Source organism: Budorcas taxicolor, chromosome 9 (genome assembly GCF_023091745.1).
Source record: "Budorcas taxicolor isolate Tak-1 chromosome 9, Takin1.1, whole genome shotgun sequence".
In the NCBI taxonomy this organism is placed as follows: domain Eukaryota; kingdom Metazoa; phylum Chordata; class Mammalia; order Artiodactyla; family Bovidae; genus Budorcas; species Budorcas taxicolor.
The window spans coordinates 5,549,839-5,694,017 of record NC_068918.1 but is presented as its reverse complement, the minus strand read 5'-3'; the positions used below and the strand labels follow the sequence as shown (position 1 = coordinate 5,694,017).

Below are 144,179 nucleotides of genomic sequence, written 5' to 3'. Positions count from 1 at the left end.
GTGGTGGAATGGCTCTTCTACAACCAAGAGTAACAAACGATCTATACAGTGTGTAGTTAGAAAAGGAGGAGAAGCATCTGGTTGAAACTCAAGCTCCTAGCAGGAGATATCATAGGCTGCAAGATGTTCCCTAAAGAGGAAGGTGTTCTTGCTCCGTATGATATACCTTAACCTGGGGTCCAACACCAGAGAGATGAGCCCCTTCAGCTGGGTTGAAAACCTGTGGCTTACTGGAGGACTCTAAGAACCTGGACTCTACTCTTGAAGAGAACATGCACAGGTTTGCTTACTTGTGGTCAGAGCACAGAGGCCACAGGCTGAAAACTGCCTAGTGCCCTGACCAGCTTGCCAGGACTGCCTCAGTGAGTGCCCCAGCCCTCACCATCGGCATCACCCATCAGAGAAGTGAATTTGTTGCAACCAATGAACCTACGCTAACACCTCATTATCATCCAAAGTCCACAGTTTGGATTCAATCTTAATATTATACATTATGTGAGTTTGGATGGCAATTCATATGGGGACATTTTCCATAATTGAATGAAGCAGATCTGCATTTCCAATGCTTTTTATTAAACATATTAAACATGTGTTATATACATGACATTATTCTAAGAGTTTGAGATACGTTCATTTGAAAACAGAAGCCCTCAGATTCTAGGGAAGATAGACAATAAGCTTTAAATATATTAAGGAAAAATGTCTGTTTAGTTCTTTGGCCCAATCAAAACCACAATGAGGTACCACTTCACACCAGTCAGAATGGCTGCGATCCAAAAATCTGCAAGAAATAAATGCTGGAGAGGGTGTGGAGAAAAGGGAACCCTCCTACACTGTTGGTGGGAATGCAAACTAGTACAGCCACTATGGAGAACAGTGTGGAGATTCCTTAAAAAATTGCAAATAGAACTCCCTTATGACCCAGCAATCCCACTGCTGGGCATACACACCGAGGAAACCAGAATTGAAAGAGACATGTGTACCCCAATGTTCATCGCAACACTGTTTATAATAGCCAGGACATGGAAACAACCTAGATGTCCATCAGCAGATGAATGGATAAGAAAGCTGTGGTACATATACACAATGGAGTACTACTCAGCCGTTAAAAAGAATTCATTTGAATCAGTTCTGATGAGATGGATGAAACTGGAGCCGATTATACAGAGTGAAGTAAGCCAGAAAGAAAAACACCAATACAGTATACTAACACATATATATGGAATTTAGAAAGATGGCAATGATGACCCTGTATGCAAGACAGGAAAAAAGACACAGCTGTGTATGACGGACTTTTGGACTCAGAGGGAGAGGGAGAGGGTGGGATGATATGGGAGAATGGCATTCTATCATGTATACTATCATGTAAGAATTGAATCGCTAGTCTATGTCTGACGCAGGATACAGCATGCTTGGGGCTGGTGCATGGGGATGACCCACAGAGATGCTATGGGGAGGGAGGTGGGAGGGGGGTTCATGTTTGGGAACACATGTAAGAATTAAAGATTTTAAAATTAAAAAAAATAAAAATAAAAAATAAATTGGAGATTAAAAAAAAATATATTAAGGAAGTAGATTATATAGTCTGTTAGCAGGTGATGAGTAGAAGAAAAACAAAATGTAAAGTTGAGTAAAAGTGGACTGAAAGCACAGACAGGGAGGGAGTGGGAGGAAAAATGAAGTCACAGGCTTCATTCAGAAGTTTTCCCATATAAAAGGATTTCCTTAAAATGTTCTTTTGTTAAAAATATACTTAAATTAATAGCACTTACTTTTACCCAACTCTTTCTGAGCATACTGTGTTGTATGATATGCCTCTAAGGGAAGAATGTGGTCATAATTAACAGTCATTTCCAAAGTCATATTAAGGACTTTGTTCATACACTTAATGGAAGACAAACACCTCTGCCATTTAATGAAAGTTTTTGTAAGTATTCCAGTTTCAAAAAACTTTGAACAAAAATCTAATTGAACAACCTGATAAAGCGTTAATAGATAACTTTTAATACTATATTTTGGCATGCAGCTCAAAAGAAACTTAAAGAATTGAATGACATTGCTACAACAAGTCTATTTCTTCTTAGACACTGATGAGAACAAAGTTTCATATATCCCTTTCTATCTATTTATCTATCTAACTACCTATCTATCAATCTATCTTCTATCTATGAAAACTAAAAACAAGAATAGACTGATAGCGAATCTTATTTTACACTAAAATAATAGAGATAGATGAGTTAGCTGAAAAAAAAGCATAATCTGACTCATTAAAAATATATTCTGAATGTTCCTGACTATGCTTAATAGTTATCGCTGTTGTTCAGTTGCTAAGTTGCCGGGAGCCAGCACAGGAGATCCCACCCACGACAAGGTCATGCAGGACTCGAGGGAATCCCTGGGCCATCTGACCCATGACAAAGTCATGTGGAAGAGTCCTGATGAGCAAGGCCTCAGGACTCAACGGACTCCCTGGATCTGCTCGAGCATCTACACCCAAACCAGAATCTGTCTTACTATTTTTTGTCTTTCTGACATTAGCAGGGGACTGTCCCTGACCAAAAGAGTTAACTTAGGGCTCTAGCTGATAAATCTCCTGGGCATGAAAGGAGTGTTTCAAACCCTCTGTTAACATTCTAGCTTACCTGGCAGATTTATCCAGACTCTTGCAACATTGTTGAGCCTATGCTTGCTGCCAAGTTCTCACATCCCTTATCCATTGTGTTCCTGGGAGTGCATATAGTCAGGATGTAGAAAAAACAAGTAATAGCCTTAGCATTAGCAACATTAGACTTTGAGTTAATAATTTCTTTCTTTGCTGTAACGTGCTGAATCCTTGCTCCATAAAAATGTAACTCTGTACTTTAAGGGTGACGCAGGCTAAGAATTTAAAAAGAAACACTTTAAGGAAAAATCATTGTTCTGGTGTTCTGGCTGACCAACCTTTATCAAAAAGAGGTCATGGAATATCAACAGGCCTCCGGAACAGAAGATGATGTACAGAGAATAAGACTCTTACAAGAAGGAACCTGATATTGATAAAAGTTATTACTGATGGAATGTTGAGTTGACTCTGCATTTTTCACCTTGCTGTATGTACAACTCAGGGTATAAAAGCCCGGAGAAGAATAAAGTAAATGGGCCTCACTCGAAGAAGCTTGGTCTTTAAAGCTCTTTCTTTATCTCTTTATCTATCTTTCTTCATTCGCCGACATCGTCCATCCTGAGGATATCCCTGGACTCTGCTGAGGCTGGACCTCGGTACTAAGTCATGTCTGATTTGGCCCCATGGACTGCAGCACACCAGGCTTTCCTGTCTTTCACTATCTTCTGGAGTTTGCTTAAACTCATGTCCATCTAGTTAGTGATGCCATCTAAACATCTCATCGTCTATTGCCCCCTTCTCCTTCTGCCCTCAACCTTTCCAAGCATTGAGGTCTTTTCCAGTGAGTCAGCTCTTCCCATCAGGTGGCCAAAGTATTAGAGCTTCAGCTTCAGCATCAATCCTTCCAGTGAGTATTCAGGGTTGATCTTCTTTAGAATCAACAGCTTTGATCTCCTTGCAGTCCAAGGGACTCCACAATTCCTTCTCAAGCATCACAATTCCTTCTTTATGGTCCAACTCTCACATTGGTACATGACTACTGGAGAACCTATAGCTTTGATTATCAGACCTTTGTTGGAAAAGTGCTGTGTTTGCCTTTTAATGCACTTAGCTTTTCTTCCAAGGAGCAATCAGCTTTTAATTTCATGGCTGCAGTCACTGTCTGCAGTGATTTTGGAGCCCAGGAAAATAAAATCTGTCACTTTCTCATTGTTTCTCCAATTATTTGTCATGAAGTGATGGGACTGATGCCATGATCTTAGTTTTTTTGTTACTTGTTTTAATTAATTCATTTTAATTGAAGGATAATTACTTTTCAATATTGTTATGGTTTCTGCCATATATCAACATGAATCAACCATGATCACACATGTATTCCACCTATCCTGAACCCCCTTTCACCTTTCTTCACACCCCATCCCTCTGGGTTGTCCCAGAGCACCGGCTTTGTGTGCCCTGTTCCATGTATCGAACTGGCATTGGTCATCTCTTTTCTATATGATAATTTACATGTTTCAATGCTATCCTGTCAACTCCTCCCATCCTTGCCTTCTTCCACAGAGTCCAAGTGTATGTTCTTTGCATCTGTGTCTCTTTTGCTGCCCTGTAAATAGGATCATCATTATTGTAGTGGGGTACTTTGATACCCCATTCACACTTATGGATAGATCAACCAAACAGAAAATTAACAAGGACAGAAAAACTTTAAATGATACAATGGACCAGTTAGACCTAACTGATATCTACAGGGCATTCTAAACCAAAACAATGGATTTCACCTTTTTCTCAAGTGCACACGGAACATTCTGAAGGTTAGAACACATCCTGGGCCATGAATCTAGCCTCAGTAAATTAGAAAGAAAAAAAAAAAATCAAAATCCTTTCGAGCATTTTTTCTGATCAAAATGCAGTAAGATTAGACATCAACTACAGGAAAAAAGTATTAAAAGCAAAAACATATGTAGGCTTAACAACACAAGCTGAATAACCAACAGATCACTGAAGAAATAAAAAAGAAATCAAAATATACATAGAAACAAATGATAATGAAAACAAAACAACCCAAAGCCTATGGAATTCAGTAACAGCAGTGCTAAGAGGGAAGTTCATAGCAACACAAGCATACATCAAGAAACAAGAGAAACGTCAAATAAACAATCTCAGGTCAGTTCAGTTCAGTTGGTCAGTCATGTCTGACTTTTTGCAACCCCACGAACTGCAAAACTCCAGGCCTCCCTGTCCATCACCAACTCCTGGAGTCTATCCAAACTCATGTCCATTGAGTCAGGGATGCCATCCAACATTCTAATCCTCTGTCGTCCCCTGCTCCTCCTGCCCTCAATCTTTCCCAGCATCAGGGTCTTTTCAAATGAGTCTGCTTTTCACATTAGGTGGCCAAAGGATTGAAATAAACAACCTAATTTGCACCTAAAGCAACTAGAAAATGAAGAAGAAGAACAACAACAAAAACACACACAAAAAAACCCCACAGTTAGTAGGAGGAAAGAAATCATAAAAATCAGAGCAGAAATAAGTGAAAAGCATATTAAGGAGACTATATAAAGACAAAACTAAAAGGCTGGTTCTTTGCCTTTTCATACTATTCATGGGGTTATCAAGGCAAGAATACTGAAGTGGACCACATTCTGTCAGACCTCTCCACCATGACCTGCCAGTCTTGGATTGCCCCACAGGCATGGTTTAGTTTCATTGAGTTAGACAAGGCTGTGGTCCTAGTGTGATTAGTTTGACTAGTTTTCTGTGAGTATGGTTTCAGTATGTCTGCCCTCTGATGCCCTCTTGCAACACTTGACATCTTACCTGGGTTTCTCTTACCTTGGGCGTGGGTTATCTCTTCACAGAGGCTCCAGAAAAGCGCAGCCGCTGCTCCTTACCTTGGACAAAGGGTATCTCCTCAACCCTGCCCTTCCACCTTCAAAGTGGGATAGCTCCTCTAGGCCCTTCTGTGATGACAGGATAATGAAAGAGGAACTCCCCAGGTTAGTAGGTGCCCAACACACTACTGGAGATTAGTGGAAAAATAACTCCAGAAAGAATGAAGGGATGGAGCCAAAGCAAAAACAATACCCAGCTGTGGATGTAACTGGTGATAGAAGTAAGGTCTGATGCTGTAAAGAGCAATATTGCATAAGAACCTGGAATGTCAGGTCCATGAATCAAGGCAAATTGGAAGTGGTCAAACAAGAGATGGCAAGGGTGAACGTCTACATTCTAGGAATCAGCAAACTAAAATGGACTGGAATGGGTGAATTTAACTCAGATGACCATTATATCTACTACTGCGGGCAAGAATCCCTCAGAAGAAATGGAGTAGCCATCATGGTCAACAAAAGAGTCTACAATGCAGTACTTGGATGCAATCTCAAAAACGACAGAATGATCTCTGTTCGTTTCCAAGGCAAACCATTCAATATCACAGTAATCCAAGTCTATGCCCCAACCAGTAACACTGAAGAAGCTGAAGTTGAATGATTCTATGAAGACCTACAAGACCTTTTAAAACTAACACCCAAAAAAGATGTCCTTTTCATTATAGGGGACTGGAATGCAAAAGTAGGAAGTCAAGAAACACCTGGAGTAACAGGCAAATTTGGCCTTGGAATATGGAATGAAGCAGGGCAAAGACTAATAGAGTTTGCCAAGAAAATGCACTGGTCATAGCAAACACCCTCTTCCAACAACACAAGACAAACTCTACACATGGACGTCACCAGATGGTCAACACTGAAATCAGATTGATTATATTCTTTGCAGCCAAAGATAGAGAAGCTCAATACAGTCAACAAAAAACAAGAAGAGGAGCTGACTGTGGTTCAGATCATGAACTTCTTATTACCAAATTCAAAGTTAAATTGAAGAAAGTAGGGAAAACCGCGAGACCATTCAGGTATGACCTAAATCAAATCCCTTATGATTATACAGTGGAAGTGAGAAATAGATTTAGGGGCCTAGATCTGATAGATAGAGTGCCTGATGAACTATGGAATGAGGATTGTGACATTGTACAGGAGACAGGGATCAAGACCATCCCCATGGAAAAGAAATGCAAAAGAGCAAAATGACTGTCTGGGGAGGTCTTACAAATAGCTGTGCAAAGAAGAGAGGCAAAAAACAAAGGAGAAAAAGAGAGATATAAGCATCTGAATGCAGAGTTCCAGAGAATAGCAAGAAGAAATAAGAAAGCCTTCTTCAGTGATCAATGCAAAGAAAGAGAGGAAAACAACAGAATTGGAAAGACTAGAGATCTCTTCAAGAAAATCAGAGATACCAAGGGAACATTTCATGCATAGATGGGCTCAGTAAAGGACAGAAATGGTATGGACCTAACAGAAGCAGAAGATATTAAGAAGAGGTGGCAAGAATACACAGAAGAACTGTACAAAAAAGAGCTTCACAACTCAGATAATGATGGTGGTGTGATCACTCACCTAGAGCCAGACATCCTGGAATGTGAAGTCAAGGGGGCCTTAGAAAGCATCACTATGAACAAAGCTAGTGGAGGTGATGGAATTCCAGTGGAGCTATTTCAAATTCTGAAAGATGATGCTATGAAAGTGCTTCACTCAATATACCAGCAAATTTGGAAAACTCAGCAGTGGCCACAAGACTGGAAAAGGTCAGTTTTCATTCCAATCCCAAAGAAAGGCAACACCAAAGAATGCTCAAACTACTGCACAATTGAACTCATCTCACATGCTAGTAAAGTAATGCTCAAAATTCCCCAAGCCAGGCTTCAGCAATACATGAACCATGAACTTCCTGATGTTCAAGCTGGTTTTAGAAAAGGCAGAGGAACCAGATCAAATTGCCAACATCCGGTGGATCATGGAAAAAGCAAGAGAGTTCCAGGAAAAACATCTACTTCTGCTTTCTTGACTATGCCAAAGCCTTTGACTGTGTGGATCACAATAAACTGTGGAAAATTCTGAAAGAGATGGGAATACCAGACCACCTGACCTGCCTCTTGAGAAATCTGTATGCAGGTCAGGAAGCAACAGTTAGAACTGGTCATGGAACAACAGACTGGTTCCAAATAGGAAAAGGAGTACGTCAAGGCTGTATATTGTCACCCTGCCTATTTAACATTTTTTTTTTTTTTAGTTTTTTATTTTTTTAATTTTAAAATCTTTAATTCTTACATGCATTCCCAAACATGAACCCCCCTCCCACCTCCCTCCCCATAACATCTCTGTGAGTCATCCCCATGCACCAGCCCCAAGCATGCTGTATCCTGCGTCAGACATAGACTGGCGATTCAATTCTTACATGATAGTATACATATTACAATGCCATTCTCCCAAATCATCCCACCCTCTCCCTCTCCCTCTGAGTCCAAAAGTCCGTTATACACAGCTGTGTCTTTTTTCCTGTCTTGCATACAGGGTCGTCATTGCCATCTTTCTAAATTCCATATATAGTGTTAGTATACTGTATTGGTGTTTTTCTTTCTGGCTTACTTCACTCTGTATAATCGGCTCCAGTTTCATCCATCTCATCAGAACTGATTCAAATGAATTCTTTTTAACAGCTGAGTAATACTCCATTGTGTACATGTACCACAGCTTTCTTATCCATTCATCTGCTGATGGACATCTAGGTTTTTTCCATGTCCTGGCTATTATAAACAGTGCTGCGATGAACATTGGGGTACATATCTCTCTTTCAATTCTGGTTTCCTCAGTGTGTATGCCCAGCAGTGGGATTGCTGGGTCATGCAGAGTGCATCATGAGAAACGCTGGGCTGGAAGAAACACAAGCTGAAATCAAGACTGCCAGGAGAAATATCAATAACCTCAGATATGCAGATGACACCACCCTTATGGCAGAAAGTGAAGAGGAACTAAAAAGCCTCTTGATGAAAGTGAAAGAGGAGAGTGGAAAAGTTGGCTTAAAGCTCAACGTTCAGAAAATGAAGATCATGGCATCCGGTCCCATCACTTCATGGGAAATAGATGGGGAAACAGTGGAAACAGTGTCACACTTTATTTTTTGGGGCTCCAAAATCACTGCAGATGGTGATTGCAGCCATGAAATTAAAAGACACTTACTCCTTGGAAGAAAAGTTATGACCAACCTAGATAGTATATTCAAAAGCAAAGACATTACTTTACTGACTATGGTTTGTCTAGTCAAGGCTATGATTTTTCCAGTAGTCATGTATGGATGTGAGAGTTGGACTGTGAAGAGGGCTGAGCGCCAAAGAACTGATGCTTTTGAACTGCGGTGTTGGAGAAGACTCTTGAGAGTCCCTTGGACTGCAAGGAGATCCAACCAGTCCATTCTGAAGATCAACCCTGGAATTTCTTTGGAAGGAATGATGCTAAAGCTGAAGCTCCATTACTTTGGCCACCTCATGCGAAGAGTTGACTCATTGGAAAAGACTCTGATGTTGGGAGGGATTGGGGGTAGGAGAAAAAGGGGATGACAGAGGATGAGATGGCTGGATGGCATCACTGACTCGATGGACATAAGTCAGAGTGAACTCTGGGAGTTGGTGATGGACAGGGAGGCCTGGCTTGCTGTGATTCATGGGGTCACAAAGAGTCGGACATGACTGAGAGACTGAACTGAACTGAACCACAGCTTTCTTATCCATTCATCTGCTGATGGACATCTAGGTTGCTTCCATGTCCTGGCTATTATAAACAGTGCTGCCATGAACATTGGCGTACTTGTGTCTCTTTCAATTCTGGTTTCCTCAGTGTGTATGCCCAGCAGTGGGATTGCTGGGTCATAAGGCAGTTCTATTTCCAATTTTTTAAGAAATCTCCCCACTGTTCTCCATAGTAGCTGTACTAGTTTGCATTCCCACCAATAGTGTAAGAGGGTTCCCTTTTCTCCACACCCTCTCCAGCATTTATTGCTTGTAGACTTTTTGATTGTGGCCATTCTGACTGGTGTGAAATCTTCATTGTGGTTTTGATTTGCATTTCTCTGATAATAGTGATGTTGAGCATCTTTTCATGTGTTTGTTAGCCATCTGTATGTCTTCTTTGGAAAAATGTCTGTTTAGTTCTTTGGCCCATTTTTTGATTGGATCATTTATTTTTCTGGAATTGAGCTGCAGGAATTGCTTGTATATTTTTGAGATTAGTTGTTTGTCAGTTGCTTCATTTGCTATTATTTTCTCCCATTATGAAGGCTGACTTTTCACCTTGCTTATAGTTCCCTTTGTTGTGCAGAAGCTTTTAAAGCTTCTTGACCTGCATATAGGTTTCTCAGGAGACAGGTAAGGTGGCCTGATATCCCCATCTCTTGTAGAATTTTCCATAGTTTGTTGTGATCCCCACAGTCAAAGGCAATAATGTAGTCAATGAAGCAGAAGTAGATGTTTTGCTTGAATTCCTTTGCTTTCTCTATAATCCAGTGAATATTGGCTATTTGGTCTCTCTTTTCTCTGCCTTTTTTAAATCCAGCTTGCACATCTGAAAGTTTTTGGTTCACAGTCTGTTGAAGCCTAGCCTGAAGGATTTTTGAGTATTACTTTGCTACCATGTGAAAAGAGTGCAGTTGCACAGTAGGTGAACATTCTTTGTCATTGCTTTTCTTTGGGATTGGATTGAAAACTGACCTTTTCCAGTTCTGTGGCTACTGTTGAGTTTTAGAATTTAATAGTTATAAAAATTTATAAGTATGTTTGTAATTTTGATTGTGTAATAATGATAACTGTAAGGTTAAGTTAATATGAAAACACATGTAATATTTAAGCTTCATGATCACAAGCAATTAAAAATAATACTTCAGTTTGTATTTGTATATATTTTATTATGAAAATGAAAAACAGGCATTCAAAAAAGTTTATGACGTTATAAATGCATGTTCATTAGAATTAAATTCTGTGAGAGAAAGTGGGATGGAAATATAAGCCTAGTGATTAAAAAAAAGGATACAAAATTTCCAGTCATTAAAAAAAAGATATTTTATGTCATAATAAATGATAATGGGTATCAAATGACTTTTATAGTCCACTGAATATATTTAGATGAGTCCTATAACACTGCTTTATGACAACATCTATAATATGCTGTATATTACCTCCAATTATTTATCTTTATGTTGAAAATTTTGGAATGTTAAACATATGAAGGAACACACAGCTCTTAAAAATTATTTAGAATCTCAGGAAATATTTTGAAGATCACAAAACTACTATGTTTCAATACAAATGTAGCACTCCTTGGATTCTTTAATATCGCATCATCTGTCTTCTAGTATCTCAGATCATTTTCCCTTTGCTTTTGCTCACTTCTCCATATAATTTCTAAGTTGCGGGTCCAAGATTCTTTTCTCAGTGCTGTCACATTCAGGTTTCACATTCACACTCATAATAATCTCATCTACAGTAATATTTAACTCAGACCTTACTGTCGTTGAATTCTACCTAATCTGTAGCAGTACCAGCCTCTATCCTGTCATCCCCAACAGCGTGCTGGTGTTGGGATCTCAGAGGCAAGGGGTTCCAACTTCTCCTCATCAAAGAAAATAATCCCCTCTTTCTAATTTACTGAGATAGTCTTACCATTCTACCAGTATCACTAGCTTGAAACTTTATTTGATTTTCTTACTCTCCTACATCCCATCATTGAATATTGTTTTTAAAAAGCTCTGACCAGGGACTTCCCAGGCCGACAGCTCTAAAACGCTCTGTACTTCTACTGCAAGGGGTACAAGTTCAATCTCCGGTGGGACAATTAAGCAGCAATTAAGATCCCACCTGTCTCATGCTGCAGCCAAAAAGTAAAAAAAAAGAAGAAGAAAAGAAAAGAAGAAGCTCTGACCAATATACATTGGTTTGGAGAAAATATATACAGACAGTCAGTGGTATGGCTCAGTAAACAAATATTGATAAATTAATGGATACAAATCTAATTAGTAGGGGCTTCATAATGAGTGAGTGGTTGATACTTTTAGTAATGGTATAAAGCATATGGACAAATATGTTTAGGGAATATAAAAAATACTTTAACTTTTAAATTACATTCCTAGATCTTGTCACATAGATTTTAAGTCAAAATTCTCTTGGTCTTCTATACTAGAAGGGAGGTAAGGTAAGGTGACTTACTCTTTGTGACTGACTCTTTGCAACCCCACGGACTGTAGCCTAACAGGCTCTTCCATCCATGGGATTTTCCAGGCAAGAGTACTGGAGTGGGTTGCCATTTCCCTCTCCAGAGGATCTTCCCGACCCAGGGATCGAACCCAGGTCTCCCGCATTGTAGGCAGACACTTTACCATCTGAGGCACCAGGGAAGTCTATACTAGCAGTTACATTTAAAACTATTACACTTAGTAAAAGGAAATTGTATGACAACTTACTATCTTAGTTTGTTTCTTTCATAAACTAGCTGCAACTTAATTAAGGTTACTCTCAATTAACTTGATAAATAAATCAGAAAACCAAGTTTTAGTCCATTTTTAAAAAGTGACTGAGTGGTTAGAGACAATATCACTCTGCTTCAAGTTCTGCAATCTATAACATGAAGATAAGAACGGCTAACTTGCCTTCACAAAAGTATTGGGGGAATTAATTGAAAGTCCCATCAGATTCCCCTGTGCATGAGATTCTCTAGGCAAGAATAATGGAGTGGTTCTTCCTCCAGGGGATCTTCCTGACCCAGGGATTGAACTCATGTCTCTCACCTCTCCTGTGTTGGCAGGTGGGTTCTTTATCACTAGTAACATCTGTTCTATAATAGTTCTTCCGTAAAACAGAGTTTTCACAGCATAAAAGGCAGGCTAGGAAGCAGTTGATACTGTGTATCATTTTTATATGCCTGCAATAAAACTGTCTAGAGCTCTTTATGAAAACTTTGTTAGCATTGGTGGGTTTAGGCCAAGGAAAGCCACATAACTAATAACTCAGTCTTAATTTGTCTTTCCTGAAATATATTGTATATTACATGCATTCTATATCTAAAGTTAATCTTTAGTCAAAATCCCAAGAGAAATCTTTTAAAGGCAATGTGCAATCTTGAAGTTTTAATAAGATCTCATGCAATGGCACCCCACTCCAGTACTCTTGCCTGGAAAATCCCATGGACGGAGGAGCCTGGTAGGCTGTAGTCCATGGGGTCATTAGGAGTTGGACGACTGAGCGACTTCACTTTCACTTTCATGTATTAGAGAAGGAAATGGCAACCTACTTCAGTGTTCTTGCCTGGAGAATCCCAGGGATGAGGGAGCCTGGTAGCCTGCTGTCTGTGGGGTCACACAGAGTCGGACACGACTGAAGTGACTTAGCAGCAGCGGCAGCAGCATGTGGTCAAAATAATTCCTATATCAGGGAAATATATAAGCTCTGTGTGTCTGACAAGAACTTAAACATCACTTTTAGGTTTTTTCTTTTTTTCTTGAATGATATGAATTAACACAAAGCAGGGACTACTTGGTAATTAAAGAACTGATAGTTTAATTTACAAATTAGAAGAAACTTTATAAAATGTCTTGACCTATCAAAATTTTCTTATATTTCAAAGATGAGGTATGTTAATTTTTAATTGTATGGCCCATTTAAATAGAAAAAAAAAATCTGTTTGGGCAGAATTCTGTAAAGAGAGCTGCTTCAATATCAGCCTGCTCTGTGCTGTTGAATATTTGCTCAATAACGGTTTGGAATATATTGCTGGATTCAAATGCCAGTCCTCAACATTACCTGAAGATAGGTGTGTGTGCTTGGTTAGGGGGGATTATTTTTAACTTAGAATTTAATAAAAGGATTAGTAGAGACTAAACACACTGCATATAACTCAGATTCTCCATACACATACTCATATTCTCAGATATAATCATAAAGCTCAAATAAGAAGTAGTATAATCCTAGTGATAAATCCAAATTTATGCAAGTAGAAAATTTGGTGAAATTCTCAATATCAGATAAGAAAAATATATTCATCTTGGGGCTTCCCTGATAGCTTCTGATAGCCCCTGATAGCCCCTGATCTTGGGGCTTTCCTGATGGCTCAGTTCGTAAAGAATCCGCCTGCAATGCAGGAGATCTCGGTTTGATTCCTGGGTTAGGAAGATATGCTGGAAAAGGGAAAAAGCTACCCACTCCAGTATTCTGGCCTGGAGAACTAGTCCATGGGGTTGCAAAGAGTCAGACAGGACTGAGCGACTTTCATTTTCATCTTGTATCTGTCCAGAATTTGATTCTACGTGACTTGTGAATGATTTTGTCTTTACACTTATTCACATCTACATTAAAACAGGTGTTTTCTTGTATCAGAACTAAGAAATTAATTATACACATTTCTGTATGGGTTCACAATTATGCAACATCTATAACGTAAGTCTAAGATTCTTATCATTTTGTTTTAATAGTTTTAGTTGCTGTACTTCCTAATTTGACACTGTACATATCCTTAAAATTCTGGCTTTTAAGCAGAGCTACACTCCTTCCCTGGTGGCTCAGACGGTAAAGCGTCTGCCTGCAATGTGGGATACCCGGGTTCGATCCCTGGGTTGGGAAGATCTCCTGGAGAAGGAAACAGCAACCCACTCCAGTATTCTTGCCTGGAGAATCCCATGGACAGAGGAGCCTGGTGAGCTACAGTCCATAGTGTTGCAAAGAGTCAGACACGACTTAAGGACTTTGCACGCAGGCACAAGACCACCTTAGTTATCCAGCCCAGTGTTCTGCCTCTGTCTCTTTTTCTTCATCTACGACCCTTAGTTGACCTTTCTGGAGGGCACTAAGTATCCTTCTAAGGGATAAAGAGCCTGCTTATAAAGCTCTAAAATGACAAATGAGTATCACACCTGGGCTTCAGTTCTTAGAGCCTGGGTTGGTCTCAGAGTGGAGCTATTCTGGCCAGAAGCTTAAGTAGAGAATTATGAAACATTGAGGGCTAAAGCTTGGATCAGGTCAGCTGGCATTTTCTATTGAGATATGAAGTGCTTGAGAAGAAAACTGAACAGGACAGGAAAGAGGGATACTAGGAGACAACTAGCAGCCTTGGAAGGGAAAGGAGGGTGCAGGCTTGGAAACTACCTGCAAGGAGCTTAGCCACTAGGCCTTTCCTTAGCACACCTATAGGCTTGCTCAGGGCCGGAAGGGAGTCGTTATGGGGACAGCACTCCTGGACACCAGCTTTGAGCAAGGGACCCTGTAAAAGTGTATTTCCACTGAGCCCATCTCTGACTCCAATCCACTTTCAGTGCTAAACCACCACTCATCCTTCATCGCTACACCAATGGAGAAATCCCCTACTGTGCCATCAACATCTGGCTCTCCAGGGCTCTCTCCCTGGCTGCTAGTTTGTATTTCTGCTTGTCCTATATCTCAGTGCCCATTGTCTTCTCATGGACCAGTGAGGTTCAGATATAGTTCAGTAGAACTGAGAAGAATTTTTAAAGGTCATGATCAATGAACCAAAACTAGGGTGGAGGAAATATTCAAAACATGTCAAATTGCATGGTTTTAGATAACATGAACTTAGTTCCAACCCTCTGAGGATTTGTGAATTTTTATTTGGAAACTCTAAAGTACTGATTGGAACTTTACTGTTTGCTGTTCTGTGACAGACATGATCTAGCGATTCTTCTACTCATTTCTAATCAGCAGGTCTTTTGTGAGAAGCATGTCATCTTCATAAACCTCCCCTCCCCTCAACCTCGTGTTCTATTGTACAAAGAGAATAAAAGCCATCAAACATGTATTTTCTTCAACACATATTTATTGAACATCAACTCCATGTCATGATCTGTGCTACATGTTAGATACAGTGATTGGGAGAAACAGGTAAGTAGGCACTTTTAATAAGTGTGACCCAATCCTGACTAATTAGACATGAAAACACTTCTAATGGGCTCCTGGGAAAGAGGAGCTCTTTGCCAAGAGACAAGGACATTGCAAAAGGAAAGATCTTGAAGTCCTTTCCTTTGTCCCTGCTTGGGATTCTGTTGTTTGAAGTCAGATACCTGTGAGGATAAGATGGCATCCACCTCACAATGAGTTGGGACAAGATGGAGGAAGAAAGTCAACATATTGATTGCAGTGAACCAGAAGGATGGAAGAACCTCGGTTTTTGTGAATATATTAAAGTTGCTGAAATAATATGATCAGGCTACCCCTAGGCTTATCTAGACTTACATCCCACACACAAGCATTTAATGTTCTTACAATTTAAGCCACTGATAGGTTTTCTGTTACTTCCATTCAGAAGCATTTTGACTGACAAAGTGTCCTGAGGGAGTTTAGAAAGGGTGCTTACTTCAGCTTTCTTGGAAAACTTATATCTATGATGGAAGCTGAGAATCTACTAGGAAATTGGTATGCCAAGGAGGACCAGGTTTGCGGGGGAAGTGTGTCCTAGCAGAGGTAACAGGACACAAAGGGTTCACATAGAGAGTGAGTTAGAGGAAGGAATTTCAAGTAATCAGTGTGCAAGGGAAAAAGGACATGAAGAGAGCCATCTGGAGTGATGATCTCACTCTTCTGCTCAAATTCCTGCAGGAGCTCCTCTGTTTCTTATCAGAAGCCAGAATCCTTGGAATGAGTTTTAAGATCTCATGGTCTGGCTCAAGACCCTGTTCTGGCTTCACCTCCTCCTTTACTACATTTGCTCTTTTGTTTTAAGCCTCAAGAGCCTAATTTCTCTTCCTCAGATGTCCTTAGCTCGATCCTGCTTCAGGACCTTTGTGCCTGCTGTTCCCACCACTGGGAATGTTCTCTTCCTACAAGTCTGCAAAACATGCTCTCTCTTGCTTTGTTCAGCTCTCTACTGAAGGGTCACCTTTCCATGGAAACTGCCTCTGACCAACCTGTGTAAAATAGCAACTACTAATTACCTTTCCCTGTACTCCAGATCCCCTTTATCTTGTTAAAACGTTTCCACTAAAGCATGTGTCTCTATCCTATTATGTGCTGAATGTGCCCAGTCACTCAGTTGTGGCTCACTCTTTGTGACTCTATGGACTGTAATCCATCAGGCTCCTCTGTCCATGGGATTCTCCAGGCAAGAAAACAAGAGTGACTTTTTCTCCTCCAGGGGTTTTCCCCAACCTAGGGATTGAATCCACTTCTCTTGCATCTCCTGCATTGGCAGGCAGTTTCTTTACCACTAGTGCCATCTGGGATAACTTTATACATTTATTTATCATCATTTTGCCCTTGTGTAAGCAGGAATCTTGTCGGTTTTATTCAAGACATATCTCTAGCACTCAGATAAACTGTTTCACTGCTGCATCTCTGGCATTCCAGCCCTTATCAGGAAGCTCACAGCAAACATTTGTTGATAAAATGAATGAATGAATGTGAAAAATGTAAAAGTGTTAGTTGCTCAGCTGTGTCCAACTCTTTGTGATCCCAAGTTAAGCCAAATCATCCAAGTTTTTGCATGCCATGGTAAAGACACATTCACTACCTTAACTTGCTCCTTTCCTCAGCATTCCCAAACTTAACCAACTCTTCATTAATCCTTTCCTTCTGAGAGGGTTGTAGGGAGTGGTGGACATGAGGCTAGAGAAGTAGGTGGATCACAGTGTATATTACGGCTGCATGAAGGACTCTGATTTTATAATGAAGGATTTTATAGCAAGAGGGATGCTGCTGCTGCTAAGTCGCTTCAGTTGTGTCTGACTCTGTGCCACCCCATAGATGGCAGCCCATCAGGCTCCCCTGTCCCTGGGATTCTCCAGGCAAGAAAACTGGAGTGGGCTGCCATTTCCTTCTTCAATGCAGGAAAGTGAAAAGTCAAAGTGAATTTGCTCAGTCGTGTTCAACTCTTAGCGACCCTGTGGACTGCAGCCTACCAGGCTCCTCCATCCATGGGATTTTCCAGGCAAGAGCACTGGAGTGGGTTACCATTTCCTTCTCCAATGCATGAAAGTGAAAAGTGAAAGTGAAGTCACTCAGTCGTGTTCAACTCTTAGCGACCCCATGGACTGCAGCCTACCAGGTTCCTCCGTCCATGGGATTTTCCAGGCAAGAGTACTGGAGTAGGTTGCCACTGCCTTCTCCATGCAAGAGAGTGATGCTTATCAATTCACATTTTTGAAAGGTAATTTTCCCTTCAGTGTAAAGAATAGGTTTAGAGTGGATAAGAGTGTGGCCAAGGAGATTTATGCGGCAGGGGTTGCAAAAATACAAGTGAGAAGTTTTTAAGGTCTTAACTAAATAAAGAGCATCTGAAATTGAGGGAATGACATTCATTGAGACCTGATTGTGGGGGAGATGATAAAAGTTTAGTGTCAGATTAGATGAGAGGGTATGAAATAGAGGGAAAATCTGGAATGTTCCCAAATTTGGGTCCTGTGACCTACCTGGCAGTTCATCAAGGAGGGGAAGGTGGCAAGAGGAAGTGAAGTTCCATGAAATGACACAATGAACTCAGTTTTAGATATACTGAGTTCATGGTATCTACAGAGATATTCATAGGCAGTTGGATGTATTAATCTACATCTCATATAGAATCAACCACTAATATCTAATGGGTGAGCAGAGAAAAAAGAATTGCTGGGGACTAAGAGGAGAGCTTCACAAATGAAGATGGACAACTGGGCAAAGTGCTGCACAGAAAGCAAGGACAAATACTGTAAAGATATTACTCTGTTTGATACCCCAAGAGCCCTGATAACATTTGAGGAAAAGATTTCAATAGACTTACAAGCACAGAGGTGACTAGTGGTAAAGAGACTGCCAATGCAGAAAACACAGGAGACGCAGGCTCGATCTCTCGGTTGGGAAGGTCCCCTGGAGGAGGGAATGGCCACTCTCTCCAGTATTCTTGCCTGGAGAATTCCATGGACAGAGGAGCCTGGAGGGCTATAGTCCATAGGGTCCCAAAGAATCAGACATGACTGAATAAGAATGTGGGCACACACACACACACACACACACACACACACACACAAACACAGAATCCTGATTCCACTTGGTTGAAGAATAGTAACAGTTATATTTAGCATTTTCTACTTATTGATTGACTGCCAGGTACCCTTCTCGATCCTCTTTGTGTACAAATGTGTTTCAGCCTCACAACTGCTGTGGGAGGTCAGCGCTACTCTTATCATCCATTTTTCTGCTGAGAAAAATGAAGCACAAAGATAGTAATTTATGAACATCACACAGATTAAGACAAGCAGCAGAATTAGGATTTGAATGTGGCTATTTGTGCTCAGAAACTGTCTTAACTCTCATGCCTCACTGTTCTCTGATCAAAGAAAAATAAGCAAAAGGAGGAAATAAGTACAGGGTGTTAGTCAATCAGTTGTGTCCAACTCTTTGCGACCCCATGGACTGTAGCCTGCCAGGTGCCTGTGCCCATGGAATTTTCTAGGCAATAATCCTGAAATGGGTTGCCATTGACTTCTTCAGGGGATCTTCCTGACACAGGGATCGAACCTGTGTCTCCTGCATTGCAGACAGACTCTTTACTGTCTGAGCCACCAGGGAAGCCCAATAGGGTCCAGGTGACGCTAGATTAGCTACAACTTTTCCATTAAAAACTGGCTCTGTTCTGTCACAGGAGGAAGCAGGGCTTGACTCAGAAAGACTGAAGCATGTTCTTCGGCCCCACCCTGCTGGGGCCCCTGATGCTGCGTGGTTCTCCCTCTCCTCTCCCCTTCCTCCCTTGAGGGCTGGGTAGGAGATATAATTGGGAGCTTCTCAGGTAGCGCAGTGGTAAAGAATCCACCTGCCAATGCAAGAGACTCAAGAGACTCAGGTTCGGTCCCTAGGTCAAGAATATCCCTGGAGTGGGAAATGACAACCCACTCCAGTCTTCTTGCCTGGGAAACCCCATGGACAGAGGAGCCTGGCTGGAAGCCAGTCCACGAAGTTGCAAAAAAAAGTTGAATATGACTTAGCCATTAAGCAACAACAACAATGTTCATTTACAGATCATACATTTCTGCCTCTCCCAGTTATAAGATAGTTAAGTGTTAGGCTTAAAAGCTCAATTTCAGTGTTTTCACAACACTCTTTTAATAAAATGACAGAGCCTGGCACACATCCTCCTGTCGAAATTTCATTAACCAGCCTCTCTTTAGCCCCACACTCTGCAATATAAACAAATGAATAAGCTCTAGAAAGCCTGAGAGCATGTTTGCAGTTCTAGTCCCCACACATATGAGAGCTTTCAATTGTTACTGGGTCCTTTTGCCCTCCTCTGTCTGGGAAATTATTAAAGGCTAGCAAAATTATTTTCCTATGGCTGATGCAGGATGGTCGCAGTCATAGAATGTTCCACTGTGGGAGGCAGTGAAGCCAGTGGATGAAGTTACCTGTACTTCCTGACCCTCATCTAATATGTTCCAGGCATGGTGACCATCTCAGCAGTTGCCCAGGCGTGGCTAATTCCAGGCTTCCATCTGCTTTGCCTCAAGGTAATATTATTTTTATACCAAGTGTGAAAGTCTAACTATGCTGTCTTTGTGAAGTTCAACATGTAGAAATAAAAGGTCAGAAATATGTCAGAATAATAGTCTTAAAAAGATCTTGGCCATTATATACAATTCTTGGGCATCTTTTTTGGGGTGTGGAACAGCTGGAGAACATGTATGTGTTTCACACTTCTCACGCCACCCATCACCTTTCCTGTTTGTGCTGTCAGTAATTAGCTTAAATATATTTGTAAGCTATATACCTTTGTTTCTGTTGCAGCAGGCCTTTTTGTTAGATTTTCTGCTATTTAAGAAACAGTAGTTTCACTTGGTAGGTGAGAAAAAAGTCATTCTTGATTTTCTTTTTTTAAATCTTGGTCAGTATCTCCTAGATTAACAGAAATTTTGAAGTTACCATCCTTACTTAGAGATTGTTTTGGAAAGGAAAATGACATTTGTGCCCTTAAAAACAGTAGGAAAATGGTTGCCTAGACTAAGACTGGATAATATCCCAATCTCAAAGAGTTAAACTTGGCAGCTTTACAAACACACGCACACATACACACACACACACACACACACACACACACACACACACACACACACCCAGTGGACCAAGCTGATGTGTCCTAAATGTTCTTGGTCTGTCCCTAAGTAGAATCCCAGTATACTGGAGTTGAAGGCAGGCCAAGATCAAGAACTAAGTTTTTGTTTCTAGTTTTTTCCTGAATCTCTTCATCATGTTTATTAAGTTTCTCTTACAAGGAGGTGAATATAATGAGTAACCTATATTCTTTATTTTCTTAGTTGCTGACAGTGTCATCCCCCGCAGCCCCCTTACTTGTCTCTTGCTCTGTCTCTTCCCCTCTCTTAAACAAAGGCGTTTCCTCTGGGAGAACTGCCTCTGCTACTGTTGCGGTTCTTTTCCTCGCCTGCCCTTCTGGAATGTTTCGTGAAATGCCAGACAAGATGACTCAGGGACAACAGGGGGAAAAAGCCTGTGTGTGAGTCCCTTGGTCTCACATTGTGTATGTAACAGAATACTATTAAGGAGAATTCACTGTGCCAAAGTAACCAGAATAAGATGCTGATAATATTTTCCACTATCAGGCGCAATACCACTGGGACACATAAATGATGAATGTGAGCGTGAAATGTCCTTGATGGCTAAACTCATGGAAGGAACATGGACGTCGGGTGTCACAGACTGGCTGGAAGTTATGTGCATATTTAGACACAAAAAGTAATGTGAACTTGATCTAAGGAATGAGACCAAATGAGGAGCTACAGATTTCAGAGATGTATACTTCTCATTTAATGCAAACATACCCTTGAGTTCTCTCAGTGTAATTTTAAGTGTTTCATTTAGTATTTGAAGTTTTGCCTCTGTTTCAGAGAATATCTTCAAAGATGAAAACTCAGCAATTCCAGAAATCCCTTGATCTCCGTCTCCCCGTTTTCATGCTTCAGAAACATTTCCCTCTTGGGTGGAGACACAAAGGGGACCAAGAACAGGGAGGGACAGACAGCAAGGGCTAGGCTGGAAGGAGGGGTGAAGAAATATGAAAACATGAAGAAAACAAGAGTTTCCATAAATAGGCCTTGGTTTTGCCAGGCTTTTCATCAGGAAGTGAAAAATCACTAGGAAGTAAATTTATTTTACTATATTTTGAAGTTGACTTCATGACTAGAGAAAGATAATTTTATAGCTAAATCAAAATTTCACAATTTAATTTCCTTGTGTCATAACTGTTGAGATTATATTTTTAGGAGGAGGAAGGAGCAAATTATTAATAATAATATCACCTCAGATTATATGATGATTTTAACTTATCAAAGTAATTTTATTATTGACAGTCTTACTTTGCCTTTTGGGCTTCCCAGGTGGCGCTAGTGGTAAGAACCTGCCTGCCAATGCAGGTTCGATGCCTGGGTCAGGAAGATCCCCTGAGGTGAAATGGCAAGCCATGCCAGTATTCATGCCTGGAGAATCCCTTGGACAGGGGAGTCCATAGAGATGCAAAGAGTCAGACATGACTGAAACGACTTAACATGCACACATTTTGGCTAGAGATTGCAGTCAAATGACATGTGCTACCACCAGAAACAAAAGCTGGGCCTTCAGGTCTGGGCATAGAGCTCACTCACAAGGGGAAGCCATGGCCTTCAATCTCTCTGGACACAGTAGACCCCATGGGGAGACCCAGTTAAGAACACAGGATGGAAAACGTGCATGTTGCTGTTTTACTGATAATCTTGCATTCCTTAGCTCTCATTCTTTCTTAAAAGATGAGGAGGTGGAGGCTCACAGCAGTCACACAAATGGTTTACCAAAAGATGTTTCTAATGAATGACACAATTGTGACTCCCAGGCACAAGCTGGTTTGAAAGTTTTAAAACAGATGATGGAACTCATCTAAGTACTTGGATGGAACTCTTTACACTTCAAGTACAAATTTAAAGCTCTTTCCCACTTTGTTCTATATTAATTTCACATCTGCATGGATAAAAGTTTTACCTGAAATCTATTGGCACTATTTCTCATCAGTGTAAATTATGCAAATTGTCTGGAAGAGGCAGACTGTGGACTTAATGGAGAAGAGATGGGTTAAAGAGGAATGGCATGGGTTTTGAGTCCATCTTGAGGCTGGATCTTGACTTCGCTGTTCACATGGAAAGCACATTTAAACTTCCAAAACCTCTCCTTTCTCATATGTTGAATGGGAATTAAAATACACTATAGGACTGTAGTGGTTAAAGAAGTATAGGAAAGGGATAGCACAATATCTGGCAGATAATAAATAGTAGGTAACTCTCATTGTGATAAATGCTAAATCAGATTATGTATCAAATAACAGATAAAAACTGGGTTCAACAAACTTTCCCTATAAAGGGCAGAATAGTAAATATTTTAGGCTTTCCAGAGCAAAAGTTTTCAGCAATAATTATTCAAACTCTGCTGTTGTAGCACGAAAGTAGCTAGACAACAGAGAAATGAATGTGTGTAGCTATGTGCCAATAAAACTTTATTTACAAAAATGGGAAGTATGCCAAATTTGACCTATTGGTATAGTTTGCATACCCCTCGGGTAAAGTGGCAAATTAATTTTAAGAAAATAAATACATTTCCCAGGTGGCTCAGTGGTAAAGAACCTGCCTGCCAATGCAGGAGCTGTGAGTTTGCTTCCAGGATTGGGAATATGCCCTGGAGAAGGGATTGGTGACCCACTCCAATACTCTTGCTTGGGAAATCCCGTATACAGAGGAGCCTGGTGGGCTACAGTCCATGGGATTGCAGAGTCAGATATGACTTAGCACGCATGCCTTGCCAAGAAAATAAATATTTCAATTAATGATGTGTCTAATAGTCTCTAAATGGAATATATCTAGAGCTAAAGCACATGTAACTTGACCTCCACAGTGAGGGCCACACATCAGGGTGGGAAGACAAACTTCATGAACTGCACCTCACTTTGCTCACGAGTCAGCCTCGACATGGAGTGGCATTTGCCATGTTATGTCTGGTAATCATTTTTGTTGACTAAATGCAAATGGACTCAGCTGTTCAAATCACATGCTTGGGTATATCAGGAAAATCTGGGATTCAGATCAGTTTACATGACATTTCACAACAAACTGGAATCCATCATTGAAATGCCACACAAATTTTCCAGCTAGGGAGTCTTTGAAGCTTTTCTGACTGAATGTAAAATTTGACAGAGTCCATCTTGGTTCAAACCATGAAAAACTGAGATATTTAAATATAGTGCAATTAATAAAGTTACATTAATCATTCCAGTCTTGTCCAAAGTTTTTAATAACTCAGTTCTATTTTTGTTAATAATTTTATCCTCTGTTCCTATGACAAGTTTTTATGCTATCAATTATAATTTCATGTGATCATACTAAGTTCTATTTGAACTGTGAAGCAGAAAAGTTGAATTGAAACACAATGCAATTTTATATGTGCAAACAGCTTAAAACAACTAAGTAAACTCTAAAAACAAAATAACTATGATTCATCTTGACCAGTTTAAATTAACAGTTTTATTAAATCGGTGCCTTTACTGAAATATCAACATCATAGAATGAGAACTATGGTACTGAGTTCTCAAGAGCTTCTGTATTTGGGGGATTTTCTTGGCTTCTCTTCTCCAGAGTAAAATGTGATTGCCCCTGAATTGCTAGTTTTTCCTGCCAGGAAGTCAGTCTTAGATTCAGAAAAATAAAGTATTCCCTATGATTAGCTATAAGCTAAATAGCTAACTCTGGAACTTTGCTTCTAAAATCTTTTTTCTTCTTTACATCATAATCTGAAAGTTTCATTAATTTTTCTTTGCTCTCACCCTATGTTATCACAATTCATCTCAGTCCTGATACTGACTACCTGGAATTATATCACATTGCACATTAAGATCTCAGTTGCATGAAATGGCCCCCAATGCCACTTCTGATACCAATCACAGGTCTAGGTTGTTAAGACTCGCTGGTTATAAAATCAAAGGTTGCCACCACCACCTACTAAGGTATTTTGCTAGATCAGCACACAAAACTCAGAAAAACAAATTACTTACTAGATTACCAGTTTCTGATATAAAGATATAACTCAGAAGCACCAGACAGTAGATCTGTATGTGGCAGGTAGGCGGGAGGGGCACAAGCTTCTCTGATCTCCTGGTGCCGCCTCCCAGCATCTCCATGTGCCCACAACCAGGAATCCAGACCCTGCTGTTCAGGTTTTTTTGTTTAATGGAAGATTCAATACATAGGCAGGAATTATTAAATCATTGACCATTGGTAATTGATTCAAACTCCACCTCTTCTCCCCTCCTCAGAAGTCAGAGGAAGGGGTTGAAAGTTCTAACCCTTTTAGTTACATGATTGGTTCCTCTGGCAACCAGTTCCCATCCTTTCGTTACCAAGGAGTTTTCAAAAAATCACTTCATTAAGATAAACTCAGTTGTGATTGGAAACAAGAGACCTGCATTTCACTTGTATTACTCTAGAGCTATTTCAGGAACTGGGATCAAAGGTTAAATACTACAACAAAAGATGGCTCTGTGGCTTTCGTCACTTGGTGAATTACAAGTAATGTTGGAGCTGTGTGTCAGAAGCCATGGATGAAGACCAAAGTACGGATTTATTATAAATTAAGATATCTCAGATATTTTCTACGTTATAGTAAAAATATTATCCATTGAGTTTAAATCAGCAATAAAAACTTAAACATCAGGAGATAAATTACGAGTTTGGGATTTTAATATACACACTCAGTTCAGTTCAGTTCAGTCGCTCAGTCGTGTCCGACTCTTTGCGACCCCATGAATTGCAGCGTGCCAGGACTCCCTGTCCATCACCAACTCCCGGAATTCACTCAGACTCACGTCCATTGAGTCAGTGATGCCATCCAGCCATCTCATCCTCTGTCGTCCCCTTCTCCTCCTGACCCCAATCCCTCCCAGCATCAGAGTCTTTTCCAATGAGTCAACTCTTCCCATGAGGTGGCCAAAGTACTGGAGTTTCAGCTTCAGCATCATTCCTTCCAAAGAACACCCAGGACTGATCTTTAGAATGGACTGGTTGGATCTCCTTGCAGTCCAAGGGACTCCTCAAGAGTCTTCTCCAACACCATAGTTCAAAAGCATCAATTCTTCGGTGCTCAGCCTTCTTCACAGTCCAACTCTCACATCGATACATGACCAATGGAAAAACCATAGCCTTGACTAGAAGGACCTTAGACAGCAATATACACACTAGTATGTATAAAACAGATAACCAATAAAAGGCCTGCTTTATAGCACAGGAAACTATATTCAATATCATACAATAACCTATGATATGAGAGAAAGTAAAAAAAGAATCTGTATATTTGTAACTGAATTGCTTTCCTGAAACTAACACAACACAACATTTTAAATAAACTATATTTCAATTTTTAAAAACTGGAAAAAAATTAAAATGTAAAAGACAAATGTCAATTAATTGTATATAAACATCCTGATTTATTGCTTTTCAGAAAATTATGATGTCAAGAGCATTGAGATGGCCTTCCCTTTTGCACATTTTAAGGGTACACGTTTTCTTCACTGTTCGAGGAGAGGGGAAGCATTTGGTCCTGGGGTTGGTCTGGTTTTTGTGCTTAACTTGTACTGCGAAAAAAGTGGCAGTCTTTGAGTAAAATCTCGATAGGACCTTGAGGGTTCATACTGCGATGTCTTGATGTCTTTAGTTTTCTTCTGCAGTGAAAGGCTAGGGTTCTCTCTTTTCATATACACATGAGATATGGTGTCACAGTTGTTGCTCTGGCATCCTTGGTGACAAAAGATTTCTGCAGCAAGCAAGAATTGGCGCAGGGAAATGCATTGCTCATAGGTGACCAAGGATGCAACTGTATAGCACATCTTTGGGATACACTTGCGGTTCCCCAAATCCCTGCGGGTAAGTGAAAGAGTGTCTTTTGTTTCTAAAGAAAATTCTACAAAACCTCTTCGGGAACTGCTAATTATGATCTTTTTTTTAAGTTAACAGGTTGGTGTAACTTAAGAAATATTGAGTATTTATGTTCTTTTTTGCTTCCCTGATGGCTCAGTGGTAAAGAAGCCATCTGCCAATGCACGAGACAGTTTGGATTCCTGAGTTGAGAAGCTCGAAGGAGGAAATGGCAACCCAGTCTAGCGTGCTTGCTTGCAGAGAAGTCTGGTGGGCTACAATCCACGGCGTCTCAAGAGTTAGACTTGGCTTAATGACTAAACAACAACAATGATGCTCCTTTTACACTATCTCATACAGCTCTGATCAAAGATTTTAAGGGTCACAAACAATTTACATTGCAAAAGAGTACCTGATACCTGGCATAAATATGTTAATTATCATTGCCATTACTATCTTAGTATATTCTTCTACATTTTTAATATAACAAGGTGTTTAAAACCTTCAGTCCTCAATGTAATTCTTGTATTCAGAATGCTAACAAAAGACAAAAAAAAAAAAAAAAAAAAAACCACTATAACATATACTGTAGAAGCTAAATATTAAATTTTATAATAAAAACTTTTAGTACGTTTTGGATGAAGAGTCTTTTGGACTCGGGGGGGGGGTGAGGGTGGGATGATTTGGGAGAATGGCACTGAAACATGTATATCATATATGAAATAAAAAAAAAAAGAAAATTTCAAGTCCGTACTTCCCATGAGGTAAATTCTTACAAAGAGTATTACTGAATGCTTGAGATTAATCAATACTTACACAAACTTTGTGTATTTAGCAACAGACTTCACCAAAACTATGCTCGTTAAGATACAGTTAGCATTGTCCTAAGATGAACGAATTTGGTAGTCTTTAAAAATTTGAAAATACCAGTGGTATTGCTTCTGCAGACAGTTTCAGTCTTAGCACTCCGACCCACTAAATGTACTAGCAGCCAGCTGACAGACTGTTGAATAGAATTTCCTTTTCAAACTTCCATCTTAGTCAGCTAAATAATATGAAAGCTATTTGCCATGCCACATAGATCAAACATGAACTTGCAAAATAAATTACCTTTGAGGTCATTCACAGACAAATATGATCCTGGAAAAAATGTGTATATGGAAAGATAATACAAGTCGGTGGAAGGAATAACTGATATTCAGAGTGAAGAACAACTATTAAAATTTTTTCCCAAGTTGGAAAAAATGAACAATTAAAGCCTTTACCTTTTCCTTTCCATTGACTCTCTGTTGAAGGCAAGAACTGTGTGGAGATACAAGGGAAGTTGCTGTTTCCTAATTTAGTATCTGATTTTGATGGTCACTATTTGGCAAATAAGAAGATGAGACAATTTTTCCTGCTGAGGCCAGCTGTTTCTGTAGTTATATCTAGCCCTTAAATAATAGGAAAAATTAACATAAACCATCAATACCACTGGGTTTCCTAGATGGCACTAGTCGTGAAGAACCTGCCTGCCAAGGCAAGAGACATAAGGGATGTGGATTGGATCTCTGGGTCAGGAAGATCCCCTGGAGGAGGGCATGGCCATCCACATCAGTATTCTTGTCTGGAGAATCCCATGGACAGAGGAGCCTGGCGGGCTACAGTCCATACGGTTCCAAAGAGTCGAAGACGCCTGAAGCTACTTACTAAGCATGCACATGCATCCATACAATTAAGGTTGTTATGTACTATGTATGTGCGTATTGTGATTATGTGTGTAACTAATCCTGCAAACAAAATTCTTAAAGTTGAAACATCAGGCTTCATGTGCAGATTGTGAAACGTTTTCCCCAGAAATTATTGTAATATTTTTGTGCATGTGTACTTGCGTAAAGCAGAGAGCTCCTTGAATGCAAGAACAGTATTCATTTATTTTGGGATCTCAAATGCCAACCAAGTGGAGATATTCAGTAGAGCTTCCTGGTAAATAAATCCAGTGGCCAGAAATTCCAGTAGGGAGCCATATTATACATGAATGGATGTCATCTAAGAACTATTATGGTTTCAGTGGCACTATAAATGGGAAAAAATAGATTCAAAGTACAAAATAATGAAAAGATCTGGATTCAAGTATTGCCCTATAAATCATTGCTGAATGGCCTAGAGGTGAACATTGTGTCTTCAATGGAGAAAAGTGGGGTGATGAGGTGGTGAGGAAGGGTGAAAAAAATTACTACATAAAAAGAGTAAAAGAGGATCATTGATGTTTAGGTAATTTTTTTCAGTCATTCAGAAAATTTAAATTCTTACTATAGGTCAGACACTAGTTTGTAGATAATGGAAGGAAGGTTTCATTCTCAAGGAGCTTACATTCTAGTGATCTATTATAGTACATCACATTGTATTGTTCTATTATACATGAAATGTTATATTTTTCCATTTTATGCTATGTAGTATACAATACATAGATAATATTGTACCAATTGATATCTTAGAAAATACATTGATGCATACTATATTAAAGAATGAGATATATAATATTATAAAACAATATGAAGAAAAATAAAATAATTGTAAGCCAATAGTGCTGCCATTTTAGATGAAGTGATCAGGGAGGTGACACTTGAGTTGAACCTTGAATGACATATGACAGTAGGTCATGAAAGAAATAGGTCTGGAATATTCCAAGCAGAGAAAACCTCAAATAAAAGGTCCTGAGGCAACAACTCAGCTTTATTGCTTTAAGAAAAAAAATAAGAAGTCTGGTGTGATGAAGGGTAGAGAGTCAGGAGAAGATCGGAAGGAGACGTGATGGAGAGCAAGGCAGAGGCCAAGTTATGGAAAGGGCTTTTCCTGCTGTGCTGAGGACTGGAAACTCAGAACAGTCAGCCTGGAAATAGTGTTTCAGAGTCATCAACTCCATAGATGGCAGTGAATGTAAACAGAGAAGAGCGATTTTTGATGACTGGCCCCAGGGGAGCTTCTGAATTTAGGGTTTGGAATCTGGATGAGCCAAGGAGACTTGGGAGCGGCCAGTGAGGTGGGGAAGAATAGGGAGAACGTGCCTCTCACACAAGCAAGAATTTGAAGAGGGATGAGTCACTCTCTATGCCAAATTCCCCTGCAAGACTGAGGAAGGCGCGGACTGAAAACCCTCTTTGTACTCGCGCCCTTCACAGGAACAGTTTAGTGAACTGGAGACAAAAGCTGCCTGTAGCTGATTCAAAGGAGAACACGAAATAAGGATTTGGGGACAGAGAGACAGTCCTCTCAGGAGTACGAGGGACGAGGAAACAGAGCTACGGAGATGTGAGCATGTGAGGTAAAGGAAGAATTTCTTTCCTAGGATGGGAGCTGTCTTTTCGTACTTTTAAGAAGGCTAGCTGGCCGGGACAGACGGAGAGCATGATGGGGAGAGGGCTGCGGGAGAGAAAACACAGGTCAGCCATGATCACAGATACGGTGGATGCTTGGGGTGAGTGCAGAGTAAGAGCCGTACTGTCCGCGATCTTATCACACTTACAGTCTTTAAGTTACCAACTGTAAACGCTGATGAAAGCACTCTGGATTACCAAAATCAAGATGGAGCTATGGCTTAATCCTCTCTTTGCTGTTTTAAAATCGCACCCCGTTTAAACAGCTGATAGGAGTAGCGCATGAGGAGACCAAAGGCAGAACAGTCTTTGTTCCTCCTCTGAATCAGTTTTGCTCATAACAAGCAGAGTACTGGCGAATATTTAACCACCAACCATCTGGAGCGAAAAACACCCTAATTTGTAGCTTTGCCAATGATTGTAATGTCAGTACTCTCATCAGAGTCAGTTTCAAGTTACTAACTGGGTAATAACCAGTTTGCAAATTTCCTAAATATTTCACAAGCACCTCTGACAAGTCAGCATTCCACTGTCAGTCACAACTTTGAATTAATCTCCTTCCATTTACTCTAAGCTTCCTGAAGATAAGAAATGTGTCTGGTTTACTTTCTATCTCTTTAAGCACTAAGCACACTGATTTATCTAAGAGATAAATTTGGTGTGTGGATTTGGAGCCACACACCAAATATTTGAGGAAGAAAAGAAGAAAGGGCAGATACTCTGATCAATAGCTGAGATAAATGACATCTGTGAGTCACTGGGCTTAGAACACACCTCCCCATCCTGTCTGCCTGGTGCTTTCCCTCATGTGTCTTAGCTTAAAAATTGCCTTGATAAAAAAGCCTTTCTACTGATTTTGTCCAAGTGGTCCCCACAGTTATTTCAAATCTTTGCATTCTGTGGCTTTTTTTCATAGTACTCATTTTGATCTATCATTTTCCACAATATATTTCCTCCCCCATCTACACCACCATACCCTAATTCCCAAACAAGACAGGTTTATTTTCTTCTTAGCGAATAACTAGCACTAGGAACAGTGTCTGACTCATACTACACACTTAATTAAAAACTATACTTTGGAAAAATAAGTGATTTTACATGATTTGTTAGTAAAACGCTAATTGAACAAAATGCTAATCTTATTGGTAAATTATTTTGATATCTACAATATCATTATGATGCTTTGTTTTGCATTTTTCTTATTTGTCAGTTATCAGAGTAAGGAGTTAGTGTTACTGAAATATTTATCAACTTTGTTTTCTACACACAGACACCATTATCATTTTGAGACTATAATTTTACATGGCTTTATATTTGAGACTGTTATCCAAGTTCTCTGTGCTATTTATCTCAATTTACATACTCACACTAACAGCCATTACATTAAAGACAGAGGCACATACCAGTAGATAAAGGTTTGGACTCATCCTGCTAATAATCACGAAGGAGTGTAAATTTCTATATAAAAATATAATACCAAAGACTCCTTTCCTATAACGTCATCTGCCCTTAAGCCTGTCTTAGATAGCATGGCTTCCCTGCTTTTGTACCCACTGCTCATGCTGTTTGCTCCGTTTGAAATGTTCTCATCACAGCTTTCACTCACTGAAATTCTATTATGCAACAAATTTCACCTCTTCTGCTCTCTCTAAGCATGAAGTGTTTCTCATTCTCATATATCACTCCTTAAAGAGATATTTGCTAACAGACTGCTGAATTTCTGGCATTAAGCAGGAACAGGTTGCGCTCAGTCACTTCAGTGGCGTCTGACTCTTTGCAACCTAACAGAGCATGACCCACCAGGCTCCTCTGTCCGTGGGATTCCCCAGGCAAGAATACTGGAGTGGGTTGCTATGCCCTTTTCCAGGGGATCTTCCTGACTCAGGGATCGAACTTGCAGCTCTTATGTCTCCTACATTGGCAGGTGTGTTCTTTGCCACTAGCGCCACCCGAGAAGTATGAGGTAGTCAGAGATAAAGTAGATACAATCCTGCCCCGGGGGAGCTGACTGTACAGCTGGGTGTCAGACAAGTAAGCCTAGTGGACTTTACACCAGACCAAATAAGAGGCTGTAGTCAAGAATGAGTTGTCAGAGAATGCTTCCTAGAAAAGACTGCCTCTCCTGTGTTACAGCCACTCTAAATGGGTTTCCTCTTCATTCAGGTCCAATAGGACATTTCTTTTTCTATGGTATTTGTGTGCTGTGTGCTCCGTTGTATGCGATTCTTTGCGACCTCATGGATTGTAGCCCACCAGCCTCCTCTGTCCATGGGATTCCCCAGGCAAGGATATTGGAGTGAGGTGCCATTTCCTCCTTCAGAGCATCTTTGCCACCCAGGGATGGGACGAGAGTTTGTTATGTCACCTCCACTGGCAGGTGGATTCTTTACCACTTGTGCCACATGGGCATTTGTGGAGTTCCTTATTTTATTATAGCTATTATGGGCATTTTTACATATTATGAATGTATAAATACCTATCTACCCATATATATACATATGGGTATATATATGTATGTATATACATGTATATACATATATATGCATATACATATATATGTATGTGTATATATATGTATATATTATAATAGGTATATATTGTATAATATACATAGTATAATATACATGTATATTATAAAATATATACATATATTATACATAATGTACATGTAATATACATATATACAATATATATGTATATATAATATATGTAATATAATATAGATTATATATATTATATGTACTATATCGAATATATAGATATATATTAGATATATAGATATATATATGTATAATATATATATAATATATATATGAATACATATGCATATATTTGTTATCACAATCAAGTTTATTTCTCATTAGTGTCAATTATTTGATAGGTAGCCAACCAGGTTATTCAGGGACCCAGGCTGCTTCCACATATTGGCTGTTCCAAACACTCCATCACCTCCTCTGAGTCTGGCCTGGAGATGAGGAGAGAAAGATCACCAGCAGAGAAACTTGGGGACAAGTTCAGAGGCCCCCTGCAATACCATAGATATCCAATTGGCCAGTGGTAGGCACAAATTCCCAAGTAATTCATAGCTATTATCAAACTGTGAACTTAATAAGGCTATTAATTTATAATGAAACTATAATTCACTTCAAACTATATTTATTTACAATAACTGTAGCATTTTTCCCCTCTAGAAAAGAAATCCAGAAAGTTTCATAATAATGTTCTTGTGTTTATGACTTTATTTGGAAATAGGGTGGGTGAACATATAATTAAATAATATGAGGTCATGCTAAAATACGGTGGGCTCTCAATCCAGAATGACTAATGTCCTTATAAAAGACGGAGACGAGACACAGACACACACAAGCAAAAGAAGACTGTGTTACAACAGATGCAGAGATTGGAGGGATGTCTCTACAAGCCAAGGAAAGCCGAGGATTATTAGAGGCCAGGGGGGTAAGACTTCTCCCTTATAGGTTTCAGCAGGCGTGTGGCCCTCCTGACACCTTGATTTGGGACTTGTAAACTCCAGAACTGTAAGTCAATAAAGTTTTGTTGTTATGTTAAAAAAATAATGTTCCTGTGTAGCATTTAATCTACACACTTGGCAGATGATTCTCAGAACCTTCCATGCTGGGAAGTGAGGCATCCAAGAGGCATTTCTTCCTTGCATTAAATGTGAAGCCAGGCCCAGCGCTATGGTTCACCAGAAGACTTGGCTGTTGAACATAACCCTTTCTGTCTGCTGGTTTACAAACCCAATTCAACATTTTGAAGTGAGAGTTTGTTTCCAAAATTTTATGGCCGTGTGGTATTTTTCAAAGCATTCATCCAAGAGAAACCTAGCTAAAAACTACCTACGATAATACAACCCTGTCTCCCAGTTTTTGCCTTGAAAATCAAATGCATTTGTGTTACTATGCCCCCTAGGTAGAAACTGTCCCCAGGTACACTCCAGTAATACAGAGAAGGCCAGTGGTAGCTGAAGGACTATTTTTTCCCAAACAACTGTACATTGAGAATGGACACAACCTCTAAAACTTGGGTAACCATATAATCTATCATGTTGTAAGACTATGTAAATTAACATCCAGGCAGTTTATCAACATAATCAGCAAGAATTGCACGTGAGGTTGATGAATATTACATAGATATATGAGGTGAAGAAGATCAACGTGTGCAACTGAAATATTAACAGAGAATCAGTGGTAGCTCTAAACCAGGAATTCTAATGCATTAATTAGGCATGGTGGTTTAAGGGAAGAAATGAGTGTGAGAGTACATGGCTTCCAGTTCCATTCAACTGTTTATATTTTGATCTTAAGGAAATCTCTCATCTCCACAGAAGCTTAAAATATCTATGACATATAGTAATCATCAATTATAAGGGTGTAAATTTACCCAATAGGACCTGACACAGGGAAGCCCCTTGATGGATCTTTAGGCCATCATAACTAACTTTTAAATTATACTTTTAAAGTATACACAAACACAGAAATGCATTTTTTTTGAAAAATAAGTATCTCCTATGATCATTATAAGATTTTATTGTGTTTGACATTTTGTATGTATCTCAATATTTTATTTGTGTCAATATTTCAAAATATATTTTAAATAAATGTGGCCATCATATAGTTCTGTATGCTGATTTTAAAATTTAGTATTAAGAATTTTCTGACATTTTCAAACATGATTTAAGTTGAAAACAAAACTTAGAGCACATCAAATAACCGCAGATACTTTGGTCACCACAAATGCTGAATTAAAAAATAGCAAATATAAAGTTAAAGGAAAAATATAAGTCAACATACAAGATCAGAGGGACTCAGGACAGAAAGAAGAAATAATCAAAATATTTAAGAACTTAAATGGCATAGGGGACTGTATCTTTAAGAATCCGTGTCACTGGGGAGATGCTGGGCTTGGTGATATGCTTTTATTTGCTCAATTGTCGGATCAGCTGCGAGATCCTAGAGGAAAGGCTTAGTTTGGTAGGGCAATGAAGGACTCTCATAGCAATGTCTATTCACAAACAAGTATAGGCGTGTAGGAGAGGGGAAACTTCCCCCTTACCTTCTTGAGTTCTTTCAGCTGGTGGAATACTTAAAATTGACACAAGACAGATTAAAAGGAGGAAAAATTTTTAATTTGTGCACATGGAGGGCTCAAAGAAATAAGACCCCAAAAGTATCCCAAGTAGGCAATTTTTATACTTTTTTAAATGAAAAAATATATATTTGCAATTGATGAGACAAAGAAATTTGGGGTCCTTAATTAGTAAAGAATCTAAGCAAGAAGAACTTAAGCTTGGAATAGTCAATTAATAAGGAAGTAACAAGGTATGTTTTTACAGGCTTCTTGACCCCAAATTCCCTATCTTTGGTGACAAGGGTATTGTTATGTTTTACATAGGAAATTTGCTTCCTGCTTTCTGGGACTCAGAAAGTAGCATCAAAGTGTCCATCTTGCATTGGCTGTTTAAGTAATCCTAATTCAAAATAATCAATATATTGCTTTTGCATATTTTGGGTTGGCTCTAAACCTCAGTAGAAGTAATGAACTATTCTGACAACCAGAAGGTAGAACATGGTCTCATCCATGGTAGGAAACAGACAAACCAGGGGAAACTTACAAGCAGAAACTGCTCAAGGTCCTGTCTAGGGACCTGCTATGAAGTGACAAAGCTATGACTATCTCATTCTCCCTTCCTTTTGATCTGAAAATATTAAAAATTGAGGGTAATATTCCACTAGCCTAGCTTAGGTCAAAATGTCTATCCTGTGGCTAAGGGTGTGTGGAGCACCTAATCTCATGTTTTATGTCCAGTGGGGGACAGATTTTCGGAAGTATAATACCTGAAACAAGATGGAATGAATATTGTCATTTGTGTGATATAATGATTCATTGATCTGTTTCCCATTGTTGGACAAGTAAGATGTTTCTAATTTTGTTATTATATATAACATATACCACATTATAAATATAGAGTTTTCTAGACTGAAATAAGAGCAAGTGCAAATGACTTGAAAGAACAATTTTACCATGCTTAATGAAAGAAATAAAAGCAGTAGTGCTGGAGGTGAATGAACAAAGTTAAGAGTGAACGTGAAAGTGAAGTTGCTCAGTTGTGTCTGACTCTTTGAGACCCCATGGTCTGTAGCCTGCTAGGCTCCTCCACTCATGGGATTTTCCAGGCAAGAATACTGGAGTGGGTTGCCACTTCCTTCTCCAGGGGATATTCCTGACCCAGGGATCCAATGCTCGTCTCCCGCCCCGCATGCAGACTCTACCATCTAAGCCACCAAAAATGCAGCAGCTTCTATGCCAGGGGAAGAAGTTTAGATTGTATTTAGTTACTGAAATATTTTGAACAGGACAGGACATTTTATTCATTTGCTAAGTTTGTCTTTACAAAGCTCTACAAATTGAGGGGCTCAAATAACAGAAATTTCATTCTTCCCAGTTCTGCAGGCTAAAAGTCCAAATTAAAGTGTGGGCAGGGTTCATTTCTTCTGAGGGCTTCTCCTTGACTTGCAGGTGGCCATCTTCTTTCAACCTCTTCTCACCATCTTTCCTCTATGTCTATGTCTTAATGTCCTCTTGCAAAGACACCAGTTGTATTGAATTGGGATCTACCCATATGACCTTAATTTCTTCTTTAAAAGTCCTGTCGCCAAATACACACACATTCTGAGGTCTTGGAGGCTGAGATTTCAATGTATGAATTTGGGGAGACAAAATTCAGCCCATAACAGATGTGACCTGATTCCCAATTTTAAAAAAGTATTTCAAATAATTCTCTACTTGCTTAGCAGAAAACAGATTGTACAGAAACAGAAGTGGAAACAAGAAGATGAGTTAGATGTGTTCATAATAATTCAGGTGAAGGATAATAGAGACTTGAACAAAGGCTGTGTCAGAAAATGAAAAGTGTTGAACAGGTTTGGTATGAATGTAGAGGTAATAGAACCAACTGCTCTTCCCAGTAATAAATGCAGTAGTTATAGTCAAGTAAAAGCAGGACCAAATAGTCTCATGTCTAGAGATTTAAATATAATAGAACTTATGGCTAATTATTTCCCAAAGCATGTTTTGTGGGATATAATTAATGGAATCCTAAAAAGAATTATTGAGGAAAACATATGCTATTATCTCTTAGGTTGAAACATTCTGGTTTAAACAAGACAGTCTGACCTATTTACTGACAGATTTCTTGGAGTCTTTAAATACTTTAAAATACCAAGAAACACCAAGAAAAGCCTAACTTTCTCAAAATTACTGATCATGTCGCTTCTTTGTTTAAGGAAACAGTGTGTGAAACCTGGACGCACAAAAAATGGCAATTTGGAAAGCAGTTGTCAAGCTGGAATCAAGATTGCCAGGAGAAATATCAATAACCTCAGATATATAGATGACACCACCCTTATGGCAGAAAGTGAAGAGGAAGTAAAGAGCCTCTTGATGAAAGTGAAAGAGTAGAGTCAAAAAGCTGGCTTAAAACTCAACATTCAGAAAACTATCTGGTCCCATCACTTCATGGCAAACAGTGGAAACAGTGACAGATTTTTTCGGGGGGCTCCAAAATCACTGCAGATGGTGACTGCAGCCATGAAATTAAAAGACACTTGTTCCTTGGAGGAAAAGCTATGACCAACCTAGACAGCATATTAAAAAGCAGAGACATTACTTTGCCCACAAAGGTCCATCTAGTCAAAGCTATGGTTTTTCCAGTGGTCATGTATGGATGTGAGAGTTGGACTATAAAGAAAACTGAGAGGATGTTATGGTTGGATGGCATCACCGATGCAATGGACATGTGTTTGAGTAAACTTTGGGAGCTGGTGATGGACAGGGAGGCCTGGCATGCTGTAGTCCATGGGGTCACAAAGAGTCAGGCATGACTGAGCGACTGAACTGAACTGAACTGAACTGTCTAGCTCAGATTAAGTATGAATTTATTGTTTTAAGATAGTTTATTATACCAGATCGGAGAAGGCAATGGCAACCCACTCCAGTATTCTTGTCTGGAAAATCCCATGGACAGAGGAGCCTGGTAGGCTGCAGTCCATGGGGTTGCTAAGAGTCGGGCATGACTGAGTGGCTTCACTTTCACTTTTCACTTTAATGCACTGGAGAAGGAAATGGCAACCCACTCCAGTATTCTTGCCTGGAGAATCCCAGGGAAGGGGGAGCCTGGTGGGCTGCCGTCTATGGGGTTGCACAGAGTCGGACAGGACTGAAACGATTTAGCAGCAGCAGCAGCAGCATTATACCAGATACGGAGCTTCCATTTCTACTTTAGTTCTTTAAAAAAAAAAAAAAAAGAACTGGCATTAAATTTAATCACAAAAGACAGAAAAACCCCTTGATATTACCATGCATCTATTCTTCTCAATTCTATTGATAATGATATACTAATAATTTTTGTAATATTATACCATCTTTTAACTTCTGAAATAAATTCTATTTTATTGGAATGACTACTTCTTCCTAGGAACTAAGGAAATATGCCAATTAAATATTTACATAGAAGTGCTGTATCACACAAATGTAATTGCTCTGTAAGTTTTTTGAGCTATTGTCTGCTCATGAGAATGCTGATTTATGCAAATGAATCAATGGCTGTGCATTGTTTTTTATCATTTGGAACAGTCTATTATATTTAAATTTGAAAGTATGCTCTGTGATGAACCTGGAGTTATTTTCATATGTAATTCTTTGTAAACTTCTTTCAATGATTTAACATTATTCTTTATATCTTTAATAGACTAACTCTACTTCCTTTTTTTCTGATTTTGCTTTATTATGACTAATATTTAGTAATTTTTATTTTAATATGACTGTCTACTTTGGTCAGTATCCTATATTTCTAATTTTCTTGATAATTGAGAATTTTTGATTGAGTTTTAAACATGGGAATTTGGAGTTTTAAACATTCACAGTCTAAATTATAACTAAATGTTTGCTGCTGCTGCTGCTAAGTCGCTTCAGTCATGTCCGATTCTGTGCGACCCCATAGACGGAAGCCCACCAGGCTCCCCTGTCCCTGGGATTCTCCAGGCAAGAACATTGGAGTGGGTTTAAAGTTAAAAATAAGGCAATATCTGTCAGATTGTTTTGTCTGTGTTGTAAGGGTATGAAAATCTGTTTCATACAACCTCTGTCACAATGACTCTACTATTTTTCTGTGACAGCACCTATAGAGAGTACATAAACAAACAATTGTGGCTGTTTTCCAATACAACTTTATTTTCAGCATGAGGTAGTATGGCCAGTTTTGTTCTATGAGCCATTTTTTTGACACTGGCTATATACAATTACAATATTGTGGTTGAGATGAGAGTATTCCGTGAAACTGTTTTATTAAGTTTCTGTCGCTGGCGTGAGGCATTGGTATCTTTATAAGTACTAAAAATTTAAAAGGATTTTCAGATTTTAGTCATGTGTATAGTCTTAAGAACATAAATTGATTATAAACTTTGCTTTGAGTGTAAATAGCTCAATGTATTGATTTGTGTTTTTTTAAGTGAAATAATAATAAACAAGATGCATAAGATTAGTTTCCTATGGAATAATATGATCAGTGAGAATAACCAATTTTCCCTAATTATTACACTCGATGAACTCTCATTCTCAAGGAAAGTAATTTTGTCTTAAGGAGACCCATTAATTAGACAGATCTTCTGTATTGCTGATAACAAATAAAAAGATTAAAATTAAATGGGGTCACAGGCAATCCGATCATGTACTTCTTGTCTTGTTTAATTTGTAGCTTAAAACAACACATATTTATTTTTTTATAGTTCTGGAGGTCAGAAGTCAGCAATGTCTCACTGGGCTAAAATCAAGGTGTTGGCAAGGCTGCACTCCTTCTGTTGGCTCCAGGAAAAATCCTGTGTCTTCGCCTTTTCTAGATTCCAGAGGTCACTTGCACTCCTTGGCTTGTGGCCATCTTCCTCTGTCTTCAAAGCCAGCAGTAGAGGGTCATGTTCTTTTCACATCACATTGATCTAACCTCCTCTTATGCCTCCTTCTTTCACTTCTAAGGACCCTTGTGATTACTTTAAGCTCACCTGGATAATTCAAAATAATCTCCCTATATTAATGTTGTTTGATTAACAAACTCAATTTCATCTGCAAACTTTATTCCCCATTGTCATGTAGCCTAATGTAATCATAAGTTTCAGGAATTAGGAATTGGCCATCTCTGGGAAACCAATATTCTGCCAAACATAAGGATCAAATTATGCACAAAATTAAATAAACCAAGATTGAACTTTCCTATGGAAGAGCTGATCTGTCCTGAGTCATCCTTACATCTGAGAATGTAAGGCCTAAGGAACAAAGCCATGAATTTGTTGGAGAACTAGAATATGCACTGATTTTTTAAAACAAAAGCCCTAATTAGGACCTAATGGGGAAATCCTGAGAGAGGTGGGATACCAGGCCACCTGACCTGCCTCTTGAGAAACCTGTACGCAGGTCAGGAAGCAACAGTTAGAACTGGACATGGAACGACAGACTGGTTTCAAATAGGAAAAGGACTACGTCAAGGGTGTATATTGTCACCCTGCTTATTTAACTTCTATGCAGAGTACATCATGAGAAACGCTGGACTGGAAGAAACACAAGCTGGAATCAAGATTGCTGGGAGAAATATTAATAACCTCAGATATGCAGATGACACCACCCTTATGGCAGAAATTGAAGAGGAACTAAAAAGCCTCTTGATGAAAGTGAAAGTGAAAGCATCAGGGTCTCTTCCAATGAGGCAGCTCATCACATCAAGTGGCCAAAGTATTGGAGCTTCAGCTTTAGCATCAGTCCTTCCAGTGAATATTCAGGACTGATTTCCTTTAGGATTGACTGGTTTGATCTTCTTGCAGTCCAAGGGACTCCAAGAGTCCAAGAGTCTTCTCCAGCACATAATTCAAAAGAAACAAATTTTCAGTGTTCAGCCTTCTTTATGGTCCAACTGAGATCCATGCATGACTACTGGAAAAACCATGGCTTTGACTATATGAAACTGTGTCTGCAAAATGATGTCTCTGCTTATTGTCACAGTTTTCTTTCAAAGGAGTAAGTTTCTTTTATTTTCATGGCTGCAGTAACAGTTCCCAGTTATTTTGGAGTCCAAGAAAATAAAATTTGTCACTGTCTCCATTTTTTCCCCTTCTCTTTGCCATGAACTGATGGAAAAGCCTCTTGATGAAAGTGAAAGTGGAGAGTGAAAAAGTTGGCTTAAATCTCAATATTCAGAGAACGAAGATCATGGCATCCGGTCCTATCACTTAATGGGAAATTGATGGGGAAACAGTGGAAACAGTCTCACACTTTATTTTTTGGGGCTCCAAATCACTGCAGATGGTGACTGCAGCCATGAAATTAAAAGACGCTTACTCCTTGGAAGAAAAGTTATGACCAACCTAGATAGCATATTGAAAAGCAGAGACATTACTTTGCCGACTAAGATCCATCTTGACTAGATCTTGACTATGGTTTTTCCTGTGGTCATGTATGGATGTGAGAGTTGGACTGTGAAGAAGGCTGAGCACTGAAGAACTGATGCTTTTAAACTGTGGTGTTGGAGAAGACTTTTGAGTCCCTTGGACTGCAAGGAGATCCAACCAGTCCATTCTGAAGAAGATCAGCCCTGGGATTTCTTTGGAGGGAATGATGCTAAAGCTGAAACTCCAGTACTTTGGCCACCTCATGCAAAGAGTTGACTCACTGGAAAAGACTCTGATGCTGGGAGGGATTGGGGGCAGGAGGAGAAGGGGACGACCGAGGATGAGACGGCTGGATGGCATCACTGACTCAATGGACATGAGTTTGGGTGAACTCCAGGAGTTGGTGATGGACAGGGAGGCCTGGTGTGCTGCAATTCATGGGGTCACAAAGAGTCAGACATGACTGAGTGACTGAACTGAAATGAGCTGATGGGACTGGATGCCATGACCTTAGTTTTTTGAATGTTGAGTTTTAAGTCAACTTTTTCACTCTCCTCTCTCACCCTCATCAAGAGACTAGTAATTCTTCACCTTCTGCCTTTAGAATGGTATAATCTGCATATCTGAGGTGCTGATTATTTCTCCCAGCAATCTTGATTCCAGCTTGTGATTCACCCAGTCCAGCCTTTACAATGACGTGCTCTGCATTGAAGTTAAATAAGCAGGGTAACAGCCTTGTTGTACTCCTTTCCCAATTTTGAATCAGTCCATTGTTCTATGTCTGGTTCTAACTGTTGTCTCTTGACCTGCATACAGGTTTCTCAGGAGACAGGTAAGTTGATCTGGTAATTCCATGTCTTCAAGAATTTTTCAGTTTGTTGTGACCCACACAGTCAAAGGTTTTAGCATAGTCAGTGAAACAGATATAGATGATTTTCTGAAACTTCCTTTCTCCATCATCCTATCAATGTTGGTAATTTGATCTCTGGTTCCTCAGCCTTTTCTAAATCTAGCTTGTACATCTGGAAGTTCTCAGTTCATGTACTGCTGAAGCACAGCTTGAAAGATTTTGAGCATAACCTTGCTAAAATGTGAAATGAGTGCAATTGCACTGTAGTTTGAACATTCTTGGGCTTCCCTGGTGGCTCAGATGGTAAAGCATCTGCCTGCAATGCAGGAGACCTGGGTTTGATCCCTGGGTCAGGAAGATCCCCTGGAGAAAGAAATGGAAACCCACTCCAGTATTCTTGCTTGGAAAATCCCATGGACAGAGGAGTCTGATAGGTTATAGTCCATGGGGTCACAAAGAGTTGGACACAACTAAGTGACTTCACTTTCATTTTTGAACATACTTTGGCTTTGCCCTTTGACATTGGAATGAAAACTGGCATTTTCCAGTCCTGTGGATACTGACAAGTTTTCCAAATTTGCTGACATACTGAGTGCAGTATCTGCCTGTATTTATCCCTGGGTCAGGAAGATCCCCTGGAGAAGAGAATGACAAACCACTCCAGTATTCTTGCCTGGAGAATCCCATGGACTGAGGGGCCTGGTGGGCTACAGTCCATAGGGTAACAAAGAGTTGGTGATGGCTAATGAATCCAAGAATACATTGCTTGAAGCACTTTAATGGCATCATCTTTTAGGATTTCAAATAGCACAGCTGGAATTCTGTCACCTCCACTAGCTTGTTGCAGATTTTTCCTTGGCAACAAACCGAGATTATTCTATTGTTTTTGAAAATTTACCCAGGTACTGTATTTCAGACTCTTGTTGACTATGTGGGCTACTCCATTTCTTCTAAGGGATTCTTGCTCACAGTAGTAGATATAATGGTCATCTGAATTAAATTCACTCATTTCAGTCCATTTTCGTTTACTAATTCCTAAGATATCAATGTTAAATCTTGCCATCTTCTGCTTGACCATGTTCAATTTACCTTGATTCATGGACCTAACATTCCAGTTTCCTATGCAATATTGTTCTTTACAGCATTGAACTTTATTTTCACCACCAGACACATCCACATCTGAGCATCATTTCTGCTTTGGCTCAACCATTTCATTCTTTCTGGAGCAATTAGTGATTGTCCTCTCCTCTTCACAAGGAGCATACTGGACACCTTTCTACCTAGGGAGCTCATATTCTGGCCTTCATCTATCTTTTTGCTTTTTCATACTGTTCATGGGTTCTCCAGGCAAGAATACAGGAATGCGTTGCCGTTTCCTTCTCCACTGAACCATGTTTTGTCAGTACTCTTCACTAGGTGGCCCTGCACATCATGGCTCATAGCCTCATTGAGTTACACAAGCTCTTTCACCATGACAAGACTGTCATGGGTGAAGGGGAAGGGCACAGTTACGAGTGGAAAAAAGTCACAGGTGCGTGACTTATTTTAAAAACTCTTTATTCCTCACCCAACAGGACTTAACTGAAAAACACAGAAAAGGAGATATGGAACAAGCCAGATGGGTTTTCTAATTTTAATATGGTATTTGGATGGTTTTTCATGGTGAATGAATAAAGTCTTCCATGTGTGATAGTTTGAATGCTAATTCTTTTCCTAGACTCTGAGAAAGATGAACAGATCAGTGGGCATGTTCCATGGACAAGAGCACCATGGATGTGATGCATGAGATTGCTCTGCCTTGAGTGGGCTTGTGTCTCCTCATTTGGGCAGTTGGACATATGACATGATAGAGTCTGGAATATTGGACTCCACTCATTTTCTTAGGACCCTTGGCCTCTCTGACATTTTACATCTCAAAATAATGCTTAATATAGTTAGTTAAAACCCTGCTCCTGGGAGAAGGCAATGGAAACCCACTCCAGTATTCCTGCCTAGAGAATCCCATGGACAGAGGAGCCTCGGGGCCTATGGTCCATAGGGTCGCACAGAGTCAGACACTAAGACTGAGGAGACTTAGCACAGCACAGCAAAGCCCTGCTCTGCCGTTATCTAGGTCAGTCAACAGAGGTTAAACATGCAGTTAATATCTACATTGATAGAAACATTTCCATATACTCTGACTAATGTAACTTCATACTTTAGGACTTTGACACAGAATCCATATTCTAGCCAAAATTTCCACAGAATTCCTATATCAAATGTGGTTACAAAATGTAGGAATCAGAAAGTAGGGAGGTATTTAATAATTAAAGGATTCACCACTAAGCCTCTCTCTACCATGGTTTAAAGTTTTAGACTCAGGAACCATCATGGAAGAGGTCATTTGAGTTCTTAATAGTAAGCTTTAATACCATACTTTGTGTGTGTGTGTGCTAGTTGTTCAGTCATGTCCCACTCTTTGTGACCCCATGAACTGCAGCCAGTCAGGCTCCTCTGTCTATGGAATTCTCCAGGCAAGAACTGCCAAGGGAATGGATTGCCAGGATATCTTCCCTACCCAGGGGTTGAACCCAGGCCTCGTGCATTGAAAGCAGATTTTTTACCATCTGAGCCACCAGAGAAAGATTTAATACCACATTTTAAACAACTGACCATCTGGTGATGTCCATGTGTAGAGTCTTCTATTGTGTTGTTGGAAGAGGGTGTTTGCTATGACCAGTGCATTTTCTTGGCAAAACTCTATTAGTCTTTGCCCGGCTCCATTCTGTATTCCAAGGCCAAATTTGCCTGTTACTCCAGGTGTTTCTTGACTTCCTACTTTTGCATTCCAGTCCCCTATAATGAAAAGGACATCTTTTTTGGGTGTTAGTTCTAAAAGGTCTTGTAGGTCTTCATAGAACCGTTCAACTTCAGCTTCTTCAGTGTTACTGGTTGGGGCATAGACTTGGATTACTGTGATATTGAATGGTTTGCCTTGGAGACGAACACAGATCATTCTGTCGTTTTTGAGATTGCATCCAAGTACTGCATTTTGGATTTCTCTTGTTGACCATCATGGCTACTCTATTTCTTCTAAGGGATTCCTGCCCACAGTAGTAGATATAATGGTCACCTGAGTTAAATTCACCCATTCCAGTCCATTTTAGTTCGCTGATTCCTAGAATCTCAACATTCACTCTTGTCATCTCCTGTTTGACCACTTCCAATCTGCCTTGATTCATGGACCTGACATTCCAGGTTCCTATATGCTAGTAAAGTAATGCTCAAAATTCTCCAAGCCAGGCTTCAGCAATATGTGAACCGTGAACTTCCAGATGTTCAAGCTGGTTTTACAAGAGGCAGAGGAACCAGAGATCAAATTGCCAACATCTGCTGAATCATTGAAAAAGCAAGAGAGTTCCAGAAAAACATCTATTTCTGCTTTATTGACTATGCCAAAGCCTTTGACTGTGTGGATCACAATAAACTGCGGAAAATTCTGAAAGAGATGGGAATACCAGACCACCTAACCTGCCTCTTGAGAAACCTATATGCAGGTCAGGAAGCAACAGTTAGAACTGGACATGGAACAACAGACTGGTTCCAAATAGGAAAAGGAGTACATCAAGGCTGTATATTGTCACCCTGCTTATTTAACTTCTATGCAGAGTACATCATGAGAACCACTGGGCTGGAAGAAGCACAAGCTGGAATTAAGATTGCCAGGAGAAATATCAATAACCTCAGATATGCAGATGACACCACCCTTATGGCAGAGTGAAGAGGAACTAAGAAGCCTCTTGTTGAAAGTGAAAGTGGAGAATGAAAAAGTCTTAAAGCTCAATATTTCAGAAAACGAAGATCATGGCATCTGGTCCCATCACTTCATGGGAAATAGATGGGGAAACAGTGGAAACAGTGTCACACTTTATTTTGGGGGGCTCCAAAATCACTGCAGATGGTGACTGCAGCCATGAAATTAAAAGACGCTTCCTCCTTAGAAGGAAAGTTATGACCAACCTAGATAGCATATTAAAAAGCAGAGACATTACTTTGCTGACTATGGTTCGTCTAGTCAAGGCTATGGTTTTTCCAGCGGTCATGTATGGATGTGAGAATTGGACTGTGAAGAAAGCTGAGTGCCGAAGAATTGATGCTTTTGAACTGTGGTGTTGGAGAAGACTCTTGAGAGTCCCTTGGACTGCAAGGAGATCCAACCTGTCCATTCTGAAGGAGATCAGCTCTGGGATTTCTTTGGAGGGAATGAGGCTAAAGCTGAAACTCAGTACTTTGGCCACTTCATGTGAAGAGTTGACTCATTGGAAAAGACTCTGATGCTGGGAGGGATTGGAGGCAGAAGGAGAAGGGGACGACAGAAGATGAGATGGGTGGATGGCATCACTGACTCGATGGACGTGAGTCTGAGTGAACTCTGGGAGTTGGTGATGGACAGGGAGGCCTGGCATGCTGCGATTCACGGGGTCGCAGAGTCGGACACGACTGAGTGACTGAACTGAACTGAACTGAAACAACTGAATTAAATTCACATAGTAATTCTATGAAAAAGGTATATCTTTGCCTTTTCTACCTTTCAATGAGTATTTATTACTTTGCATGCATTTCTATTGTAATTTGAACTAAATCTAGTAATCTAAAAGATGATGGAAAACTAATATTAACCTTACTTTAAGAGGATTTGGGTTTCCCTGATGGCTCAAATAGTAAAGAATCTGCCTGCAATTCAGGAGACCTGTGTTCAATCCCTGGGTCAGGAAGATCCTCTGGAGAAGAGAATGTCTACCCAATCCACTCTTCTTCCTTGGAGAATTCCATGTACAGAGGAACATGGCAGGCTACAGTCCATGCGGTCGCATAGAGTCGGACATGACTGAGTGACTAACACGTTCACATTCACTTAAGAGAATTTAGGTGTAGTACTTCCAGTAGCCTCACGATGTGATTTTATGATTTCATGTTCTTCCATTTCTTGCAACTGGATTGAAGCAAAAGAACATCATTTTGTGGTTTAATAAATAAATAACTTGAAAAGATGCATGCACCCTAATGTTTATAGAAGCATTATTCACAATTGTCAGGATATGGAAGCAACTTAAGTGTTCATCAATGGATTAATTGATATTTATATGTGTGTGTGTGTGTGTGTGTGTATGTACACTCAGTTATGTCTGACTCTTTGTGACCTCATGGACTGTAGCCTTCAAGCCTCCTCCATCCATGGAATTTTGCAGGCAAAAATACTGGAGTGTGTCGCCATTTCCTTCTCCAGGGGATATTCATGACATAGGGATAAAACCTGTGTCTCTTGTGTCTCCTGCATTGGCAGGCAGGTTCTTCACCACTGGGGCCACCTGGGAAGCCATATATATATATATATATATATATATATATATATGGCTTCATATAACTACTCCACCATAAAAAAGGAATGGAATTTTGCCATTTGCATCAACACAGACAGGCTGGGTGGAGAAGGCAATGGCACTCCACTCCAGTACTCTTGCCTGGAAAATCCCATGGACGGAGGGGTCTGGTGGGCTGCAGTGCATGGGGTCGCTAGGAGTCGGACACGACTGAGCGACTTCACTTTCACTTTTCACTTTCATGCATTGGAGAAGGAAATAGCAACCCACTCCAGTGTTCTTGCCTAGAGAATCCCAGGGATGGGGGAACCTGGTGGGTTGTCATGTATGGGGTCGCACAGAGTCAGACACGACTGAAGTGACTTAGCAGAAGCAGCAGCAACAGCAGACAGACTGGGAGGGTATTACGCTAAATGAAATAAATCAGACAGAGACAGACAAATAATATCACTTATATGTGCAATCTAAAAATACAGCAAACTGTTGACTATAACAAAAAAGCAGAATCACAGATAGAGAACAAACTAGAGGTGACCAGTGGAGAGAGGGAAAGTGGGAGGGGTAATAGAGAGGTAGGGAATAAGGAAGTAAAAAATTATTAGGTATAAAATAAGCTATTAGGCTATATTTTACAATAGGAGAAATATATTAATATTTCATAATAACTATAAATGGAGCTACAATAACATATAATATAACATAAAATATATTTATAATAACTGTGAATATAACCTTTAAAATAGTGAATCATATATTGTACTCTGTAGCTTATATAGTATTGTACATCAACTATAAATCTTAAAAATGAACATTGTTTTATGCTTTTTTTATAGCTAAACAGTATAGAAAATGTGTGAGGAAATAAGATTTATTGATTAGCCTATATGTCCTAAATATAGCATATTTTATTTAAAACTTATAACAATCATTCAAGAAACATTATTATTCCTATTGCAAAGCAAGAAAATAAAATGAAGAGGTTAAGCAACCAGTCCAATTCAGACAGTGGTTAGCAACTGAATGTGGATATCTGAGTCATCGTCTCTGAATTCTGACTTCAAGCCCAGGTGCTAGTCCCCGTCTTGGTCTGCCTCCTGAAGATCCCATTTATCAAACTGAACGTGGGAACCTGAGTGATGCTACCTGTCAGGTATTCAATATGTCAGTCACTCTTAAATCAGAATTTCCTTGTAGATTTTGAGACCTGTATATAGCACTCCCTATAACCTGTCAGGATATGATTAGAAAGCCTTTTACACTGGCAATAAGACTTCTCTGTTACTCTTCTTTCTGCTCATTCAGAATGGTATATAGACTTAAATAGCAAGAGTAACTGAATCAGATGTGAGTGTCAGAGACATTTCAAAGAATAAAATAAAATATGCACTTACGAAAAAAGAGTTATGTCCTTAGTTGGAATTTTATATATTCCAAATAAACAATTTAACTGGTATGAAATTATTTCCATTCTACTAAGGCTTTAAGCTCTGCTTTTAATGATTGTATTTTATTGAGAAAATGCTATTCCTTTCCTTGAAAAAAGGAATTCTGTTGTTTCCACTTCAGTAATCCACAATCTTCCATAGTCACTTTTAGCAAACATCTGGTATTTCTAAATGAAACATCAGAAACTCCCTGAATCATAGTCTGGAGAACAAATTAAAATATCAAGTGCTGTATAATGATATACTTCACAGAAAAAGAGCATAAAACTCCTGCTCAATAGAACAAAGATCATGAACAATGCCTACATTATTAATTCTGTGTGGAATGGATCCTTTATGGCATGAAAGGCCTGCTTGTTCTCCCACTGATGCACATGTGTAACTTCCTTTAGAGAAACTGACAATGAGCCCCTTAAGAGGCTTACGCACTCACATCCTCCAGTGTATGCGATGCAAATTGGAGCACCAAGCTCAGACTGCAATCACTTACCACTGCCACGTGGTCCTCATCCATGTCTAAGCGCCCCCTGCAACCTTACTTGTAGGGAATTGAGGAAAATAACAGATTCCTCTATGTTCTCTAGATTTTTTGCTTTTTTGGTTTTTTTTTTTTAACAAAACATGCAAACTTTCTTAGTTCCTTCTACACTCTGATCCTATAAAACACAGTCAAACTTGATAAATAAATTACTCAGTAAAGATCCACAGAATCCTTGTCTTGGCATTACAATTTAAATGCAAATAATACAAGAACTATTTGTTCAGGAAACACATTTTCTTGACTAAGGAAATAACCAGAGTCCCACAGAGCACACCTGTTCCACCAGTCTACACATATAATGATCACAAAGCCAATATTAAAAAGTCAACCCTTGCCCACCTTGGTCCTACTCATCTCCGTGCCTGCTCTGTCTTCCTCCAGATCACCCACTGGCCTTCAGAGGCCTGCCCAGCTGTACTTTCCCTTGGACACCACCACCTGTCCCCCTTCCTGTTTCCAATGAGCAGGTTGTTTGTTACTCTCCACTTCTCGCTACACAGCCACTCTGTCAACTCATGGATTCTTCCGTGGGTGGTATTTCTGGGATTGGTCCTGTGGTCTCTCTGGCCACAGAAAGTGGTGTTGATGGTCCCCCTGGAAATTTAAACCACAACCCAGGCTCCAGCCCCAAAATTAGTTTCTGGCCCTCTTCAGTTAACACCTACCTATCCAGTAACTGAGCAGAGCCACTCTTGGACATGAAGGATCTTTGCGGAACTTTAATACAGTCTACCATTGTAATGGCATATGAGATAAGCCATTCCTGTTTAAGGCAAAATGAAACTACTTTTATCAAAGTTATGCACATTGACACTCTAATGATTAAGAATGTACGTGTTGGTCTCTAGTCAGGCATTTAGCTTCAGCAACTAGTAAAAATGTCTTTATGCTTCCATCTTGATTAATCTTTCTACAACCAGGGCCATTTGTTTCTGCTTCTTTGCACACCCTGACAGTCCCTGAACCTCTCTTACTTTTCACACCTTTTCTTTTGCCATTCTCTCTCCTGTAAAATGACCAAGGGTTGCGGACAGTGGAGAAACAGAAGCATCTTGCCCTCAGCCTTTCCCCAGATGCTTCACTCTCTCAGGGGGTCTGCTCATGTTTTTTGATTCACCAAATTCCATGAGTCTCAGCTGCTTGCGCTCCTGCGCAGCTTAATCCTATGGATTTTTTTCTCAGCCTGAGGAAAGTGCTCAGCTGCCTATATTGGTTTGATTGGGACCTGGTGGTCTAGAGAAATTCTTTGCCTGTTCTTAAACCAATTCCTCAAGGGTGCTTGGTAGCAAGAGTTTCCAGCATGGCTCTAAGAGCTTGGTTAGGCAGAGAGTAAGAGGTCACCACAAGTAGCTGTGAGAGGTTGGCATTTGCCTATGAGGCTGCTGAAACTGGGCAAAACTGGACTGCTCCTACTTATTTTTTTTTTAACTTAATGTAACATGCGTCTGGTTCTATAAATATACCATGCTACTTCTGTTTGATATTTTCTTTAAAATTGAAGACCTTGAAATGAAACAGTTGACCACTAGAAATCTTATGATTGGTTTAAATTCAAAAGCATAAGCAGAAAGACTGTTGGTAGTTAATGTGTTTGTGCTTTCTATAGGTTAAAGTACATTTTCTAAAAGAACTTATATGTTCTTCTAACACCTTATTAACTGCTTGAGTTAGCAACAAATCAAGATTTCTACTTACAACACCTAAGGAAAATAGAACTCTGCTAATCATTGCCATATTTGAGAATTTGTAAAATTTGAACTTCAGTTACAGTGAAGATTATGTTTTTCAAAGTACTATTCAATGAAAATTTTCCATATATTTTGATTTCTCTGATGAATATTTGATCTGTTTCAATGTGGTTAGAAATTGGAAGAAACAGAATAGTTGTAAGGAGATAAATGGAAGCAACACAGTGGAATACGGTAACTGAAATTTAAGTGTATCCATCCCTTGGATAGATGTTTAAATGTTTTTCAATATTTACATTTTTTTGTATTTCATTAAATTTTGCATTGTATACAGTTTTATATCTTTGATAGCTTTTCACAAGCTCATTTCACCTCACCTCTTAACAAATTTGTGAGGTAGATGTGGTTCAGTTCAGTCGCTCAGTCGTGTCCGACTCTTTGCGACCCCATGAATCGCACCACGCCAGGCCTCCCTGTCCATCACCAACTCCCGGAGTTCACTCAGACTCATGTCCATCGAGTCAGTGATGCCATCCAGCCATCTCATCCTCTGTCATCCCCTTCTCCTCCTGCCCCCAATCGCTCCCAGCATCAAAGTCTTTTCCCATGAGTCAACTCTTCGCATGAGGTGGCCAAAGTATTGGAGTTTCAGCGTTAGCATCATTCCTTCCAAAAAAATCCCAGGGCCGATCTCCTTCAGAATGGACTGGTTGGATCTCCTTGCACTCCAAGGGACTCTCAAGAGTCTTCTCCAACACCACAATTCAAAAGCATCAATTCTTCAGCGCTCAGCCTTCTTCACAGTCCAACTCTCACTTCCATACATGCCCACAGGAAAAACCATAGCCTTGACTAGACAGACCTTAGTCGGCAAAGTAATGTCTCTGGTTTTGAATATGCTATCTAGGTTGGTCATAACTTTTCTTCCAAGGAGTAAGCATCTTTTAATTTCATGGCTGCAGTCACCATCTGCAATGATTTTGGAGCCAAGAAAAATAAAGTCTGACAGTTTCCACTGTTTCCCCATCTGTTTCCCATGAAGTGATGGGACTGGATGCCATGATCTTCGTTTTCTGAATGTTGAGCTTTAAGCCAACTTTTTCACTCTCTTCTTTCACTTTCATCAAGAGGCTTTTTAGTTCCTCTTCACTTTCTGCCATAAGGGTGGTGTCATCTGCATATCTGAGGTTACTGATATTTCTCCCTGCAATCTTGATTCCAGCTTGTGCTTCTTGCAGCCCAGCGTTTCTCATGATGTACTCTGCATAAAAGTTAAATAAGCAGGGTGACAATATACAGCCTTGATGTACTCCTTTTCCTATTTGGAACCAGTCTGTTTTTCCATGTCCAGTTCTAACTGTTGCTTCCTGACCTGCATACAGATTTCTCAAGAGGCAGGTCAGGTGGTCTGGTATCCCCATCTCTTTCAGAATTTTCCACAGTTTCTTGTGATCCACACAGTCAAAGGCTTTGGCATAGTCAATAAAGCAGAAATAGATGTTTTTCTGGAACTCTCTTGCTTTTTCCATGATCCTGCGGATGTTGGCAATTTGATCTCTGGTTCCTCTGCCTTTTCTAAAGCCAGCTTGAACATCTGGAAGTTCACGGTTCACTTATTGCTGAAGTCTGGCTTGGAGAATTTTGAGCATTATTTTACTAGCATGTGAGAGGAGTGCAATTGTGCGGCAGTTTGAACATTCTTTGGCATTGCCTTTCTTTGGGATTAGAATGAAAACTGACCTTTTCCAGTCCTGTGGCCACTGCTGAGTTTTCCAAATTTGCCGGCATATTGAGTGCAGCCCTTTCACAGCATCATCTTTCAGGATTTGAAATAGCTCCACTGGAATTCCATCACCTCCACTAGCTTTGTTCATAGTGGTGCTTTCTAAAGCCCACTTGACTTCACATTCCAGGATGTCTGGCTCTAGATGAGTGATCACACCATCATAATTATCTGGGTCATGAAGATCTTTTTTGTAGTTTTTCTGTGTATTCTTGCCACCTCTTCTTAACATCTTTTGCTTCTATTAGGTCCATAGTATTTTTGTCTTTTATTGAGCTCATCTTTGCATGAAATGTTCCCTTGGTATCTCTAATTTTCTTGACGAGATCTCTAGTGTTTCCCATTTTGTTGTTTTCCTCCATTCCTTTGCATTGAGCATTGATCGCTAAGGAAGGCTTTCTTATCTCTCCTTGCTATTCTTTGGATCTTTGCATTCAAATGGGAATGTTTTTCCTTTTCTCCTTTGCTTTTCACTTCTCTTCTTTTCACAGCTATTTGTAAGGCCTCCCCAGACAGCCATTTTGCTTTTTTGCATTTCTTTTCCACGGGGATGGTCTTGATCCCTGTCTCCTGTACAATGTCACGAACCTCGTTTCATAGTTCATCAAGCACTCTATCTATCAGATCTAGGCCCTTAAATCTATTTCTCACTTCCACTGTATAATCATAAGGGATTTGATTTAGGTCATACCTGAATGGTCTAGCAGTTTTCCCTACTTTCTTCAATTTGAGTCTGAATTTGGTAATAAGGATTTCATGATCTGAGCCACAGTCAGCTCCCCGCCTTGTTTTTGCTGACTGTATAGAGCTTCTCCATCTTTGGCTGCAAAGAATATAATCAATCTGATTTCAGTGTTGACCATTTGGTGATGTCCATGTGTAGAGTCTTCTATTGTGTTGTTGGAAGAGGGTGTTTGCTATGACCAGTCCATGTTCTTGGCAAAACTCTATTAGTCTTTGCCCTGCTTCATTCAGGATTCCAAGGCCAAATTTGCCTGTTACTCCAGGTGTTTCTTGACTTCCTACTTTTGCATTCCAGCCCCCTATAATGAAAAGGACATCTTTCTTGGGTGTTAGTTCTAAAAGGTCTTGTAGGTCTTCATAGAACCGTTCAACTTCAGCTTCTGGTTGGGGCATAGACTTGGATTACTGTGATATTGAATGGTTTGCCTTGGAGATGAACAGAGATCATTTTGTCGTTTTTGAGATTGCATCCAAGTACTGCATTTCGGACTCTTTTGTTGACCATGATGGCTACTCCATTTCTTCTAAGGGATTCCTGCCCGCAGTAGTAGATATAATGGTCATTTGAGTTAAATTCACCCATTCCAGTCCATTTTAGTTTGCTGATTCCTAGAATGTCAATGTTTACTCTTGCCATCTCCTGTTTGACCACTTCCAATTTACCTTGATTCATGGATCTGACATTCCAGGTTCCTATGCAATGCTGCTCTTTATAGCATCGGACCTTGCTTCTATCAACAGTCACATCCACAACTGGGTATTGTTTTTGCTTTGGCTCCATCCCTTCATTCTTTCTGGAGTTATTTCTCCACTGATGTCCAGTAGCATATTGGGCACCTACGGACCTGGGGAGTTCCTTTTTTGGTATCGTATCATTTTGCCTTTTCATGCTGTTCATGGGGTTCTCAAGGCAAGAATACTGAAGTGGCTTGCCATTCCCTTCTCCAGTGGACCACATTCTGTCAGGCCTCTCCACCATGACCTGCCCTTCTTGGGTTGCCCTGTGGGCATGGCTTAGTTTCATTGAGTTAGACAAGGCTGTGGTCCTAGTGTGGTTAGATTGACTAGTTTTCTGTGAGAGTAGTTTCAGTGTGTCTGCCCTCTGATGCCCTTTGCAACACCTACCATCTTACTTGGGTTTCTCTTACCTTGGGCGTGGGGTATTTCTTCAAGGCTGTTCCAGCAAAGGACAGCCAATGCTCCTTACCTTGGATGAGGGGTATCTCCTCACCACTGCCCTTCCTGACCTTCAGTGTGGGATGGCTCCTCTAGGCTCTCCTGTGTCTGCACAGCCACCATTCCTTGGACGTGGGGTTGCTCCTTCCAGCCTCCAACCCTTGCCTCGGGCGCAGGGTGGCTCCTCTGGCCACCACCCCTGACCTTGGACACGGGGTGGGTCCTCTCGGCCGCCATCTCTGACCTCGGATGCAGGGTGGCTCCTCTAGCCCGCCACCCCTGACCTCAGCCGCGGGGTAGCTCCTCTCAGCTGTTCTCTGCCATTGCAGCCTGGCACTCTCGGCCACTGCCCCTGACCTCGGACATGGGGTAACTCCTCTTGGCCGCCGCCCTTCAGGCATGGGGTCCTCCCGGCTTCTGCCCCTGACCTCGGATGTGGGGTAGCTTCTCTTGGCCGCGCTTAGTGTACCGGTCACAGCCGCCTGCGCTTAGGTATTTTTAATTCCATTTTGCTGATGAAGAAACTAAAGTCAGAGAGGCTATATGGCTTTGGATTAAGGTGTCATAAATTATACCCACAGGCAATATTCATTCATTCAACAGTCAGTTGTGTGTTGTTGCTAAGTTCCTGTCACTCTTCTAAACAATCAGGATATGGCAGTGAATCTGTGTCCCCTAACTCTTATTCTACTGCTTTATCAGCTGCATAACATGGGCTCTCTACTTTGGTGGTTTAGTTACTAAGTCATGTCCGACTGTTATGACCCCACGGACTGTAGCTGGTAAGGCCCCTCTGTCCATAGCATTTTTCAGGCAAGAGTACTGGAGTGGGTTGCCATTTCCTTCTCCAGGGGATCCACCTGGCCCAGCAATCAAACCCAGGTCTCCTGCACTGGAGGCACATTCTTTACCAACTGAGCTACCAGGGAAGGAAAGCAATTTTTTAAAGATTACTTTAGTAAAGTATTTTTTTTTTAAGATTTTAATGTAAACTATGACTTTTAAATTTCATTCCAGACTTTATTGGAGTTTTTATAGAAAATTTGTTTAAAAAAAAAGAAAAATATAGTGATGATGGGCATTTTACTCTCTCTTAAATATCCAGTTACAGCCCAACATCACATCAGGAAAATTAAGATTCTATTTGCCTTTCTCTGTCTCATGTTTTACTAAGCATAATATACTCTAGGTGCATCCAAGTCATTACAAATACCAGAATTTCATTCTTTTCATGGTTGAATAATATTCCGTCATATAAATCTATATACCAGAGTTTCTTTTTCCGTACTTCAATTTTTAAAAATAAATAAAATAACTGTAAAAAAGAAAAGATGTAAAGAAAAATTTAAAAAGAAAAAAAAAAGAAGCTAATCTCTCAAAGCATAAAAACAAACAAAAAATCTGAAAATGCTTGAAAACCACTATAGTAACATCAGCTGGCTGGGAGATGACAAGTTACTTTCAACTCACTGAACTGCTTTACTGAGAAGTACTGATACTTTAAAATCATGTGTTCTTCCTTCATGATGCAATGGTCAGCTAGGTAAATGGTATGAAGTCTACTGAATGCTGAGACAGCCTGGGCAGCCAGAAATGCTGTTTGAGGGTCATATACACTTCTTCCAGGTAAATATCATCTAAATCTTTACAATATAAACACCCAGAGATGATTATTGCTACATGTTTAGTAATCAGTACTAAAGCTAATTTGATTATTTGAGCCTTAGATACCTTATTAGTACAGTGATTATGTAATTTATTGCCCAAACTTGGAACCTTGAAGATGAAATTTGGAGCTGTTAATAATTATGCTTTTTCAAGAGGCATAAACTGGGAGTATCCTATGTCAACTAGGACTAATCATCACCCTTCTTACGTGGCAGTCTCTTGATCAGTAGAACACTAGAGTATATCATCTTTCCTACTTTTAAATGTTGCAGTATAACAATTATTTCAAAATCTGACCTTCATTTTCAAAGGCACTAAATAGATAAACTTATTTCAGGGACTTCTAAATATACTACTTCCCTCCTCCAATTAAACAAGAAATTGTGGGACTAAATCAAGAAGAAGCTTTTGGTTGCCAGAAACAGAAAATCCAATACAAACTTGCTTATTCAATAAATAGAACTTAATAGTTTCCATTCCTAAAAGATTCAAAGACAGAGCTGACCCAGGTACAGGTTAATTCAGTGACCCAAAAGGACTCTGAAGACCTGATTTTGTTCTATCTCTTCATTCTACCATTCCTAATGTAGGCTTCACCACAGGCAAGTATTTATGATTCCCAAATTGTTTCTATCATCTCCCAATTCTACATACTTCTGTATTAGTATCACACAGGAAAGAATGTCTTTGTCTCAGCATTCACAGAGAAAAGCCATAGATTTCAGTGTTTATCCTGGGTAAGTTTATATGACTGTCTGGGAACCAATCTCTGTATGCAGGATAGTGGCTGCTGACTGGTCATGTGCTTTATCTTTGAAGTCAGTGGTGGGGCCAGATTCTCAGGAACCTGGATGAAAATGAAAGCCACTAGGCAGAAATGGTCAAAGACTGGGTGGGAGGGGGTGAGGAAGGGTGGTGGTTGAAGTGGGAGTAGTGGGGAGACAGGGCAGATATAAAAGCTGAGAAGATGATAAAAAAGGACTGCTATGCAAACATCAAGAAATCTCTCTAGGGTACTGACAATGGAAATTGTGAGTAGGGACAGATATGTGAGATAGTAAAGAAACTAAGTGAAGTGAAGTGAAGCGAAGTCTCTCAGTCTTGTCCAACTCTTTGCGACCCCATGGACTGTAGCTTACCGGGCTCCTCTGTCCATGGGATTTTCCAGGCAATAATACAGGAGTGGATTGCCATTTCTGGATCTTCCCGACCCAGGGCTCAAATCTGGGTCTCCCACAATGTAGGCAGACACCTTACCATCTGAGCCACAAGGGAAGCCCCCCAAAAGGTGGCTCCGATGGTAAAGAAACTAAAGCTGCAGTAAATGAATTAAGTCAGACTTTATGGGAGAGATTGGAATCTGGGATGTTTCTAGCATCTCTGTTTTGGATGACTGACAGGATGGTACTATTCATAGAGATGGAACTGCAGCAAAAGGAGTGGGTATAGGAGGAGAGGCAGCTGAACTGGGGACATGTTGAGCTTGAATTGACTTTGGCTTGAACGTCACAAATAGGCTCTCCAGTGGGTTCTTTTACTTTTGTTTTTCTGTTAGAGCCTACTAGTTGCTTACTCAATATCTGTATTCCAATCTCCCCTGAACTGTAAAGGCAACCAATCTACCTGGTTAGAGACATAAATTTTCCAACATCAGTTGCTGATAGAGGTGACCAATGAAATGTAAGAAGAAGCTCCTGAAATTCAGAAAGGTTCTTTATACATCTGGACTTAACTGGCAATTGTACTTTGGGATTTTGCCCCTTCTCTTGCCTCTTTCATCATAAATTAAATGGTATGCATATGAATAAAAACATGAAGCTTTGAGGATACATATGAGATATAACTTATTTATATTTCAGTACAAGTTAACCTGTATCTACAAAACAATATATGCAATATCAGCCTGGAGCAGTTTGAAGGATATAGGAGTGATAAAATGTAGTCTTCACCAACAATATGTTAGTATAGAGGAAAGAGTAGATTTAAAAAAAATTCAAATTATCATAATGAAATGTAATTATAAAATATAATCATGAGAGTCATGTCTGACTCTCTGCAACTCCATGGACTATAGTCTGCCAGGCTCCCCGGTCCATGGAATTCTCCAGGTAAGAACACTGGAGTGGGGAGCCATTTCCTTCTCCAGGAAATCTTCCTGACCCAGGGATCAAACCTGGGTCTCTTGCATTGCAGGAAGACTCTTTACCATCTGAGCCACCAGGAAAGTGCCAGGAGCCAGCGTGAGGAATTCCGCCCATGGCAAAGGTCATGAGGAAGGAAGCTTGGCATACACAAAGGCGTGATCAAGCCTCAGGAAACCCCCTGTTCCTGAGCATCTAACCCCAAAACCAGAGTCTGTTTTATGCTCTCACCTACACCTCTGACTTTACGGGGGGCTCTCCCCCATAACCGTTTCTCTCAGAGAAGGAGTAAACTTGCAGCCCCAAGGCAATAAAAATTTCTGGGCGTGACAAGAGTGTTTCAGCTTATGGACTCCTCTGAAGGTTATCTAGCCCACCTGTATAGGTTCATCTGGCCACATGTGATTGTTTACAGCCTCCCAACGTGAGAGGGAGGAGATGTTTTAGACTTACTAAAGGCAAATTATTTTGGGGAGTTAGAAATTATTAGTATAGCGGGTTGGTTAGGAATTATATTGGTGAAGGGTTTTTCATTTGTTGTGTCAATAATTGCTGCTAATTCCCTGCTCTGGGTGGGACAAGGATGTTTCAGATCCAACCTCTCTGCTGACAGACTAGCTTGTGTGACAGGATTATCCATATTCCTGCCACTATGCGCATGACTGTTTACTACCTCTTAACCATAAACAGCACAGAGAGTTTTGGAGTATTTTGAGAGTCTTAATTAGCATAGGGCTTTTTCTTCTTCTTGAGTCAATGATTGCTGCCAGGCCTCCATATCCTTAAGCACCTGGGAATATATTAATCAATGTATTTGGAATATAGAAAAGGAAATACAGTAGTTTTTGATGTTAGCAATACTTGACTTTTTGAGTTAATGGATTTTCTCTTTTATAATAGATCACTGTGCTTTGTTATAAATCACTGTGTCCTTGTTATGTAAAAACGTAACTTTATCACTATCTTAAGACCAAACAGATCTTAAGGGGAGCATTGGTGAAAGGATTTTCATTTCTTGGGCTGATGTTTGCTGCTTAATCTCCATGTTCCCTACCCTTATAATGAATAAAACTAACATATAGGAGAAATAAGTATTAACCTTTAAGACTAATCATGTTAACCTTGGGTTAAATAAATTCCTTTCTTGATTGTAACTCACTACACCCTCACCCTATAGGAATGTAACTTTATTTGGAGGGTGGTGCCTGGTTTAAGAAAAAACACCCTTAGAAGAAATAAGTTTTTTGGTTATCAGAAAGAAAGGATCATAAAATGTCAGCAGGTCTCACTCATGGCCAGAAGATGATGTACCTTTTTTATACATTTATGTGAAGCACCTGATTTTGATAAAGGTCAGGACTGCTGACACCCCCATGACTCTGTATTCATCCCTATGTGTAACAAAAGGTATATAAGCAAACCTAAAAATAAAGAAAATGGATCAGTTTCCGGAAAGACTGATTCCCCCATGTCGCTTCTTTCTTGCTCCCGTTTTTCTGGCTGAATTCCCATCTGGAGCATGGATGCTATTCCACGTAATTCAAGTTATTCAGCCTCTTTTTCTCCACTAATCTTCCTACTACACTATCCATTTCTAATCTCTCTATATCTGTGATTAAATATGTATTTTTCCAAAGACGCCAACTCTGTCCCCACCTTCGAATCACCCTGGTTCCACCGGGGCTGGACCCCGGCAGGAAAGCCCAAATCATTGTAATGAAGGTACATACTTTGGACTATGAACAGGGAGACTTCAAAGACAAGATAATAATGTGTTGCGAGTTCTGTGGCATGTGAGATGGTGCTTGAAGGATGAGCCAATTTTTAACTGGCGGTTGTGAGAAAGGTAGGGTATTTCAACTGGAAGAGGCAACTTAATTAATATGGGAGGTTTTAAAGGAATAGTCAATTAGCTACTTTATTTAAAGGCAAATTCTCAGAGCTTGTTGCAAATAGTAGGAAATTAAGTCTATGAATATTTGAGACCCATTTGATATAAATACAGTCAAAAGATTACTTTTCTTTTTTAACTGAACTGATTGGGTTTTGAGGACCCATGTGACCTGATCATCTGATTATTTAAGCTTTAGCTGGGTATATTACCTTTTTTTAAATTCCAATGATGATCTCAAATCCGACTTTGTAAAATCAGTAACATTAAACTCCTACTAACTTATTTTAATGTTTGCCTGTGCATTGGTTTCTCAATCTGTAAAATATGAAACACTGTGTTTCTCAGTTACATGTGGTAAATTAGTTAGTGAAACAGCCACCTTTGAGATTCTTGAAGGAGAAATTTCATATTTTATGTCTCAGTATTAGTATATTGTGAAACACTTTCCTCAAAGAAGGCACATGTAAAACAAATTGAAATAGAATTGTAAAACTAAATATTAAGCCATATGACACCTTCCTAGAGAAACTGAAACATAGGTGTATTTCCCCCTAATTTTAGTCTGATCCTTCAGTTATTCAGAATGTGACCCAGCCATTCCAGACCAAAACATAATTTCCTTCAAATGGAATGCTGAATAAGACTGTGACATTAAGACTGTTTGTGGCCACGGTGCATGAACCAAGACTGAAGAATGCACATTTCATGCCAGTGATCTAAATTTCTTGTCATATTTGGTAATTCAACTTCTATATATATGTGTATACACATATAGATAGATACACATATACATAGGTAAAACTTTTTTAAATTAAGAAAATAGCATTGATCATTTCAAGTATTAAAAGAATTTAAATCAGTGGATTTGCTATCTCAAGAAAAGAAAAACTTAGAAATGTTTTCAGGAACCAGAAGTTTGAAATGAATATTTAAAAGCTATGACCAACCTAGACAGCATATTAAAAAACAGAGACATTACTTTACTAACAAAGATCCATCTAGTCAAAGCTATGATTTTTCCAGTAGTCATGTATGGATGTGAGAGCTGGACTATAATAAAAACCTGAGTGCTGAAGAATTGATACTTTTGAACTGTGATGTTGGAAAAGACTTGAGAGTCACTTGGACCACAAGAAGATCCAACCAGTCCTTCCTAAAGGAGATCAGTCCTGAATATTCATTGGAAGGACTGATGCTGAAGCTGAAACTCCAATACTTTGGCCACCTGATGCAAAGAACGAACTCATTTGAAAACACCCTGATGCTGGGAAGGATTGAAGGTAGGAGGAGAAGGGGATGACAGAGGATGAGATGGTTGGATGGCATCACCCATTCAATGGATATGAGTCTGAGAAAGCTCTGGGAGTAGGTGATGGACAAGGAATCCTGGCATGCTGCAGTCCATGGGCTCTCAAAGAGCAGGACATGACTGAGTGACTGAACTGAATGATAGAACTTCACTTCTGTTCCAGTGTTTGAGAATCCAACTGCCAATGCAGGGGACATGGGTTTGATCTCTGGTTCAGGAAAATCCCACATGGTGTGGGGCAACTAAGCCTGTGCACCACAAATACGGAAGGTCATGTGCCCTAGAGCCAATGCTCCACATCCAAAGAAGCCACTGCTATGAGAAGCTTGTGTACTGCAACTGGCTTCCCAGGTAACACTAGCAGTAAAGGAGAAATGACACTAGCCAATGCAGGAGAAATGAGAGATGCAGGTTTGATCCCTGAGTTGGGAAGATTCCTGGAGGAGGGCACTGCAATCCATTCCAGTGTTTTTGCCTGGAAAATCCCATGGACAGAGGAGCCTGGCAGGCTACAGTCCCTAGCGTTGCAAAGAGTTGAACACAACTGAGCGACTTAGCATGCACAGCTCCATGCTCATCATAGCCAGAGAAAGCCCACATGCAGCAATGAAGAGCCAGTGCAACCAAACAGTAAATTACAATTTTTTAAAAGTAAGAAAAAAAGAGTAAATGATAGATAAAAATAATTCAAGATGGATAATATGTACTTCACACATACAATCACACACAGAAAAAAAACACAAACAGGCCCACAGCACATGATCTTTTGGTGTCTCCCATAACTTTTGTCAAAATGGTCATTGCATTTGGGGATATTTATAAAAGTTTCTAACTCATAGCATACTATTTATCAGGTCATAGTAGTAACTAGTATCCATGTAGTATTTTACATGGTATTTTGACATTCAGTCTTTGGTTCATGACCTTGTGAATTAGACATTATGAATAATGCATCTCCTGTTTACATAGGAAGAAACTGATTTGGAGAAGATAAGAAACTGCCCTTAGACTGCACAGGAAACAAGCTAGTTTCTAATTTCTCTTTGACAGCTCTTTCTACTGCAACATAGTAGTTGCCTTTTATCATTATGAATATACTTTTAAAGCCTTCTACAGATCAGTCACTGTCAATCAAGGAATCAGACAAATTTTGTAAACCTTGTGGGAACAGCTCAGTCAAAAAGTTGACTCTCCTCAGGAAAATATAATTATTACCCTACTTTTCATGATGAAAATGTGGTTCTAAGATTTTTCCTAGACCTTCTTCTATGAATATTAATAATAGAGCTAAATGTCATGACCCTACAAATACTAGGTTTATGCTTTAAATGTAAGATTGAATGCAAAGCAAATGGGATGCCACGTACCCAAGACAGCTTGATACATTTCCCGAATCAGCAGCCCTCAAAATGCCTCATTACCAACCCATTTGCAAGGTTCCCCCAGACATGACAACTCAGGAAACCCAAAACCCCAACCAACTTGGATGAGATTTCTAGGTCAAACCCTGAATCCTCTCCTAATTTTCTGTGCCATCACAAAATACACAAAACTCGTCTGAGTCTTTTTTATGATACAAGCATAGAACCATTTCCAAGCTATCCCAAATGGCATTCCACATGGTAACTTGAGTGGAGTGAAATAGATGGTAGAGAAATTATTCATACCTCAAAGAGCAAACTAAAGACCTCCTACCCTGCAATTTGGGCTTAACTTAAGGTCCTACAGAAAGAGCTGCATTCAGGAGCTTGGGTGGTCCCACCCTGGCAGGGGTTGAGCAAAAGTAAAGCAATGCATGAGGCACAGAAGACAAGCTTTTAGAACTAAATGCAGCTATGATACCAACACAGCAGCCAACATCCACCCCTTTCTGTTGTAATGCACGGTTTTTTAAATGTAGTCATTTGTTCTTGACCAGAATGTAACAAAGTATGTTCTTTCATTCTTGAGTTTTTCATTCAGAACACTGTGTCCTAAAGGAGACTAATTTCCACCCTGAAAAATAATTGGGTGTGGCCATGTGGATGAAAGAAAATCCTTTCAATCTCTTGTCTTCTACTCATAAATTACCAGGGCTTAAATATGTGGCATTAAAAAGTAGCAGGACAAGAACAGTCAGTACATAGCAGAAGAAATATAAGCAGCCAACTGTATTAGTAGCCAAAGAAATCAAACCAGTAATCAAATAGTAGTTTCACCTATTATATTGGCACAGAGTTTAACATAATTTAAAACATCTAGTATTCTTTAGGATATGAGAAAATGGATTCTTATTAACTGATGATAAAAGTGTAGATTGATAAAATGTGTCTGGAAAGTAACGTGGAAATTTATCGAAAAGATTTAATTCACGCATGGAAGAACTTCTGAGTTAAATAATATGATTTATTTTGACAGTATTCATTAGAAAGCTTGTAAGGGTTTATACTTCAATAAAAACAGAATGCTGATTGATTAGACGGCTGTTCTTTGGTTAGGGCCATGAGATCACAAAGAGACAAGACCGAGTGACTAAGCATGCGGATGCTACACTAGTTTTAAAATACTTTGATTATCATCCCGATTTGAATCTACCGGCACTCATTTGAATGTATCTCCCATACTAGATGTTAGTCTGTTTTTTTAAAAATTAGTGATGTGGTAGGATCTAAATAGTATGACTCTGATTTATTTTTCACGAAGTATTTGTTGGTAAGATTGAAAGTGTTTTCATATACTTAGCATGGTATTTTTTATGGAGAATGAAGGAATTTTTAAATTCCCCTTTTCTTGGGGAAAAAGTAGGCTTGGAGAAAGATATGATTTAATTTTTTTATTCTTTGGATATGACAAGCTGGCGAATGCACTAATAAGAAAATCATAATCAATGAACCACTACCTGCCCCAAATGGGTTGTTAGGGTCTTAGATGTTCTAAAATATTCCAAGTAGTTTTAGTATTGGTTTTACCATACATGCTGTTTTTAAACAAGATTTCTCTTGTTAATTATTCTGTCCTTGGCTCAAATGAATAGCAGTCTGGAACACACCTCAGCCAACATGGGAAGCAGAAGGGAGAAATCAAAACAGGATGATAAAATTCACACCAATTAGTTCACAAGATCAAAAATGTCCATATGGAAGGTACAAAAATGTCCACATGGAAGGTAAAATGCCATCTTCTCTTTCTACAACTTTCACTCAAATAGCAGGATGAAGATTCTCATATTTCAAGATTCATATATTCCATAGCTTAAGACAGACAAATTACCAAATGACAGTTTCATACCATAGTTCCCATTGTCCGCTACTAGCTAACTCAAATAGGCAAATTTATATTATGTATCTGGAAGAGAACTAATTAAGTTTTCAGGAATCTTGAAAATAAGCTTCCAGCATAAAAATGGAAAATAGGTTGAAGAATATTAATAAATGTTAATAAAACTTGATAAGTATGAAAGTAGAGGAAAATTGCATGGGAAACTTTTTGCTCTGGCAAACAGCTTGACGTGCTTCTCCCTTAAAACTCCATAGATGATTTCCATATTCACATCTGTATTTATCATGCCAGAGAAGGACTAAAGGGAGGAAGAAAAGGAATGTCAGTGGCTGGCAAGGAACAGGAAAGCCTGCTGTGCTTCAGGAATTCAGGTTTTACATCATACATAGTTAAGATGCTACTCATACCAAAGACAGATCACTGTTTTCCCCTTAATTACCTGTGCATACTATCCTGGAAAGATTTTCACAATTAAACTTTGGCCTTCTTTTCAGCATTCCTTCAGTATATTTGACAAATTCACAACCAATGTGTTTCAGATGGAACTGCTTAGAAAAGCATGCCATATTTTCCATCTATTCATTGATTTCTAACAACTTAGATTTGTGCCTTAATTTCTTAATAGCAGCTAACAAACAGTGGAAGTGACAGATAGATTCAAGGGATTAGGTCTGATAGATAGATGGCTGAGGAGGCCTTACAAATAGATGAGAAAAGAAAAGAAGTGAAAGGCAAAGGAGAAAAGGAAAGATAACCCCATTTGAATGCAGAGTTCCAAAGAATAGCAAGAAGAGATAAGAAAGCCTTCCTCAGTGATCAGCGCAAAGAAAAAGAAGAAAATGATAGAATGGAAAAGACTAGAGATCTCTTCAAGAAAATTAGAGCTACCAAGGGAGACTTTAATGCAGAGGTGGGCACGATAAAGGACAGAAATGGTATGAACCTAACAGAAGCAGAAGATATTAAGAAGAGGTGGCAAGACTACACAGAACTATACAAAAAAATCTTCATGACCCAGATAACCATGATGATGTAATCACGTACCTAGAGCCAGACATCCTGGAATGCGAAGTCAAGTGGGCCTTAGGAAGCATCACTACAAACAAAGCTAGTGGAGGTAATGGAATCCCAGTTGAGCTATTTCAAATTCTCAAATGATGATGCTGTGAAAGTGTTGCACTCGATATGCCAGCAAATTTGCAAAACTCAGCCATGGCCACAGGACGGGAAAAGGTCAGTTTTCATTCCAATCCCAAAGAAAGTAATGCCAAAAAATGTTCAAACTGCTGCACAATTGCACTCATCTCACATGCTAACAAAATAACGCTCAAAATTCTCCAAGCCAGGCTTTGACAGTACATGAACCATGAACTTCCAAATGTTTAAGCTGGATTTAGCAAATGCAGAGTAACAAATTAAAGTAAAGAAATTAAACTGCCAACATCCATTGGGTCATCAAAAAAGCAAGAGAGTCCCAGAAAAACATCTACTTCTGCTTTATTGACCATGCCAAAGCCTTTGGCTGCATAGATCACAACAGACTGTGGAAAATTCTTAAAGAGATGGGAATACCTGATCACCTAACCTGCCTCCTGAAAAATCTGTATGCAGGTCAAGAAGCAACAGTTAGAACTGGACATGGAACAACAGACTGGTTCCAAGTTGGGAAAAGAGTACATCAAGGCTATATATTGCCACCCTGCTTACTTAACTATATGCAGAATACAGCACTCTTTTCAGGGAATCTGTCTCCAATTTTGGAATGTCCATAACTACAAGCAAAGAAAGTACCACACAGAAGAGAATGAGTTAACAGTTACTATCCAGGAAATATCATTCAATGTCTATTTGAATAGGCCTTCAGTTCTAGACCTTTACAGTTGTGGGACTAAAAGTAGTACATTCAGTATGATAGAATGTCCAGTAAGGTATGATGATACTTGCTTGAAGAGAAATCATTTACAAGACATTGCACCTTGAATAATTTAAAGGTAAGCACCATTGACATACCTGTTAGACTGCATAAACTCAGAATACAATATACATTGATGAGATCTTTGCCATCTATACATATTAAATAAGCATTCAGTTTTAGACAGTTGTGAACTTTCTGACTATGGGCACTGTTCCTAATGATAGGCATATATAGTACCCTGTAGTATACAGAAAAAAAAAAAAAATGAGGAAAGGAAAATCTATATTTTAGTCCCAGTTGATTAATTCTCTCTGAAAAGTTATCTATGGTTTCTGAACTGTCATTTACCTGAGATCTTAATCAAGAAAGTTGAGTGCCAAAGAACTGATGCTTTTGAACTATGGTGTTGGAGAAGACTTTTAAGAGTCCCTTGGACTGCAAGGAGATCAAACCAGTTAATCCTAAAGGAAATCACTCCTGAATATTCATTGGAAGGACTGATGCTGAAGCTGAAACTCCAGTACTTTGGTCACCTGATGTGAAGAACTGACTCCTTGGAAAAGACCCCGATGCTGGGAAAGATTGAAGGCAGGAGGAGAAGGGGCTGACAGAGGATGAGATGGTTGGATGGCATCACCACCTCGATGGACATGAGTCTCAGCAAGCTCTAGGACTTGGTGACAGACAGGGAAGCCTGGCGTGCTGCAGTCCATGGGGTCACAAAGAGCTGGGCACGACCGAGTGACTCAACTAAACTGAGCTGAGCACAGCATAGACCACAATGCATTCCAGTGGAAATAATGACTTGAGAATCACCAATTGCGAAAGAGCAGAACTGACTTTCGTGTTTATCTAAGGACTTTCCGTGGAACAATGATTATTAAATTAAGTTCTTATCTCCTCTATTATAGGATTTTCCTGGAAGAATTGCAGTTGGGAAAGTGGCCCCTTTCTTATGGTTAAACTCAGTCCTTTAGTGCTGCATGCTGTGATCATTAGGGCTTGCAAAATCCCTTTTGCAGACTTGCAAGAAGGCTTTTTACATTCTCTCCATCATAGTTTATGTACCTAAAGAACAAAGATAGAATCACTGAACTCATACAATTGCAAGGTTCAGTGGAATTACATTATTGAACTTCTATTGCTAACAATGAAAGACATCTATTCTCAGTATTACTGTAAGAGCCAAGCTGGAAAGAAACTTTCAGATAATCTATGCAAACAAAATATTTGTCTTAAAATTAATAGAAAATGATTTTTTCTGTTATGATCTCTATTTCACATATAACCTACTTTGATAAGGTCTTCTATAAAAGGAAGTAAAAATATTTTTATATTTCTAAATGTTATATTTGGCTCTTACATAGTCTAATATATGGATCATTGTTCAAACTTATAATTTTTAACCCAAATATTTTTATCATGTAGTCACTGTATAAATTTAGTTCACTGAAGAACAAGAAACAAAAGAATTTATAAAAAATAGAATTTTATAATTGAAATGTTGTAAAACTTATTTAACTCCTTTAGTGCTTACTGAATTTATTCATTTCTCATTCTTTTGCAATAATAATGCTAAAGTAGATACATAGAATTTAAGATAACTAAGTTTAGGAAAACAATTGGAAATAGATTAAGAGAAAATGATACTAAAAAGGGTAACAAGTACTTTTGACAAGTCATGACAAGATATAAGACCTGGTTCTTAAATTCAAGGAACCAACTGTAGTGGAAACCAGTACCTTTTTTTTTTTTTCTCCTCCTGTATACCTAGCTACATTATGTTTCCCATTCACCCTTTGCAACAAGAGTAGTCATGCTACTGAGTCCTGACCAGTGAAATTTGGGCCACAGAGATGTGCAACACTTCCACACCTGGCTTTCCTCTTCTGCTAGTTGAATGGACCCTACTCTAGGACTTAAGGGAGGATAGACCAGCAAATTAGAAGGAGCCTGGGTTTTCAAATGACCACAAAAGTGGTTTACAACCGGAAACACATACATTAACTTTTGTGTGAGTAAGAAATAACTCATTGCATTAAGCCACTGACATTTTGGAGTTTAATGCTCAACATAACCAATTTAGTAAAGCAAAGGGAAACTTTAAAAAGTTAAAAATTTTACTTCAGTACACATATACATACATATAAGCTCATGCATAACTGGAGAAATCTGAACAAGCTCTGTGGATTTTACCCATGTCAAATTCTTGGCATCCTTATTATGCTATAGTTATACAGGATGTTAACTTTGGGAAGGGGAAACTAAGTGGAAAAGTACAGAGACCTTCCTGTACATTTATTTGCAACAGCCTATATATCTATAATTATATCAAAATAACTTAAAATTTTAAATATTTCCCTTGATTAGAGGTAAAAATTGTTTCAAATATTTAGGGAAAACCAAAATTGATTTTTCTTATTTGCTCACTATATAGGTACAAATGAGGTATTTATATCATTAAAAAAAGTTGTAGAATATAGAAACTGTCAAAGTGGAGATTTTACTTCTAATTCTTATAGTAACTTTTCACAAAAACTGAAAGACAGTATAAGTTGAAGCATTATTTGGTAACAATGATTTGGTAATGATCTAAAATGACATGATCCAAAAGCATAAGTGTCTATTTGAAAAACTAGATTTTAAACAAATTAAAAAAAGATAACAGCTCAGAGTTTTTCAAGCATTTTTTATTTTGATTCATACTGGATAATGCTCATATCCACAACACACACCCATGTGTATCAGGTGCAGCTTCCCTCTACCACTCAGAAAGAAGATAATGGAATCAAGAGCATTAGAACAATACAATCATTAAACCAACCTTGACTTTGCTCTTACTCACTTTTTAATATAAATTATTTGTCTTCTTCAGGACTTTCTTATTATCAAAAAATAAGTAGTAATACACTGTGGAAGAATATTTTGCTAACTCTTTGTGGTTAGAAAGAATCCACTAGAGTGAGTTTCTTGGTCTGTCAGACAAAGTTAAGACCTATACCCTATGGCTTTTTGACAAGTAGACAAATCATATCATGCTGCCTGTAAAACTCAATGTCTCTGCCATCTCTTTACCAGAGTGGATTCCACATGGCATCTCCCTCACCAGAGATGTGATGCCTGTGATCACTAGAGCAGGAGTTCCTCACTTTTATTGCAAGTGTGTTAGTTGCTCAGTCGTGTCCAACTCTTTACAACACTATGGACTGTAGTCCATCAGGCTGTCTGCCCTTGGAATTCTCAAGGCAAGAACACTGGAGTGGGTAGCCATTTTCTTCTCCAGGGGATCTTCCCAACCCAGGGCTTCAGCTCCAGTCTCTTGCATTGTAGGTGGATTCCTTTCCATCTGAGCCATCAGAGAAGAAGAAGCCACATTTTACTGAAAGAGTTGTGCATTTTATCCTTGTGCTCCAGCAAAGCAAGAACTTACAAGAATGAGAAATTTCTTATTATAGGAAAGAGGTTCAAAGAATGAGACAGCTCACAAAAGAGTGACAAATATCTGCTAGACAGCACATACATAGATTCACATTTAAAACAAGATGTTATAGGGGAGCTGCAGTTGCAGCTCCTCTGCACAAACTGAGATGCTGGAATAAGGGCCCAGGCCAGCAGTGATCTGGAGTACTTCTGCAGCCAGGGCAAGGCCCTACATTGCTTCCAGGTAGGGACTTGCTCCTCTCCCGCAGGCCTATGCCTCCATGCTTATGGTCAATGAGTGGGGCAACCACTGTGAGTTCTGCTTCACCGGGAAAGGAGGATTGTCCAAATGTGGAAGATGCAAGTGGACATTTTACTGTAAGGTAACATGTGAGAAAGATGACTGGCTGATGCACAAGCTGGAATGTTCTCCTGTGATTGTTTTGGGGGGAAACTGGAATTGCAAGAATTCTGGCTATACATAAAATCCACCCAGAAAGAACACCTTCAGAGAAATGTTAGCCATAAAGGAATTGGAGTCACATCTGGGTAAATTAGATAATGAAAAGAAGGATTTGATTCAGAAGGAAGCTTGCTGCTCTGTATCGCTTTCATTCCAAGCACCTTCAGTTCCCCAAAAATGATATCCTGGTAGTTCACTTCATACAGGTTAACTGTCATGGATTTACAATCGAAGATGAAGAAATTTCTCATTTGGGATCAGCAATATTTGCTGATATTGCACCAATGTCATTGTGACCTGCAAAGGGACCCTGGCAGAAGTCAGAGAAATCCACCCAGGAGAGGAGATTTTTACCAGCTACGTTGATGTACTGTACTCAACAGAAGATATGAATGACTGTTTAAGAGACTCTTATTTTTTTTACTTGTAAGAGCAAGGATGTACCAACAAAGACAAGGATAAGGCCAAGGTGGAAATCTGGAAGTTCACCTATACCCCAGAGGCAGACACATGATCAGATATATTTGCAATGTACTGAGTTACAAAGGGCCAAGCACTACACAAGTTCCCCAGTGAGCAGCCGGGGATCTGAGAACTCAGCCAGGAGAAGAGCTGTATGTTTGAGGACAGTAACATGTATAAGATGCACATGATGTGCCAAGCCATGCCATCTACTTGTACATGCAGAACTGGGAGGGAGCCCTGCCATACAGACAGAAAACCACCCAGCCCTGCAGTAAGCACTGTCCTTTATATGCCCTCAGCCTCCACGTGGCTAAAGTTAGGAAGACTGTAGGTGGACCTGGAGAACAAAGCTTCTGGGGAGAGAGCGCTGAGTTCAGTTCAGTTCAGTTCAGTCACTCAGTCGTGTCCGACTCTTTGCGACCCCATGAATCGCGGCACGCTAGGCCTCCCTGTCCATCACCATCTCCCGGAGTTCATTCAGAATCACGTCCATCAAGTCTGTGATGCCATCCAGCCATCTCATCTTCTGTCATCCCCTTCTCCTCCTGCCCCCAATCCCTCCCAGCATCAGAGTCTTTTCCAATGCGTCAACTCTTCGCATGAGGTGGCCAAAGTACTGGAGCTTCAGCTTGAGCATCATTCCTTCCAAAGAAATCCCAGGGCTGATCTCCTTCAGAATGGACTGGTTGGATCTCCTTGTAGTCCAAGGGACTCTCAAGAGTCTTCTCCAACACCACAGTTCCAAAGCATCAATTCTTCGGTGCTCAGCCTTCTTCACAGTCCAACTCTCACATCCATACATGACCACTGGAAAAACCATAGCCTTGACTAGACGGATCTTAGTCGGCAAAGTAATGTCTCTGCTTTTGAATATGCTATCTAGGTTGGTCATAACTTTTCTTCCAAGGAGTAAGCGTCTTTTAATTTCATGGCTGCAGTCACCATATGCAGTGATGTTGGAGCCCCCAAAAATAAAGTCTGACACTGTTTACCCATCTATTTCCCTTGAAGTGATGGGACCAGATGCCATGATCTTCATTTTCTGAATGTTGAGCTTTAAGCCAACTTTTTGACTTTCCTCTTTCATTTTCATCAAGAGGCTTTTTAGCTTCTCTTCACTTTCTGCCATAACGGTGGTGTCATCTGCATATCTGAGGTTATTGATATTTCTCCCGGCAATCTTGATTCTAGCTTGTGTTTCTCCCAGTCCAGCGTTTCTCATGATGTACTCTGCATAGAAGTTAAATAAGCAGGGTGACAATATACAGCCTTGATGTACTCCTTTTCCTATTTGGAACCAGTCTGTTGTTCCATGTCCAGTTCTAACTGTTGCTTCCTGACCTGCATACAGATTTCTCAAGAGGCAGTTAGATGGTCTGGTATTCCCATCTCCTTCAGAATTTTCCACAGTTTATTGTGATCCACACAGTCAAAGGCTTTGGCATAGTCAATAAAGCAGAAGTAGATGTTTTTCTGGAACTCTTGCTTTTCCCATGATCCTGCAGATGTTGGCAATTTGATCTCTGGATCCTCTGCCTTTTCTAAAACCATCTTGATCATCAGAAAGTTCACGGTTCACGTGTTGCTGAAGCCTGGCTTGGAGAATTTTGAGTATTACTTTACTAGCATGTGAGATGAGTGCAATTGTGCGGTAGTTTTGAGCATTCTTTTGCATTGCCTTTCTTTGGGATTAGAATGAAAACTGACCTTTTCTAGTCTTGTGGCCACTGCTGAGTTTTCCAAATTTGGTGGCATATTGAGTGCAGCACGTTCAGAGCATCACCTTTCAGGATTTGAAACAGCTCAGCTGGAATTCCATCACTTCCACTAGCTTTGTTCATAGTGATGCTTTCTAAGGCCCACTTGACTTCACATTCCAAGATGTCTGGTTCTAGATTAGTGATCACATCATCATGATTATCTGGGTCGTGAAGATCTTTTTTGTACAGTTCTTCCATGTATTCTTGCCACCTCTTCTTAATATCTTCTGCTTCTGTTAGGTCCATACCATTTCTGTCCTTTATCGAGTCCATCTTTGCATGAAATGTTCCCCTGGTATCTCTAATTTTCTTAAAGAGATCTCTAGGCTTTCCCACTCTGTTGTTTTCCTCTATTTCTTTGCATTGATCACTGAGGAAGGCTTGCTTATCTCTTCTTGCTATTCTTTGGAACTCTGCATTCAGATGCCTATATCTTTCCTTTTCTCCTTTGCTTTTCACGTCTCTTCTTTTCACAGCTATTTGTAAGGCCTCCCCAGACAGCCATTTTGCTTTTTTGCATTTCTTTTTTGCATGGGGATGGTCTTGATCCCTGTCTCCTGTACAATGTCACGAACCTCATTCCATAGTTCATCAGGCACTCTATCTGTCAGATCTAGGCCCTTAAATTGATTTCTCATTTCCACTGTATAATCATAAGGGATTTGATTTAGGTCATACCTGAATGGTCTAGCGGTTTTCCCTATTTTCTTCAATTTGAATCTGAATTTGGTAATAAGGAGTTCATGATCTGAGCCACAGTCAGCTCCTGGTCTTGTTTTTGTTGACTCTATAGAGCTTCTCCATCTTTGGCTGCAAAGAATATAATCAATCTGATTTTGGTGTTGACCATCTGGTGATGTCCATGTGTAGAGTCTTCTCTTGTGTTGTTGGAAGAGGGTGTTTGCTATGACCAGTGCATTTTCTTGGCAAAACTCTATTAGTCTTTGCCCTGCTTCATTCAGGATTCCAAGGCCAAATTTGCCTGTTACTCCAGGTGTTTCTTGACTTCCTACTTTTGCATTCCAGTCCCCTGTAATGAAAAGGACATCTTTTTTGGGTGTTAGTTCTAAAAGGTCTTGTAGGTCTTCATAGAACCATTCAACTTCAGTTTCTTCAGCGTTACTGGTTGGGGCATAGACTTGGATAACTGTGATATTGAATGGTTTGCCTTGGAGACGAACAGAGATCACTCTATCGTTTTTGAGACTGCATCCAAGTACTGCATTTCGAACTCTTTTGTTGACCATGATGGCTATTCCATTTCTTCTGAGGGATTCCTGCCCACAGTAGTAGATATAATGGTCATCTGAGTTAAATTCACCCATTCCAGTCCATTTTAGTTCGCTGATTCCTAGAATGTCGACGTTCACCCTTGCCATCTCTTGTTTGATCACTTCCAATTTGCCTTGATTCGTGGATCTGACATTCCAGGTTCCTATAAAATATTGCTCTTTACAGCATTGGACCGTGCTTCTATCACCAGTCACATCCACAACTGGGTATTGTTTTTGCTTTGGCTCCATCCCTTCATTCTTTCTGGAGTTATTTCTCCACTGATCTCCAGTAGCATATTGGGCACGTACTGACCTGGGGAGTTCCTCTTTTGGTATCCTATCATTTTGCCTTTTCCTACTGTTCATGGGGTTCTCAAGGCAAGAATACTGAAGTGGCTTGCCATTCCCTTCTCCGGTGGACCACATTCTGTCAGACCTCTCCACCATGACCCACCCGTCTTGGGTTGCCCCACAGGCATGGCTTGGTTTCATTGAGTTAGACAAGGCTATGGTCTTAGTGTGATTAGATTGACTAATTTTCTGTGAGTATGGTTTCAGTGTGTCTGCCCTCTGATGCCCTCTTGCAACACCTACCATCTTACTTGGGTTTCTCTTACCTTGGGCGTGGGGTATCTCTTCACGGCTGCCTGAGCAAAGCACAGCCGCTGCTCCTTACTTTAGATGAGGGGTATTTCCTTACCGCCACAGTTCCTGACCTTCTTCGTGGGATAGCTCCTCTAGGCTCTCCTGCGGCCAGCACAGCCACCGGTCCTTGGGTTGCCCTTCCCAGCCACCGGCATTGGCCTCGGGCCTGTGTGGCTCTTCCCAGCTGCCACCCCTGGCCTTGGGCGCGAGGTGGCTTCTCCCGGCCTCCCCTGACCTCGGACGTTGGCTGTCTCCTCCTGGCCGCTGCTGGCCTCGGATGCTGGGCAGCTCCTCCCGGCAGCCAGCCATCCTGACCTCAGACGCGGGGTGTCTCCTCCCGGCTGCCACTGACCTCGGACGCGGGGTAGTTCCTCTCCGCTGCCGCCCCTGACTTCGGACATGGGGGTGGCTCCTCCCGGCCGTTTCTGCGCCAGTCGCAGCCTGGCACTCTGGGCCGCTGTCCCTGACTTCGGATGTGGGGTAGCTCTCGGCAGCGCTTAGTGCGCCGGCCCGCTGCCGCCACCGCCGCCGCTGCGTGCGCTTAGTAGAAAGCCATTATCAGCATGGAAGTTTGTGTGTGTGTTTAGTTGCTTAGTCATGTCCAACTTTTTGCAACCCCATGGACTGTAGCTTTTCAGGTTTCTCTGTCTATGGAATTTTCCAAGCAAGAATACTGAAGTGGGTTGCCATTTTCTACTCTAGGGGATCTCCCTGACTCAGGGATTGAACCCACGTCTCCTATGTCTCCTTCATTGGCAGGTGGGTTCTTTACCACTGCACCATCTGAGAAATCCCAACAGAGAAGTATCTGATGGCCGAGATAATCTGTACATTTCTGAGATCAAACAGGAACTGGAAAATCACTGACATATGCCAACATTTTAGTTTTTATTTAAACCCTTGTGCAGAAACCTTCAAGGATTTGACATTTCAAATCATACACATCATGTCAACATTTCTGTAAACTCAATAGAAGGGAAACATGACTCGCACTTAAACCTGATAGATGGCTTACTTGGACTTTGGTCTTAATCTTTTACCCTAATATCAAATTACTATTTGAATGCTTTTTTTTTTTTTTTTTTTGGTAAGAGATAATGGCATGGTTTCATATATTATAATATACTTCAGACAGATTGAGTTTAAAAATGCAGTTATTTTTTTCCTTCATGCCTACTGTAATGTTCTGAACAAACATGAATGATGAAAGAAAATTTAAAAGGTAGTAGTAAAAAATGAATAAATATAATGTTATTTTTCTCCTTGGCAGTTAAGAATTCTGGCAAACACTGCCTCAGTCAGGTAATGAAGGTCAACCTCACCAAAATAATAATTCATGTTCCCCCAACACAGTGCGGTGTCATGAGAATGGAAGTGCATCCTGTGACCATCCTTCCCCAAAAGCACGATCTCATTTAACAATGAGAAAAGCATCAGGCAAGAGACAAAATAGCTGAAGAGCACTCTTTAAAACAAAATCATCAAAAATAGGCAAAGACTGAGACTCTGTCATAAAGCAGAGAAGGCGAAGAGGACATGATGACTAAATATAACATCCTGGAAGGGATCCTGGAACATAAAAGACATAGGAAAAAATTAGTGAACCCTAAATAAAATGTGGAGTACTTCTAAGACTTCTGGCTAAGATCAAATGTGAATAAAATGAGGAGTTCAGTTAAAAGTAACGTACCAATGTTGGCTACTTACTTGTGACACATGTACCATAGTAATATAACATCAATAATAAGGGAAACTGGGCATGTGAGGGTATAGGAGAACTCACTGTACTGTCTTCAACTTTTATGTAAATAAAAAAACTATTATTAAAAAAGATTACTTTTGCACCAGCTGGTTAATGTTCTTGTGGACACTGGAGTGAAAATATTCCCCCATTTTCTCCCTCACTTTTCAGTAATGACTGGTAAAGTACTTTATGACAACAGTTTTACTATTAAGTTTTTTTAAGACATCATGATACCATTGTCATTTGTGGCTTCTTTTCATTTTAACCAAAATTGATTCAAAGTATTTAAGACTTGTAATTTTCTATTTCAACAGTGTCTCACAAATAATCACAAGCAACTGCGACTAACAGTTTCCATAGACTATTAGATCTGGAAAATATTTCTATGCTGATGTTATATCTGGACAGTAGTGGTTCAGAGTTACATATCCTGATAGACTCTGGGGCTGGGAATATTCTTATTCATATTAAAAATGGGATTTAGCCTGTGATTGTGAACATTAAGGGGCTAAATCAGTTATTCTCATTGAATGAAAGGCATCTCTTCTCCATATGGAGGTAAGCTGTGGGGGATTTACCAGAGGAATTTAACAAACCATTATAAACTTGTTCTGAACATTTTCAAAAAATAGTATTACTTATAAAACTGATGTGTAACCAAAATATACTAGGTTGGACCCTTTAATTAAAGTCAAATTCGCATTCAAGAACATACCTGTATGTCTGAATTCTCAACCACTGAGGAGTAACTTTATTAAAAAGTATTATTTAAACCTGATTAGCTGCTGACTCTGCCAGAATGTCAAAAGAGAAGGAATTGTAAACCTTTTGGGCAGGGTGTGGGTTTGGTGGGAAGATCTTCTAGCAACCCTGTGTTCACAGACATGCAGTAAACATTCTGTCTAACCAGAATGTACCTCTCTGCCAAAATTCAAATGAGTTGGATGTTCATGATGCTCATAATGTTTCAAACATCCAACTAGTTCTGATGTTTATAACAAATAAAAGGGATTTAGTTATAACTCCTAGTGATACAGGCTGTTCTTTAAAGGACTCTTTCAAAAACACTTTTTACATGAAAACAATTATTAAAAGAAGCAGAATGATAATTTGTAATGAAATATAAACATATGACATTGTAAGAGAGGTATTTTATATCTTAATGATGAAAATAATATTTAAGGACTTCTTTCAACTATATTGACAAGAGTAATTTATTAGAAGTAGATCTCTGCCAATGTTTCCTTCTAATGAAAGATTTTGAGCAGAGTCTCAGAGTCTAGCATAAAGATTTTTGGGTCATATAGCTACCCTAAAACTGGACCTAGGCATAAGATATGAACAACTCTGGCACAGAACTTGATAAACAACCTTAGTACAAAATTTTCCAATGCTAACACAGTTAATTAATATATATCAAACTTCTCTGCATAGCTAAACATGCCCATTGTTTTTTGCTTTCTCATAAAAATTTTTTCATACTGTTGATGATTATTGAATCCTTGCCTCTCATTATTTCTATGTTATCTTTCTGTCCTTTGAGAAACTTTCACCTCACCACTTAAATAAGAGATAAACCCATGCACCTATGGACAACTTATCTTTGACAAAGGAAGCAGGGATTGGAGAAAAGACAATTTCTTTAACAAGTGGTGCTGGGAAAACTGGTCAACCACTTGTAAAAGAATGAAACTAGAACACTTTCTAACACCATACACAAACATAAACTCAAAATGGATTAAAGATCTAAATATAAGACCAGAAACTATAAAATTCCTAAAGGAAAACATAGGCAAAACACACTCTGACATAAATCACAGCATGACACACCTTCCAGAGTAGTGGAAATAAAAGCAAAAATAAACAAATGGGACATAATTAAACTTAAAAGCTTTTGCACAATGAAGAGAGCTATAAGCAAGGTGAAAAGACAGCCTTCAGAATAGAAGCAAATGAAGCAACTGACAAAGAATTAATCTCAAAAATATACAAGCAGTTCATGCAGCTCAATTCCAAAAAAATAAACGACCCAAAAAAAAAAGGGTCCAAGAACTAAATAGACATTTCTGCAAAAAAGACATACAGATGGCTAACAAACACATGAAAAGATGCTCAACATCTCTCATTATCAGAGAAATGCAAATCAAAACCACAATGAGGTACCATCTCACGCTGGTCAGAATGGCTGCTAACCAAAAGTCTACAAACAATAAATGCTGGAGAGGGTGCGGAGAAAAGGGAACCCTCTTACGCTGTTGGTGGGAATGCAAACTAGTACAGCCACCATGGAGAACTATGTGGAGATTCATTAAAAAACTGGAAGTAGGACTGCCTTATAACCCAGCAATCCCACTGCTGAGCATACACACCGAGGAAACCAGAATTGAGAGAGACACGTGTACCCCAATGTCCATCGCAGTACTGTTTACAATAGCCAGGACGTGGAAGCAACCTAGATGTCCATCAGCAGATGAATGGATAAGAAAGCTGTGGTACATATACACAATGTAATATTGCTCAGCTATTAAAACGAATGCATTTGAATAAGTTTTAATGATGTGGATGAAACTGGAGCCTATTATACAGAGTGAAGTAAGTCAGAAAGAAAACACCAATACAGTATATTAAGGCATATATATGGAATTTAGAAAGATGGTAACGATGATCCTATATGAGAGACAGCAAAACAGACACAGATGTAAAGAATGGACTTTTGGACTCTGTGGGAGAAGGAGAGGGTGGGATGATTTGAGAGAATAGCATTGAAACATGTATATTATCATATGTGAAATAGATCACCAGTCCAGGTTCGATGCATGAGACAGAGAGCTTGGGGCTGGTGCACTGGGATGACCCAGAGGGATGGGATGGGGAGGGAGGTGGGAGGGAGGTTCAGGATGGGGGACACATGTACAACCCATCACTGATTCATGTCAATGTATGGCAAAAACCACTACAAGATTGTAAAGTAATTAGCCTCCAGTTAAAATAAACTAATTAAAAAAGAAGAGATTTCTTCTCTTCGTTACTTTTGTTTCTTTCCCTATTCATAGCTGGACTCCAGAGGGTCACCCATAATTACCCCAGAAAATCATTTCATAGTATATAGAATTAAAAAGTAAAGTGATTTTAAACATCTCCACACTGAACTGTAGTATGCCCACACAAGGGCATACAATCATTCATCTTCTGACTGGTGTGGTGACAAGGTAAGCATAGCCAAAATGGGTGCTGTCTATACTCCTGCAAAAGAATGAAATCTTCCTGTAGAAGAAATTTGACTCTCAATTACCTTTGCAGTCATCTAATGCAATTCTTTACATTATTTTAAAAAGATATGTATTTTGATTAATAAATGATTGGGGAATTGTTGCAGTTGCAGAATCTGGATTATCTCATTTGCTTAGGACTGATTTTAGTTTTTTAATCAACACTAATTTTGCACATAGGCAAATGATGGCCAACTATGTAGCATAATTTTAGGGTGGAAATATTATTTCATAGAGAATAAAGGTTTAAGAACCTAGTCCTATCCCATTAATCCAGTAGCATAAATTATTTATATGTATCTATAATTGTTAAACTTTTAGTCCTCTTAGAAAGAAGTGACTTAATGATACTTCCTAAGTGAATGTGACATATATCCAAACAGTTTTGATGGAGAAGTGGTGATAATGGATAAGAAATGATCTGAGATAGATAAACTTAAAGGAAATAAGATTTAGGGTTTTTTAGCAATAGCTGAAAAGCAGAGGGGAATGGTATACATGAAAATGGGAGACTATAAACAGTGAGTTCTCTTATAAGAAACTGCCAAATTCACAGCATAAAGCTGATCGTATTTGTGATGTCATGGTGAATACAAACGTGATTCTTAGCAAGTCATATCTTATACTTTGCCCTCACATAAACTTTACAGCTGTACTTTGACTTGGAGAAGATTTCAATCTTCTGCTTTTAGCTTCTACCCTTCAGTTAGAGGCTGCTTATCTCAAAAACTTCTCCCCTAGATTCTTTGAACCCTGCATTTTTAAAGAAATCTCAGAAATAACAGGTTGGGGAGCAGAAGGGAGTAAGGATTCTGAGCCATCTGCAGCAGCTGTTGGGGTCACACTTGGCTGTCTGAGCTGAATCACAAATTCTGCCCAGAGTTCTGTTACTCAGAGCTGGTGAAGAACCTATGAGGGGAGGTGAAGGGCCTTCATCCCTCAGACAAGAAGAAAGAGCTTTCTGATCCTTTCAATGATGAAGAAAAAGAATGGCATAACATGGAAACCCTTGCCTTGAAATTTGAAGAAAAATATGGTGGAAAGGAATATAGAAAAGAGCTTACACAGGACATGATTGATATGGGTTATGGTTATGATGAATCCAATTCCTTCATTGATAACTCTCAGGTGTATGATGAGCTTGTTCCTGTATCTTTGACTACAAAGCACGGAGGATTTTACATTAACTTGAGAGACCTGCAGTTTAGACAAGCATTAGAATCTGAAGGTGACTTCATTAAAGAAAAGAAGCAGAAGCTCAAAGAAGGTGGTGAGAAGATAAAGAAGTAAAAAGATGAGACATAACAAGGAGAAGCACTCGGAAAAATCCAAGTTTCTAAAGCCAGTTTCACAGCCCTCAATGCCAGTAAGGAGAAGAAGAAAAGGAAGCATTCTGGGGCTTTGAGTGTCAAAGAGATGCTGAAGAAATTTTAGAAGGAGAAAGAGGCTCAGAGAAAATTGAAGAACTGTGGAAACTGGGGACAATACTTAAAGAGATGGGAATACCAGACCACCTTACCTGCCTCCTGAGAAATCTGTATGCAGGTTAAGAAGCAACAGTTATAACTGGACGTAGAACAACAGACTGGTTCCAGATTGGGAAAGGAGTGTGTCAAGGCTATTGTCACCTTGCTTATTTAACTTATATGCAGAGTACATCATGCAAAATGCTAGGTTTGATGAAGCACAAGCTGAAATCCAGATTGCTGGGAAAATATCAGTTATCTCATATATGCAGATGACACCACCTTTATGGCAGAAAGTGAAGAGGAACTAAAGAGCCTCTATTTGAAAGTGAAAGAGGAGAGTGAAAAAGTAGGCTTAAAACTCAGCATTCAGAAAACTAAGATCATGGCATTTGTTCCCATCACTTCATGGCAAATAGATGGGGAAACAATGGAAACAGTGAGAGACTTTATTTTGGGGGGCTTCTAAATCATTGCAGATGGTGACTGTAGCCATGAAATCAAAAGACCCTTGCTCCTTGGAAGAAACACTATGACGAAACTAGACAGCATATTGAAAAGCAGAGACATTACTTTGTCGACAAAGGTCCGTCTAGTCAAAAACTAGCTGTGGTTTTTCCAGTAGTCATGTATGGATGCGAGAATTGGACTATAAAAAAGCTGAGCACTGAAAAATTGATGCTTTTGAACTGTGGTGTTGGAGAAGACTCTTGAGAGTCCCTTGGACTGCAAGGAGATCCAACCAATCCATCCTAAATGAAATCAGTCCTGAATATTCATTGGAAGGACTGATGCCGAAGCTGAAACTCCAATAGTTTGGCCACTTGATGGCCAAAGAACTGACTCATTTGAAAAGATCTTGATGCTGGGAAAGGTTGAAGGCAGGGGAAGAATGGGATGACAGAGGATAAGATGATTGGATGGCATCACCAACTCGATGAACATGAGTTTGAGCAAGTTCCAGGAGTTGGTGATGGACAGGGAGCCTGGCATGCTGCAGTCCATGGTGTCACAAAGAGTCAGACATGACTGAGGGACTGACCTGAACTGAGGCTCGAAGAAAGAGCATAAGCCTGTCTGCAGGAATTAGAGGTGACTCTGACCCTTTGCTCTTGCTCTTCAGCCCCGCTTCTGACAAGGACTTCCTGCAGGCAGCCACGGCCAGGGACTCCCTGATTGATTTGAACTTGGAGCAGCTGTTCAGTGAATCTCCAGAAGGAAGCCCCTTCCCAAGACATGGATGAAGAAAGTAATTCCTTTGGGGTGGGACTGGATCAGGAAATCTGCTAGTCCTCTTCCGCCCCCAAATTGTGTCTGTGTCTGGGTAAGCATGCAAAGGAGCTGACTCAGGTGTGGTGACACAGAGCGGGCTCTCCTGGAAGTGGTTGGGGTAGACTGATGCTCATCCTGAACCACGTGAAGCTCATGACTCAGAGCAACCCTTAGTGAACGCTTCCAGCATCAGCTCCACCAAGCTTTCTTCTCATCCCAAATGAGGGAAGAGAGTAAGCTCTTATGTCAGGCATCATTTCTCAGTCTTTTGTGATTCCTTCACTCCTGGAAAATTTACTTTCTTCTGGCGAGATTTTCTCTCTTCCTTCTTTCTGCCTATCAGGGTATGTTTCCTTTGGTATGATAGACTGATACTAATGTTGGCAGCAGGCAGCTGAAGCAGAAATCAATCTTCTTAGTAACCTTCTGAAGGTTTTGAAAATTCACAGAAGTTTGCAGACGTATGTTGGGCGTGAGGCATATGCATAGTTTGCCACTGGGTTTAGTTGCTCCTGGACTTGTATGTCACCAGGCTTGGGTCATGATTACAGGAATTCTAAATTGTGTTCAATAAGAAGGACCTGAACCGTAAATGCTGTCCATGCCCCATGTTAAAAGCAGTAATGGTCCTCAGAAAACAGTAGACATAGCTCCTGTTCCCCCTGCTGATAGGGAATTGACCCCTCGAGCTCTAATGACTAATTCAGTGATATATGAATACTGACTATATATCAAGCACAGGTTAGTAGCTATCTTGACTTTTATTTAAAATACAATTTTACCTTGTACATCATGACCTGTGACAGCACTCTGGGGACACGTATACTCTATAGCTTAAGTGTTTTGTTTTGTTTTTTTTAATTGACTGTGGTAGTTCTTGGTTGCTGGGTGCAGACTTCTGCAGTTGCGGTGAGTGGGGATTACTCTCTAGTTGTGGTGAATAAGGGCTGCTCTTCTCATTGTGGTGGCTTCTCTTGTTGCACAGCACAGGCTGTAGGCATGGACGTCAACAGCCTCAGTTCATGGGCTCAGTAGTTGCAGCTTGTGGGCTCTAGAGCACAGGCCCAGTAGTTGTGGCACATGAGCTTACTTACCCCATGGCATGTGAGATCTTCCTGGACAAGAGATCGAATCTATGTTTCTAGCATTGCAAGGCAATTCCTAACCACTGGAACCACCAGGGAAGTCCCTATAGCTTAAGTTTTAAACCATAGTGTTTCAGAATCTCTGTTGTTTATAATATCCTAATGTTTTAGGGCAAGCTAAAATATTAACTGTTGCTACAAATGATTTTCTCACTTCCAAAAAATACTTCAATGCAACTTTTGAAATAATTCAAAAGTCTTATTCAGAGCTTTAGGTAATCCTCATGGAATGTGTGCAGTTTTCTGTTTGAATGTAACCATTTCAATGAATTTTACCACATTAGCATTTAGAGTATATCTTAGCAGGATGCTAAGATGAAAGTAATCAAACTTGGCATGTTTGAGCATACTGTCCTGTCCTTGCTCTCAGAATTTATGTTAAAAAATATTACTCCTTGTTCTTTTAAATCCTCTAGTTTGTAATCAAATTATTTTGTAGCTTCTGAAAGCCTTCCTGAGTGAGCCAAGAAGGCTAAGTGGGAGTAGCCAGTCATTTTTCTAAAAAAAGTTAAAATGGCTTTAGATATTGAGTTGCATGAGCTGCTTATATATTTTAGAGATTAATCTTTTGTCAGTTGCTTCACTTGCAATTATTGTCTCCCATTCTGAAGTTTGTCTTATCATCTTGTTTATGGTTTCCTTTGCTGTACAAAGACTTTTGAATTTGATTAGGTCTCATTTGTCTATTTTTATTTTTATTTCCTTTACCCTGGGAGGTGGGTTATGTCAAAGAGAGTTATGCCTATGTTTTCCTCCAAGAGCTTTATAGTTTCTAGTCTCACATTTAGGTCTTTAATCCATTTTGAGTTTTTGTTGTGTGTCTATGGTGTTAGGAAGTGTTCTAATTTCATTCTTTAACATGTAGCTGTCCAGTTATCCCAGTACCACTTACTGAAGAGATTGTGTTTTCTTCATTGTGTATTCTTGCCTCCTTTGTGAAAGATAAGGTGCGCATAGGTGCATGGATTTATCTCTGGGCTTTCCGTCTTGTTCCATGGGTCTATATTTCTGTTTTTGTGCCAGTACCATACAGTCTTGATGACTGTAGCTTTGTAGTATAGGAAGTCAGGAAGGTTTATTCCTCTAGCTCTGTTTATCTTCCTCAAGATTGCTTTGGCTATTTGGGGTCTTTTGTATTTCCATACAAATTGTGAAAATTTTTGTTCTAGATCTGTGAAAAAAGCCATTGGTGATTTGATAGGGAATGCATTAAATCTGTAGATTACTTTGGATAGTATTATCATTCTCAGAATATTGATTTTTGCTATCCTCAGTTCAGTCAGTCAGTTCAGTCAGTCAGTTCAGTCACTCAGTCGTGTCCAACTCTTTGCGACCCCACGAATCACAGCACACCAGGCCTCCCTGTCCAGCACCAACTCCCGGAGTTCACTCAGACTCATGCCCATCAAGTCAGTGATGCCATCTAGCCATCTCATCCTCTGTCATCCCCTTCTCCTCCTGCCCCTAATCCCTCCCAGCATCAGAGTCTTTTCCAATGAGTCAATTCTTCGCATGAGGTGGCCAAAGTACTGGAGCTTTAGCTTTAGCATCATTCCTTCCAAAGAAATCCCAGGGTTGATCTCCTTCAGAATGGACTGGTTGGATCTCCTTGCAGTCCAAGGGACTCTCCAGAGTCTTCTCCAACACCACAGTTCAAAAGCATCAATTCTTCGGCACTCAGCCTTCTTCACAGTTCAACTCTCACATCCATACATGACCACAGGAAAAGCCATAGCCTTGACTAGATGGACCTTAGTCGGCAAAGTAATGTCTCTGCTTTTGAATATGCTATCTAGATCGGTCATAACTTTTCTTCCAAGGAGTAAGCGTCTTTTAATTTCATGGCTGCAGTCACCATCTGCAGTGATTTTGGAGCCCCAAAAAATAAAGTCTGACACTGTTTCCACTGTTTCCCCATCTATTTCCCATGAAGTGATGGGACTGGATGCCATGATCTTTGTTTTCTGAATGTTGAGCTTTAAGCCAACTTTTTCACTCTCCTCTTTCACCTTCATCAAGAGGCTTTTTAGTTCCTCTTCACTTTCTGCCATAAGGGTGGTGTCATCTGCATATCTGAGGTTATTGATATTTCTCCTGGCAATCTTAGATCATGATATATCTCTCCATCTGTTTGTGTCATCTGATTTTTTTCATGAATGTCACAGTTTCCTATATTCATGTCTTTTGTCTCCTTACATAGACTTATTCATAGATATTTTATTCTTTTGTGAATGGAATTGTTTCCTTAATTTCTCTTTCTGATATTTTATTGTTAGTGTATAAGAATGCAAGGAATTTCTGTGCATTGATTTTGCATCCTGTGACTTTACTAAATTCATTGATTAGCTCTAATAATTTTCTGACAGTATCTTTAGGTTTTTCTGTGTATAGTACTGTGTCATCTGTAAACACTGAGAATTTTACTTCTTCTTTTCCAGTCTAAAGTCCTTTTATATCTTTTTCTTCTCTGATTGCAACTGCTAGGTCTTCTAAAACTATATTGAATAATAGTGGCAAGACTGGGCAGCTTTGTTTCATTCCTGATCTTAGAGGAAATGCTTTTGCCATTGAGAATTATGTTTGCTCTGGGTTTGTCGTATATGGCCTTTATTATGTTGAGATAGATTCCTTCTATGTTCATTTTTCTGGAGTGCTTTTTATCATAAATGGTGCTGAATTTTGTCAAAAGTTTTTCCTGCATCTATTGAGATTATCATATGATTTTTATCTTTCAATTTGTTAATATGGTGTATCACATTGATTGATCTGCATATATTAAAGAATCAGTGCATCCTTGGGTAAACCTGACTCGATTATGGTATATGAGCCTTTTAATATGTTGTTGAATTCTATTGCTAGAATTTTGTTGAGGATTTTTACATCTATGTTCATAAGTGATATTGGCCGATAATTTTCTTTTTCTGTGATGTCTTTGGTTTTGGAATCAGGGTGATGGTGACCTGATAGAATGAGTTTGAAGTGTTCCTTCTTCTGGAATTTTTTGGAAGAGTTTGAAAAGGATAGGCACTAGCTCTTCTCTATATGTTTGGTAGAATTGACTTGTGAAGCCATCTGGCCCTGGGCTTTTGTTTTGGGGGAGATTGTTTTTTATCACAATTTCAATTTTGGTGCTTGTGATTGATCTGCTCAAGATTTCTATTTCTTCAAGGTTCAGTCTTGGAAAATTGAACTTTTCTAAGAACTTGTTCATTTCTTCCAGTTTGTCCTAAAATGGCTTATAATTGCTCTTAGTAGTCTCTCACAATCTTTTTGCATTTCTGCGCTGTCTGTTGTAAAGACTTTTTGATTTCTAATTTTGTTGATTTGACCCTTCTCCCTTTTTTCTTGATGAATATGGCTAATGGCTTGTCAATACTGTTTATCTTATCAAAGAAAGTTTTATTGATCTTTGCTATAGATTTCTTTTTCATTTATTTCTGCTCTGATCTTTATGATGTCTTTCCTTCTACTAACTTTAGGGGGTTTTGTTCTTTTTCCAGTCACTTTAGGTGTAAGGTTTGGTTGTTTACTTGATATTTTTCTTGTTTCTTAAGATAAGCTTGTATTGCTATAAACTTCCTCTTAGAATTCCTTTCGCTGCATCCCATTGGTTTTGAGTCATCGTGTTTTCCTTGTCAAATGATTTTATGTATTTTCTACTTCCTCTTTAATCTCCCCAGTAACCTGTTAGTTATTTAGATGCATATTGTTTAAACTCCAGGCTTTTGTGTATTTTGCATTTTTTTTCTGTAATTGATATCAAGTCTCATAGTGTTGTGTTCAGAAAAATGCTTGATATGATTTCAATTTTCTTAAATTTACCAAAGCTTGATTTGGGACCAAAGATGTGATCTATCCTGGAGAATGTTCTGTGTGTACTTAAGAAAGGGTATTCTTCTGCATTTGGATACAATGTCCTGAAGAAATCAATTAGTTACATCAGAAGACCCAAACAGATGTTCTTTCAAAGAAGGCATTGAGATGGCCAAAAAAGTCTTGAAAAAATGCTCCACATTGCTTGTTATTAAAGAAATAAAAATCAAAACTACAATGAAGTATCATCTCATATGGATCAGAATAACCATTACACACGGTAAATACTTGGGAGGATATGGAGAAAAGGGAACCCTCTTGCACAGTTGGTGGGAATGTAAATTGATACAGCCACTATGGACTACAGTATGGAGATTTCCTTAAAAACTAGGAATAAAACTACCATAAGAACCAGCAATCCCATTATTGGGCATATACCCAGAGAAAACCACAATTTTAAAAGACGACCTAGAGGGAAGGTATGGGGAGGGAGAGAGGAGGGGGGTTCAGGATGGGGAACACGTGTATACCTGTGGTGGATTCATGTTGATGTATGGCAAAACCAATACAATATTGTAAAGTAATTAACCTCCAATTAAAATAAATAAATTTATATTTAAAAAATAAAAAAAAGACACTGTACCCCAGTGTTCATTTCAGAACTATTTATAATAGCTACAACATGGGAGTGACCTAGATGTTCATCGACAGATGCATGGATAAAGGTTATGGTACATACATACAATGGAATACTACTTAGAAATAAAAACGGGGTGGGTTTGAATCAGTTCTACTGCAGTGGGTGAATCTAAAGCCTGTTATATAGAGTGAAGGAAGTCAGAAAGGGAATATTTCATGCAAAGATGGCCTCAATAAAGGACAGAAATGGTATGGACCTAACGGAAGCAGAAGATTTTAAGAAGAGGTGGCAAGAATACACGGAAGAACTGTACAAAAAAGATCTTCACGACGCAGATAATCACGATGGTGTGATCACTCATCTAGAGCCAGACATCCTGGAATGTGAACTCAAGTGGGCCTTAGAAAGCATCACTACGAACAAAGCTAGTGGAGGTGATGGAATTCCAGCTGAGGTGTTTCAAATCCTGAAAGATGATGCTGTGAAAGGGCTGCACTCAATATGCCAGCAAATTTGGAAAACTCAGCAGTGGCCACAGGACTGGAAAAGGTCAGTTTTCATTCCAATCCCAAAGAAAGGCAATGCCAAAGAATTCTCAAACTACTGCACAATTGCACTCATCTCACACGCTAGTAAAGTAATGCTCAAAATTCTCCAAGCCAGACTTCAGCAACACGTGAACTGTGAACTCCCTGATGTTCAAGCTGGTTTTAGAAAACGCAGAGGAACCAGAGATCAAATTGCCAACATCTGCAGGATCATGGAAAAAGCAAGAGAGTTCCAGAAAAACATCTATTTCTGCTTTCTTGACTATGCCAAAGCCTTTGACTATGTGGATCACAAGAAACTGTGGAAAATGCTGAAAGAGATGGGAATATCAGACCACCTGACCTGCCTCTTGAAAAATCTGTATGCATGTCAGGAAGCAACAGTTAGAACTGGTCATGGAACAACAGACTGGTTCCAAACAGGAAAAGGAGTACGTCAAGGCTGTATATGGTCACCCTGCTTATTTAACTTCTATGCAGAGTACATCATGAGAAACGCTGGACTGGAAGAAACACAAGCTGGAATCAAGATAGCTGGAAGAAATATCAAGAACTTCAGATATGCAGATGACACCACCCTTATGGCAGAAAGTGAAGAGAAGCTAAAAAGCCTCTTGATGAAAGTGAAAGAGGAGAGTGAAAAAGTTGATTTAAAGCCCAACATTCAGAAAACAAAGATCATGGCATCCAGTCCCATCACTTCATGGGAAATAGATGGGGAAACAGTGGAAACAGTGTCAGACTTAATTTTTTGGCTCCAAGATCACTGCAGATGGTGACTGCAGCCATGAAATTAAAAGACTCTTACTCCTTGGAAGAAAAGTTATGACCAACCTAGACAGCATATTCAAAAGCAGAGACATTACTTTGCCAACTAAGATCCGTCTAGTCAAGGCTATGGTTTTTCCAGTAGTCATGTATGGATGTGAGAGTTGGACTGTGAAGAAGGCTGAGCACTGAAGAACTGATGCTTTTGAACTGTGGTGTTGGAGAAGACTCTGGAGAGTCCCTTGGACTGCAAGGAGATCCAACCAGTCCATTCTGAAGGAGATCAGCCCTGGGATTTCTTTGGAAGGAATGATGCTAAAGCTGAAACTCCAGTACTTTGGCCACCTCATGCGAAGAGTTGACTCATTGGAAAATACTTTGATGCTGGGAGGGATTGGGGGCAGGAGGAGAAGGGGATGACAGAGAATGAGACGGCTAGATGGCATCACTGACTCGATGGGCCTGAGTCTGAGTGAACTCCGGGAGTTGGTGATGGACAGGGAGGCCTGGCGTGCTGTGATTCATGGGGTCGCAAAGAGTTGGACATGACTAAGCGACTGAACTGAACTGAACTGAAGTCAGAAAGAGAAAAACAAATATTGTAAATTAACACATATATATGGAATGTAGAAAATGGTACTGGTGAACCTATTTTCAGGGCCTGAATAGAAATACAGACACAGGAAACAGACTTGTGGACAGAGCAAGGGAAGGAGATGTTGGGACGAATTGAAAGAATAGCTCTGAAACATATGCATTACCATATGCAAAATAGCTATTTAATGGGAAGTTGCTGTATATCACAGGAAGTTCAACCTGGTTCTCCTTAAGAACCTAGAGGGGTGGGGTGGAGGGCTGAGGAAGGTTCACGAGGGATGGGACATATGTATGCTTATGGCTGGTCCACTTTGTTGTGTGGCAGAAACCAACACAGCATAGTAAAGCAATTATCCTCTCGTTAATTTTTAAATCATTAAAAAAAAAACCACTCTTACATATGTCCCTATTCCTACCAAAGGCTGTGTTCTAGTCTGATAACTTAGACTCGTTATTTCATTTTGTTGGAAAAAAATTTATGAATCTAATGGAAATAAAATAGCTTAATGTGAAACAGCCTTGGGTTGTGATTTGAGAAAACCTCACATTCTGGAGTCCATTGAGTGGACACTGAGTAGGCTGTACTCCAATGATTCCCAAGTCTCAGCTGTCTCTTGGGAACCATGGAGAAAGTTTTTAGGATCTCATAGATAAGGTAGGTTTGAATCCTGATGAGAAAGTGATGACCAGTAATCATTGCTGAACTGGCTTGAAAATATGTTCAAATGTGAAATTGATACATCAGTCATCATGTGGCTTTTCCATTGTAATAGCATTAAGAATCTTTGGAAGTGGGGTAGGACGTATTACCCATCATCCTGCCAATCTGAAAACTAATTTCAAATTACATATTCTTTTCTAGTTTCTGTGTATATATTTTTATGCAGTTGTAATTATATTTGTGAATAATTGTTTCTTGCTTTTTTTTTAGTAAATAAAATCTTCAAAAACAGTCACAAAACATACTGATCATTTTACCCACCAAAATTTTTTTTGATAATAATTTTAATGGTTTATGTATCACAGGCTGTGTATCAACTGTTATGCCTCTGCTTACATATCTTTCTATGCCAGGACTTTGGCTAAAGACAGCAGATAGAATATATCTGATAAAGGACTCATATTTAGAATATACTGAAAACTCCTATAGCTCAATCATAAAGAAATAATCTTATTAAAAGAATCTGTAAAAAATAAGCAAATAAATAAAAGAATCTGAATAGACATTTCTCCAAAGAAGATGACAAAGGACCAGAAATCAAAAGAAAGAATAATCAACATAATTATCCTTCAGGGAAATGCAAATCAAAAGCATAATGAGAGAGCACTTCACATCCACTAGAATGATTATAATCAAAAATATAAAAATAAATGTTGATGAGGATTATCAGAAATTAAAGTCCTTATCTGTTGCTGGTAAGAATGCATGATGATGTAATTTCTTTGGAAAACAGACTGCCTGCTTCTCAAAATGTTAAGTGTAGAGATTTCATATGACTTAGCAATGCCACTTCCACATATGCATTTAAGAGAAATGAAAAAATCTCCACATAAAACCTTGCTCACAATTGTTGGTAGCAATGTTAGTCATAATAGTCAAAACATAGAAGCAACCTAAATGTCTATCAACTCATAAATGGATAAATAAAATGTAGTAAATTTATATATTAAAATATTATTTAGGAGTAAAAAGAAATGAACTACTAATACATGCTAAAACATTGGTGAGCCTTGGGTAATTATGATAAATAAAAGAAGCCAGGCACAAATGACTACTTATTGTGTAATTCAATTAAAAAATGTCCAGAATAGGCAAATACATGAAAAGAAAATAGATTGATGGTCATCTAGAGCTAGAGATGTGGGGAGTGGTGTGGAGGGAAATAAGAAATCACTGGATACAGAATTTTTTCCTGAATGATTAACCTGTTCTAAAATTCATGTGGGTGAATTCATAGCTCTGAGAATATATTAAAAATGATTGAATTCCACACTTTGTGTTTTAAATTTCTTAACTGTGTTAAAGTGTCATTATTTGAAAGATCAAAGTACTAATGCATTTATGATAAAGCATTTTCAAGGCTAGTCTGACTGCAATAACCAAGTTTCATATTGTACTTAGGAGGGCAGAACTTTCATTCATATGTATGACATATCGCATCTATATATGAACAATACATGGAAAAGATAATATGCACAGCCTACAAAGAGATGGTTTTCTTGGTACATTGAGATAATCATTTGGAATATTCAGCACATTTGATCTTTTTTTCTACATTTTGCTGTGAAGATGTTCAGACCTAAGGATACTTTCTTGGCATTTTACCTCACACATTTAGTGAAGTCAGATAGGATGGAGAATTCCATTCCTAAGAAGAAAGTCAGCAATACATGCCTTGAGCAATGATCTGAGGCTCACCTGTCTCACACCTTTCTCAGTAGCAAGGGCAGGAAATCTTGGACAGGAAGGCTCTTTATGGGGTTTGGTGATGAGAACAAGGGTGACCTCTGGACTTTTGCAAGTGTGGACTGGAGCTATTTGTGTTTCTAAGAAAACTTTATCCCTGTTGACTCTAGTGTTCAGTAAAAACTGCGAGGAAACGGGACTGCTAAAGAACATTGTCATACCCTGTTCTTGACTTCACCTGCCCAATAAGAGTGAAAGTCACAGATAATGCCACACACTTTGATTACAAATCGAATGTTACTATTTAACATTTAAATAAAATAACAAAATACTTTAGTGTTAAATTTCTCTACTAAAATGCACTATAAAACCACAGATTTCATTAAACTGTTGATTTAAATTCTATTTTGTCTGTTGAAAGTATTGCTACCCCAGCTTTCTTTTCATTCCTGTTTGTGTGGAATACCTTTTTCCATCCCCTTACTTTTAGTCTGTGTGTGCCTTTAAATCTGAAATGTCTGTTATAGGCAATATACACAAAACCTTGTTTGTGTATCCATCAAGGGACTCTATGGCTTTTGATTGCGGCATTCAGTTCATTTACATTTAAAATAAATATTGAAATGTTTGCTTTTATTGTAATTTTGTTAGTTGTTCTGTGGTTGTTTTGTAGATTTTTAATTTCCTCTTCATTTGCTCATTTTCTCTGTGATGCAGACTGATTAATTTTTTTTACTGTTATTTTGGATGCCTTGTGTGTGTTTGTGTGTGTGTGTGAGAGAGAGATTCTTGGTTTGCAATTATTGGGTTTTTGTTTGTTTGTTTGTTTGTTTCTTCTTCATTTGCTCATTTTCTCTGTGATGTGAACTGATTTATTTAATTTTCCTGTTATTTTTGGATGCCTTGTGTGTGTGTTTGTGTGTGTGTGATATAGATTCTTCGTTTGCAGTTACTATGAGGTTCATCTATAGCCATATATGTGTGTGTGTGTCTGTGTGTGTGTGTGTCTGTATGTGTGTATGTGTGTAAGATAAGTTGATAGTCTCTTAACTTTGAACACATTCTAAAATTCCTTCATTTTTGCCCTTTCACAAACATTTAATGTTTTCAACATCATACTTTACATATTTTGCTTTGTGTATTCCTTAATTACTTATTGTGGATAGAGTTGATCTTACTATTTTTGCATTTTAACCTTCCTATGAGCTTTACAAGTGGTTCAAGTTTGCCTTTACCAAGAAGATTTTTATTTCATGTTTATATTTCCTGGGTGATATTTTTCTGCTTAAAGAAGGCCCTTTAGCATTTCTCATAAAGTCAGTTTAGTGGTACAAAACTATTTTACGGACTCTAAAATCACTGCAGATGGTGACTGCAGACATGAAATTAAAAGACGGTTACTCCTTGGAAGGAAAGTTATGACCAACCTAGACAGCATATTAAAAAGCAAAGACATTACTCTGCCAACAAAGGTCCATCTAGTCAAGGCTATGGTTTTTCCAGTGGTCATGTATGGATGTGAGAGTTGGACTATAAAGATAGCTGAGCACTGATGAATTGATGCTTTTGAACTGTGGTGTTGGAGAAGACTCTTGAGAGTCCCTTGAACTTCAAGGAGATTCAACCAGTCCATCCTAAAGGAGACCAGTCCTGAATATTCATTGGAAGGACTGGTGTTAAAGCTGAAACTCCAATACTTTGGCCACCGGATGCAAAGAACTGACTCATTGGCAAAGACCCTGGGAATGACTGAAGGTGGGAGGAGAAAGGGATGGCAGAGGATGAGATGGTTGGAGGGCATCACCGACTCAATGGACATGAGTATAAACTCCGGGAGTTGGTGATGGACAGAGGGGCCTGGCATGCTGCAATCCATGGAGTTGCAAAGAGTTGGACACAACTGAGTGACTGAGCTGAACTGAATTGAACTGAAACTCTTAGCTTTTGTTTGTCTGTAAAATTCATTATCTGTCCTTCAAATATGAATGATGTCTTTGCTGGGTGGAGTATTCTTGATTCTAGTTTTTTTCCCCTTCACCACTTAGAATGTATTGTGTTACTCCCTTCTGAAGCCTTCAGAGTTTCTGCTGAAAAGTAAGCTCATAGTCTTATGGGAATTCCTTTGTACATAAGTAGCTACATTTCCTTTGGAGATTTTAAGATATTTTCAATTTTTTCTATTTTAATTACCATGTGTCTTGATGTAGACTTCTTTAAATTAATCTTGCTTGGGGCTTTCTTTGTTTCTTAGACCTAGATACCAGTTTCCTTCCCCAGGTTCTGCCATAAGGGTGGTGTCATCTGCACATCTGAGATATTGATATTATTGACTGTTATTGATGTTGATATTGAAATACCAATAACCTCAGAAATGCAGATGATACCACCCTTATGGCAGAAAGTGGAGAGGAACTAAAGAGCCCCTTGATGAAAGTGAAAGAGGAGAGTGAAAAAGCTGGCTTAAAACTCAACATTCAAAAAACTAAGATCATGATATCTGGTCCCATCACTTCATGGCAAATAGAAGGGGAAATAATGGAAACAATGACAGACTTTATTTTCTTGGATTCTAAAATCACTGCAGATAATGACTTCAGCCATGAAAGTAAAAGATGCTTGCTCCTTGGAAGAATAGCTATGACCAACCTAGACAGCATATTAAAAAGCAGAGACATTATCTTGCTGAGAAAGTTTCATCTAGTCAAAGCTACAGTTTTTCAGTAGTCATGTATGGATGTGAGAGTTGGGCTATATAGAAAGCTGAGTGCTAAAGAATTGATGCTTTTGAACTGTGGTGTTGAAGAAGACTCTTGAGAGTCCCTTGGACTGCAAGGAGATCCAACCAGTCCATCCTAAAGGAGATCAGTCCTGAATAATCATTGGAAGGACTGCTGCTGCTGCTGAAGCTCCAATACTTTGGCCACATGAGGGGAAGAACTGAGTTACTAGAAAAGATCTTGATTCTGGGAAAGATTGAGGGCAGGAGGAGAAGGGGGTGACAGAGGATGAGATGATTGGATAGCATCACCGACTCTATGGATATGAGTTTGAGCAAGTTCCAGGAGCTGATGATGGCCTGGAGTCCTGCAGTCCGTGGGGTCTCAGAGAGTCAGACACAATTGAGCGAATGAACTGAACTGAACTCCCCAGTTAGGGAAATTTTCAGCTATTATTCATTCAAACAAACTCTCTGTTCCTTTCTCTCTGCTGTCTCCTTCTGGGACCCTATAATGTGAATGTCAGTATTCTTGATGTTTTCCCAGTGGTCTCTTAAACTGTATTCATTCTTCTTAACGGTATTTTCTGTTGAGCTTGAGTAATTTTCACTATCTGTCTTCCAGTTCACTGATCTATTCTTCTGTATCAATTAATCTACTGCTGATTCTTTATATGGCGTTTTTAGTATCAGTTATTGTATCCTTCAGCTCTGTTTGATTCTTCTCTATATTTTCTAACTCCTGGTTAAAATTTTCAGTGTGTTTATTCAATCTTCTCTTGAGTTCATTGAGCATCTTTGTTCTCATTACTTTAAGCTTTATCAGTTAGATTGCATATCTCCACTTTATTTAGTCTTTTTCTGAGATTTCATCTTATTCCTTAATTTGGAACACATTCCTCTATATCTCCATTTTGCCTAATTCTCTGTGCTGGTTTTTAATTGTTATCTAGTTCAAATACATTTCTAAGTCTTGGGCAAGTAGTTATGTTGGAGATGTCCTGTGAGGACCAGTAGCACACTCTCCTCTAATCACCAGAACAACGTGCGGTAAGGATTTCCCTTTTTAGGTTGTGCAAGCTCTGCTGTTGTGGTGAGTCTAGTTATTGTGGGTGTGCAAGAGGGCATGACTGGCTTTCAGCCCAATTTGGCTGCCAGGTCTTGCTTTATAGAGTGGTTGCCAGCTCCCTGGTTGGTGGGGCCAGATTCTGTGTAGCTAGCTCTGAGACCTACAGGCTCTCAGGATTTGTGCTGGCTTTCTGGTGGGCAGGGCTGCGTCCCAGAAGAGGAGCTGCAGGACAAGGTGTGGGTGGTTAAACCCCTGGCACTAAAGGCTACAGGAAGAACTCTCAAATGGCACTTGCCAGAATTAGTGTCTTCATAGAAGAATAAGTTTACCCAAATGGCCTCTGCCTGAATCTCTGCCCCCAGGGGGAGTTCCATTTAACTTCTGCCTCCCTAAGAGACTTGCTACAATCAGCAAGTGGTTCTGATCTAGGCTCCTTTCAATCTACTGCCCCTGTACTAAAACTCAGAATGTATGAGATTTTTGTGTGTGGCATTTAGGAAGAGAGTCTCGGTTTTCTGCAACACTCTGTCTCTTATCATGCAAGCCCTGCTGGCTTTCAAAACAAGATGTTCCAGGATCTTGTCTTCTAGGTTCAGGACTCCCAGGTTTTGGAGCCCAATAGGGGCTCAGACCCCTTTTTCCTTGTGAAAAACCTCTACAGTTATGATTATCTTTCCATTTGGGGGGTCATCTCCCCAGGGGTGTGGGTCTTGACTACACTGAATCTTTGTCCCTTATACCAGTCTCATTGTGGCTTCTTACTTATGTCTTTAGTTGCAGAGAATCTTTTCTGCTAATTTACATGTTATTATCATAGATAGCTGCTTTGCAAACAGTAAATATGGTATGCCTGTGAGTGGAGGTGAGTTTAGAGACTTCCTACTCCACTGTCTTGGTCACATTCTGTACACATTAAATAGATGAGTTATATGCTATGTACAACATATCTCAGTAAAACCATTATTAAAAATATATATGGGGCTACTTAAACCAATCATTTAAACAATATATGTGGAAAAATTGAAAACAGTTGCAGAAACTGGTCAAGCAACAGTTTTCACAGTAAGCAAAGTTTCATGTTATAAATGGACTACTGATAATCCACACTTCTGATCAGTCAACCAACAGAATTAAAATTTTCCCTAAAAAGATAAAAAGGTGACTTCAATAAAGAAATTAAGGTCTCATTTGCCTATTTGAACTGTTGTCCAAGAGTAATTTGTTTAAAAATTAATATATAGGTAGTAATGTCTCACCAATATCAAAGTAGATCCAGAAAACATCATATATCTTATGAATGTTTTGTGTCATACGTACAAAGTGACCTCACAAGTTTAATAGGACAATCTCATCTTCAGAATCTTTGGCGCAAAAATTGACTGAAGTATTTAGAAGCCTTATGCAAACCAAAAAGGAATATTCTACCTTGTCAAAACAAAAATGGGGATATTTTATTAATTATTTATAATTAATTATCATAATTATTTTATAATTAATTAAATTTTGTTTATTAATTATTATTTATTCCAATATCAGCATGTTCCAGCCTTACTAGATATCATAATCTCCATAGACCCATTGATCAGGAAGGCATAGACAATGAGAGATGTGTGAGCTTGTGTAAAGACCTTGAGAATGCACCTTGAAGGGAGAGGAAAAATGCAATATCTCTACTTCTGTTCAAAGAAAATCTGCTGGTTACTTCACCAAGACCACAGATATGTACTCTGAATAATTAACTATAACTATAAATTCTCAGCTGCAAGAGGGCGTGGCAATCTACTCCAGTACTCTTCCCTGGAGAATCCCATAGACAGAGGAGCCTGGTGGTCTGTGGTCCATAGGTTTGCAAAGACTCAGACGCAACTGAAGCAACTCAGCACATACGCATGTGTAAATCCTCAGTGTTGAGATGTGTGTATTTGTGTGGGTGCCTGCTTGTGATTGAACTCTCATAATTGATGAATATATTTTAAAAATATATCTAGTATTTTATTTCTAGGTACTGTTTCCTAAGCTTTCCTCTCTAAATTTTCCTATTTGTAGAAATAAAATTTCCCTCTTCATTTGAAAATAGGCCTCAGGTCCTTTTAAATATTAAATTATAAGTATTATTTGAAAACCCTGATGATAAAGAAAACCATCTGAGCTAGTTCATGCACTTTGTCGTAGGAACTCATCATCGACATAAGATTACCTAGTCAGAAGACGCAGACTTAAGAGAAGGGACTTGTGGACACAGAGCGGGAAGGGGAAGTTGAGATGAATTGGGAGAGTAGGATTGACAAATCTCTACTGTGTGTAAACTAGATAGCTAATGGAAAGCTTCTGCATAACACAGGGACCTCAGCTCAGTGCTCCATGAGACCTAGAGGGATAGGATTTGGGGTGTGTGAGGGAAGTTTAAGACGGAGGGGATATATGTATATACATATAGCTGATTCACTTCATTGTACAGCAGAAACTGCAATTGTTTTAATTGTAAAACAATTTAACTCCAATAAAAAAGAAATATAATTCACTGAAATATGTATCTTAGACACACGTTTAAAATCAATTTTGAAATAATAATGGTTGAAATGTGATGTGTCCCAGAAAGTGTCAAAACACAGACATTACCAACAGTAGGTCTTTCCACTGAGGAAATGTTAGCTCAGAGTTTATTAAAATTGTGTTCAAATTTCACCTTTATCTCCCCAAAGTAATTGGTTGTGTAACTCATTGACCATAAGAGCAATTAATTCATAGTCCTTTCACAGAATGGCTTCCCTGGTGGCGCAGTGGTTAAAAAAAAAAAAAAAAAAAAAATCTGCCTGCCAATACAGGAGATGTAGGTTCAATCCCTGTGTCAGGAAGATCCCCTGGAGAAGGAAATGGCAACCCACTCCTGTATTCTTGCCTGGGAAATTCCATGGACAGAGGAGCCTGGTGGGCTACGGTCCACAAAGTCTATGACTCAGCGACTAAACAGCAACAACTCTCACAGAAACAGTTTATGCAGTCTTTGGCAATTGATAGCCCTGTGATAGCTCTGATGAAACACTGCAATTTCAGAAGCTTATATCACAGATTTTCCTTATGATAAACATATCCTCATTACATTTCAACTTGAATTTTATTGCATATTATTGATAATTATAAGCCTCTTTTTGTGGTTTGAGAGTTGCTTGTATACTATGAACCTAATCTGTGATCATTTACCAAGCTTAGCTTAATAAACCCAATATGAATCATTTACCTTATTAGGTAAAAAGACTAAAAATGTAGTCTTTTTTCAACCTCAGCATTCCAAATGACTGAAATTGGTGCTTTATCTTGCATAAAGTAAAGTCTGTTTTTGAAGGAAGAGTGAAATAGTGCAATTCTCTCTGAACACATAGTTTGGATTTTGAGTAAGTTATCACCTAATATTAATATTTAATTAATTATATGAGTACATTTTAAAGGAGAAAAGAATATGTAAGTTATAAATATTTGCTTAAGATAAGACTCTCCCTTAGAGGCAGATTTCAATGAATAAGATCTTAAATTCTAGAGTCTGTACCTTACTGATGACAAGATACTAGGTAGCTAGAAATCTGGATGAAAATAGTATAATACTCCAACTTTTGAGTGAAAATTTACAAATATATTTGTGGGACAAAGTAGAGCATATCCTTGTATAGCCAGTTAAGCATTTTCAAATTATCCTAGAACCACACTCGTATTAAACCCAAGCAATCTCAAGAATCAAATCAAATCCATATTACAATATCATACTAGAAACTTCATGTCTAAACTAAGAGATCAGTGAGAACAATGCCATGTGTGTCTTAGTCAATAGTGAAGCAAATATTTTGAATAAATAAATGTAAGATCATTAGTTGTGCAAGATAAAGCAAGTAAATACAAAACTGAGAACTAAAATCTTACCAACTTACAAATTCGATTAAATAAAAGACAAATTAGCAATGTGTGAAAATATAGCCTACATGTATCCAAGACAAAATGTGGATGTTGTTAAGCATAAAGAAGCCTTGCAATATCTGTGTTCCTGCTAATTGGAGTCTTTCTGAAAAGAAAGTGAAAGTTGCTCAATTGTGTCCAACTCTTTACAACCCTATGGACTACACAGTCCATGGAATTCTCCATACCAGAATACTGGAGTAGGTTGCCTTTCCCTTCTCCAGGGGATCTTCCAAAGATTGAACCCAGGTCTCCTGCATTGCAGGTTGATTCTTTTTGTGACTGAAATAAAGAGCAAACTAACACCTTTACACACTCACATGCATGCACACACACACACACACCCCTTTTAAGATCATGGTATGCTGACATGAATTCCATTGATGTCTTTGGAATGCCTCAAATAAATCAGTTCTAATGAGGTGGATGAAACTGGAGGCTATTATACAGAGTGAAGTAAGTCAGAAAGAAAACACCAATACAGTATATTAAGGCATATATATGGAATTTAGAAAGATGGTAACAATGATCTTATATGCAAGGCAGCAAAAGAGACACAGATGTAAAAAAGAGACTTTGGGACTGTGTGGGAGAAGGCAAGGGTGGGATGATTTGAGGGAATAGCATTGAAACATGTACTTTACCATATGTAAAATAGATGACCAGTGCAAGTTTGATGTTTGAAGCAGGGCACTCAGAGCCGTTGCTTTGGGCCAACCCAGAGGGATGGGGTGGAGAGGGAGTTGGGAGGGGGTTTCAGGATTGGGGCACACATGTGCCCCTGTGGCTGATTCATGTCAATGAATGGAAAAAAACTCCACAATATTGTAAAGCAATTATCCTTCAATTAAAATAAATTAATTAATTTAAAAAAAAGTAAAGTAGTTTCTGGTGTGACAAGTAAATTCTTGATCAGGAGAGCCCAATTATAAAGACTTTATTGGCAATGAACTTGGAGCAAGTTCATCAGTGAAAGTGTTAGTCACTTCAGTTGTGTCTGACCCTTTGCGGCCCCATGGACTGTAGGCTGCCAAGCTCCTCTGTCCATGGAATTCTCCAGGCAAGAATATTGGAGTCGGATAGCAATTCCCTTCACCAGGGGATCTCTTTGACTCAGGGATAGAACTGAAGTCTCCTGCATTGCAGGCAGATTCTTTATCTTATGAGCCATCAGGGAAACCCCAAGTTCATGAGTCAATTCTTAGAATAAAAGTGGGTCTTTCACTACTGACCACATAAAAATATGTTAAATATATTTCACATAACCAACAGTGTGAAAAATAAAGTTGAGCTACATAAAAAAAAAAAATGTGCCATGAAGACATTGTGTTTGAGGCCATAATGAGTGGTCCACATAAAGATCAATAGGATATGAATAATGCAAGAAGACATTCAATCAAGAAGAGACAATGGTCTTAACAAATTAAGAGATGTGTATTAATTTCTTGTGTGAAAAATTGAAAATAAGTATAGATATATAATTATAATAGCATTTCTTGGTAAATGGTACATATTTTTCCTCAAAAAATCTGATAATTTCAATTAATTATAATTCTCATAGATTTCCAGGTTAAGTAACCACATTATGCTCTTCCATGCATATAACAGAAGGAGAATATCACCCCTGACAATTGACTTCAAGATTCTGGTTCCCAGAGTGGGAAAAAACAAAAAGAGTTACCCCTAACAGAATGACAACTTATTTAGTTTTACTTTTGACTATAAACAAAGAAATCACTGAGATAATAATAAACTAATAATAGCAATTTGTATGAATTCTTGATGAATGTCAGATATTGTTCTAAATGCTATATTTTGACTCATTTAAGTAACAGCCCTATGAACTAAGTATTATTATTAACCTCAATTTATAGAAAAAGGTAAGACAGAATGGTTGCAGAACAATGAAAAGGAGAATGTTCTAATCTGGCCTATGAATCAAAGAAAGTTTCTTTACGAAGAAGTTGAGCCTCTACTTTCCTATAATGGTTAGGAAAAATGCTTAGAGAGAATTATTGGCACTTTTATATGTTGACACTTGGCTAAGATGAACCAGTTATGATGGTGACTTGATATTCTGGTTGAGACAGAATTTCTATCCTATCTTCATGTGATTGCTTTAAGTTATTATACATGAAATAATCTGATTAAGAGATGAAGATATTCTGGCAATTATTTCTAGATATTATAACTTCTGATGAGATAAAACAGATGAGCTTACAACAACTTTAAATTCCTCATCTGATTTTCACTCCTTCTTAATGCATTCCACTGGATCACTAACTTAGCATCATTTAAAATATTTATCATATAATATATGATACAGTGGTTTCCAAGCCTGGAAGCACATAAAACTGAGGCTAGGAGTGTTTAACATCCAATATTAAATAAATCAAAATGCCTTAAAGAAGTAGCCCAGAAAACTTAAACTTTTAACAAACTCCTTAGGTGATTCATATGAATCTTAGGCTTGCAAACAAATAATTATGTACAAGACCTAAACTAATCTGGGGTGTCTGAGACTGTATACATCAAAGTTTGGAAGGGGTCATAAAGAAGAATAAAAAAAATTAATCCAAACAATTTCCTGAAAGGATTATTAATGAAGGAGGCAACATAAATGTTTTGTTTAGCTTAGACTTGAACCCAAAACTGAATAATGCAAAATGAAATATGTTGGTGTCCAGATGTGCAAAGTCACACATATAGAAACATGTCAAGGCTATAGTCAAAGCAAACTTTAAAAGGAGATTCAAAACTGGTTTAATGTCAACACTTACTAGACAGAAATTATATAAGTTCCAAACCATAAATCAAACAACTAGAACAAACTTCTTGACATGATTAGGCAATCATAAAGAAATAAAAGTTTTATACAAATATATACTAGCTGTTTTCAAAATACTGAAGATTTTAAGTTTGTCTAAAAAATTAATTTCTTTGAAAAGTGAGAAACATATCTTAATTTTTGCTGGTGCCAAGAAACCCATTATTTTGTCCTCTGTGTATATTATACAAATATATGCATGCTATGGAATAAAAAGTAATGTCTCTGCTTTTGAATATGCTATCTAGATTGGTCATAACTTTTCTTCCAAGGAGTAAGCATCTTTTAATTTCATGGCTGCAATCACCATCTGCAGTGATTTTGGAGCCCCAAAAAATAAAGTGTGACACTGTTTCCACTGTTTCTCCATCTATTTCGCATGAAGTGATGGGACTGGATGCCATGATCTTCGTTTTCTGAATGTTGAGCTTTAAGCCAACTTTCACTCTCCTCTTTCACTTTCATCAAGAAGCTCTCTAGTTCCTCTTCACTTTCTGCCATAAGGGTGGTGTCATCTGCATATCTGAGGTTACTGATATTTCTCCCAGCAATCTTGATTCCAGCTTGTGTTTCTTCCAGTCCAGTGTTTCTCATGATGTACTCTGCATAGAAGTTAAATAAGCAGGGTGACAATATACAGCCTTGACGTACTCCTTTTCCTATTTGGAACCAGTCTGTTGTTCCATGTTCAGTTCCAACTGTTGCTTCCTGACATGCATACAGATTTCTCAAGAGGCAGGTCAGGTGGTCTGGTATTCCCATCTCTCTCAGAATTTTCCACAGTTTATTGTGATCCACACAGTCAAAGGCTTTGGCATGGTCAATAAAACAGAAATAGATGTTTTTCTGGAACTCTCTTGCTTTTATGAAGATCCAGTGGATGTTGGCAATTTGATCTCTGGTTCCTCTGACTTTTCTAAAAGCAGCTTGAACATCAGGGAGTTCACGGTTCATGTATTGCTGAAGCCTGGCTTGGAGAATTTTGAGCATTACTTTACTAGCGTGTGAGATGAGTGCAATTGTGCGGCAGTTTGAGCATTCTTTGGCATTGCCTTTCTTTGGGTTTGGAGTGAAAACTGACCTTTTCCAGTCCTGTGGCCACTGCTGAGTTTTCCAAATTGGCATATTGAGTGCTGTACTTTCAGAGCATCATCTTTCAGGATTTGAAATAGTTCAACTGGAATTCCATCAGCTCCGCTAGCTTTGTTCGTAGTTATGCTTTCTAAGGCCCACTTGACTTCACATTCCAGATGTCTGGCTCTAGGTGAGTGATCACAGCATCGTGATTATCGGGTCATGAAGTTCTTTTTTGTACAGTTCTTCTCTGTATTCTTGCCACCTCTTCTTAATATCTTCTGCTTCTGTTAGGTCCATACCATTTCTGTCCTTTATTGAGCCCATTTTTGCATGAAATGTTCCGTTGGTATCTCTAATTTTCTTGATTTCTTTATTTTGGGGGGCTCCAAAATCACTGCAGATGGTGACTGCAGCCTAGAAATTAAAAGACACTTACTCCTTGGAAGAAAAGTTATGACCAACCTAGATAGCATATTGAAAAGCAGAGACATTACTTTGCTAACTATGGTCCATCTAGTCAAGGCTATGGTTTTTCCAGTAGTCACGTATGGATGTGAGAGTTGGACTGTGAAGAAGGCTGAGTGCTGAAGAAATGATGCTTTTGAACTGTGGTATTGGAGAAGACTCTTGAGAGTCCCTTGGACTGCAAGGAGATCCCTCCAGTCCATTCTGAAGGAAATCAGCCCTGGGATTTCTTTGGAGGGAATGATGCTAAAGCTTAGACTCCAGTACTTTGGTCACCTCATGCGAAGAGTTGACTCATTGGAAAAGACTTTGATGCTGGGAGGGATTGGGGGCAGGAGGAGAAGGGGACGACAGAAGATGAGATGGCTGGATGGCATCACCGACTCAATGGACGTGAGTATGAGTGAACTGCGGGAGTTGGTGATGGACAGGGAGGCCTGGCGTGCTGCTAGTCATGGGGTCGCAAAGAGTCAGACACGATTGAGTGACTGAACTGAACTGATGGAAGAAAAAAGAGTATCTTTAAGTAGTGGGAAGACTTCCTAGCCATTTACAACTTTGAAGGTTAAAAAAATTTTTAAACATTTCTCAGTAACATTTTTCACAGAGTATATTTCTCTCCAAAAATAGGTTACTGGTGAAGTCTGTAAATCACCACTTGCTATTCACCCCCTATTGGGTATTTATAATGTACATTAATACATTATAGTCTCTAGATATGCCTTCCATAATCTGTTCAATTTTATTTAATTCAGTGTTTCTCAAACTTTTTTTCACTATAAACATCCTTTAATAATATTAAAACTTCTCATTATCTCACAAGGAACATGCTCTGGAAAACCCTGAGTAGACACATTTGAAAATATAACCTTATGAGGAAATTGATTTTCACCAAGAAAACAGCTCCACAAACAGAGTAGAAGGAATAGTCTCAAAGATTTTAAAAATATTATAGTTGTTTAGACAAATTAAGACTAATATACTCAACAAGTGTGTCTTCTTAAGAGGGGCAAATGTTTTAGCATTCTTTTTTCTTTTTATTAGCTATTTTTCAATAAACATGGCATTTTATGTAATCATATTTTATTTGAATTCTTCCTATTTTAAATTGTTGGATATAATTTCATATATACGACCTCAATACAATGAATCCATTTCTAAATATAGAAAAATGCATAACAAGCTAATTCAGAAAAGTAGGCTAAACAAATGGTTCTAATAGAATCCTCATTTTAAACTAATATTTACATCATGAAGGGAAAAAGAGTCCAATACTTTGGCCATCTGAAGAACTGACTCTTTAGAAAAGACCCTGATGGTGGGAAAGTTTGAAGGCAAGAGGAGAAGGGGACGACAGAGAACGAGATGGTTGGATGGCATCACCAGCTAGATGGACATGAATTTGAGCAAGCTCCAGGAGTTGGTGATGAACAGGGAAGCCTAGCATGCTGTAGTCCGTGGGGTTAAAGAGTCAGACATGAGTGAGTGACTGAACTGAACTGAGGGAAAAATAAACAAACAAATCTTAGGCTGTATTTATTATTCAGCATGAATAAAAGCTAACAATCAGTCAAACTTTAGGATGCATTGCAATATATTTACATATAGGTAAATAAAGTCTATATATTTTAAATTAACTTTTGTAATTTACCAATGCATAATAAAATACAGTTTAAAAATGAAAGGAATTTGAGACTGTTAGTTTCAAACTCTTCATATCTTTATGAGATAGAAGGCAGTCCAAAGCGATAAAGAATCTTAACCAAAGTCATATCAGGCTAAAACCTTCTGTGGTAACATTCAGTCCTATTCCTTAATGTAATTAAGTTCATCCAGCATTTATTGAGCACTTAATATGAATCAGCCTTAGCCAACCCCAAGTATAAGCCCAAAGCTACTGAGGCTGCAGGATGTTACTGTCGCAATCACTCAGCAACCGTATCTCAAAGGAAATGAAGGAGGCAAGACAGAATTCTAGCCAGAAACCCTCAAATCGCTTAGAAAATACGACTGTAAAGGGTATCCTGGGAAATGAGCTCCCAAATACAAAGTGTTTGCAAATTAAAAACAAGTTCCTTCTCAGAAACAATAAATTGCCTCAGAAGAATCCCCCAAGAGTTCTCTGAAATGGTAGCTGGTGGTCTCTGCAGAGCCTTCAGAGATTTGTGGGTCATGCTAATAACATGCCTGAAAACCTGAGGATGAAGTAGCAGACTCTTTTCTCTCTCTTTCCTCTCTTAAATATAGAAATTTCAGTTAAAAAGCTATGATAGATTACAAAATTGGGGGCTTGGGGCTTTGAAAGCTAGCATTATGGAGTTTTGCTAAACACTGACCCTCTGATGGTGGGAGGCCACAAGTGCCACTCTGGCTGAGCCTGCTGTTTACACAGTCATATTCACAGGGACTCTGAACTCCAGCGGGCTTGAGAATATGCGATGGTGTTCAGCCCCTGAGATGCTGAAATGAACCCAAATCCAGAAGAATGTATTGTTTGGCTACAAGGAGAACTCGAGTGCGTGGTTATCACCCCTTGGTTTCACAGTAGGGAAAAACAAACTAAATCTTTGGGGATCAAAATATAAAACATACAGACTTAAAATACTCTCACTGTTTCCCACACTCAACAGCTTTTGTGCCACTTCTAGATATTTGATATCGAAAATTTCCACAAAAAAAGCTTTTTTTTTTTTTGTAATGGTGATGGGCAGAAATTTTATAGCTTGCTAGTTGTATATTTAAAGATGTCCCCATTTCCCCTTCTGAACAACAGTGTTACATCAGGATGTGTAGTAAATTCATTTTGTTTCCCCAAATGCTTATTTTACTGTTTTAGAGCCTGCCACTCTTTGTGGTTCAGTTCTCTTTGCCTTGTATTAAACAGAACGCAGTTCTAGTCACGTATGAAGTCCAGTGGGGCTTGCCTGAAACACCTAGATAGGAGACTTGTGCAGCTATGCCAGTACGGTCCCAAGGCCTTCATGTCTACTCAAGATGGGAAGCAGATCAAACTCTGAAATTCAAAAAGGTGGATAGGGACATGGAACAACTGATGCAAGCTGTTGAAACGGATCTCCACTTCCACTTTATTGTTGCTCTTACATGCTGTGGCCAGAATTGGTTACCAGGGCGTGAAGATCTCCTGGAGAAGGAAATGGCAACCCACTCCAGTATTCTTGCCTGGAAAATTCCACGGACAGAGGGACCTAACAGGCTACAGTCCATGGGATAACAAAGAGTCGAACACGACTAAGTAACTAACTAACACTTCCATTTTCTTTTGCATTTTCATACAAATGCTTAGAATTAGCCCATGTCAACAACAACAACAACAAATCCTGGAGTTTATTTTTTTTTAGGCTTTTGGTAATAAGTCTATAAATCAAACTGAGGAAATGACATTAATTTTGATTGTTCCCATTCCTGAGCCTGGGATGTCTCTCAGTCTAGTTAGGTCTTTAATTTCTATAATGCAATGTTTTGTCATTTCTAGGGTACAGACTTCCCAAGTATTTATTAATCTTGTCCATAGTCATTCCATACCTTTATGCTATTATGAATTATATTGTTGTTTTTAAACACCAATTTCTAATTATCAGTTCAGTACAGTCACTCAGTCGTGACCAGCTCTTTGTGACCCCATGGGCTGCAGCACACCAAGCTTCCCTGGTCTATCACCAACTCCTGGAGCTTACACAAACTCATGCCCATTGAGTCAGTGATGCCATCCAACCATCTCATCTGCTGTCGTTCCTTTCTCCTCCTGCCTTCAACCTTTCCCAGGGTCTTTCCCAATGAGTCAGTTCTTCGCGTGAGGTGGCCAAAGTATTGGAGTTTCAGCTTCAGCATCAGTCCTTCCAATGAACACTCAGGACTGATCTCCTTTAGGATGGACTGGTTGGATCTTCTTGCAGTCCAAGAGACTCTCAAGAGGAGTCTTCTCCAACATCACAGTTCAAAAGCATCAATTCTTCAGCGCTCAACTTTCTTTATAGTCCAACTCTCACATCCATACATGACCCCTGGAAAAACCATAGAGATCCCCTGGAGAAGGAAATGGCAATCCACTCCAGCTCTCTTGCCTGGAAAATCCCATGGACAGAGGAGCCTGATAGGCTACAGTCCATGGGGTCACAAAGAGTTGGACATGACTGAGCGACTTCACTTTCACTTTTGACCTTTGTTGACAAAGTAATGTTTCTGCTTTTTAATATGCTGTCTAGGTTGGTCATAACTTTCCTTCCAAGGCGTAAGCATCTTTTAATTTCATGGCAACAGTCACCATCTGCAGTGATTATGGAGCCCAGAAAAATAAAGTCTGCCGCAGTTTCCACTGTTTCCCCATCTATCTGCCATGAAATGATGGGGCCAGATGCCATGATCTTCATTTTCTGAATGTTGAGCTTTAAGCCAACTTTTTCACTCTCTTCTTTCACTTTCATCAAGAGGCTCTTTAGTTCTTCATTTTCTGCCATAAAGGTGGTGTCATCTGCTTATCTGAGGTTATTGATGTTTCTCCTGGCAATCTTGATTCCAGCTTGTGCTTCCTCCAGCCCAGCGTTTCTCATGATGTACTCTGCATAGAAGTTAAATAAGCAGGGTGACAATATAGAGCCTTGACTTACTCCTTTTCCTACTTGGAACCAGTCTTTTGTTCCATGTCCACTTCTAACTTGCTTCCTGACCTGCATACAGGCTTCTCAAGAGGCAGGTTAGGTGGTCTGGTATTCCCATCTCTTTCAGAATTTTCCAGTTTATTGTGAACCACACAGTCAAAGGTTTTGGCATAGTCAGTAGAGCAGAAATAGATGTTTTCCTGGATTCTTTTGCTCTTTTGATGATCCAGCGGATGTTGGCAATTTGATCTCTGGTTCCTCTGCCTTTTCTAAAATCAGCTCGAACATCTGGAAGTTCACTGTTCACGTATTGCTGAAGCCTGGCTTGGAGAATTTTAAGCATCACTTTACTATATGCATTGGAATTAAAAAAAAAAAATCAGCAAAACCTAAATGTGAGACTTGTTATAGTAACCAAAACTGATAGTAAGGGAGATTTCACTACATACAAGGTTTAATTCACTAGTTATTTGAAAAAGCAAAAAAAAAAAAAAAAGAAGAAATGAGTTCATCAGAAACTGTGTGTATGTGTATATTCCTCTCCAATTAGTAATTTTTGACATTTTATGCCATAAGTAAAAAACAAGAATTCATGAGTTCCCGTGACTTGGCCCCATGGGTCTGACAGTTCCTTCTTGAAATTTAAACATATTAACTTCCTCATACATACTCAAGAATTGGTTATTTTCTGAAAATGTATGAGAATTTTCCCGTATTTGATTATTGTTTGAAAATTGGAAAATGATGAAAATATGTTGGATGGCCAAGAGCTCTGGGAGCAGCTAACAGAAAAAAGAAATTTTCTAAAGTACTTAAAAAGATATTGTTTATGAGATGGAAAATTGCTGTGATTTTTATAAAAGTCTCTTTACTACAATTCTGCAACATTTTTCTTAAGGAATTTTTCCTTTTAAACGTGTGGTTAATACCCATATTATATTATAGGCAATCAAAATTTTTTTATTTAACATATAAATATGCTCTTCAAGGAGTGTTTTCACTCCAGTGAATATTTAAATATGCTCTAAGGTATTTGGGGTATTAAGGAAAGCTCGAGGAACTATATGAGCATTTGTTTTTCCAGAAAGCCGGACAAGGAAAATAGATGAGGCATAAAACCTGAAAAGACAAAATTTCCAAACACAAGATAGAATGTGTATTCCACTCCCTCTTTTTCACTAGAAAAAAATGAATAAAATAAACATATCCTTCTAAACTTGAAATTTCAAGTGGATGCATGAGTCAGACTGATGAGCTGTACATTTTGCAAGTTATAACAACATATAAGCAAACTACTATGGAAAAAGTCTAGCCACAAGCTGCTTTTTCCTCCTTCTTCTATATAAATTAGGTTTCTAAAACCAAACCAAACTCCCACGCATCAGTTACAAACTTTATTTTTGTTTCATCTTTAAATGACCCAACCAAAAATCCCTAAACCGAAATACCACAACTTTCTGCCTTCTCCTTCCCAGTTTACCCAAAATAGGATTCTGGAGTTAAAACTATCTTGATTACAATTACATAGTCATTTAAAAAGTATATGATGGTATATTTCTCCATCTATTAGTGTCCTCTTTGATTTCTTTCATCAGTGTTTTATAGTTTTCTATATATAGGTCTTTAGTTTCTTTAGGTAGATATATTCCTAAGTATTTTATTTTTTTCGTTGCAATGGGGAAGGGAATTGTTTCCTTAATTTCTTTTTCTACTTTCTCATTATTAGTGTATAGGAATGTAAGGGATTTCTGTGTGTTGATTTTATATCCTTCAACTTAGTATATTTATTGATTAGCTCTAGTAATTTTCTGGTGGAGTCTTTAGGGTTTCCTATGTAGAGGGTCATGTCATCTGCAAACAGTGAGAGTTTTACTTCTTTTCCAATTTGGATTCCTTTTATTTCTTTTTCTGCTCTGATTGCTATGGCCAAAACTTCCAGAACTATGTTGAATAGTAGTGGTGAAAGTGGGCACCCTTGTCTTGTTCCTGACTTCAGGGGAAATGCTTTCAATTTTTCACCATTGAGGATAATGTTTGCTGTGGGTTTGTCATATACAGCTTTTATTATGTTGAGGTATGTTCCTTCTATTCCTGCTTTCTGGAGAGTTTTTATCATAAATGGATATTGAATTTTGTCAAAGGCCTTCTCTGCATCTATTGAGATAATCATACGGCTTTGATTTTTCAGTTTGCTAATGTGGTGAATTACATTGATTGATTTGTGAATATGGTGCACGGGGATGATCCAGAGAGATGATATGGGGTGGGAGGTGGGAGGGGAGTTCAGGATTGGGAACTCATGTACACCCGTGGCTGATTCATGTCAATATATGGCAAAACCAATACAATATTGTAAAGCAAAATAAAGTAAAAATAAAAATTAAAAAAAATAAAATCTTTACTGTTTTCAAAAAAAAATTTTTTTTAAAGTATATGATGGTCCCATTTGGTCTTTGAGGTATACTGATATTCTTGAGCATAATATCTTATCAATATTAACTCTCTGGTCCCCAAAGGAAACTATTTTTCTTCAAAAAGTGATTTCATTAATCACTATAGAGCACACTTTGGCAGCATCTACCAACATCTATCATCTATTTCTCACAAATATACTGATTCTTCTACTAGAATTTCCTTGTTAGGAATTTATCCTCCAATTGTATTTCAAAAATTTTGTACAGGTATATGTACAAAGATATTTACTGCAGCATTGTTTTGTAAGAGCAAAAGATTGAAAACAACCCAAATGTCCACTGACACAGGACTATTTAATAAATGAAGGAAGGTCAGTACAATGGAAAGTTGTTCCGAAGCTGAAAAGCACAAGGCAGTTCCAATTGGATCTATATGGAATACTCAATGAGATACAGTATCAAAAGGAAAAAAACAAACTAGGTTTTATAGAAGTATGCAAGGTATACAAATGTTTATAGTTATCAGTTCAGTTCAGTTGCTCAGTTGTGTCTGACTTTTTGTGACCCCATGACTTGCAGCACAAATCGCAGCCTCCCTGTCCATCACCAACTCCCGGAGTTCACTCAAACTCACGTCCATCGAGTCAGTGATGCCATCCAGCCATCTCCTCCTCTGTCGTCCCCTTCTCCTCCTGCCCCCAATCCCTCCCAGCATCAGGGTCTTTTCCAATGAGTCAACTCTTCGCATTTATAGTTATAAGTACATATATATATATATATATACTCATAAGTAAATATGATATCTCTGGAAGAATACATAAGAAATTGGTAATAGAATTTACTTGTGAGATAGGATCAAATATCAACTACTGTACAGAGTGTTCAAGAAACTTATATCTATTAGCTTTAAAATATAAATTATGTGCCTATATTATCTATTAAAATAAAGTAACCATCTTAAAAGATAATATTCATCTAAAAAGCATTGTTTATATTGAAAATGATGAGGAAGAGAAACACTGCTTATGAGAAAAAGAAAATAAACATGCTAGAGAAAATAAAACCTAGCCGAAGAACACAAATGATTTCAAGCTGTTAGTATTTAGTGCTAATGTTTAAAAATATTACTGAGAAGATGGCAGTGTGGTAAAGATCACCACTATTTGCATGCATTTTGTTGTGGCAAAGAATTGGAAAGAGAATATTTGTCAGCAACAATTAGAAAAAAAATTAAAAGTAAAATACTGTTGGCTGATTGGATATTTTCAAACCACACATGAGGAAATAGAATTTATTCAAAGTGGTTGGAGTAAAGGAGAGCTAAGTTCCTAAAAGAAGCTAGATTTTTCTTTCATGAGTCAGAAGCAATGCCTGCGTCTTTATTACCACCTGTATGTTCCTACAAATTGAGGTTCAGGTACAGTAAACCCTAGCATTTCTTAATTTGTGAAAGAATGAGCTGTAATGAGAAATTTCCTCTAAAAGCTTAATTTGCTGGTTGGGAGGGAAGAACTGCAGTTCACTCTTCTAGAGCTATAAATCCATGACATATTCAGCCAATTTATCAAGCTGGTTAGAAATTATATGCTTTGTGCTTTTGGCTGATTGCTTCTTGATTCTTCTTGTCTCTAATGCTATCCAACACTCTGGGATCATTTTAATAAGATCTAAGATTTATAAAGTTGTACTGAGCACAATAAGACCTTAAAGAAACAAATTATCTGCATCCTCACCTTCACACGATGACTTCAACATCTTCAGTGACTGTTGACAGATAATAACAGGGATATTCTATCTATTGTAGGGAAGAGAATCATAACACTTAGACTTTTGAAAACAAATATCTTTAACTTTTAAACTGAAGCAAACCCAAGTAACATTAAAAAAAGTTCTTAAACAGCAAATATGCATCATTATATAACATATACATCTTTTTGTTACTTATTATCCTCTTCCTCTACTCTCAGTAATCCAGATCCTTTTTCTTAAATCATATTCTCTATGCAACTTATATTTAGTTGTTATTCAGTAGGGAAATATTAATTATTTTCATAATAAATTTTATATTTCAATAACATACATAATTTTAATATGCTTTGACATGCATTATTTTATTACAATTTTCCAATAAGCCCATAAAGGAATTCAGAATAAAAATAATTAATGCCATAATATTTTACATGAGGAAACTGATATTCATAGTTTTGTTTTAAGAAAATTACTTAAAGTTCTATGAATAATATAGAATAAAAGAGAAAACACACTCCAGTCTAACTTCTCCTCAATTGGAACAGCAAATATGCCCCTCCTACCAAAAAAAAAAAACCAAAACTGCCACAGAAATTGGTGCTAATGGGACAAGATAGTACCTGTTTCCTAAGGATTTAATAAAAATTTTAGTTAGTAGGTCTTCTTAATGAGAGGTCAAATTGCTTATCATACAATGCTCTGAAAGATCCCTTGATTGACTGAAAATCTCTTTACTATCACAGAAAAAACTCTTGTCAAAAAGCTTTATCCTTTGATAAGAGGTGACTGAAAATACTGTCTTTCATCCATCACTGTCACCATACAGATTTCCAGACAATGAGTGCCAGACAAAGAACTATCATTGTTTAAATCTTAATTTTGTTTTCTTTACAAGTATATAATGACATACAATAAAATATTTTAAAGTATTTTTGATAAGCATTTGTCCCTGGAAAAATATCTACTAAATAATAAGTTTAAAGATTAAATTCAAAAAGCAATGGCAAAGAATGATTTCCACAGCTTCCTCATTTCTCAACTACTATTATAGGTTGAACTCTGTCCTTTTCAGAAACAGACTTGTGTATTGAGGCCCTCACCTCCAGTGCCTCATAAGGTAGCCCACTTTGAAAATAAAGAGTAGTTGCAAACAAGTTTATAATGGAGAAAGTTGGGCCCCTAAGCCAATATGTCTGGTACCTTTATAAGAAGGAAAATTTGAACACAGACACACGCACAGGGAGAACCCCACTTAGAAATAAAGGAAGAAATTAGTGATGCTTGAGCCAGAGCTTCCCTGATGGCTCAGACGGTAACGAATCTGCCTAAAAAGTAGAAGGCTTGGGTTTGACCTCTGGGTCAGGAAGATCCCCTGGTGAAAAGATCAGCTACCCACTCCAGTATTCTTGCCTGGGAAATTCCATGGACAGAGGGATGTCTTTCACTTTCATGCTCACTCACTCTATAAGCCAAGGAATGCCAACGATGGCCAGCAAATCCCCCAGTTCAGCTCAGTTCAGACACTTAGTTGTGTCCGGCTCTCTGCGACCCCATGGACTGCAGCAAGACAGGCTTCCGTGTCCATCCCCAATTCCTGGTGCTTGCTCAGACTCATGTCCATAGAGTCAGTGATGCCATCCAACCATCTCATCCTCTGTCGTCCCCTTCTCCTCCTGCCCTCAATCTTTCCCAGCATCAGGGTCTTTTCCAATGAGTCAGTTCTTCTGACCCAAAGTAGTAAAAACTCATGGAACAGACTCTCCTTCACCATCATCAGAAGTAGCCGTTCCTGTGGTCCCCTTGATCTCAGACGACTAGCCTCCACACTGAAAGACTGTACATTTCTATTCTTGAAGCCACTCACTTTGAGATATTTGTTCCCACAACCCTAGCAAACTAAAATACCCACCATACCCAGCAAAGAACAGGATCATCTTCTCAGTTTCTTTCTTTTCTAATTTAAGAATTCCAGTAACATATGTAATTTTAAGATGCATAGCTGGCAACACTGGGGAATTGGTAACAAAAATGACCAAGAGAAGAAATAATCAAGATTGAAGAAAAGAGGAGGATGATAAAGGACAAGAACCCATTCAGGACAGATGAAAGGAAAACTTCCTGGCTGAGAATTAAGTATATGTGAGAGAAAGGTGTTGGGAAGGGGCTACTATAACGGATTGTGAGTCAGACAGTGACAGAGAAAGAAGAATTTTAAGCTGTTTGTGTACCCAAAAAGTGCTCCCCAAACTCCCAGCACATGCATACACATTTAAACATTTGTAAATTTAACATACAAATTTAAACATTTGTAAAAATTAAATAAAAATATCGATGATAAATATATGGATATATTTAAATATATATATATGTTTTTTCTTGCTAAATGTTGTTTCTTCAAATCAACACTGCATGAAGACTAAGCCAAAAATTATTAGGTGTATGCTTATTGCATTTCATTAGCTATCAGTTACATTAATGCATATCTTACATTTATATTATATGTATGTAAAACATATTATATGTATTGTAATATTTTATTGAATTTTAAAATATGGATTATATGAATATATATGAAAGTACAGATAGCACCTGCTCACCTTGCAGGGATTATATTTCCACCTTATTTAATAAAACAAAACATGAATTAATTTCTACCACTATCATCATATTGGACTTCCCTCATAGCTCAGTTGGTAAAAAGTCTGCCTGCAGTGCAGGAGACCTGGGTTCAATTCCTGGGTTGGGAAGATACCCTGGAGAAAGAAACAGCAACCACCCACTCCAGTATTCTTGCCTGGAGAATCCCACCGGCAGAGGAGCCTGGCAGGCCACAGTCCACGGGGTCACAAGATTCAGACATGACTTAGCAACTAAACCACCACCATCATCATAAGTTAGCACAAATGTAGTGGCTGAAACAACACACATTTATTATTTACTGTTTTGGAGATCAGAAATCTGACATGGGTCTTACTAAGCTAAGATCAATATGTCAGCCAAGATGAATTCCTCTTGGAGGTTCTTGGGAGAGAATCCTCCCTTTTCCTTTTTCAGTTCTTAGAGACTGCCTACATCCTTGGTTCACAGTCACTTCCTCCATCTTCCAAGACACATCGATGGGTCTAGTCCTCATATCATAGATTTCTGCCCTCTTCATCTGCCTGTCTTCCTCCTCTGAAGACTCATGTGTTTAAACTGAGTCTGCCCAGAAATCCAAAATGATTTCCCTATCATAAAGTCAGCTGAAGAGCAGCCTTAATTCCACCTGCAAACTTCATCCCCATTTGCCACATAAGGTGAAGTTTTACAGGATCCAAGGATAAGGATGTGGACATCATGGTTGAGTGATAGCATTAGTCTATCAGATATTGTTGTTCAGGTGCTAAGTCATGTCTGATTTTTTGCAACCCCATGAACTTCAGCATGCCAGGCCCCTCTGTCCTCCACTGTCTCCCAGAGTCTGAATAAGTTCATGTCCTCTGAGTTGGCAATGCTATCTAAACATCTCAGCCTCTACTGCCCTCTTCTCCTTTTGTCTTCAATTTTTCACAGTATCAGGGTCTTTCCCAATGACTCTGCTCTTCACTGCAGGTGGCCAAAGCATTGGAACTTCAGCATCAGTTCTTCCAGTGGATATTCAGGATTGATTTCCTTTAGGATTGACTGGTTGGATCTCCTTGCTGTCCAAGAGACTCACACATCTTCTCCAGCACCACAATGAAAAAGCATCCATTCTTTGGCATTCAGTCTTCTTTATGGTCCAACATTCACTTCCATATTTAATTACAGGAAAAACAGAACTTTGACTATATGGACCTTTGTGGACAAAGAGATATCTCTACTTTTTAATATGCTGTTTAACTTTGTCATGGCTTTCCTTCCAAGGAGCAAGAGTCTTTTAATTTCATGGCTACAATCACCATCCATAGTGATTTTGGAGCCCAAGAAAATAAAATCTGTCACTGTTGGCACTTTCCCCCTTCTATTTGCCATGAAGTGTTGGGATCAGATGCTATGATCTTAGTTTTTTGAATGTTGAGTTTTAAGCTGGTTTTTTTTTTTTTTTTTCCTCTCCTCTTTCACCCTCCTTGTGAGGCTCCTTAGTTCTTCTTCACTTTCTGCCATTAGACTGGTATCATCTGCATATCTGAAGTTGTTGGAATTTCTTCTGGTAATCTTGATTCCAGCTTGTGAGTCATCCAGCCTGGCATTTTGCATGATGTACTCTGCATTTAGGTTAAATAAGCAGGGTGACAATATATTTTGCTTGAATAAAAATGTCTTCATTTTGACTTTTGAGAATTAAGGGTTTTATTTCATTTTTATTTTAAATTGTATGTGTTTTACTTTTACCCCGTGGAAATATTACTTGCAGCCAACAATATCTTTCAAAGCCTTGACACAGGGTGTCTCCCACCTGTAAGTCTTCTACAGTATGGCCTTGAACTTTCCCACATTGAGAGTGGGAATCTATGTCATGCTGTTGCCCCCACCAAATCTGGCCATTTTGTGACTCTCTTGTAACCAATAGACTCTAGCAAAATGTGACTATATAACTTCCATGCACATTCAAAAATGTTTATGCAAATTTCACGTTTTTCACAGATACTTCTTCTGAGTTCTGAGTGGCCATTTTGGTTTCACTATCCTGAGGCCACTTGGCAAAGTATAGGCCACTAGGAGAGACCACATACTCTGGTCATAGCCTCGGGCATGGTCCCAGTTAACAACCAGAATCAGCCAAGACACATATGAATGAAGACTCCTAAATGTCTCCATTCCCCAGCTGATGAGTAACCCCCCAGCTGTCTTGTCCTAGACGAGAATTCAGACATTTCTGAACAGAAACAAGCCCTTGGCTCCATGCCCTGTCCAAATTCCTGGCTCACAGATTTTGCAAGCACAATAAAAAGGTTGTTTCAAGACACTAAGTTTTATGGTAATTGGTTAAGCAACCATAGTAACTGGAACACTGGTGAACTATCTTTTGATCTATTTTTATTGTTCCAAAAATTTATTGGTCTCATTTCTCTTTATTTAATATGTACCATCACTCTGGTTGCTTTCAGATTTCTCTTTTTGTCTTTGCGAGAGAAAGACATTTTCAAAGAAAAGTAAGGTATACCATAGGAGTAAGTAAAGAAACAAATGTAGGTAATATGAGTTTAAATAAAAACACCACCTACCTCTGCTTCTGGAATGCAGAATTGCTTCTAGCAAATCAAGCTTCCATTTGAGAATGCCTAGAAAACTACATAAAATGTTTTTAAAGTATGTTTGATGTTGTTGGAGAACAATCAAGACAGTAAGAACTTGAGCGGCAAGATCTTAGGAAGAAGGAATGTAGAGAAGTGAGCCCCCAAAATAGCCCAGTGCTATTTTTCTCCTCAAAGTTTTTTGCTGACTCATGAATAGACAGCTATTCTGAGAACTTCAAGTAGTTTAATAGGAATATGAGGACCAAAGATTCTGAGAGCTTCAGATGGTTTAATAGGAATATACATACAAGGACCAAAATTCAAGTTCATGGCTTCCTAAGGAGATGTTTTTGTGTCAAGCTTTGAAAGATATTGTTGGCCACAAGTATTATTTCTAGAGGCTAAAAGTAAAACAAGTACAATCTAAAATTAAAAAAAAAAAAAAACACAACCTTAATTTTCAAAAGTCAAGATAAAGACATTTATTTTCAGGATTTTTATTTATATTCAGGTATGTATTCGTCAGAATTCCATCAGGAACTAAAGAAATATAACTCAGGAGAAAGTGGAAAGAGTAAGATTTTTATTTAAAAAAATTAAAAAAAAAACTAAGATTTATCTCAAAAGTTGTTCAATATCAGGCTGAATTAAAATGACCTTCCTCTACTTAACTTCCTGTCAGTTTCAAAGTAAATAACTCAGCAAAAGGATGCTTCTTCTGTCTGGCCCACAATATCTCTTTTTCTTTAATTCAAAGATGTCTTTGAAGTCATTGAACTCAATGGGTGGGAGATCATGGGGAAAAGCTGCTACAGGAAGAGACAATTGCTGATCCTTTTGCCTTGAAACATTGTTCATTTGACAGGTAGCCAAACCAGAAAGAAACACAGCTAAGGAATTAGCCATGACATTTGGACTATGAAGAGAGTCAATTTTGAAACTTCTGATAAAAAATTTGGCTTTTTTAACAATAAAAGCCTATGGCCAACTATACTTTCAAATCACTGAAAGTCATCCCTTACCCTTAGATTACTGTATTAGAACTTACTTTTTCAACAACTTAACTTTGTGAAATGTAGATAAAGTGTTTCACTAATGTTCATTTCATTTTCAACATTGCAATAGAAAAAGTCAACTTCAGTCACAAGATACACTCTGAATATGCCAAAAGAAGACAATCTGTAAGATGAAGAATTCATAATTTCACCTCTGTGTGGCTGCCATCATTGAGTTTCTGAGCTAATTGTGAAAAATATGTGTAACCCCAAAGACTTTGGAAAGGAAGTTCCTTTCTTTTTGTTTTTATTTTCAGTTCCATACTTAGAAGAACTGAATGACATCATGTAGTACCTGAACCCAAATTTATTTTTCTGTCTTCTTTCTTACTCCTTTCTTACTTCTTTCTTCAAGTTCTAGTTCTCTGGCTATAAACCTTAATAAATTTTCCTTATTGTGTATCTCAATTAAAAGAAATTTTTTTTGTCCTAAATTTTTTAAAAAGAAAAAATTTAAATGACTCTGGGAAAAATTAGCATCATCTAGAGCAGAGATCTCCAACTTCCAGGTCACAGATGGCAACCCTTGTCAGATCAGTGAAGTGAAGTCACTTAGTCGTGTCTGACTCTTTGCGACCCCATGGACTGTAGCCTATCAGGCGCCTCCATCCATCGGATTTTCCAGGCAAGAGTGCTGGAGTGGATTGCCATTTCCTTCTCCAGGGGATCTCCCCAACCCAAGAATTGAACCTGGGTCTCCTGCATTGCAGGCAGACGCTTTACCATCTGAGCCACCAGGGAAGTCAGATCAGAGGTGGCATTAAATTAGAAATAAAGTGCACAAAAATGTAATGAGCTTGAATCATCACCCACTCAGCAGTTCATGGAAAATAGTCCTACAAAACTGGTCCCTGGTGCCAAAAAGATTGTGAAAGTTGCTTGGTCATGTCTGACTCTTTTGTGACCCCAAGGACTACAGAGTCCATGGAATTCTCTAGGCCAGAATACTGGGGTGGGTAACCTTTCCCTGCTCCAGGGGATCTTCCAAACCCAGGGACTGAACCCAGGTCTCCCACATTGCAGGTGGATTCTTTACTAGCTGAGCAACAAGGGAAGCCCAAGAAGACTGAAGTCGGTAACCTATTTATTCTCCAGTGGATCTTCCTGAGCCAGGAATCAAACCAGGGTCTCCTGATTTGCAGGTGGATTCTTTACCATCTGAGCTAACAGGAAAGCTGCCAAAAAGGTTGGGGGACCACTAATTGGGAACGGCTAATATAACACTGTAAATAATCTCTATACTTTAATCATATTACTTGGCATTAAATGAAAACATTACTTGGAACATCATGTAGTATGACCAAATAACCAAATAACTAAATATATATCACACATCTATTTCTGCTTTATAGACTATGCCAAAGTCTTTGACTGTGTGGATCACAGTAAACTGTGGAAATTTCTGAAAGAGATGGGAATTCCAGACCACCAGACCTGCCTCCTGAGAAACCAGTATGCAGGTCAGGAAGCAACAGTTAGAACTGGACATGGAACAGACTGGTTCCAAATAGGAAAAGGAGTGCATCAAGGCTGTATATTGTCACCCTACTTATTTAACTTATATGCAGAGTAATTCATGAGAAATGCTGGGCTGGATGAAGCACAAGCTGGAATCAAGATTGCTGGGAGAAATATCAAAAACTTCATATATGCAGATGATATCACCCTTATGGCAGAAAGTGAAGAAGAACTAAAGAGCTTCTTGACGAAAGTGAAAGAGGAGAGTGAAAAAGTGGGCTTAAAGCTCAATATTCAGAAAACGAAGATCGTGGCATCTGGTCCCATCACTTCATGGGAAACAGATGGGGAAACAGTGGAAACAGTGGCTGACTTTATTTTTTGGGGCTCCAAAATCACTGCAGATGGTGATTGCAGCTATGAAATTAAAAGATGCTTACTCTTTGGAAGAAAAGTTATGACCAACCTAGTTCAGTTCAGTTCAGTTCAGTCTCTCAGTCATGTCCGACTCTTTGCGACCCCATGAATCGCAGGACGCAGGCCTCCCTGTCCATCACCAACTGTCGGAGTTCACTCAGACTCACGTCCATTGAGTCGGTGATGCCATCCAGCCATCTCATCCTCTGCTGTCCCCTTCTCCTCCTGCCCCCAGTCCCTCCCTGCATCAGAGTCTTTTTCAGTGAGTCAGCTCTTCACATGAGGTGGTCAAAGTACTGGAGTTTCAGCTTTAGCATCATTCCTTCTAAAGAAAACCCAGGACTGATCTCCTTTAGAATGGACTGGTTGGATCTTCTTGCACCAACCTAGATAGCATATTAAAAAGCAGAGACATTGCTTTGTCAACAAAGGTCCATCTAGTCAATGCTATGGTTTTTCCAGTGGTCATATATGGATGTGAGAGTTGGACTATAAAGAAGGCTGAGTGCCGAAGAATTGATGCTTTTGAACTGTGGTATTGGAGACGACTCTTGAGAGTCCCTTGGACTACAAGGAGATTCATCCAGTTCATCATAAAGGAGATCAGTTCTGGATGTTCACTGGAAGGACTGATGTTGAAGCTGAAACTCCAATACATTGGCCACCTGATGCAAAGAGCTGACTCATTTGAAAAGACCCTGATGCTGGGAAAGATTGAAGGCAGCAGGAGAAGGGGACAACAGAGGATGAAATGGCTGGATGGCATCACCAACTGAATGGACATGAGTTTGGGTAAACTCTGGGAATTGGTGATGGACAGGGAGGCCTGGCCGGCTGTGGTTCATGGGGTCGCAAAGAGTCGGACATGACTGAGTGACTGAACTGAACTGAACTGATATCACACATAAAGTTCTATTGAGGCTTCTCAGGTGGATTTAGTGATAAAGAATGCACTTTCCAATGCAGGAGATATTAGAAACATGTGTTCAATCCTGGATCAGGAAGATCCCCTGGAGGAGGGCATGCCACCCACTCCAGTATTCTTGCCTGGAGAATCCCATGGACTGAGAAGCCCATCAAGCTACACTCCATAGGTTCACAAAGAGCTGGACAGGACTGAAGTGACTTAGCATGCATACATATAGTTATACTAATATATTTGGTATGCATTTTTATAATATATTAAATATTTCTTTAAATATATTTAAGAATCAAGCTGAAGCTCCTGTAATTTGTCCACCTGATATGAAGAACCAACTCAATGAAAAGAACGCTGATTCTGGGAAAGATTGAAGACAAAAGGAGAAGGGGACAGCACAGAATGAGATGGTTAGATAGCATCATCAACTCAATGGACATGTATTTGAGCAAACTCCAGAAAATAGTGGAGAATAGATGAGCCTGACATTGTACAGTCCATGGGGTCTCAAAGAGTTCAACATGACTTAAAGGCTGAACAACAATATGATATTTAAAAATTTAAGAATGAATGTATATAGCAGCCATAAATGCTAGAGCTAAAAAATTAAACAACTGAAACTAAGACTCAGTATATGGTTTTAACAGGAGATTAGACCTTACCATAGAGAAAAATAGAACACTGAATGGAATAAAGATCAATAAGAAATACCCAGACTAAAGCAAAGATAGATTAAAGGACAGAAAACAGAGAAAATACCATAATTATTGAGAAGGAATAATATAATCAATAGTTTTAACAGATCTGTAAATTGTACTACAGGAGAAGACATAGAAGAAAATGAGCATAAAAAATATTTGAAAAGATAATGACTGATAATTTTCAAAAAGCCACAGATTTAAGATGTGTAGCAAAGAAAACTACACCTAGACAAAAATAGCAACTTTGCTGAAATTCAAAGAGAAATAGGACATATGTTAGGCAGCCAGAGAATGAAACACACATAACTTTCAAAGGAGCAACAATATGAGTCTCAGTGTATTTTCTTTCATTTGTTTTTTATTCTGTTTTTTAAAAAATATTTAGTTGAAATACAGTTGATGTACAATATTATGTTACAGGTGTACAGTGTAGTGAGTCATAATTATTAAAGGTTATATGCCATTTATAGTTATTATGGGGCTTCCCAGGTGACACTAGTGGTAAAAGAAAAAAAAAACCTTCCTGTCAATGAAGGAGACATAAGAGATGTGGGTTTGAGCCCTAGATTGGAAAAAATCCCTTGGAGGAGGGTATGGTAACCCACTCCAGTATTTTTGCCTGGAGAATCACATGGACAGAGGAGCCTAGAGGGCTACAGTCCATAGGACTGCAGAGAGGGACACAACTGAAGTGACTTTACATACAACAGTTATTGGCTATATTCTCTGTGTTGTGCAATATATCCTTGTAGATTATGCATAAGAGTTGTGCTTCTTAATCCCCTATACCTATGTTGCCCCTCTCTGGTCACATTCCTCCTGGTCACCACTAGTTTGTTCTCTATATAAGTGTCTGCTTTTTATTGTTGTTATATTCACTATCATGTTGTATTTTTTAGATTCCTCATTAGTTCAGTTCAGTCACTCAGTCATGTCCGACTCTTTGCGACCCCATAAATCGCGGCGCGCCAGGCCTCCCTGTCCATTACCAACTCCCAGAGTTCACTCAGGCTCACGTCCATTGAGTCCGTGATGCCATCCAGCCATCTCATCCTCTGTCGTCCCCTTCTCCTCCTGTCCCCAATCCCTCCCAGCATCAGAGTCTTTTCCAATGAGTCAGCTCTTCACATGAGGTGGCCAAAGTACTGGAGTTTCAGCTTTAGCATCATTCCTTCCAAAGAAATCCCAGGGCTGATCTCCTTCAGAATGGACTGGTTGGATCTCCTTGCAGTCCAAGGGACTCTCAGGAGTCTTCTCCAACACCACAATTCAAAAGCATCAATTCTTCAGCGCTCAGCCTTCTTCACAGTGCAACTCTCACATTCATACATGATTCCACATACATGATATCATACAGTATTTATCTTTCTCTATCTGACTTATTTCACTAAACATAATACCCCTACCCATGTTGTTGCAAATGGCAAAGAACCCATTCTTTTTTATAGTTAAGCAGTATCCCATTGTGTGTGTGTGTGTGTGTGTACCACATCTTCTTTATCCTTCCTTCTGTTCCATGATGGACACAGGTTGCTTCCACATCTTGGCAATTTTAAATAATTCTGCTGTGAACATCGAGGTGCAAGTATCTTTTCAAATTAATGTTTTTAGAGGCTTCTGGGGGGTGTGTATATTTAAGGATGGAATTTCTGTGTCATATAATAGTTATATTTTTAGGTTTTGAGAAACTTCCAGACTCTTTTCCTGTGTTGCCCTAATTTACATTCCAGCCAACCATGTACAAGGGTTTGCTTTTCTCCACACCTTCACCAAAATTTGTTATTGGTGTGTTAGTTTGTTATTAACCATTCAAACATATATGAGGTGATGTCTCATTGTCAGTGAACTTTCAAGAGAGATATAGTAGCCAGAAGACAGTTAGTCTTAAAAATAAATAAAGAAAAGTAAATTACTGCCAACCTACAGTACTATATAAGGCAAAAATATCCTTCCAAAATGATATTGCAGGTAACAAAAATGAAAATAATTAATCAAGAAGATTGAATGAAACGAATATAAAATGAGTGAGAGAACAAAGATTAAGACAGTAGATTTCAATACAAATAAATCTGTACAAAACATAATTAATAAAGGGAATTCTTTGGAGAAAATAAAATAATTCTGGATAGGAACACAGAAAATAAATATGTGAGCAAATCTAAAATGATACTCATTGTATAAAAAAATGAAAGGCTTATACACATGATTATAACAGAGAACAAAAAAGTACAAAAGATGAGCATGCTAATAGAATTAAAATGTGCTAAGCTCCATTCAGTGTTCAGGAATTGGCAAAAGTATTTATGTTAGATTTTGATGAAGTAAAATGTAGATTGCAATTTTAGTTTGATCATTAATAAAGTTTAAATTTCAGCTAAGAAGTGAACTCCAAGAAGAAATAGAATAATAGAAATATTTAATAAATCCCCAAAATATAAGAAAGGAGAAAAAGAAAAGAATATAAAACGAGTCAGAGAACAAAGATTAAGACAGTAGATTTCAATACAGATAAACCTGTAACTGAATTACACTGTATTAAGATTGAATTCATTTATAAGAGATACGATTCCGTTTTTAAAAGTTGAAAGAAAAATCTTTTCAGATTTATAAAGTAACAAGTACACAAGACCACAAACTAAAGAAAACTCGCAAAGCTAAAAAATACAGATGTATGTCAAGTGGACATGAAGGCAAGAAGTAAATTAAACAAAGTGGGATGTTTCATAATGATAGAAGGATCAATTGGAAGTAAAATAAATTCTACATATATATGCCTCTCATAATACAGATTCTAAGTACATCAGGTGAGTTAGAGGGTTAAATAGAAAAGCATATAATCATAGTGCAAGGTTTTAATATATCTCCCTCAGTAACTGACAGAACAAGCAAACAAACAATATAAATAGTGGACTTAAACACCATGACTACAAACTTGGCCAAATTAGCATTGAACCTAACAAACACAGAATACATACTCTACCAAAGTGTATACGAACATTTTTCAAAACTTATCATATGTTGGGCACAATGAAACCTCAATAGTATTAAAAAGATTAAAATCATTAAGAAGTTGATTTTTTATTATAAGGACACCAGACTAGAAATCAATATTTAAGTTATCTCTAAGTCCCAAAATATTTAGAAATTGAATACTGAGACTTTAGTGACCCATAGGGAATTCCCAGGTGGTGCTAGTGATATAGAACCCATCCGCCAATGCTGGAGATGCGAGGGACAAGGGTTCAGTCTCTGGGTTGGGAAGATCCTTTGGAGGAGGGCATGGCAAAATCCCATAGACAGAGGAGTCTAGAGGGCTACAGTCCATAGGGTTGCTGAGTTGGACATGACTGAAGCAACTTATTGTACATGCACAGAGCCAGAGATCAGAAAAAATACAGAAATTTAAAAATAGAAAATATTCTTTAAGTTAGTGAAGTGAAGTCGCTCAGTCATGTCCAACTCTTTGTGACCCCATGGACTGTAGCCTACCAGGCTCCTCCATCCATGGAATTTTCCAGGCAAGAGTACTGGAGTGGGTCACCATTTCCTTCTCCAGGGGATCTTCCCAACCCAGGGATCAAACCTGGGTCTCCCGTACTACAGGCAGATGCTTTACTGTCCGAGCCACCAGGGAAGCCCATTCTTTAAGTTAAGGATAATGAAAATACAATATATTAAACCTTGTGAAAATTAGGCAAAGCAATACTAAAGGAGAGATGTAGTCTTAGATGCAAATATTAGAAAAAAGAAAAGATTCAGTGTGAATTAATGGTGTAAATATTTTTGTGTTTAGAAAAATTTTTAAGCAGCAAATTAAACACAGAAATAGAAGGGATAAAATGATAAGAAAAAAAGGAGAGCCTAATTAATGAAATAAACAAATGTACAGCAAAAAGAATAAACCAAGCTAAATTTGGTTGAACCAAAAAAAATTCTAGTAATCCCTACTGAAAGTAATTATGTATAAATTACCTGCTCCAACAAGGAAAAACATACAACTTTAAGATCTTATCAATGCTAAGGAAGATATGTTGATGAAACTGACAAATTCTGAGAAAAACATCGCCAATAAAAACTGAGAAAAGCATAACCAATAAAAACAGACAGACAAAACTGAAAGACTTAAGAGTCATGCACCAAAAAAATTAAATATCTTTGCACAAAGAAACTCTAGCCACAGGATTCTGTACTACTAAATTCTTCTAAACATTTTGGGAAAAAATCACCAATCTTACACAGGATTGAAATTACTTTTTGAAATTAGATAATAGGAAAAGAGAAAATATTTCCTGACTCACTCATGACACCAGGTAACTCTGATTTCAAACCATAACAAGGACATTATAACAAAGGAAAATTATAGGTCATCCTCATAATCATACCTGCAAACTCAAATAATCAAAATATGAACAAAATAAATCTATCCATACAGGAGAAAGGTAATATATCATTACTGAGGGGATTTTATTATTATTATTATTTCAAGATTGCCATTGTCTACTCTTAGAAAGCAACCAATGTAAATACTGTTTTGATGAATAAAAGGGAAAGTAAACTTGCTACTCTGGATAAATGAAATTTAATCCCATGGGAAAGTTGGAGAACTGGTGTAAAAAACAAACTTCAGACATATCTAATTGATTAGCAAAGGAACTGCGCTATATAACAATTCTCATCAGTCATTGGTTGAGTTCTCCTAACAGAGTTAATTCCTTGGAAATTCTGGTTTGCTATTACAAGCAACAGAGTGTCCAGGGAACTGAGAATGCTTTCAAACACAAAAACACAAGCACACATACACACAAAGTAGGTGTTGTCATTTAGAAGCTGAGCTGATGACGTGCACAAAGAGGTGACGACAAGAGGATCTGGTTGGGTTCCAATGAATTTATTTCTGCCTAAATAAAGGTATACCATGTTTATAGGTTTCTAAATAATGTTATAAAGGTATCAGTTATCCTCAGAATAATAGTGATTCAATGAAATCCAACTGAAAAATCCTAGAAAATTTCCATTAACTGGCTATTTCCAAAATTGATGTGGAAATTTAAAGAGTAAAGGACAGCCAAAGCAATCTTGAAGAAAGTTAGAAAATTTACACAAACAGATATCAAGACTTATTTCAAACTTACAATAACTAAAAATATGTGGTATTGGCACAAGAACAGACAATGACACATTAAAAAGAATCAACAAAGAGACCTACATATACATAGACACATGCTGTGACAAAATTTATACTACACAGAGCCTCTGCATTTTCCAGAGAAACACAGAGGAGTATTTAAAGATATACACAAAAATATAGCAGCGATATTTGTAAAAGGAAAAACTGGGAAAGATAAAATAGTTTTTTAAAAATATGATATATTTATACAAGGGAATAATATAGACTGACCAAGTCAATACTACTCCAGCAACATGGATTCATTTCTCAAAAATAATGTTAAAAGTCAAACATAAAAGTACACATGATATGATTTCATTGCAAAATTTCTAAAACAGATAAAACTAGTGTCTGGTTTCAGTGGTGTTAAAAGTGAGAATCAGGTCTCTGAGAAAAAGAAAGAGGGGTCCTATGAAGCAGTATGAAGGAGTCTTCTGTGATATCGGCAAGCATTTAATATTTACCTACCTGAGAAAAGTGATGTGGATATGCTTATCTGTGAAAATACATTAAGCCGATGATTTGTTTGGCTTCCCTGGTGGCTCAGATGGTAAAGAATGAGCCTGCAACACGGGAGGACCTGGATTCAATCCCTGGTTAGGAAGATCCCCTGGAGAAGGAAATGGCAAGCCACCCCAGTATTCTTGCCTGGAGAATCCCATGGACAGAGGAACCTGGTGATCTACAGTCCATGGGGTCACAAAGAGTCAGACACGACTGAGCAACTAACACATGATTTGTTTACAATTTGTTCACTTACAGTGTGCTTATTTTTCTACATACATAATTTACTTTCATTGAAATGTTTATTGACAAAAATATTTTAAAACAAATAGCCTATTCTCTATTGTTAATTTTCTTAATGTTAAATATATCTTACTAAGGCAAATATGACTTGAGTAAGGAAATTTTTATCAAATTTTGCCCAGTTCTTTGAATGGATTTCTTTTCTTCTGTTAATTACTAGTCAGTTCAGTTGCTCAGTTGTATCCAACTCTTTGCAATCCCATGGCATTTAGGCTGCCAAGGTCCTCTGTCCATAGAATTTTCCAAGCAAGAATATTGGAGTGGGTTGTCATTTCTTCGTCCAGGGGATCTTCCTGACCTAGGAATCTAACTCGTGTCTCCTGCATTGGCAGGAAGATTCTTTATCACAGAGCCACCCTGGAAGCCCATTAATTACTACTACACATAATATTTTATTGAATAAAAATTATGGCTTTGTGTACTTATCTCCCACATATTTATGCATGTATCATTCTGTGTGTAGCACAAAAAGTTGAATCGGAAGATAAACACAAAATAGTAACACTTCTTATTTAGTTATTTGTTGTATTCAGTATTATTTTTTATTTTTATATTGAACTCTGTAACTTTTAGCGAAGGTAATAAAAGGTATACTTAAGAGAAATAATTCAACCTCTTAGGTAGTTTTCAAGTCATATCTTCTAAGTATATTAAATATATCATTTGCTAAAACCATAATTACTAACATTTATGCCCCATCTGTTTGTCAATTTGTTATTCTTTCTTGATCCTCTCCATCTAAGATAATCACAAACTAAAATACCTTCAGACTTTTGAACTATGTGGGAGAAGGTGAGGGTGGGATGATTTGAGAGAATAGCACTGAAACATGTATATTACCATATGTAAAATAGATGACCAGTGCAAGTTCCATGCATGAAGCAGGGCACTCAAAGCCTGTGCTTTGGGATGACCCAGAGGGATGGGGTGGGGAGGGAGGTGGGAGGGGGGTCAAGATGGAAGGACATATGTACACCCCCGGCTGATTCATGTCGATGTATGGCAAAAGCCACCACAACATTTGAAGTGAGTATCCTCCAATTAAAATAAATTAATTTTTTAAAAATTTAAAATAATTTAACAAAAGAAATTTCAAACATCTTTAATTTATTCCTCAATTTCACTTTTTGTCTTATTTCTTACTACTCAACACTACCTTTTATTTATTTTTCTTTTAAAAATTCCTACTGAATTCCCTTCAAATTTGCATAAATGATTTTTTAAGGGTCATTTGAGAGAATGATAATTTTATGTATCAATGTCAATATTTCCTCAAGCAGGTCACTAAAATTAAGATACATTTGTATATCTACACTAGCAAAAAATAAACAAACACATAAACATTTGCATGTTTTATAACTTTCAGTTCAGTTCAGTTGTGTCCGACTCTTTGTGACCCCCATGGACTGCAGCACACCAGGCCTCTCTGTCCATCACCAACTCCTGGAGCTTCCTCAAACTTATATCCATCAAGTCAGTGATGCCATCCAACTATCTCATCTTCTGTCATCCCCTTCTCCTCCCACCTTCAATCTTTCCCAGCATCAGGGTCTTTTCCAATGAGTCAGTTTTTTGCATCAGGTAGCCAAAGTATTAGAGTTTCAGCTTCAGCATCAGTCCTTCCAATGAATATTCAGGACTGATTTCCTTTAGGATGGACTGGTTGGATCTCTTTGCCATCCAAGGGACTCTCAAGAGTCTTCTCCAACACCACAGTTCAAAAGCATCAATTTTTTGGTGCTCAGCTTTCTTCACAGTCCAACTCTCACATCCATACATGACCACTGGAAAAACCATAGCCTTGACTAGATGGACCTTCGTTGGCAAAGTAATGTCTCTGCTTTTTAATATGCTGTGTATAGATCTATGTTTAGGTCTATGTCTACCTTATGTCTGAAGGTCTATGTTTATACCTTTACACTGACTTTTGTTTCTCACTATCAATTTATTAGTTAAGGATAGAGAGGCACAAATCTCAAGTTCACTTCGGGAAGCTCACTATGACAGCATTCTCTGCCTGTCACGGCTCTCCATAATTCAGATGATCCTTTACTTAGTTGCATATTTTTCTGATTTCAAAGTTATGTACAAACTTCCTGTTTTTAGCTACTGAGCCACATTCCCAATTGAAACCATAAATTTATAAAGACTACATCTTAAAACTACCAGTGAACAACAATCCAACAATTATATGCAGAAAGTACTCAGAATTTTTATTTTTGTCTCATCAGGAAATTTCCAGTATTTTAAACTTGTTTATAAACATGCTGATGAAAAAACTGTGGCTAGAAATCGACCTAATTTTAGAAGAAAATATGTGCTCATGTACTCAAAAGTAAAAAGAAAAAAAGTCTCTGATGTTTTGAATGACAGACTTGCTTTTCAAAATTGTAACCATATAATCCTTTCTAAACGCATGCTCATCGCTGTTGTCTGCTCTCACAGGCAAGCTCTTTTCATGCATTTCTGATTGCTTTAAGCATAATCTTTCACATTACAATGGTAAATGGATCGACAGTGATAAGCAATGGTAAACAAGATGACCTCTGGGCTAAAGCTACAAGATCCCTCATTAACAAAATAGTAAATTTCTAATTACTCATTAAATATGAAATTTATTTGCTTTCTGTTAAATGTGATATTTGTTAATATGAATCCTGCCCATTTTCCTTTATTATATTATTTTTTGGCTGTGCTGGTTTTTCTCTAGTTGTGGTGAGCAGGGGCTACTCTCTTGTTGCTGAGCACAGGCTCTAGGGCACACAGGCTTTAGTAGCTGGAACACGTGGGCTCAGTATTTGCAGCTCCCAGGCCCTAGAGCACGGGCTCAAGAGTTGTGGTATATGGCACTTAGTTGCTTGGTGGCTTGTGGGATCTTCCCAGATCAGGGATTGAACCCATGTCTCCTGCATTGACAGGCAGATTCTCTACCACTGAACCACCAGGGAAGCCCCAATTTTTCTTCTGAATGAAGTTAAAACAGTATTTTAAGTGTGAAAAAATTTAAAACTTCTTTCCCTAAGCTTGTTTGTGTCCCTAGTATAATTCCACTTGCCCAAAGAATATAAGTACCACAGAGGAAAGGTTCAAAATGTTACTGAGTCCAAGTTTATGCTGCTTATTGTACAGCAGGCCAATAAACTGGGAGGCCAGGTGTTAGTGTAAGGAATAGCAACTTTGTTTGGAAAGCCAGCAGACCTGTGGGATGGTGGACTAGTGTCCCAAAGAACCATCTTGCCAGAGTTGCTGCTGCTGCTGCTAAGTCGCTTCAGTCATGTCTGACTCTCTGCGACCCCATAGACGGCAGCCCACCAGGCTCCCCCATCCCTGGGATTCTCCAGGCAAGAACACTGGAGTGGGTTGCCATTTCCTTCTCCAATGCATGAAAGTGAAAAGTGAAAGTGAAGTCGCTTAGTTGTGTCTGACTCTTAGCGACCCCATGGACTGCAGCCTACCAGGCTCCTCTGTCCATGGGATTTTCCAGACAAGAGTACTGGAGCGGGTGCCATTGCCATAGGCTTCTTTTATATTAAAAAAAGAAGAGTATGGCTATTGCAAACTTCTAGCTGCTGGAATCCCTTGTTCTTGCAGTTGTACATGCAACTGTGGTCACAGTGTTCTTGTAAACCTCTAACAAGACAAATATTATTCTTTATTCTTATGCATTTAAAAGCAAGGGCCTTGAGAAAGGGCTATCTTTTATATTTCAGATGATAGGCAAATTTGTTTTGCAAAAGTTGCAGAGCCAGCATGGCTAAGCACGGACAACATATCAGAAAAGTTAGGGCTAAAGCAGTAGATGCAATATGGAGTCAGGTTTGATCCCTGTTACAAAAAGAGACCACTCAGCCAACTTTTATTTGAATGGGTTAAATCCCTTTTATTTATTTATTTTTTGAGACTCAGTTGAGTTCAGTCGCTCAGTCGTGTCCGACTCTTTGCGATCCCATGAATTGTAGCACGCCAGGCCTCCCTGTCCATCACCAACTCCCAGAATTCACTCAGACTCACGTCCATCGAGTCAGTGATGCCATCCAGCCATTTCATCCTCTGTCGTCCCCTTCTCCTCCTGCCCCCAAACCCTCCCAGCATCAGAGTCTTTTCCAATGAGTCAACTCTTCACATGAGGTGGCCAAAGTACCGGAGTTTCAGCTTTAGCATCATTCCTTCCAAAGAAATCCCAGGGTTGATCTCCTTCAGAATGGACTGGTTGGATCTCCTTGCAGTCCAAGGGACTCTCAGGAGTCTTCTCCAACACCACAGTTCAAAAGCATCAATTCTTCAGCACTCAGCCTTCTTCACAGTCCAACTCTCACATCCATACATGACCACAGGAAAAACCATAGCCTTGACTAGACGAACCTTAGTTGGCAAAGTAATGTCTCTGCTTTTGAATATACTATCTAGGTTGGTCATAACTTTTCTTCCAAGGAGTAAGCGTCTTTTAATTTCATGGCTGCAGTCACCATCTGCAGTGATCTTGGAGCCCCAAAAAGTAAAGTCTGACACTGTTTCCCCATCTATTTCCCATAAAGTGATAGGACCACATGCCATAATCCTAGTTTTCTGAATGTTGAGCTTTAAGCCAACTTTTTCACTCTCCACTTTCACTTTCATCAAAAGGCTTTTTAGTCCCTCTTTACTTTCTTCCATATGGGTGGTGTCATCTGCATATCTGAAGTTCTTGATATTTCTCCCAGCTGTCTTGATTCCAGCTTGTGTTTCTTCCAGTCCAGCATTTCTCATGATGTACTCTGCATAGAAGTTAAATAAGCAGGGTGACAATATACAGCCTTGATGTACTCCTTTTCCTATTTGGAACCAGTATGTTGTTCCATGTCCAGTTCTAACTGTTGCTTCCTGACCTGCATACAGATTTCTCAAGAGGCAGGTTAGGTGGTCTGGTATTCCCATCTCTTTCAGAATTTTCCACAGTTTATTGTGATCGACGCAGTCAAAGGCTTTGACATAGTCAATAAAGCAGAAATAGATGTGTTTCTGCAACTCTCTTGCTTTTTCCATGATCCAGCGGATGTTGGCAATTTGATCTCTGGTTCCTCTGCCTTTTCTAAAACCAGCTTGAACATCTGGAAGTTCACAGTTCACGTATTGCTTAAGCCTGGCTTGGAGAATTTTGAGCATTACTTTACTAGCATGTGAAATGAGTGCAATTGTGCGGTAGTTTGAGCATTCTTTGGCATTGCCTTTCTTTGGGATTGGAATGAAAACTGACATTTTCCAGTCCTGTGGCCACTGCTGAGTTTTCCAAATTTGCTGGCATATTGAGTGCAGCACTTTCACAGCATCATCTTTCAGGATTTGAAACACCTCAGCTGAAATTCCATCACCTCCGCTAGCTTTGTTCGTAGTGATACTTTCTAAGGCCCCCTTGACTTCACATTCCAGGATGTCTGGTTCTAGATTAGTGATTACACCATCGTGATTATCTGGGTCATGAAGATCTTTTTTGTACAGTTCTTCCATGTATTCTTGCCACCTCTTCTTAATACCTTCTGCTTCTGTTAGGTCCATACTATTTCTGTCCTTTATTGAGCCCATCTTTGCATGAAATGTTCCCTTGGTATCTCTAATTTTCTTGAACAGATCTCTAGTTTTCCTATTCTGTTCTTTTACTCTATTTCTTTGCATCATCCAATTTATTTCACTGGAGATTTGAGCCCAAAACACTTGAATATTTCAGAGTGTGCAGAGTCTCTTCTCTGCTTATTTTAGAAATTAAAAGGTAACAGCATTCATGCACCCAGAGTCAATGAGCCTGTCCATCTCTAACAAGAAAATCAATCAATTAACCAATGACAAAGAGAGGTCCTTACACTATGTATTACTGTTTTATTGGAACAGAGAAATCACTGTATGGGCAAAGCCTTAGTAGTTCAGATACACTGTGCTTCTTTGTATCTAACACTGTCCCTAACAGTAGTGACTTGCCCACTAAAATCTAGTCACAACAACTTCTTTTCAGTTCCTTTCCATCCCAGGATATTTTTGCAAGTGCTTTTCTTTGTCAGAAATCACACACTCATACACATGTACTCACTTTACCTGGATGGTCAATATTCATCTTTTGGATCTCCATGGTCACCAAATGCAATATAGGCCACAATTATCATCATGTTTCCTAATTTGTATTACTTCATCGTTTAAAAAGAGCTTGTGTATAAATTAGCCGACGAAGACCTACTGCATAGCACAGGGAACAATACTCAATATCTTATAATAATCTATAAAGGAAGAGAATGTTAAGAAAAGAAAAAGAATACTGGAAAAGACCCTGATGCTGGGAAACAGTGAGGGCAGGAGGAGAAGGGGATGACAGAGGATGAGATGGTTGGATGGCATCACCGACTCAATGGACATGAGTTTGAGCAAACTCTGGAAGATAGTGAAAGGCAGGGAAGCCCGGCATGCTGCAGTCCATGGGGTCTCAAAGAGTTGGACGTGACTTAGTGACTGAACAGCAACAATACGTATATGTATAATTTAATCACAGCATTGTAAACTATACTTTAATAATTAAAAAAATAATTTTAAAATAAAAATAAAAAATACTTTCATATTTATTTTTCTTCTCATAGAAACATCATTTCATATTATATGGTGATGACATCAAGGGCTTTGTTCTTGGAGTCAGATAGTTTAAAATTTCCATCCCAACTTGGCCACCTACTAGCTATAGGATCACAAGATACTTAATCTCTCTGAGCCTTCATTTTTTGATGTGTAAGTGACAACAATGATAGCTTCTATCTAATAGGGACTGAAATAGTGTCTAGCACTTTGTAATTATTCAACAAACACTATCATTTACTCTTTTATCCATTAATTTTTAGATGAAGCTAATTGATTTGGTCAAGATTAGACAAATAGGACCTCCCTGGTGGTGCAGTGGTTAAGAATTTACCTGCCAATGCAGGGGACATGAGTTTAATCTCTGGCCTGGGAAGATTCCACATTTCATGGAACAACAAAGCTCTTGCACATAACTACCGAGCTTGCACTCTAGAGCCCAGGAACTGCAATTACTGAGCCTGTGTGCTGCAACCACTGAAGCTTATGCACCTATAGCCTGTGCTCCACAACAGAATAAGCCATTGCAATGAGAAGACCGTGCACTGCAACAGAGTAGTGCCCACTTGCAGCAACTAGAGAAAGCTACACACAAAGCAAGAAAGACCCAGCACAGCCAAAATTAAACAAACAAATAAATAAAAAACCTTTAAAGATAGACAAATAATCCTTAGATTGATTTCACCTGTTGTTTTGAGGGCTTTCCTTTTCAAAGCAGACTCATCTTTGCAATAATCATAAATAACTTAAAAATTTAGCATTTCATTCCAAGAGATTGTATAGGAAATTTCACTGACTAAAAGTCCTGCCAAGGAGCACTTGATTTCAGTTTTCTAAGTGACTGACTGTTTTAAAATTTATATTCAAGAGAAAACATTTTTCAGTGTCCTATTATCAGTCAAATTCATTGACATTTCCTACAGATGACATGCTGTATCAACTGAAACCAGCACAAAAAAAGAGGAACAAAGGTTATGACCTTTAACACTGAACTCCAGCTCTCCCATCATTAGCAAACAAAGCCTCTTTTTGTTCATTTCTGCAATCAGAAATCATGACTTTTTTCTCTTTATTCAATAATGACCCTAGGCTTATACTATTATTGTATGCAATTTCTTCTTAGATAACTGCTATTTTTTATTTGCTTTTTATTTTTTTATTTATAAGTTATTTCATTCTAATTTAGAAAAAAAATATTGTCTTCACTTTTTTTTAAAATTGACATTGATTTGTAACAATTACTGAGTAGAAATATAAAATAAGGAGAAAATTCCCACATTGATACTACTGGTTTTTTTTTTTTTTTTTTACTTTTAAAAAATTAATTTATTTTAATTGGAGGTTGATTACTTTGAAATATTGTGGCGGTTTTTGCCATACATTGACACGAATCAGCCACAGGTGTACATGTGTCCCCCATTCCAGACTTTCCTCCCCCTTCCCTCCCCATCCCATCCCTCTGGGTTGTCCTAGGGCACGGACTTTGAGTGCCTTGTTTCATACATTGAATTTGAACTGGTCATCTATTTTACATATGGTAATAAAACATGTTTCAGTGCTATTCTCTCAAATCATCCCACCCTCGCCTTCTCCCACAGAGTCCAAAAGTCTGTTCTTTATAGATGTGTCTCTTTTGCTGTCTTGCATAATATTTTTCCTTACACAGGAGAGCAAGAGATGTTATCCCCAGTTTGCTTGTGGATTCCTATAATTCTTTTCCATTAAAAGTTACTGAAAAGCTAAATACTTCTGTAGCTGAGGGGTTTGCAGAATCCTTCAAGTTCTTAATACCTGAAATTATTGTAATATCACTTACCTAAGTATGATCATACATGTCAAAGGTGACTGTCAAGTTATGTACTTTTCTTAAGTAACTTGTTTGTGTGTCTTCATTTCTCAATGGTGTTTACAAATCTAAGTTTAGAGCTCAAATCCAATCCTTATAGTTCAAATTTTTGTAAAAATTTTTATAACACCAAAATTTATACTCACAGTGATTTCAAGGTGATTCATGGATATGTGCAGATCTGAAAAGATTTGGAGTCACCCATCTTTATCAGCTGAGGCCAAATGAAGAAATGCTCTGCATTCTTGCTTCAGATCTCATACTGTAAATAAATATGTACTTTTCAGTCAATTTTATGCCATAGTTTTTGTATTTTAGTGCTTTTTGTTGGTGATTTTGCTCTTTATAATGACCCCCAAGTATGTTGCTGAAGTATTGTTAGCAACTATTGTCAGTTTCTAAGCAAAATATTACTGTAATGTGCCTTAAGGAGAAAATATGTGTTCGGTAAGCTTAGCTCAGGCATAAGTTACAGTGTCATGGGCTGTGTGCTCAAAGTTAATGAATCAAAAATACATATTAAATAATGTGTCCTTTAACAGAAATACACATAAAATAAGAAACAGGAAGAATTCAGCTCTGCAAAACGGAATTTTTTGCCTATCGACTTTTCCCTACACCTCTGCTAGGTATTATGAAGACTGTGGGATGGAGCCTGTCCATCATCTCTGGCCTGCAATAATATAAGCAGAGATAACTCTCTTTCCTCTCCATAGAGTAGGGACTTGAGAGGCATATGGGGAGATACTAAGAAAATATGACAGTCTAGTTCAGTTCAGTCGCACAGTCGTGTCCGACTCTCTGTGACCCCATGAACCACAACACGACAGCCCTCCCTGTCCATCATCAACTCTCGGAGTCCACCCAAATTCATGTCCATCAAGTTGGTGATGCCATCCAACCATCTCATCCTCTGTCGTCCCCTTCTCCTGCTGCCCTCAATCTTTCCCAGCATCAGGGTCTTTTCCAATGAGTCAGTTCTTCACATCAGGTGGCCAAAGTATTGGAGTTTCAGCTTCAACATCAGTCCTTCCAATGAACACCCAGGACTGATCTCCTTTAGGATGGACTGGTTGGATCTCCTTGCAGTCCAAGGGACTCTCAAGAGTCTTCTCCAACACCACAGTTTAAAAGCACCAATTCTTCGGTGCTCAGCTTTCTTCATAGTCCAACTCTCACATCCATACATGACCACTGGAAAAACCATAGCCTTGACTAGGCAGGCTTTTGTTGGCAAAGCAATGTCTCTGCTTTTTAATACGCTGTCTAGGTTGGTCATAACTTTCCTTCCAAGGAGTAAGCGTCTTTTAATTTCATGGCTACAATCACCATTTGCAGTGATTTTGGAGCCCAGAAAAATAAAGTCAGCCATTGTTTACACTTTTTCCCCATCTATTTGCCTTGAAGTGATGGGACCAGATGCCAAGAACTTAGTTTTGTGAATGTTGAGCTTTAAGCTTGAGAGGCATGTGGGGAGACACTAAGAAAATATAACAACTTGATACCAATAAAGTCAACAATTTAGATGAAATGAACGAATTTCTTGGGATACAAACACAACCAAAATACCCTTAAAGAAAAAGTTTTTTAAAAAAAGCCTTAATAGTACTGTATATGCAATACACTAAATTTGTAGATAGAATATCTAAAGTGAGACATTCCAATTTCATATGGTTTTACTGATGAATTTCACAAAACATTTGGGGACAAATAAAACCAATTCTACACAGTCTCTTTCTCAAAATAAGTAGGAACACTTCTCAACATGTTTTATGTGGCTGTCATTATCCTAATTACTAAATAGCCAAAGATAGAAAAAGTAGAGAAGGCTATAAACAATATCTCTCATGAACATAGACATAAAAACCTCAACAAATATGAGTAAATCATGTCCTCCAATATATGAAACAAAAATACAACATGACTAAGTGAGGATTATTCCAGAAATTCCAGGATTACTTAAAAATTTGTCAATGCAATCACCACATAAAGAGTCTATAGTGTAATAGTCACAGTATCATATCAGTTCATGTAACAAAACCATTTGAGAAGATTTATATTACCTATTTATAAAAAAAAACTCTCAATAAATTAGGAATAGAAAAAGAATTTTTCAATTGACAAACAGTATCTATAAAATAACTGGCAGCTAAATCTTTGCAGCCAAAGATGGAGAAGTTCTCTACAGTCAGCAAAAACAAGATTGGGAGCTGACTGTGGCTCAGATTATAAACTCCTTATTCCCAAATTCAGACTTAAATTGAAGAAAGTGGGGAAAACCACTAGACCATTCAGGTATGATCTAATTCAAATCCCCTATGATTATACAGAGGAAGTGAGAAATAAATTTACGGGAGTAGATCTGATAGACAGAGTGTCTGATGAACTATGGACAGAGGTTCATGACATTGTGCAGGAGATGGGGATCAAGATTATCCCCATGAAAAAGAACTGCAAAAAAGCAAAATGGCTGTCTAAGGAGGCCTTAAAAGACTGTGAGAAGAAGAGAAGGGATAAGTAAAGGAGAAAAGAAAAGATATACCCATTTGAATGCATATACCCAAAGAATAGCAAGGAGAGATAAGAAAGCCTTCCTCAGAGATCAATGCAAAGAAATAGAGGAAAACAATAGAATAGGAAAGACTAGAGGTCTCTTCAAGAAAATTAGAGATAAGAAGGGAACATTTCATGCAAAGATGGGCTCAATAAAGGACAGAAATGGTATGTACCTAACAGAAGCAGAAAATATTAAGAAGAGGTGGCAAGAATACACAGAAGAACTGAACAAAAAAGATCTTCATGACCCAGATAATCACGATGGTGTGATCACTCATCTAGAGCCAGACATCCTGGAATGTGAAGTCAAGTGGGCCTTAGGAAATATCACTACAAACAAAGCTAGTGGAGGTGATGGAATTCCTATTGAGCTATTTCAGATCTTACAAGATGATGCTGTGTAAGTGCTGCATTCAACAAGACAGCAAATTTGGAAAACTCAGCAGTGGCCACAGGACTGGAAAATGTCAGTTTTCATTCCAATCCCAAAGAAAGGCAATGCCAAAGAATGCTCAAACTACCACACAATTGCACTCATCTCACATGCTAGTAAAGTAATGCTCAAAATTCTCCAAAACAGGCTTCAGCAATACGTGAACCGTGAACTTCCAGATGTTCAAGCTGGTTTTAGAAAAGGCAGAGGAACCAGAGATCAAATTGCCAACATCCGCTAGATCATCGAAAAAGCAAGAGAGTTGCAGAAACACATCTCTTTCTGCTTTATTGACTATGCCAAAGCCTTTGACTGTGTGGATCACAAGAAACTGTGGAAAATTCTGAAAGAGATGGGAATACCAGACCACCTGACCTGCCTCTTGAGAAATCTGTATGCAGGTCAGGAAGCAACAGTTGGAACTGGACATGGAACAACAGATTGGTTCCAAATAGAAAAAGGAGTACGTCAAGGCTGTATATTGTCACCCTGCTTATTTAACTTATATGCAGAGTACATCATGAGAAATGCTGGGCTGGAAGAAACACAAGCTGGAATCAAGATTGCCGGGAGAAATATCAATAACCTCAGATATGCAGATGACACCCCCCTTATGGCAGAAAGTGAAGAAGAACTAAAGAGCCTTTTGATGAAAGAGAGAGGAGAGTGAAAAAATTGGTTTAAAGCTTAACATTCAGAAAACTAAGATCATGACACTTAGTCCCATCACTCATGGCAAATAGATGGGGAACACTGGAAACAATGGCTGACTTTATTTGTGGGGGGCTCCAAATCACTGCAGATGGTGACTACAGCCATGAAATGAAAAGACGCTTGCGCTTTGGAAGGAAAGCAATGACCAACGTAGACAGGATATTAAAAAGCAGAGACATTACTTTGCCAACAAAAAACTGTCTAGTCAAGGCTATGGTTTTTCCAGTAGTCATGTATAGATGCGAGATTTGGGACTATAAAGAAAGCTGAGTGCCAAAGAATTGATGCTCTTGAACTGTAGTTAGTGTTGAAGAAGACTCTTGAGAGTTCCATGGACTGCAAGGAGATCCAACCAGCCCATCCTAAAGAAGATCAGTCTTGAATATTCATTGGAAGGACTGATGTTGAAGCTGAAACTCCAATATTTTGCCCACCTGATGTGAAGAGATGACTCATTTAAAGAGACCCTGATGCTGGGAAAGATTGAGGGCAGGAGGAGAAGGGGATGACAGAGGATGGGATGGTTGGATGGCATCACCAACTCAATGGACATGAGTTTGGTTAAACTCCAGGAGTTGATGATGGAAAGGGAGGCCTGGCGTGGTGAGGTTCATGGGGTCACAAAGAGCCGGACATGACTGAGTGACTGAACTGACTGAATGTCAAACTTAATGGTATAAAACCGAATAATTTTCCCCTAATATCTGACCATGGAGAAGGCAATGGCAACCCACTTCAGTACTCTTGCCTGGACAATCCCATGGATGGAGGTTCCTGGTAGGCTTCAGTCCATGAGGTCGCTAAAAACTGGACACGACTGAGCGACTTCACTTTCCCTTTCCACTTTCACTCATTGGAGAAGGAAATGGCAACCCACTCCAGTGTTCTTGCCTGGAGAATCCCAGCCCACCACTGGTGGGCTGCCATCAATGGGGTTGCACAGAATCGGACACGACTGAAGTGACTTAGCAGCAGCAGCAGCAACATCTGACCAAAAAACAGGCATTCCACTTTCACTACTGCAATTCAGCATAGTAACAGATGTCTTAGTTGATTAAAGTAAGACTGAGTGACTGAACTGTACTCATTCACAGATGATAATTAGCTGTGTAGAAAATCTTAAAGAATCTACCTAAACCAAAAGAAAAAATTCCTAAAGGGAGCAAGTGCATGTAACAATGTTAAAGGATACAAAGGTCAATCTACAAAGATTGTGTATTTTTCTATATGAGAAATTAACAACTAAAAAAGCAATTTTAAAATAAAATACCATCTATAATAGCTTAACAAAAAGGAAATACTTAGATGTAAGCCTAAAAAAATATGGGCACAATTTGCTGAAAGCTACAACATACTTTTGAAAGAATTCAGATAAATTCTGAATGAATAGAGAGGCACACTATGTTCATGGGTTAGAAGACTCACCATACTATCATGTGAATTTTCACTAAATTGATTTATGGATGCAAACAATGTCTATCAAAATTCTAGTAAATTTTTGTATATATAAACAAGCAGTTTCTAAAATTTCTATGGAAATATGAAGAGACTATGGAAACTAAAACAATATCGAAAAAGGGAATCTGTTTGGAGGAATCATACTACACAACATTAAGACTTACTTTTCTACTGTAGAAACAAGGAAATGTGAAATTGGTAAAGGAATAGACACAAAGATCATTTGAATAGAATAGAGCCCAGAAAGAGAGCTACAAGTAGGTCTGCTTTTGACTTTTGGCATAAATAAAAAATAATTCAATGAAGAAAAATTTTTTTCAACAAATTGTGTTGAAACAATTGGAATTCCACAGGCAAAAGTAGAACTCCTTAACCCTATAACTTGTAACAAAAATAACTCAAAATGTATCATAGGTATCACAGAATAGTGTATGGCTATTAAATTTTTAGAAGAAAAAAATCTTAGGAAAAATCTTTGTGACCGGGGACTATGCAAAGAGTTCTTAGACAGGACTATCACTTACTTTGACATCTAAATCACTATAGACTAAACATATATATTACATTCAAATTAAATATTTAAAAGCTTTTCCTTTATGAAATAACCCATAATAATGATTTAAAAACAAGTTATGAACTGTAGAAAAATATGTATAAATCATATATCTGATGACAAATTGCATCACAATATATGAAGTCTTTAAACTCAATACCAGAAAAGAAAAAAAATTCATTTAGAAAATGTTGAAAGACTTGAACAGACCCTTTATCAAAGAAGATACATCAGTGTCAAATAAGTGCATGAAAAGATGTTCAGCTTCATTGGCTATTAGAGAATTGCAAACAAAAACCACTATGAAATACACCTCAACAACAATAACTAAAATAAAAATAGTAGTAGGATCAAGTACTATTGAGGAACAACCAGATCCTTGCTAGAGAGAACATAAAATGATACAGCACTCTAGAAAATAGTAAAGAAGTTTCTTATAAATAAATATACACTTACCATGTGTCACAGAAATTGCACTTTTAAGTATATGTCTTAAAGAGAAAGCTCACGTTTACATGAAAATCTGTATATAAATGTGCATTGATGCTTTATCAGTAAGAGCCAAACACTGAAAATATTGTTAACATAAATATTTTCAAAAGATAAATAAACTGTATATAATCATAGAATGAAAAAAATATTCATTAATTAAAATAAATTAACTACCAATACAGGGCTTTTGAGATGGCACAGTGGTGAACAATCTGCCTGCCAATTCAGGAGATGCAGATTCAATTCCTGGTTTTGGAAGGTCCCTTGAAGAAGGACATGGCAACCCACTCC

General features: G+C 38.6%; 1 pseudogene; it reads left to right on the top strand.

Moving 5' to 3' along the window:
* The first annotated feature begins 29,764 nt into the window (after window positions 1-29,764).
* LOC128053554 (N-lysine methyltransferase SMYD2-like) lies at window positions 29,765-75,846 on the top strand (annotated as a pseudogene).
* The last annotated feature ends 68,333 nt before the right edge of the window (window positions 75,847-144,179 follow it).